Here is a 134,770-nt window from a genome sequence, read left to right on the forward strand (position 1 = left end):
CCCAGGCATTTCTGAAATAAGGGTGATCACAAGCACCGGAGGGGACATACTGTCAGGCATAACTCCTCGGGGGTCACTGGGAGGGCTGGAAACTTGGCCAGAGTAGTCCTACGCTCAGTCAGTTTGGGAAGAAAAACACCACTGGCCAGAGGAAGGAACAGAGGAAGGGCAGAGGAAGATGGATTTACCAGGTCCCAGTGCCTCCAAAGAGCAGAAAGGAGAGCCTTAGGCTCACCACCTGCCCTTGGTAAGGCTCAGTCCTAACTTTGCGGAGATAATGAACCTTGTCTAACCTTACAGTGTTGGTTTGCAGTTCAAGCGAGATTGTGGGGGGTTCATTCATTCATTTGTCCACTCACCCAACAAATGGGTATATTGTATTTCAACTGCACATTAGAAGTGCCAAAGGAATTAGACAAATTGCTCCCCTAGAGGGGGAAAGAGACAAAATAATGAGGTGATAAAAAAATAATCACAGTAATGATCAAGGTTTATAGTTGTCTTGTGGTGGTAGGGCAGCAGCTTTAGAAAAAGACTTGAGAATGCTCTATATGTGGGCGGCACACACTTGAGAATCATTCTTATTGTGCCCCCCCATTTTTTCTTCTCTAATAAGTAGAGGTCAAAATAAGACAAATTATAGTTAATTTATTCCCCCAACCCACCAATTAGTAAAAAAAAAATTAAGATAAAAACTGCTAATGTTTAATGAGCTTACCCTGTGTCTGGCACCGTTCTTTTTTAAAGAGAGGATGCACATTAAAAGATACTCACATAATCACATAAAATTCACCTTTTTGAAAAGTGTACAATTCAGTGGTTTATGCAACCATTGCATGTGGTTTATGCAACCACAATCTGATTCCAGAACATATTGATCACTCTAAAAAAACCCATCACTGTGAGTGAACCATCATGTGAGCTCCGGTGTTTGTGTGATAACGTTGGGTCAATGTAGGTTCACTGATTGTAGCAATGTACCACTCTAGTGTGGGGTTTTGAAAGAGGAGGAAGCTGTGTTGATGTAGGAGTGTGGGGTATATGGGAAATCTCTGTACCTTCTGCACAGTTTTACTGTGAGCCTGAAACCGCTCTAAAAATTAAAGCCTGTTTTTTAAAAGGGAAAAAAGAAACCCCATCCCCATTAGCATCACTCCCTCACTCCCTATTGCCCCTGTTCCCAGCCTCTGGCAACTACTTCTCTGCTCTCTGCTTCTGAGGACTATTCTGTTTCTGACTATTCTGGACAATTCCTAGAAACAGAATACAATATGTGCCTTTTCAGTCCGGCTTTTTTCACTTAGCATTTTCAAGGTTCATCTGTGTGATTTCATGGATTAGTACTTCGTTCTTTTTTGGTGGCTGAATAACATTCTGTTGGATGGATAGAACACATTTTGTTTATCCATTTATCAGTTGATAGACATTTGGATTTTTTTCCACTTTGGAGCTATTATGAATACTACCACTGTGGACATTCACGTCCAAGTTTGAGTGTGAATAGGTTTTCGGTTCCTTTGAATATACACATAGGACTGGAATTCATGGATTATATGGTAACTCTGCATTTAACTTTTTGAAGAACTGCCAAATGATTTTGTAAAGGGGTGACATCATTTTACATTCCCACTAGCGATGTACGAGAGTTTCAATTTCTTGATGTTTTTTTGCCATCAGTTGTTACTGTCCCCTTTTTTATTTGACTCATCCTAATGGGTGTGAAGGGCTATCTCATTGTGGTTTTGATTTGCATTGCCCTAATGAATAATGGAGGTTGAGCTCTTTTCATGTGCTTATTTGTATATGTTCTTTGGGAAAATGTCTACGCAAGTCCTTCACCTATTTTTAAAAAATTTTTAAAGATTTTTTTCATTTGACAGAAAAAGACACAGTGAGAGAGGGAACACAAACAGGGGGGAGTGGGAGAGGGAGAAGCAGACTCCCTGCTGAGCAAGGAACACAATGTGGCCTTGATCCTAGAACCCTGGATCATGACCTGAGCCAAAGGCAGATGCTTAACTGACTGAGCCACCCAGGTGCCCCTCTTTGCCCATTTTTAAATCGAGCTATTGGGGGATTTTTAAATTCACTTATAAAAGTCCTGTGTATGTTCTGGATACTAGAACCATACCAGATAAATGATTTGCAAATATTTTCTCCCATTTCTTGAGTGGTCTTTTCACTTTCTTGGTCATGTTCTTTGAATTACAAAAGTTTTAAATTTTTGCTTCCAATACTTATGCTTTAGATGTCACATCTAAGAAATCAACTGACTCCTAAATTTTTTTCTAAGACTTTTCTAGTGCAAGTTCTTAGATTTAAGCCTTTGATCTGTTTTTAGTTCATTTATATATATGGATCAAGATAGAGATCCACTTCCATTCTGCCTGGATATTCTGTTGTCCTCATACCATTTGTTGAAAAAACTATTCTTTCCCCCAATCGAATTATCTTGGCAACTTTGTCAAAAATCAGTTGCCCATAAATATATGGCTTTATTTCCGGGCTCTCAGTTTTATTCCAGTGATCCATATGCCCGTCCTCATACCAGTACCACACAGTTTTTATAACACTGTAGTAGATTTTGAAATAGGGAAGTGTGGACTTTCTAATATTGTCCTTATTTTCAAGATTATTTTCACTATTCTGGGTCCCTTGCATTTCCATATAATTTTGGAATCAGCTTACCAATATCTTCACAATCATCAGCTGGGATTTTGAGAGGGATTGCAATCAATCTGTAGCTCAATTGGGAGAGTATTGCCAATATTATATCTTCTTATATATGAACACATGATATCTTTCCATTTATTTTGATCTTTAATTTCTTTCAATGACATCTTCTCATTTTCACCCTACAAGTATTTCTCGAAGGTCGGGTTTGCTAACAACAAATTCCTTCAGGTTTTGTTTATCTGGGAATGTCTTAATTTCTCTTTCATTTTTTAAAAAAGATTTTATTTATTTGAGAGAGAGAGAGAGAGAGAGAGAGAGAGGAAGTGAGAGTGGGGAGGGGCAAAGGGAGAGGGAGAGAGAGAATCTCAAGCAGACTCCATGTTGATTATGGAACCAGAAGCAGGGAACCTGAGATCATGACCTGAGCCAAAATCAAGAGTTGGATGCTCAACTGACTGAATCACCCAGGCACCCCCTCTTTTATTTTTTAACAGATAGTTTTGCTGGATGTAGAATGCTTGATTGACAGTCTTTTTTTTTTTTTCAGTGCTTATTACATCTCATTGCCTTCTGAGCTTAGAGGTTTCTAAGGAGAAATCATCTGTGAACTTGTTGAGGATCTTTCCAGCTCATGAGTTACTTCTCTCTAGCTGTTTTCAAGATTCTTGCTCTGTCTCTGATGTACACTGGTTTGATTATGATGTGTCTAGGCGTGGATCTCTGAGTTCATCCTACTTGGAATTTGTTGAGCCCCTTGGATGTGTAGATTCATGTTTTTCATCAAATTATCTCTTCAAATATTCTGACTCTCTCTCTCCTTTCCTTCTTGGATGCTTGTCATGCACACAATGTTATGCTTGATGTTATACCATAAATCTCTGCAGCTCTCTTCCTTTTTCTCCATTCTTCAGGCTGGATCATTAGTTGACCTAATTCCAAGTTCAGTGATCCTTTTCCTACCAGCGGTCATTTGCTGAGCCCCTCTTGTGAATTTTTCATTTCCATTATTGTGCTTTTCAACGCCAAGCTTTCCATTTGGCTCTATTTGTATAATTTCTATCTCTCTGAGAATTCTCTATTTGGTGAGACATCATTCTTACTTTCCTTTACTTCTTTCCACATGGTTTCCTTTGGCTCTTTGAATGTATTTAAAATAGAGTATTCAAAGTCTTTGTCTGGGCTTCAAGCCTGATGTCTGGGCTTTGTTGGGGACAGTTTCCATGGATTGTTTTCCTCTTGGGTAGGGGTCATGGCTTCTTATTTATTTTCAGGTCTTGTTTTTTTTTTTTTTTTTTTTTTTTTGGTGAAAAGTGGGACATTTTACATACTATAACATGGTGACTCTGGAAGCCAGATTCTCTCCATCCCCACAGGTTTTTGTTGCTGCTGTTTGTTCTAGTGACTTCTAGAGTGAATTCTCTAAAGTCTGTATTCTTTCTCATGCAGGACTGAAATGTCTCTGTTCAGTTACTGTGGTGGTCAGCCAATGGTTGAGCAGAGATGTTCTTAAGCACTGGGAATGGGTGAGTCTCCCAGTCCTTGCTGAAGGGCCATCTGTGCATGTCTGGGCATGCTCCCAGGGCTCATGCCAAGGGCTGGATAACTCTGCCTCTGCCTTCTCTTCTAGCTTGAGCAGGGCCCTAAGCGTAGCCAGAGGGGAGAGCTTAGGATCTTCTCAGATCTTTCCTACACATCTGCACAGCCCGGGTGCATGGAGCCCTCCACATATATGCACACAGCCTTTCAGATTCCCAGGAATATGTCAGAACTTTTCACAGCCTCCTGTGGACACGCCATTCCTCAGCTTTTCCTATTAAGCTTTTTGGTTAGCCCAGGTAAGCCTGTTGTTTTCTGCCAACCATTAGCCACCGCCTCAGGCTGCCCCAAAGTTAAACAATTGCCTCTAAATGGTTTTTGTAAAATGCTCCCCCCCCCAGGATGGGGGAGCTTTTTGCTTTTTCAGGGTGAGCTCCTGGTCAGGTCAAATAAAGTCCACCTTGCAAGTGGGGTCTTCCAGGGAACCATCAGACAGGCCAAATAATGACAATACTCTGGGAACAAGGCTTTGAAGGAGATGCAACTGAATTTTGTCATGTCTGGTGGCCACCAGGCTGCTGGATTCTAGGTCTACCATGGCGGGGGTGGGGGGCGGGCTGCAGAAGGGTCATGTCTTAATAAGATTTAACCATTTGCCTTGAATAACTGTTTCCTTGATTGCTGTGAGCCTTTGATTAATTCAATAATTCTGAAAATGTTGATTCTGACCATTTTTTGCCCAGTTTTCAGTGCTTCTATAGAAGAGAGAATTTTCAGAAGCCCAACACTACCATTTTTACTTTTCTAGCCGTTTTGCAGATAACACCTAATTTCCTTTAGGCCACAACTATCAGGTTAATTATTGTTGTTAGCATCATTTTTATTTTATAGAAGAGGCATCTGAGGCACTGAGAGGTGAAGTGACAGGCTCAAGGGCACGCAGCCAACAACTGGTGAAGCCAGGATTCACACGCAGAGGTTAACTGTGGGGCTGGCATGCCCTCTAGGCTCTTCAGTCTTCCCCATTTGAAAAAAGGAGCACTGGAATCAGGAAGTCTGAATTCAAGTCCTAGCTTTGTGGTTATCCCCTTGTTTGACCCTGGGTATACCAGCTCCTCGCCCCCTGCCTCAATTTCCCCATATGTAAAACGAAGTAGTTGGTTAATATCTCCTGTTCTTTCCCAAGGTTTTGAGTGTCTTCAGAGCCTGGAATGCCCACCAGTTACTCCCCCATGAAGTTATGACCCCTGGATGGGGGCCAGGTCTGGACATTTCCACTACAGAGAGTGCTCTGTGCACCAGAGCCTATCCGTGGTGGGCCAGCCCCTATCACACACAGCTCTGGCCCAGCCCAGTTGCAGGAGGTGGGGGTGGCTTTAGGCAACTCCAGAGTAGGCTTTGTCTGCTGAGGTTTTCACTAATGATAGGACCGTTAATTAGCTGTGCTATGGAGCTAAGCCATGAATTCTCCTTCTAGCTCCTAGTCTGAGTCTCCCAAGGTCAAAGAGGGCTGAGCTTGGAAGGGGTGGTCCTTGCCTCATCCTCCTATCCCACCTGATTCCCCCACCTCAACCCTCATCCTCACCAAAGCCTGCAGGAACCAGACTCTGTTTTAGGCCACAAGATAAAGAGCTTTCTTTAAAAACATTTTCGTTTGTTCGTTCAAGTCTTTTCCCAATATTTGGTTTCAGGTGACCCTTTAGACCTCAACTCCCCCCTCCCCCCCTTCTAGGCTCTGGACATACATGCTGAGTACACTTGCACCTCAGGGCCTTTGCACTTGCCATTTGGCTGTCTGGGACTTCCACCTGGCTCACTTCCTCACCTCTTCCAGGTCTTTGCTCAAATGTCTCTTGTCTGGGAGATCTTCTGTGTCCTCCCAAGGCAGAATATGCCTGCCTCACTCCTACCCCCTTTTCTCCTCATTTCACTTGTTTCCTTAAGACAGACAATTTTGTTACATAAGCCAATAAATTGGAGGGTTTTTTGCCCAAACCTGTTTGCACTGGATTTTCCTTCCTTTGCACATGAAGCATCCTAAGCACTGCATCCCTGATGGAGAACTTGACAATGAAACCCTCCGAAGACAGGGGCCCCCCTCCCTTAACTCCACCAAAGGACTTGGCAGAGAGCTGGGTGTATGGGAGGCCCTGACCCAAAGGAGGACAACCTGCCTTGCAGCTGCCACAGAGATGCTCCCAGAGGACAGCTGTGTGTGGGATGACAGCTAGGCCACCGGTAGGCAGAGGGAAAACATTGATTCTGATGAGCTGGCCTGGGCCTCATCCTTCTCATTCTCACCAACCTGGAGTTTGACACAGCAATTGGGAAACATCTTTTTTTTTTTTTTTTATCTTGTTAGAGTCCAGCCAGGACCGGCCCTTTCTACCAGGCTGGTGAGCAAGGTGGAAACTATGGTGGTTCTGGCCTCTCTGAAGTTTGCATGCCGGAGGCTGGACTTCATCCCCGCCTGTCCCTGGCCATCAGTGTCTCTGACCGCCCTACTCACACCACCTGCTCACCAGGCCGTTCCCACAGTTGCTGTGGCCTGGTCAGCTTGGCAGCCCTGGAGCACTCCCATGGAGCACAGGGACTGGGAGGTGGCATTCAGAATTCACTGGATCGAACCCTCCTGGGGAGATGCGCAGACAGGCCCGAGAGGGGGAGTGACCTGCCTCAGGTCACACTGGTGTTCAACAGCATCCCAGGGTTGTGAGACCAGTTTCCATTCGCGGGACAAGCACGACCACCTTTGTGAGCCTTGGTCTGCTCGTCAGAGGCTATAGCGGACTGTCCTAGATCGAGCCGTGAGGAGGATGAACTGAGGGTGCAATCCACCCTGTGCGCAAGGTCCCATCTAGACACTCAATTCCATCAGCTTGTGTCACCTACAGGACAACCCTGGGAGGCCAGATGGTTAGTGACCCCATTTCACAGATAAGGACACTGATCCCAGAAGGGCTGAGAAGCCCTGCACTTGCCCGCATGAGACTCTGGGCCTGAAATTTCTGGGCCAAAATGGGCCAAAGAGAAAAGGGTAGAACCCCCTCCCGCGGTGTGATTCTCACCCTGTTCACTGTCTTTGAGCTATTTTGCTCCTCTTCGGTGACTAACTCGTTAGCATGCAAACTCTGTCTTGTCTGGTAGAATTCACTTCCCTCCCTTTTGTGGGAAAACTAGCTTTGCTTCCATTTCTTGTTCAGTTCTTTTTGTCCATATGAACTCATGCATTTTTTATTTTTTCTTTGAACTGGTTCTAACATCTGTCTGATTCCCTCACTGTTTAAAAAGTAAAATTAAGTCTTTAACACGTGCTCCCTTCCAGATACATACAAAAATCAGGATTTTACCTTTTTCTGAAAATGACCTCTAATAGAGATGTAGAAATCAGTGCCAGATCCTCTGGCAATAGTCCTATAGATCAACCTTCCTATGGCTCCTTGCTTCCCTCCAGTGCTCAGGACTCAGCCCTGTCTCGGGTATTTTCCAGATGTTGCTCCTATATGACACTACCCTTTACCCTTCACTTTACAATGAAGTAATGAGGAAATTAGGGCTCAGAGAGGCAGAGCAATGGAGCCCAGGTTACACAGCTAAAGCCAACACTTTCTTCCTCTGAAGCTACGTGTGTGTGTGTGTGAGAGAGAGAGAGAGAGAGAGATTGTGTGTGTGTCCTGCCTACTTGACTACATGGTGACTCCAGCTCTAGGTGGAATCCAAAGAAATGGCCCGGTATATAACGGGGGTCCGGGTGGGGCTGGAGCTAAAAAGGCCTCCAGAGGTCTTGGCTGGTGCCTCAATCTCAAGGGAACAAAGCTGCAATGTTACAGTTGGTGTCTTTGATTCCTCCAAATCTGAAAGAAGGACCCAGGCCTATGCAGCAGCCCCCTACTGCTCCTTCTGACATCTCCCTACTAAGAAACGTGCCCAAAGTCAAACCACTTGAAAGTGATAGAGCCAGGACTTGAGCCCAAGAAGTCTGACCTTGCACACTACAGTCTTCAACTTCTGGAGAGAAACCCAAGTTTGTTCTTCTCAGCTGTGTGACCTTGGGCACATTATTGAACCCCTCTGAGCTCTTCAACCTCTCACCAAGTAGTTACGAAAATGGAACTGGAGAACGTGAGAAGAGTGCTAGACACATGGTAAATTCTCAATAAATAGCAGCTGCTCTCCAAGGGCTCATTAGCTCAAATAATGAGGCACCACTTAGGAGCCCCTGCCATGGGCCAGGCACCATGGGAGGCACTTTAGTGACATCATCTCCAGGAATCCTCTCTGACAACCCCACTGGAGACACAATTATAATCCCTATTTGACAGTTTGATAAGTCATCTCCCCCAAGTTGCACAGAGAGTAAGCACTGAGACTGGGATGTAAACCCAGGCTGCCTGACTCCAAGATCTAGACACTTTTTCCAATCTATGCATTTGTTCTTTTATTTGTTAATTCAACAAATATTTATTGGGACCCACTATGTATGCCAAGCACTGTTCTAGGAGCTGGAGGGAGGGAAGTGAACCAAACAGATGCCATTCCTGCACTCATGAAGCTGATGCTCTAGTTAGGGGAGCAACTGGCCTCTCCATGAGGCTGATCACCCATGCCAGGGGCCACACCAGGTGGGGCAAGGGCCTGATGGGACTTCGGGGCTGGAGATGGAAGGGGCAGAGGTTGGGGGGGAGGGGAGAGGATCAGGGCCAAGTCTGTGAAAGGATGGATACAAAGATGTCTGCTGAAGGAAGTGGGGTATTTGAGAAGAATGGCCTCAGAAAGGAGCAGATCAGGGGCGCCTGGTTGGCTCAGTCGGTTAAGTGTCTGCCTTCAGCTCAGGTCATGATCCTAGGGATCCTGGGGTGGAGCCCCACATCCATCTCTTTCTCAGTGGGGAGCCTGCTTCTCCCTCTCCCTCTGCCATTCCCCTTGCTTGTGCTCTCTCTCTGTCATATAAATAAATGAAATAAAATGAAATTTAAAAAGGAGGAGAGCAGACCCTTTGACCGCTGGGACTGGTGTCCCCTGAGGACGGTTTCCCCTTGGGGTCAACAGTGCTCAGGGCTACTGAGCATTTCCATTTGTGAAAAATCTGACCGCACTGCCATCCCCAGTCTATGGCTCCCCTGAACCTCCCCTTAGAAAGAGGATAAGGGAAAGGAGATAGGCACCTAACAGCGCGTGGCTGCCCTCAGTGGGCATTTGGGTGGGGCCGGGCGCCCTCTTGTGGCTTCTCTTGTCTCTGCATGGACCCTCCTTGGTCGCTGTGGTTGGAGAGACTTCCCATGGTTAGACCATTTCTGGGGACAATTTCTCAGTCCCCAGCCTATACCGTTTTCCCTGTTCCCAGACTTACCAGCCACTAGCCAAAGTCTGAAAAACTCGGTCACAGCTCTCTCACCATCTCCTGTGCAGACCTCGGACAGAGCTTGCAGGCCTGCAAGCCCCTTGGACGCTGTCATGGGGCAAAGCCACAAGTGATGTATACCATCTGGTTCAAATCCTGTGTCACTGAGGAGCCATGGTACAACCTTCCTGTGCCTTACTCTTTTCACTTTAAAAATGAGGGTCACATTAGTTTCTACCTTAAAGAGTTACGGGAATTAAGTAAGAGAATATTGACCAATTTGTCTGTGAGAGCCTCAATACCATCCCCGTCCAGCCCACCCTTTTTCAGAAGGACTTGTTGGTGGGACTCCGGGTTAGATCCAGGCAATGGGAGACAGCAGAAGCACCTTATTGCTTCTCCAATAACAATGGGTCCAGAGTTTCCCTTCAGGTTTGGAGCCGCCTCTGCAGATCTTCCCCCTGAATGCTGCCTTAGGACAAGAGGCAGCTGTGATCATTGCTGGTGCTCTCCTACAACTTTCAGACCCCCTGAAAGCTCCCTACAACTTTCAGACCCCCTGAAAACTAGAGGCAGGTTTCCCCATTTCTACATTCCAACTCATCCATTGGGTTCCTGTAATGAACACTACTAATCATGGAGGGCTTCCTGGAGGAGGTGAGGTTGTTAGAATGATGCTAAGCCAAAAAACCAGAAGGCTTCCAGTGTGGAATAATTCCATCTCACTGCCCGTTTGGGCCCTGCCCCTCAGCTCACCTCTTCATGGTTTCCAGGGATACAGTTTCCAGGGAGCTTAGAATCCTCACATTGCTGTCACTTGGCAACCAGGAACTGGTGGCTGCAGCCACTGCTCATGTTCCTTTCATCATCTTGGGCCCTCGCCCTCATCTCTGGCATGGGCTCTGCCCTGCCCAGGTAGCGAGGGCCCAGCTGGGGAGGCACCTTCCACCTGCTTCCCTTCTCAGCCAATCACAGGCCTCACAGGGACAACTGAGACAATTTTCAATGGTGGTAAGTCCCCAGAGAGTGCTGGATGGACCAGGGGCAGGATATACACAAACCTCTTGTCCCAGAGGATCCTCTCGTGGGCTCTCATCCATGGAGGACCCAGAGGTTCAGGGGTGAATGGAACACAGTACTGGCCCAAAGGACACACAGCCCAGGGCAAGAGACAAAGCTTACCTCATTCCCGTGGCACACAGATGCTAGTATCTACTCCGTGCTGCCTGCTGGGCCACAGACTGGTGAAGGCATGGCTCACCCTTGGGAACGGGGTTGGGGGGCATGGCTGGGGAATAGCAGATGCCATGGTGTCCAATTCACTCCTTAGCAGGCACCTCTAAGCACCAAGGGCCACTTCCTCTAAATTGCGCAATTCCCTACCTGAGGGCTTTTCATGTTGGGCATGAAAGGCTTTCACGTTGGGCATCTCCTCCTCCAAGAAGCCCACCCTGACCTCTAGCCTGAATTAGATGCCTCTTCTGGGCTTGCACGGACCTCCAAGTATCCCTATGTCATGATGGTCTTCACACTGGGTTACCTTTGTCTGTAATTCTTTTATTTCTAGACAGTGGGCTCCAGAGTGGAAGGAACTATAGCTTGTTCACCTGGGTCTGGCTCACAGTAGGTACTTAGGAACAGGACCACCCCTGGGCAGCCGGCATGGCCATCCCTGGCAACACAGCCTAGGGAGGTTTAGCGGATGAATAAGTGAAGGAATGAGGGAACGATCGGTCAAATTTTCAATAACTGGACATTTAAAGTGTCTTAGGAGTCCACCAGCATTAACACAACCCAGAGTATGGTCAGCATGCCTGCACTCTACCGCAGGCGCTCAACTACAACTTCTGCAGATGGGATTCAGGAATCTGGGTGTCCTAGAAAAGTCCCAGGAATACAAAATGTGGAGTGATACAGGGCCAGGTAACAAAGTGAGTGGGGAACTGTGAAAGGGATGAGACTGACCCCACAAAGTTGGGCCCACACCAAAAATTCATTCACTCAGCATTCAACAAGTATATCCTGAGCCAGGAAGGACCTCAGGTGTATACCTGTGCACAAGACAGATGTGGCCTCTGTTCCCTTCTCACAGTCTAGTGAAAAGACAGTCGTTAAATAAACAAGCAAAGAGATACCTGCTAGAAGGTCAGGTTATGATTAATGCTTTGCAGGAAAGAAAGCAGGGTAAGGGAGGGATTAAAGGGTAGATGAGGTTATTTTGGCTGGGGGTCAGGGAAGGTGTCTGCTGAGGCCAATAGGAGGTGAGAGAAGGAGTCACTTAAAATTGAAGGAGCAAACCATGTGGGTGTATGGGGAAAGAGCATTCCAGGCAGAGACAGCAGTACATTCAGAGACCTGGAGAACCAAACATGTGGAAGAGGAAACCTGGTTAGGAAGCTACTGTATTAGTCCAAGTATGAGATGCCAGAGGCTCAGACCAGGGTGGAGGCAGTGAAGGCGGTAGGAAGTGGTCAGATTCAAAATACATTTTGAGGATAAAGTTGACTGGCTTTGCTTGTGGATCCGAGGTGGGCACAAGAGGATGGTGGTCCAGGTTATTGCAGCCAAGAGTGCAGGAGATGAGGAAAAAGTTAGAGGAGATGATGTCAGAGAGGTGAGTGGGGAGAGGGCACAGACCATTTGCAGGTTTCTGCAGACCATGGGGAGGACTTTACTTTCCCTGATGGGAGCCCCGGGAGGATTTTAAGCAGAGGAAGGATGTCATTTGGCTTGTGTCCTAACAGAATCTCTAGATGCAGAGTGTAGAACAGACTTTTGGGAGACAGAGATGAACTAGGGTGGTTCAGAAGCTGGTGCAGTCATCCAACTGAGAGATGATGGTGGCTTGCCACAGGGTGCTGACTGGGATGGGAAAACTAAATTAATTTGAGCAAAAACAAAAAGTGGATTTGAGAAATGTGTGGAAGGAATAACAGGTAGTAAAAATCACAGAGACAGGCAAATAAATGATTGAAATTTGGTAGTGGATTAGGAGCTCCAGCTCTGCCTGCAGCAGCTTTGTCTTCTTGGAGGAAGTGGCTTCAGCTCTCTGAGCTCGTTTTGTCATCTGCAAAATGGGGATGATAATGGAACATACCTCACGGAGTTGTGGATAGGGTGGTGTAAAGGTTTGGGCACCGGATCTAGCACATAAACGTTGTCCTGGGAGCCAGACTGCTAGGTTCTGGCACCATCTCGGCCACGCACTGGCTGGCTGTGTCATGGCGGTCAAATTCACCCTCTAGAAAATGGGGCTATCATTAATACCAACTTTATAGGGTCGGGTCGTGAGGATTAAATTAATGAGTTCAAGTAATGCATTGAGAATTACGTGCCAACTGCATAGTGCCAACTATTATGAATATATTTTAGCCGTATCTCATAAACTCTCTCGCCACAACATATGCCCACCCCGTTCTGAGGATGGGAAGTCTGTGGCTCAGAACAAGGTGGCCTCTCCTGGTGACCTTATTTAACGTCCCGCCTGTGGCAGTCGCTCCAGCTACCTGGAAAAGCAGGATTCCCGCTTGAAAGAGCCCCGCCCCCGCCCCGCCCCCGCCCCGCCCCCTGGTTGCCTGGCGGAACCCTTAAGTGCCCCGCTCTAGTTTCCAGCCGGCGCATTCGCCCTACTGAGCCGAATTGGAGCTACTTCCGGCGGCCGCGCTCCGCCCCCGGGCGTCTCCATTTTGGTTGCAGGTGGGCCTGGCGGAGTAGCCTAGGGAGTCATCAGCAGTCGCAGGGCTGAGTGCGCTCACCGCGCTGTGTCCCTTCCTTCCTCCGGCCGCAGGAGCCTGGGGTGCCCATGGCGGGCTTGGAGGTACTGTACGCGTCGGCGGCGCCGGCCATCACCTGCGCGCAGGACGCGCTCATCTGCTTTCTGCACTGGGAGGTGGTGACGCACGGCTACTACGCCTTGGGTGTCGGCGACCAGGTACTCCAAAGAGCGGGCCCGGGGCCAGGGTCGTGGGGGTGAGGTGTCTTCTGCCCGGATCCAAGGGCCGGAGCTCTGGGCCAGAGCACTTGACGCTCCCCCGCCCGAGTCCCGGCCCTGGGGCTCCTGGCACCTCCGACTTGGTGTGCGGGTCGGGGAGGTGCTCTGCTGGCCCGGCCGGCCCAGCACCCCTCACAACACAGCTGGGGCAACTTGATTTGGAAACTCAGAGAAGCTTGCTTCGGCACAGCCTGGCAGTCTCCCAGGCCAGGATCGTGTGGACCGACACTGAAACAGGGCTTAGCTCCCCTGGGCGCCCCTCACCTGCCTGAACTCCGCCAAGCTCCTTCCCACACAGCGGCGGGGGCGGGGGGGCGGATGGTACTCACTTGGGCTTCCACCGGATCATCTGAATCCAAGCGCGCTTATACCCGCAAGCTTCGGTCTGCTCCGCCCCACTCAGGGACCCTTCCTTCGCTCCTCAGCACGGGCCCAGAGAGCACACACACCTTTCACCTTTTACTGAAGGGCCCAGTGCAGCGCACTCAACCGCTGCCATCCCCAGCTCAGGTTCTGGGAAACCACCACCTTCCCGCACCGCCCCACAGGTACACCCTTGCACCCTGGATGTGAGAATCAGGTAAGGTTTCCTCCCCAACAGCTGACCCTACAGGGTCAGCCCGCCTCCCACTCTCCCATCCTCAGGCTCTGCCCCTCAGAGCTGGGGGGCGTGTCACACCCACAGATCCCCCAGGACTGCTGGGCCCTGCCTGCTGTGTAATTCTTTGGGGGGAAACTTTGTTCATCTTCCCTTTCCCTTGCCCATGACTTTCACCCTCCACAGCATCCTGCACATTAGCTTCCTGTGAGAACTGGGCCTGGCCCCCTTTCTGCCCCTTCAGTTCTCTTCTACTTCATCAGGGAAAATATCCTCCCAGCCACACACCCTACATACGCACGGGATTCCTAGCCTGCCCCTCACTGTCACGTTCTTCTCACCCTCAAAACCAGTACCAGCTCTGGGGAGTAGGGCATCTCATCTCACCCCTTGCATCTCTTATGGTGAGATTTTAACCTTACTCTCATTTCTCACTGCTTCAGTTCTCAAACTCCCTAATCCTTTCTTAGTTTCTCAGATGTACACCCAGTGTCTTAAGTTTTCCTCTCCTGACACGGAGCTTTAAGGATCCCTCCTCAAACAGTTTACACATCCTGAGCCCCGAGAGCCAGGCACTTCCTTCCACTCCCTGCAGCCCCATTCCTCTGTCCTTCAGAGCAGTGGGCAAAACAACCACCCCCTCTCATACTTAACGCCCACCGACAGGAGTCACATGAGAAGGATAAGAACTGTCATGGGTATTTGGCTTCCCTTCCCCCCGACCCAATCCCAGACCTCAAGTATCTCACAGGGACCCCAGATACACACTTAGCATCCCCCATCCCCACCCCTCTCCAGGCTCACACATCCTTGTTCCCTCTTGTAGAATCTAGGACTGGATATAAGGCTGAAAAGAAGGGGCCTCACACACACACCTGGAAGCAGGAACCGTGTTTTCCTCCCAGATAGCCCTGTTCTTGGCCTTTCTGCCCATCCCGCTCTGCATTCCACTTACCCTGCCTTTCAACATCTCAGGCCTTGGGACCCGGTAGAGATGGGGTCTCCACTCATGAGTGTTGGGCTCCTGCTCAGTGTATAGTGTCCCCAGCAGAAACTTTGTTTCCTCACTTGCCTCACTTCCCCTTTCCAATCCTGAATGACTCTCTCACTTGCCCCAGTCATTTCATTTCACCTTTGCCCGGTAAGTCCAGAAAGTGGACGTGTAGAATGGCACGGTGTGCAGTGGGATTTGAAAGGGGAGGAAGACTTACTTGTTCTTGCCCTTGGGGCTCGTTCATGGGCCCTCAGTTCCCCCCACCCCTTACCCTGTCCTTCCGATCTAACAGGTCTGCCCTGCTCTCTGCCTCTCATGGACCTCACCTTGTTTACTCCCAGCTAGCTACTGCTCTGATACCGTTGGAATCTCTCCCCTCCAACAGGAACTTGTTACCGAGGGCCTGTGCGACTCTTCTCTTCTCCCCGTTTCGCAGGGACATATCAGCACTGCAGGTCTGCTCCCACCACCTGTCCCTTCACACCCCTGTCTGAAGCTCTGAGTTGTTCGGACAGCTTAGGGACATCAGTTCATATAGGTCATTGCCTCCTTTGGCATCGTCCCCTTGCCAAATACTCTGGGTCCCAGTTTTTCAGGTGAAATGTGCAAAAAGAACACAATCTCATTTTAATACTGATTAAAAAGACATAAAAGATCCTTGACTGATTCCTAAAGGTCCATCTAATTCCACTCTGTTCATGGTGCCACTTATTGAGTTCATGCTGGCCAGAAAAAGATGCAGACCCCAGATGTCTGGCAGGAGGCCAGAGAGAGTGGGGAGGAGGGTTTTGAAAGGCACTGTCCACTGTCCATGTGTCCACCCCAGCGCTAAATCATGCACGCCTTCTGGGGCTGGGTGTTCGTATTGCTACTGGGTGTGTCTTTTTGCTTCTGTGCCCTTTCCCTGAAGAGCTGCTCAGGCTTGAGTTGCACTTGTCCTCCTCTGGCTTCTGCTGAGTCAGCTTCTGTGGGAGTAGAAGCCCTTTAGAGAGGCAACTATTAGTTTATTTAAGAGAGGGTTTAATTTTCTGGCCTGGGACCAGCAGACTGCTGAGACCAAGAGTATTTACCATGCTCTGAGAATATTTATGTTGCGTCTCCATCCTCCTCCTGCGCCCCATCCTTGTAGGGGTGATAAGGAGAGAGGAAGGTCCCAGAAGTATGTGCTTCATCATATAGTATATTGACTGTTAAATAGAAAGCTGAATTGGCTGTTTTTCTCTTTGATTTTATGTTGTCCTTTGCACACAGAGCAGTTGTGTATGTAAAACTTGGTTAGAAGAGCAGTGAGGCCACTGGCTTCAATAAAAATCCAGTATTTGAATTTGGATTACCTTTTTGGAGTCAGTACCACTCCTCCTAAGAGCTTTACAGAGGTGGCAAGGGGGTTAGGTGACAAGAGGTTATAGATGGTTATAGATGTAAGGTTGAGAATTTTGTTTTCTGTTGTAGGAATCTAAAGGTTATGACAAAAGAGAGGGAATGCCCAAAATGATCTGTTTGTGTTTCTTTGAGTGCATTTTAGCCCAGAAACCCAGGGATGAACCCATGGCCACTGAAGAATGCTGCCAGCCCCAGGACTGGGTGGACTAAGTGGACAACTATCTTTACTCTTTTGGGGCCAGTCTAGTGGATCTGGCTGGGAAAAATCCAGCCATATACCAAGCAACCAGGAGCTCTGAATGCCAAACCCAGCTCTGCATCTGGCTTACTGTGACCTTAAGCAGTTCTCAGCTCTTCTGAGCCCTTAAATTTTTCATCTGAGGGTATTAAACCACACAACCATATGCTTTGGCTACTTTCCAGTTGCAGCTTTCTGGGGGACCTGATATTTGATGTCAAGGCCCAGAGCACAGTTGAAATGCCAAATTTGGCCTGATATCACCAGGGCCAGTCCCTCTTGGTCCCACTGGTTTTCCCCGTATCAGGGCAGCCCTTGGGCTGGGACCATCAATTCGCCTGCAGCAAGAGGTATCGGCTTCACCTGACCCCAGAGTGCTCTCTTGCCCTAGAGGCCAGAGTCTGTGAAAGAGTGAGCCGACCAAATTATCTATATTCCAAGGAAGATTCTGGTGGGTCAAATGCTCTATGCAGAGGATATACACAGAAATTCAAAGGACTCTGACAGAACAAAGACAAGGCACATTATCAAAATCTAAACTTCCAAAGGAAACCTTGAATCCACTAAACCTGTTACAGGAAATGTACGAAGTTGGAGGTGAGGGATTGTTTCTCTTGGCAGACTGGTTTGAGTCCTTTCACTTTTGTTTTTCCTCACTCTCATTTCTTTGCTTCAGGCTTGTGAATTTCCTTGTCATCCTGCCAGCTTTTAAACCATGCCAGTTGCAACATCTTGAATTGTATTTGGGACCACTTCCCCCATTGGATTCCTGGGCACCAAGGGTGACCAAAGAGGAGAGGCCCCTCATTCTCCACTCTTGGCCTCCCATTGTCCTTGTTGTGTGTAAGGGCTGCGGTGCTGGACCTTTGTCTTTTGCTGTTGTTCTTCGTCTTTTTATTTTAAAGATATTTATTTATTTATTTGTCAGAGAGTGAGCGAGCGAGAGCGTGCACAATCAGGCAGAATGTCAGGTAGAGGCAGAGAGAAGCAGGCTCCCCACTGAGCAAGGAGCCCCATGAGAGACTCGATCCCAGGACCTTGGGATCATGACCTGAGCCCGAAGGCGGCAGCTTAACTGACTGAGCCTCCCGGGCGTCCTGGTTCTTCATCTTTAGTCCAATTCCTCCCAGCATATTCTCCTGAGTATGAAGATTCCCAATCCACTTTGCTTCGTGTTCAGCCATATAAGTAGATATCCATGAAAAAAACATACGGATTATTTTCATGTGTTTTAAAAATTTTTTACATAAATGGTACCAGGCTGTAAATAACATTTTTTCTTAACTTCTAAGAAAAATTTAAGTTCTATACATTTATGTGTGTGTGTGTATGAATATGTGTATATATATATACACATATAAATATAAATATATATACACATAAACACATACACACACACACACATATTTTTTTTTTTTAAGTAGGCTCCTAGCCCAGTTTGGATCCCAATGCGAGGCTTGTACTCATGACCCTGAGATCAAGAGATCAAGACCTGAGCTGAAATCAGGAGTCAGGCTCCCAATAGACTGTGCCATCCAGGTGCCCCTTAAGTTACAGTTTTTAAGTTGCATTTTAAGTTATATTTTTTACCCTGTGATGCTACACTTTGATCTAATTTGTTCCTTCTCACTTCTATATAGTATTCCAGCATGAGCATATTTTTTCATTTCACCTCCACTTTGGTATTCATGGCAAGGTTGTGATGTCTCCTGTGTCTTTGTGCATAGGGTCTCCTCCAGGAATGGAGGTTTGGGGTCCCTGGGTGTCTGCTTACCTGAGTGTACCATATGCTGCCAGACTCCTTTCCAGAGGGTTTGCAGCAGTGTAAGTGGCCACCTGCAGTGTCTGAGCGTCCCCATTGTCCCCACACCCACATGAACGAGGAATGGAGAAATGGATGACACCAGTGAGATGGGTGTGACGTGGAACCTCGTGGTTTCAGCCTGCACTTGTCTGAGTGCTGGTGAAATTGAACAGCCCTCTGTATACCATTATCTGCTCGTTCATATCTTTTGCCAATTTTTTCAAATGGGTTCCCAATTTTTATTGTTCGTTTTCCAGGCATTCCCTTAATGTGCTAGTTATCCATTCTTTTTCATCTGTGGCCATGGCAGACATCTCGTCCTGGCCTGCGGCTGCATGTTAATGTTGCAGTGTCTGTTGTTGAACAGAAGGTTTCAGTTTGGGGAACAGTCTCAAAGACAGTATTATTTTTCTTTCATGGATCTTGAGAGATCTTTCCCCACCTGGAAATTACTTTGTTACCTTTTCCTATAGAAGTAATTTAAAGATGATTTTACAAACTTTATAATGTGTAAAAGGGAAGTCCTAGGATGGTTTAAAAGGAAAAAGAAGACCTCACAACTCACAGGGATGCATTTTTACACCCACCAGGTGGGCACAAATTTTAAAGTTGGGCAGTGACAATGTCGCTGACCATACGGAACTATGAGGAGACCCCTACCGCATTGGTGGAAGTGTAAATCAGTACCTCTTCGGAAGACGGTTTGACTTTATCTTACAGATTGAAAGTTCTTTCTCCACACATACTCTGCAGAAGTTTATCCACCTGTGTACCAGCAGGTGTGTACACAAGTGTTCCTAGCAGCAGCATTTGTAACAGCGAACCTCTACACCTTTCACATAGGCGTCAACAAGTGAGCGTGTACCTGGCAGCTTGTACAGCACCACACCGCGTAGCTGTGAGCTGTGCTGCCACGGAGTGCTAGGTAGTGGACCGTGTGTGGTTAAATGTGTCAACACAGCGAAACCTCACAATCTCGAACCAAAAAGGAAGCGAAAAAGGTGATGCCGTTTCCATAAATTCAAACAGACCTGAAGCAATATATCTTTTAGGGTTGTGTATGTAGTAATACAGCTATAAGGAAAAGTAAAGACGTTTTTAGAAAATAACAGAGTGGCGATTATCTGTGAGAGGAGTAAGAGATTCATTAGGAGTACCTGCTTAAGGCGTTGGCAGTGGTGGTGGTCTGTTTCTGAAGCAGGAGGCACAGAGATGTGCACTGATGTTTTTTCTTGTACATGTGCTCCGTTGTGTGTGTGTGTGTGTGTGTGTGAAAACTGTCAGTCATTTGTGGGAATCCACTGCAGTAGTCTGGAGGGGAGCACACTAGGATCTTTTATTTTTTTGTCAACGCTTCGGTGCTTCTCTTGCCGATGGTCCTGAACTTAGTTCAGGTCCTGAATTTAGAAAAACAGTCTTGGAATTTCACAGCATCCCTTCAGGCGATTGGCTTTATTCTTGGCAGGGGGCTGGAGAGGAGATTCTTACCAAACCAAGGCTGCAGATTCTGGACAGGTTCCAGCGCTGGGTCGTGAAGGCAGTCAGCTACAACAGAGGGAGCACTGGAGCAGGAGTCCCAGACCTCTAACTTGGACATTTTATTTCTCTTGACCTCCATGTCCTCATCTGTGAAATGAGTAAATGGGATTAGGTTATCTCCAAGGTCCTTCATACCTCTGTGTTCTGAGGTTGTGATCTTCCTCTCAACCTCGGTGTCTTCTCAGCCAGGTCCCAACGATAAGAAGTCAGAACTGCTGCCTGCCGGATGGAATAGCAGTAAGGACCTGTATGTCCTCCGGTATGAGTCTAAGGATGGGTCCAGACAGCTCCTCGTGAAGGCGGTCACCATGGAGAACAGCATGATCATCAATGTGCTGGTGAGTCTCAGGGACATGTTGGCACCTGCTGGTGGGAGCGGACATTGGGATCACCTTTGTGCAGCCCATTTAACAGTACAGATTAAGAGCCTTAAATGTTTGTGAGGACTTTACCCAGTGACCCTACTTCCGGAACTAAGACAGGAATCCTCCATATAGAAAAGCTTTGTGCTCAAAGATGTTCACCTTCTGGTATTACCAAGGGGGGTACTTCATCACAGGGGAATGATTATGTAAATGATTATGCAAATCATCCTTTCGATGACACCAGGGAAGGAAAAAAGCTTACTGTAGGCCCAAGCAGGGGCTACTTTTAGTTCTTTAGATAAACCTAGCCCTCTCCTATCCTAGTGCCCTTACATGTCTTATTTCCAGGGATGGAAAACTCTCCCCACCACCGTGGGCTGCCTCACACACACCCTCCTCCCTTCAGCTCCTGCGGATCCCTTCTCATTTTTCACTTCCTCAAGAAGTGTAGTTCTGCCTACCTAGTCTTCACCTGCCAGAAAAATCTAAATTATGCCTCTCTACTTCATCATTTTATTTCCTTGCTGGTCCTGACCACAGTTTGTAATTATATACTTAGTTGTCCTTTGATTTGATGTTTATCTTCTGCTGCTGGACTCTAAGCCCCCCAAGGGCAGTGACTCTCCTGTTAAGTTAGTCTTTGTTGTCTCTGTGTGCTCATATGAAAGTAGCATGCAGTTTGTATTGCACTGTACCTGCCTTTTTCACTCAATATATTTTGGGGGTCTTTACATGGAAATGCATGTAGATACACCTTATTCATTTTAACTAGTATGTAGTATTTTATAGTACCATAATTTATCCCTTTCTGGTTTTTTTTCCCCTTATTTAAATTCAGTTTAGTTAACATATGCTGTATTTTTAACGTATGCTGTATTATTATTTCAGGGGTAGAATTCAGTGATTTATCAGTTGTGTATAACACCCAGTGTTCATTACATCACATGCCCTCCTTAATATCTGTCTCCCAGTTACCGTATCCCCCACTGACCTCCCCTCCAGCAACCCTCAGTTTGTTCCCTGGAGTTAAGAGTTCTTATGGTTTGCCTCTCTCTCTGTTTTTATCTTATTTTTCCTTCCCTTCCCCTATGTTCATCTTACCCTTTCTGTTTTGACAAAGACTTAGATCGTGTATCAGACAGAGTTCTTAGTTATAAATAACAAAATTCCCTTATGTTACTCAAACAGATGTGGTTTATTAAAAGAACTGGGATAGCCATTGAATTGTTGGGAGGGCTGGAGAAACAGGTTTCAAGGCTGGGCTTTCAAGACAGTGCTCACAAGCACACCATGAAAACCACTGCCGCTGCCACCGCCCCAGGCATGAGGTGCTGGCTTGGGCTGTGGGCCCTGGAGCCCCTTCTCAGGAGCTGCCCATGCCTCTGCTGCTGCCCTTGTGAGCAAGACATCTACCCTTTGTTGGGCCTGCTTTTCCATGTTGCCCACCTCCAAGTCAAATATGTGCATCCATTTGACACGTCAGTGATATGACTGTGCCCAGGCTGCAAAAGAGCCTGGCAAGTAGGTTTACTGGGCTCAGCCTCAGAAAGCTCTAAATCAGAGCAGACCCCAAGCACTGGAAGGGTATTCCACATATTACAGACATTCCTGGTATGTTCTTTGTGTATGTATATTTCTTTAACCTGAATATTTAACTCTTTTCCCATTAGCCCAGAAATATCCCCAGTCTCTCGTTTTCTGTTTTCATTTTTCTAGGAAAGTGGGTCACAGCAGGTATCAGATTTGACCCTGAATTTGGATGATTATATCGATTCAGAACACCTGGCTGACTTCCACAGGTACTTCTAAGTGATGGCTTTTCCTTGGGAAAAAGAAGAGAGAAAATGGAATGGGGTGGAGAAGTCCAGAGAGTCAAGAAAGGTTAATAAAATGATCTTTGTCTTCTGGGCACAGTCACTTCCAATACTAGGTCATGAAGGCAGTCAGCTACAAGGCAGGAAGCAGTAGAGCAGGAGTCTGGAGACTAGGTCTCAGACCTCTAACTTGGACATTTTATTTCTCTTGACCTCTGTGTCCTCATCTGTGAAATGAGGAAATGGGATTAGATTATCTGCAAGGTCTAAATTCTCTTTTCTATTTTTAACTTAAGAGAAGATTCACATGGGAAATGCTACGTGAAGTACAATGATAGAAGCGAGGGTCCACAAGTGCTGCAGTGGCTCCAGGGGAGAAGTGGAGTCAGGCCAGTGGGGTCAGTTACAGTGGGCTTCTGGAGAAAAGGTGTGCCTACCTCTACCTCCAACTTTTTCTTTTAAATGAGTTTTATTTTTTAGAGCAGCTTTAGGTTAACAGCAAAATCGAACAGCTAGTGCAGAGTTCCCATGAATACCTCCCCCTCCACTCCCACCTCCACTATCAGCATTCTGTCCATTTGTTATAATGGAAGTACCTGCATCAGTACACGTTCTCACCCGCATTCCATGGTTTACATTCAGGTTCATTGTTGGCAATGTGTGTGGGAGTGTTTACTTTTTTTTTTTTTTCTTTTTTAAGATTTTATTTATTTATTTGAGATAGAGCAAGTGAACAAAAAGGTGGGGCAAAGGGAGAGGAAGAAACAGGCTCCCCACCGAGCAGGAAGCCCGATATGATGTGGGGCTTAATCCTAGGACCCTGGGATCGTGACCTGAGCTGAAGGCAGACATGTAACCAACCGAGCCACCCAGGAGCCCTGAACATGTTTCTGTTTGTAAGAACCTGCCCTGCTGTTTTCCATGGTGGCAGTACCATTTCACATTCCCACCAACAATATCTGAGCGTTCCTGTTGCTCCACATCCTTGTCAGCATTTGGTGGTGTTAGTTTTTCAGATTTGGCTATTCTAATAAGCGTGTAGTAGTATCTTGTTTTAATTTACAGTTCCCAAATGACACACGACTTGGAGCGTCTTTTCGTATGCTTATTTTTCGTCTGCATATCTTCTTTGGTGAGGTGTTTATCTAGATCTCTGGCCCATTTTTAATTGGGTTGTTTATTCTCTTGCTGTTAAGTTTTAAGAGTTCTTTGTGTATTTTGGGTAATGATATTTTATCATACATGTTTTGCAAAGATTTTTTTCCCTGTCTGTCTTATTTTCTCATTCTCTTGACTTTATTTTGAAATTTGCTACTCCACAGAAAAGGTGGTTTGCAAAAATATGGTGAATGCCCATATGTCTGTCAACTAGATTTACCAGTGTTTAATGTTTTACCACATTTGCTTAATCTTTCTGTGTGCTCTTCTGTTCTTGAACCAGCTGAGAATTATCTCCAGACTTAGTGAACATTCACCCCTAAATACTCCAGCAGCATCTTTATCTCCTTGTTCAGATGAGGGCGTCCTCCTGTATGACATTAGCACATGGTCACACTCGGGAAGCGTAGCGCGGACGCAGGAGTATCACTGAATATGCAGTCCATGCTGATATTTCTGCTGTCATCCTGGAGTGTCCTTTATAGCTAGTCTTTGGGTTTTTTGGTTTTGAGGGTTCTTTCTTACCCAACCAAAGATCTTCATGGCCTTTTAATTCCCTTGAATCCAGAACAGTTTCCTAGATGTTTGTTTTCCATGGCCTTGGTATTTTCGAAGACTCCAGATCCGTTATCATGTAGAATGTTCAGATTGTTTCCTAGTGATCAAATTTATTAAGTTATTTGCTCATCATTTGATTCAGACTGATCATTTTTGACAAGAACATTGCATAGATGACACTGTGCTCTCCTCAGTGTCTCACTTCAGGTGCAGACGTCTGTCTCATTGACTCTGTTCAGTTTGATCACTTGGCGATCACTTGGTGTCTGCCAACTTTCTCCCTGGTAAGGGTGTCTGTTTTCCTTTATGTTTAATAAAAGTCATCTGCAGGATTATACCAGCAGACCGTGAGTACTCTGCTTCCTAGCAGTCTTGGCATCTATCCATGATTCTCGCCTGAGTCCGTTATTACAGAGATAAATATAAGACAGTAATTTTCTGTCTTAATCATTCTTTTTACATTTATCATCATTTAAAAAAAAAGTTTTTTCCTGTCTCCTTTATTTTTATTTTTTTTAAATAAATAGACTTAAATGTAGACTTAAAGTTTCTTTTTTATTCTAAGTTATGGTCCATTTCTGTCATTCTTTGGATGCCCAGTGGGAACCCGTTAGGCTGCCTTCTTTGTCCTTTTGACATGTACCCATCATTCATAGAGCGTTTCATACTTTCTGACACAGTAAGATGTCCCCGCCTCACCCTGTAATTTTCTTGCCCCTGCCTTGAAATCAGTTGATTTTCTAAGGAGCCATGATTTCTGTTAGTGGGGAATCATATTTAAAAACCAGAATCTGAGCCCTGAATATGCTCATTAATACTAAGGATGTCATTGCTTCCAGGCCCTTTCAGTGACTGAATAGAGCTTAGAATCTTTTTCCTTAAAATCTTTTCTGAAATTTTAAAGTGATGTTTTCATTTTTAATCTAACACTATGGGATTCTTACTCTTTTATTCTGTACTTTAGCTCTCTTCTGTCGTGAAAACTCCAGTTTTCAACAGCATCAACATATGTACTCATTTGTTTGATCCTAGAATATAGTCTCTGACCTGCTACATCAGTATCAATGAAGAAAAAATCAACCAAATAAAGTTTCAAGTACAGTTTCTTTCCAGTTCTTTTTATTCAGCTGTGTCCTGCTGAGGATGTACATAGTCAGAGTATTATGTTCAGAGGGTACTTAACTCCTTTTCTGTAAGTGTAATGAAATTGTTACGTGGTTAGGCCCAGTTATTTCCACTTTCTTGCATCATAGGGACTTTTTTGCCATCCTCCTTGACCTTTTTGATTTTAGAGGAAGCCTGGCATGAGTGTAAATTCACAGTCATCAGAACAGCCTAAAAACCCTGATTAGAATCCTAATCAGGAATAACCGTTTTGAACCCACCCCACTCCTCTCAAACTTGCAGACCATCTGCCTCCATGATTGAGGCCACCCCTTCATCTCTTCCCCTCTTCCAAGCAGCCTTTGTGTGAGGAGCTCCTTACTTCTGCTCGGCTCACCACTCTTCAGTTGATTCCCCACACAGAAGTCTGACCAGCTTTTTTTAAAAACATGGTCATGAAAAAAAATAAATAAAAATTAAAAAATAAATAAAATAAAATAAAAACATGGTCATGGTTAAAACCCTGGCTTGAAATCCTTCAGTGATACAACCTCCCATACATTAGGCTGGCTACTATCACAAAACAAAACAAAACAAAACAAAACAAAATAACAAGCATTGTCCAGGATGTGGACAGATTGGAATCCTTGTGCGTGGTTGGTGGAAATTTAAAATGGTGCAGCCACTGTGGAAAACAGTGTTGTGGTTCCTCACAAAATTACATTACCATAGAATCTAAGAATTCTGCTTCTGGGCGTATACCCAGTAGCATTGAAAGGGTCCAGAGTACATACTTGTACACTCACGTTTATAGAAGCATTATTCACAGTAGCCAGAAGGTGGAAGCCACGTAGGTATCCACGAATCCCTAGAGCAGACGAATGCATAAACAGAATGTAGTATAGATTCACAGTGGCATACATACAGTGTGGTCTGTACCTACAGTTACTCAGCTTTAAGAAGGGAGGAAGAGCTGGACATAGACCTCCACCTGGAATAACCTTGAGGACATTATGCTAAGCAAAATAAACCACTCACAAGCAAACATGTTATGATTCCGCTTAGGTGAGATACCTATAGTAGTCAGACTCACAGAGACAGAAAATAAAACAGTGGATGCCGGGGCTGGGAAAATGGGACAATAGGGAGTTACTATTTCCTGGGTCCAGAGTTTTAGTTTTGCAAGATGGGGAGCTCAGAAGATGGCTAGTGGTGGTGACTGTAATCTGCACCCTCACACCGCTGAGCTCTATGCTTACGGATGGTTACGCTGCTAAATTTTATATGTATTTTCCCACAATTAAAAAAATTTTTTTTTCACTCTGAAAAATACTCAGAACCCTCCAGTGAGTGTTGTTTGCTCTTAGGATAAAAACAAAATCCTCGATGAGGCCTCAAGCCTAACCCTGGCAACCGTATCCTGTACCACGTCCCCCCCAGTGGCTGTGCCTCGGCCACTGTGCCACACGCACCGCTGCCCCGCTTCTGAGCTCTCCCCTGTGCCTAGAGCACTCTCCCTGACCACCTCACGCAGCCAGCTCCCGGTCTTCCTTCAGTTCCCATTGAAACTTGAGTTCCTCGGAGGAGCCTTTCCTGCCTGCCCACCAGGTCTGAAATTTCATAACACCCTTTTAAGCATTTGATACGTCGGTATTTTATGGTTAGAGTTGGTCACCCCCACCCTGGCCTGTGATATCCTTGAGGGCAGGGCCTGAGTCTGTTCTGCATATAGTGGCCAGTGGAATGAGTGAGGCCAGCCCAGAGCAGCAGCCAGAGTGGGTGCTGCACATTGTGTGAGCCCCGCACCCCTCAGGTGGGTAAGGAAAGGACGTGGAGCCTTTCTTTTGACTTCTTCATTCTGGAATTGTATTGCAGGAGAAGATGATGCAATCTATGCAGGAACCCAGGTCCCATGCTAGGCTCTACATGCCCATTCCAGCGTTTAGTCCCCTTAGCAGTACTGCGAGAAACGATGACAGTGTCTCCATTTATTTATTTATTTGTTTGTTTGTTTTAATACATTTGCTGGGGTTATGTGCTGGGGGAGTGTTTTGTTTTGGTTTTTGATGACTGTGAAATGCAGAACCAACAATGCTACCACTTGTTGTGAGAACAAAACAAGATGTCAGCACAGTGTGCTCAGGGCTGGGTGTAGCAGCTTCTAGTAAACATACAAAGGGAAAAATATCTCATCACCAGGAATCATCTCCATGGAAACTGAGGCTCTGAGAGCTCGGGTATGGATCTGCCTCCTGATCGTTAGGCCCACCCTCCCTGCTCTGTCCTATTGTCAGTGACACTGAACTGCCTATCTCTAATCACCTTCCCCCATCCAGCCCTCCTTGGTAGGTGCTCATGGCTTGTCTTGTCCACACTACGGGGGAGTTTGTGCCCGTTGCCGAGCAAACCCTGATTTCCTAAGGAGTAGGAAACCAGTTCCTTTCTCCTGTGCCCCTTCTATTTCTGCCCTTGCAGGATGATAGCCTATAGGCTGTCTTTGCTGCTACCAAAATGGCAGTGCTACAAAGGCTTAGAAATTGTTCAAGAATTTCAGACTGGAATTCTGCAGGTAAACACACATCCTACATAGAGGGATCAGAGGCCTTCTAGCTGTATCACACACGGCTCATCTGATTGAAAGGAAAGAGGATTTAGATTTTCCCCTTCCACCCAGCTTGGTCAGGGAAGCAGCAAGGTCCCCAAAGTTCTGTGTTCTGAGCAAGAACCTGATTGTTGTAGGGATGTAGAAACCACAGGCCCTTAGATCTTCCAAGCCATTTCACGTGTTACACTTTTGAACCACCAACTCTTTCTTCACAGTATTCTTTAGGATTGACACATTAAAGTGGTAAAAGTAAAATTATTCTGGTGGAAAAGGTAAGGGCAGGAAGTAGAGGTCCCTGGGCTTTCTCTTTTATCCTCCTTGGGCCCCCTTCTGTGAGAGAGAAGATTTGAAATCACTGATCTACTCTAAATTTCTCAGTCATCTTATGGTTATATAATAAAAATGTATTTTTTAATTAAACGTTTTATTTTGAGGGGCACCTGGGTGGCTCAGTTGGTTAAGGGCCCAACTCTTGAGCTCAGTTCAGATCTTGATCTCAGGATCATGAGGTCAAGCCCCGTGTTGTGCTCTATGCTGGGCGTGGAGCTTACTTAAAAATTTAAAAAATCAAAAAATTTTATTTTGTGATAATTATAGTCTTAAATGCAGTTGTAAGAAATAATACAGAGATTCTTTGTATCCTTTATACATTTTACCTCAGTGATCACATTGTACAAAACTGTACAGCTAGGATATTGACATTGATATAAGCCTTTTTAACACTGTAAGGATCCCTCTTCTTCTTCTTTTTTTTTTTTTTTTTTCTTTTTTTGAAAGGCGTGGAAGGAACAAAGGAAGAGAGGGGGAGAGAGAGAGAGAATCTCAAGCAGCCTCCAGCATGGAGACTGACATGAAGCTCCATCTCAACCCTATGATCATGACCTGAGCCAAAATCTAGAGTCAGATGCTTAACCTGACTGAGATACCCAGCTGCCCCCATAAGGATCCCTCCGGATGCCCTTTTATAGCCACACCCACTGTCCCTCCCTATCCCTAACCCCAGCAACCACTTATTCTCCATCTCTAAAATTTTATTTCAAAAATGTTAAGGAACACCTACCTAGGCGACTCATTTGGTTAAGGGTCTGCCTTCAGCTCAGGTCATGATCCCAGGGCCCTAGGATTGAGTCCTGCATCGGGCTCCTTGCTCCGTGGGGATCCTGCTACTCCCTTTGCCTGCCACACCCCCTGTTTGTGCACTCTCTTCGCTCTCGCTGACAAATAAATAAAATCTTTTTTTTTTTTAAAGATTTTATTTATTTTATTTGAGACAGAAAGAGAGATCACAAGTAGGCAGAGAGGCAGGCAGAGAGAGGGGAAAGCAGGCTCCCTGCTGAGCAGAGAGCCTGATGTGGGGCTTGATCCCAGAACCCTGAGACCATGACCTGAGCTGAAGGCAGAGGCTTAACCCTCTGAGCCACCCAGGTACTCCGAAATAATCTAAAAAATACCTTTGCCTTAAAAAAAATGTTAAGTAAATGGAATCTTACAGTATGTAAGCTTAGGCTTATGGGATTGGCTTTTCTCACTCTGCATAATGCCATATGCACTATGAACACTATGGACATAAGCATACCTGAATGCTGTGGACATTCAGGTAGAGGCTTTAGTGTGGATGTAATTCTCTTTTCTGTGATAAATGCCCAAGAGCACAATGACAGTTGCATGTTTAGTTTTTTAAGAAACTGCCAAATAATTTTCTAGAGTGTCTGTGCTGTGTTACGTGTCTACCGCCAGTGAATGAGTGATACCATTTCTCTGCATCTTCACCAGCATTTAGTGGTGTTACTCTTTTTCATTTTAGTTATTCTGATAGGTATGTAGTATTATCTCGTGGTTTTAATTTGTATTTCCCTAATGGCTAATGATGTTGAGCATCTTTCCGTGTGTGTATTTGCCATCTGTGTATCTTCTTTGGCAAAGTGTCTGTTTGTATCTTTTGCCCATTTGCTTTCTTTTCTTTTTCTTTTTTTTTTTAGATTTTATTTATTTATTTGACAGGCAGAGATCACAAGTAGGCAGAGAGGCAGGCAGAGAGAGGGGGGGAAGCAGGCTCCCCGCTGAGAAAAGAGCCCGATGCGGGGCTCGATCCCAGGACCCTGGGATCATGACCTGAGCCGAAGGCAGAGGCTTTAACCCACTGAGCCACCCAGGTGCCCCGTGCCCATTTTCTAATTGGATTGAGTTTTTTTACTGCTGTATGTATGAGAGTTCTTTATATACTTTGGATGCAAGTCCTCTCTTAGATGATGGCTTATAAATGTTTTCTCCCAGCCTATAGTTTGTTTTTTAATTCTCTCAACAGGGTCTTTCACAAAGTTTTTAATTTTGATAATACTTAATCAACTTTACAGATCATGCTTTTGGTGTCAGGAATGCTTTGCCTAGCTTTAGAGCCCCAAGATTTTCTCTTATGTTTTATCCTAAGCTTTTTATAGTTTTGCATTTTACATTTAAGTCTGTGGTCTATTTTAAGTTAATTTTTATGTAAAATGTGAGGTTTGGATAGGGGTTCATTTTCTTGCCTGTGGATGTCCAATTGCTCCAAACCATTTGTTCTTCCTTCTTTCAACTACTTTTGCAGCTTTTTCAAAAAGCAGTTGTCTGTACTTAATGTGCACCTGCCTGCTTTTAGGTTTTCTATTTTTTCTCATTGAACTTTCTGTGTGTCCCTCTGCCAGTATCACACAGTTTTGATTAATGTAGCTGCATAGTAGACCTTAAAATTGAGTAGAATGATTCCTCCTACTTATCTTGTCAGAAGAGTCCGAGCTATTCCAGGGTCCTTGCCTTTCCGTACTAACTTTAGAATAAGCTTGTCTGTGTCAATAAAAACCTTGCTGGGAGTTGTATTAAGCCTATAGATCATTAAATCTATTATGGGGAAAATTGATATTTTCACTATGAACATGGTATATCTCTATTTATTAAGTCTTATTTGAATTATTTCATCATCATTTTGTAATTTTCAGCAAGTAGCTCCTGAACATGTTTTTGCTGTTTCTTTTCTGGAGGAGGGGGGTGATTATAAATTGTATTCTGCTCTTAGTTTTGATTTGCAGGTATTCACTGTTAGTATATAGACATGCGTGTTGATCTTCTATGCAGTCACCTTGCTGAACTCATTGTTCTTGGAGGTTTTTTTGGTAGATTTCTTGGGAATTTCAAGGATGACCGTCATGTCATCTGCAAAAAAGGGAAGTTTTATTCCCCTTCTAATCTATATTTTTTCTTTTTTCTTATTTACTTATTGCTTTATTGCAATGGCTAGAACTTCAGTGTTATGTTATTTAAGAGTGATAAAAGAGAACATCCTTGCCATATTCCCAGTCCGAGGCAAAGCATTGAATCTTTCATTATTTTATTATAATTTTCATTCAAATTCTGACTTTATTTACTGGATTTGTAACAACTAATAGTTGTTCTGTTAACTTACTTAGGTAATGTATGTAAAGAACTTAGAACAGTGTCTGTCACATAGTTAAGTGCTCAGTAAATATTAGTTGTTGTATCGTTATTGCTCCAAATATATGAGCAGCCTTTTTCCAAAACTCAGTATTTAAGGTCCCAAGAACATAATACCTAAATCATATGGGAATTCAATCCATATTTGCCACTTTTACCTGTTCAGTAGCTTCCCAGTTAAAGGGAAATAAACTTAATTTGTAAGACTTCTATCTCTCTTTCCATTCTAGTAAATCTTAAAAGGGGGAAAAAAGTCATAGCTCAGCTTTTGTTCCATCCTTCCCTACTCGCCAGTCTTTCCCTCCCACTTAGCTTCAGAAAAATCCTGCAGTCAGCTCAGGGCTTTCATTATTAAAATGATTGTTATTGTGGTTTTTTTTTTTTAAGGTTTTTATTTATCTGACAGAGAGAGCACAAGCAGGGAGTGCAGCAGGTAGAGGGAGAGGGAAAAACAGGCTCCCTGCTGTGCAGAGAGCCCGCTATGAAAGGCTTGATCCCAGGAACTGGAGATCATGACCTGAGCTGAAGGCAGACACTTAACCTACCGAGCCACCCAGGAGCCTCTATTAAGTATTTTGTTAACTGTGGATTTTTGTTGGTGTTCTTTATGAAGCTCAAGAGGTTCCCTTCTGTTCCTGGTTTGTTGAGTTTTTATAATGAATGGATTTCCATGTTGGATTTGGTCAAATGCATTGGATTTGGTCAAATGCATTTTCTGTATCAGTTGATAGGATCATATATCTTTTCTTTGCTTATTGATATGGCAGGGATTTGTGAATACTGAACCAGCCTTGCATGCCAACAGTGAATTCTGGGGGTGTATGATTCTTTTTAATATATTTTTTAATTCTACTTGTTAGTACTTTGTTGAACATTTGTGCATCCAAGTTCATGGGAAATGCGGGTCTGTAGTTTTGTTTTTTGTGCTCTTTTGTCTGGCTTTGATGTGAGGCAATCCTGGCCTCATAAAATGAGTTGGGAAATGTTTCTTCCTCTCCTATTATCTGGAAATAGCTGTAAATTAGTCTTAATTCTTCTTTAAGTGTTTGGTAGCATTCTCCACTGAAATCATCTGGCTCTAGAGATTTTTTGTTTTGGGTGCTTAAGTATGGATTTTTTTACTGTAATAGAACTCTTCAAATTATTTTATTTTGGCTGAGTTGTTAGTTTGTGGTTTTTGAAGAACTGGTGTGTTCTAAGTAGTTGAAGTTGTTAGTATTCTCTTATTATCCTTCCAGTGACAATACATGTGTTGTAATATCCCATGTCATTCTTGCTATTGGTGATTTGTGTCTACTCTCTTTTTGTGTTTGCCAATCTTGCTAAGAGTTTGTTGATTTTATTCATTTTTTGGAAGAACCTTTTTTTTTAATTAATTTTTCTCTCTCATTTTCCTATTTTCTCTTTTATTGATTTTTATTCTTTATTATTTCCTTACTTCAGCCTTGCTTAGGGCTTTTAAAAAATTTTTTATTTATTTATTTGACAGACAGAGGTCACAAGTAGGCAGAGAGGCAGGGAGAGGGTGGGGGGAAGTGGGCTCCCCCCAGAGCAGAGAACCCGATGTGGGGCTCCATTCCAGGACCCCAAGATCACAACCTGAGCTGAAGGCAGAGGCTTTAACCCACTGAACCACCCAAGTGCCCCCTTGTTTAGGGTTTTATTTGCTCTTTTTCTAGGTTCTTGAGGTCAGAATTTTGATTATCCATTTCCTTCCTCTTTTCCAATGTGAGCATTTAGTACAATGAAGTTTCTTCTCAACACTGTTTTAGCCATATCCCTGCCTATTTTTTTCTAAGATTTTAAAATTTATTTTAAGAGAGAGTATGCAAGTTGGGGGAGGGTCAGAGGGGAGGGAGAGAATCCCAAGCAGATGCCCTGCTGAGCGGAGAGCCCCATCACAGGACTCGATCTCTCAACCCTGATCGTGACCTGAGCCAAAATCAAGAGTCAGCCACTCAACTGACTGACACACCAGGCACACCTACCCCACATAATATGTTATATATTTATTTTTATTTAGTGCTTTGTATTTTTTTTTCATGTCTTCCTCTATGACCTGAGGGTTTTCTAGAATTGGGTTAATTTCCATTATTTAGAGACTTCTATTTTGATGTGTGGTATCATTCCATATGGTCAGAGAATATACTCTATATAGTTTCAGTTTTTTAAAATTTTTAAGATTTGCTTTTTGGCCCAGGATATGGCTCATTTTAAATTTCAGATTTTTAGGAATTCTGGAGCACTACCCACTCATTGCTACCTCAGCCTGCCTCAACACTCAGCTACAGCCCACCGTGCTTGGCTGTCACAGGCAGAGAAAAGAGGCCCAGCGTAGCCTTCCGAGGGCTCTGAGTTGGTGACAAAACTGGACCTTGAGCCCCCAGAGCCCCGCCTACCTGGACCAGGAACCTGGTTCATCCTCCCCAAGAGCCTTGGCCGTCCATGACCCTTCCCATGACCCTTGATGAACACACAATGAGGCTGAGGAGAGGGTTGGGCAGGTACAGAGGAGTAGCCAGTCCAGGCCCTGTGCCCCTGCATTGTCACCTCTTTCTAATGGGGTGGTAAGCGAGGAGAGGCAACTCAGATGCCTAAGAAGCTTAGGCCCAAATCTCGGAGACGACACCGGGCTGTTGCCCCCCTCACACAGGTCCGCCGGGCGGCCTGTCCCCACCCTTGCAAACAGTCCAAGCGCAAAGCGAAGAGCTATCAGGGCCGCCACTGCCATCGCCGCCGCCGCCGCCGCTGCCAGAATAGTGTATACAGGGTTGCCAGCCAGGTGCAAGCAGTTGACACCTCGTCTCCTTCCTACAGGACCTACAAGAACAGTGAGGAACTTCGGTCTCGCATTGTGTCTGGAATCATCACACCTATCCATGAGCACTGGGACAAGGCTAGTGTCAGCAGTCCCCACCGGGAGTTTCCGCCTGCCACTGCCAGAGAGGTGGACCCGCTCCGGATTCACCCACAGCACCCACACACGAGCCGGCAGCCTCCCTGGTGAGTACAGAGCCCCCAGCAGGCAGCCAACCCTTCTGCAGGGTTCTGGCCACAACCACCCTGCCACGTGGCCCCCTCTCTGGCTTCCATGTGTCTGCAACAGATTGTCTGAGTCTTGGTGGATGGAGGCAGAAGTGGAGCATTGAGTTCTGATACAATTCCTAGTCACCCTTACTACCCAGCTTCTTTGTGTTGCAGGGACCGGGGCTGGGCATTTCAGGGAAACGCGGAGATACAGAAGTACCTTCCCAGAGGGGTTGGAGGCCAACTGTCTTTCCCGTTCCATTTCATTCATGGTAGCCACCTAACCTCTTTGACAGCTTCAGAACTTTTGCAAAGCAACATGGGGTATGAGCATGTCTCATCCAAGATCTTAACCAGGTTAGGGTGGCAGCATCTACGACAGGAGACTCGTGCTCTGAGGAAGGAGACGAGAACCAGCAGGAGACCTTAGTCTCTGGCTGAGACAGCGCTTTTCCCAATTTGGAATCCCCAGTGTAGCAGTAATGGGGGCCTGGGGCATCACCATGGGGCCATAATAAGCACCCAGTAAGTGTTCACTGCCATTGTTATTTTATCCTGTTTTGCAATTAACGTATCTTTGTTTAGTTAAAAAATGGGAAATTAATTTATTACAATGAATAATAATTGGTAAGTCTCTTTGGTACTCTTCAGAAATCCTGTGGGGAGGGCGAATACTAAAAAGTAGTTGAAGGGTTGGGAACAGCTTGTCTAATCTAACCTCCTTATTTTATAGACAGGACCACAGGTAAGATGACCTGCCTGAGGTCACCAGCCACTAATAAAGAGACAGGGCCAGGGCTGCAGTTCAGTTGTCAAATCCCAGTGTAGTGCTGTGGCTATGATGTGGCCAAATCTGGTGGCAAGATTTAAGAACAAGCCCTGGATGGCAATCAAGAGGGTTGGGGTGGATTTTTACACCTTAAGTAGATAGTAGTTCTCAGCTGTCTCAGACTCACTGCCCATGTCTAAACAAATACTTTGTGAAATCTCCTTTACTTTTCTTGAAATGATATTCATAGATAATCTAACTGAATGCACACTTCAAAAGGAATCAGTATAAAGTCCTAACTGTAATATAAATGAGAAATAGAGAGTAATTAATAAGGTAATGTCTGTTTGATCATGTAGATGCTTAAGCAGAGTTACACTGGAAAATATAGTCAGACATTTGCACTTGTATATGGAATTATGTAGAATTTGACAGCAACAAAAGCTGGCATATACACATGTATTCAAGCCAAATTCAAATACTATAAACTGCATTGCTGTTATTAACATGACTCTTCTGAAATGATGAACAGTTCTTAGGAGAATGGCAAACAAAATATTAGATGGAGAGTATCTCATTAGACTTGGATAATTTATGAAGGCTTTACACCTCCCTGAACACCTAACAAGACTTTGGAAAGTTGTGTGGGATGCAGGTCATTTTTCTAATGTAGAACTCGTTATGTAGAATGTGCCTTGTCTCTAGCGTCCGCCTCAAGTGCTGTGAGGATCCTCCAACCACAGAGGCAAGCAGGAATCCCCCCAGGGCTTCCATAGCAGCCCCTCGAAGCTCTGCCACCCTAACTAGGAATCAGACCTGGAGTTTTTAATTGTGAAGATAAAACTTCCTAGCCTTGGAAGAATTGAAAGAATCAAAAATAACCATGTTGCAGCATCTCCTGAAAGAACGTACCTAGGCACAAATCATCAACGTTTGCTGAAACCCTTAGGTAGCAGGCTGATGGAGAACTTTATAAAGAATAGATCCAGGCTGATAGCACCTGAGCCCATAGATCAATCTTAACACTAAAAATGGTGTAGCCAGACATTTTTAAGTGTTTTCTGATACGATTCAGCAGTAAGTACACAGCAGCCTGGGTTTAGATCTAACTCCCAGATGAAAAGAAGCATGAGGGATAGAAGAATGAGTTAAATAGACACATGAGAATACATGTGTTGCAGCCAAAACTGGAACATTTTAAAAAACTGAACATTTTTTACAGGATAAATTAACCTTGTTTTCATTGTCAAATGAATGGCATGAGGAAAAAAGGGAGAGCGGGGCTGTTATTAAAAGAGTTATATCAACTAAATACAGTGTTTGTCCTTGTCTGGATCTGTGTGGCCCTGATACCAAAACCAGAGACTTCAGAAGAAAGCTACAAACCAGTATTCCTTTTGAATATAGATTTTTAAATCTTCAACAAAATACTGGCAAAATAAATCCAGCAACGTAGAAAAAGGATTATATACCATGACCAAAAGAAATTTATCCCAGAAATGGTTCGTTTAACATCTGAAAATAAGTTAGTATAATATACCACATTAATGGAACAAAGGACAAAACCACATGTTCATTTCAGTAGAGAAAAAGCGTTTGACAAAATCCAACACCCTTTCAGAATAAAAGCATTTAGCAATAGAAGGAGTTTCTTATTCAATAAATAGCATCTGCAGAAAACCCACAGCTAATATCCTAGTTAAGGAAGAAAGACCAAATGCCTTCCCCCTAAGATCAGGAGTAAGACAAGAATGTCTGCTTTTGTTACTTTTATGCAACATCATACTTGAGATTCTAGTCAAGACAATCACTCGAGAAAAAGGAGAAGTATCTAGATTAAAAAGGAAGATGTAAACAAATTCTTTTACATGAACTCTCATATATAGGACATCCGAAGGAATCTTCTAAAAAAACTTTTAAAATAAACAAGTTCAGCAATGTGACAGGATACATGATCAAAAAACAAAAATCAGTTGTATTTCTGTACATGAGTAAGGAATAATCTGAAAATTAAGGAAATGATCCCATTTATAATAACCCCAAAAGAGAAAATACTTAATAAATTTAACAAAAATTAACTTGTACACTGAGAATTACAAAACATTTTTGAAAGAAATTAAGATTAAATAATGGAAACACATCTGTGTTCATAGATAAGAATTAATATAGGCAATATTCTCCAAATTGATATACGCATTTAGTGCAATCCCAATCCCAGAGTTTCTTGTTTGTAGGTTTTTTGTTTTCTGGGGTTTTTGTTTTTGTTTTTGTTTTCAGAAATTGTCAAGCTGATCCTAAAATTCATATGGAAAATCCAAGAGAACCAGAATAACCAAAGCAATTTTGAAAAAGAAAAAAGACTCACACTTTCCAATTTCAAAAGTTATTACAAAGCTACAGTAGTCAAGACAATGTGGTACTGAAATAAGGATAGACATGTAAAGCCAAGGGAATAGAATTGAGATCTAGAAATAAACCCAGGGGTGTCTAGATGGCTCAATGGGTTGAGCCTCTGCCTTTGGCTCAGGTCGTGATCTCAGGGTCCTGGAATTGAGGCCTGCATGGGGCTCTCTGCTCAGCAGGGAGCCTGCTTCCCCCACCCCCACCCCCACTGCCTGCCTCTCTGCCTACTTGTGATCTCTCTCTCTGTCAAATAAATCAATAAAATTTTAAAAAAATTAAAAAATAGAGATAAACCCATACATCCATGGGCAATTAATTTCAGCAAGTGTGCCAAAACAGTTCAGTGGGGGAATAACAGTCTTTTCAAATGGTGCTGAAACAACTCTATGTCCACAGGCAAAAGAATGCAGTTGGACCCCTTCCTCACACAGAAATTGACTTAAAATGGATCATAGACCTAGGCATAAGAGAACTATAATACTCCTAGAAGAAAGCAGGAATAAATCTTTATGACCTTGACAGTAGTTTCTTAGATACAACACCAAAAGCACAAATTGGACTTTGTCAAAATTAGAACCTTTTGTGCATCAAAGAACAGTCAAGAAAGTGAACAGATAACCCACAGAATGGGAGATAGCATTTATGAATCATAGTTGACTGTAGGCTTGTATCAAGAATACATAAGTCTTACAACTCAGTAATAAAAAAGCCCAGTTTAAAAATGGTTCAGAATAATTAAAGTAACCCATGAGCATGTGAAAGATGCTCAAAATCATTAATCATCAGGGAAACAGAACTCCACAGCACAGTGAAATAGCACGTACTTCTGTATGTGGATGTCCATAGTATATTCATACTGGCCAAAAAGTGGAAATAGTCTAAATACCCATCAGCTGTTGATCAGATCTACAAAGTGACAGGTGTGTACAGTGAAAGTTATTCACCAGTAAAAAAAGGATGAACTACTGATGGATGTCACAACCAGTGTGAGCCTTGAAAACATTTTGCTGAGTGAAAGGATCTACATATTGTATGATTTTATGTGAATTGTCCAGAATAGGCAAATCCATACACACAGAAAGAAGATTAGTCATTGCCAGGAACTGAGGTGGAGGGATTGGTGGGAATGAATAGGGAATGATTGCTAATTGGTACAGAGTTTCCTTTTGGGTGCAGAAAATATTCTTTTTTTTTTTTTTTTAAAGATTATATTAATTTATTTGAGAGAGACTGAGCATGAGAGGGCAGAGGTCAGAGGGAGAAGCAGACTCCCTGCCAAGGAGGGAGCCCGATGTGGGACTCGATCCCGGGATTCCAGGATCGTGACCTGAGCCGAAGGCAGTTGCTTAAGCAACTGAGCCACCCAGGCGCCCAGGTAAAGAAAATATCCTAATAAGAATATTTGCACACTCTGTGAACGTCTAAAGACCACTTCCCTGTATAGTATAACTGGGTGAATTTTGTGATATGTGAAATATTATCTCAGTAAACTGTTAAAAAAAAAAGTTCTAGCCTTGCCTTGGCTTTATTGGAAATGTGAACATGTAACAACAGAAATGAGGTCTCTGGGTTCAGACTATAAGAAAATTGATAATTGCTCATGATTGAGACTTCTGTGTCTTACCTTCAACTAGAGAGTAGTTTGTTGGTACCTAAATGGCATTTTATGGGTTCATCATCGTACCAGCAGAAGTGATTTATTTAAAATAAACTGCCGAATGCTTCCCCCCTTAGAAACAAGGCATAGGTATCAACTCTTACCAGTCTTACTCACCATAGTACTGAAAGTTTTGCTACCACATTAAGATGAGAAATAAAATTAAATAAAAGGACACAGATAAGAGAGGAAGAAATAAAACGGTTCATGTTTACAGATGACCGTGGTCTACGTAGAAAATCTCAGGGAATCTACCAAATAATAGCAGTAGCAACAGTAATAATCATGAGTTCAGCAAGGGTTACCAGCCCAGGGCTCAGAATGAATGTGAGCAAGTAACTCAAATGGGATCACAGATCTAAATGTGAAACTTCATGCTACAACTCACAGGAGAAGATCTTCTGGATCCAGGGCTTGCTGAAGCATTTGTAAGACACTAAAAGCACAATCTGTAGTAGATGTGGTTAAATTGTACTTCATCAAAATTAAAAATGTTTTTGCTCTATGAAAGACCCTGTTAGGAGAATGAGAACATAAACTACAGGCTGGGAGAAATGTTTACAAACCATACATCTGACAGAGCAGTTGTGTCTAAGAAGATACAGAACATTCAAAACTCTACGGGTTTAAAAAAAAGTCCAATCAGAAAATGGGACAAGGATGTGAAGAGATGGCACACTGAAAGGATACACAGATGGCACATAGCACATGAAAAGGTATTCAGCACCATTAGCCATTAGGGAAATGGAAATTCAGCAGTGAAATCCTTCACACCTACTAGACTGGCTAAAAGTAAAAATAAAAATGGTACCAAATGCTGGAGACGGTGCAGAGAATCTCAGTCTCTTACCTGTTGGTGGTGGGAATGTAAAATGGTACAGCCACTCAAGAACATTGGCCGTTTCTTAAGCAAACACTTCCTATTAAGATCTAGGAATTGCACTCCTAGGCATTTATCGTCAAGAAACAAAAATTATGCCCACGCAGAATCCTATAGACAGATGTTCATAGCAGCTTTATTTGTAATAGTCAAAAACTGGAAGCAATTCAGATGTCCCTAAGTTGGTGAGAGGTTATGCACGCTGTGGTGCTGCCCGAGGAATACTCAGCAAGGTAAAGGAGTAAGAAAAAGCCAATTCCAAAAGGTTACAAACTGTATGATTCCACCTTCACAAAACTTTCAGAATGACAGTATTAGTAGATGTGCTAAACAGATCAGTGTTTGCCAGAGGCTAGGGATGGGGGCAGGCTGTAGGTGCGACTATGAAGGTGGGCGAGGTAGCATGAGGGAGCTTTGCGGTGGTATCACTTGGAGAAAACTAGGTGAAGTTGCGCAGGATTTTTCTGCACCCTTTTTCCAACTTCTCATGACTCTTTAATTATTTTAAAATGAAAGGTATTTGAAAATGTAGATGCTAAGGAACCACTTAGGTTCTTAAGTTCAAAGTATTTCTTGAGCTCACTAGGTTTGCGACACTAGATCCAGCCATGGGTGCTTCATGAAGACCAGTGGTGCCATCTGCTCCTGCTGTACTCTCATCAGGGAGGGACAGCGTACAAGGGAGCACGTAGAAGAGGAGCCTGAACCACACTTGGTGTTCAGGGAAGACTTCCCCAAGGAGGGGCTGACCTCTCAGCAGGCTCCTAAAGAATGAGGAGGATGCGTTAGCCAGTGCAGAATGGGATAGGGAGGGTGTCCCAGCATGAAGGCCTGGCCTGTGCAGAGCCCTGGAAAGATAAGGAGTAGAGCCAAGTGGAATGGTGGCGGCGGGGAGGGAGGCAGCAGTAAGACAGAAAGCTGAGACTCATTGTTTCCACATGCCACTCTTAGCACGTGGGACTTGGTCCCTTTTTTTCCGCCACCCCACCCACCTCCCCCATATCAATGAGAGAATATTATATGGCAGTCTGGAGCACAGGCTTTGGAAGTCGATCAGCTAGATTCAAACCCTGACCTTGTAGCTTGACCTGTCCCTCGGTGAGCACATGTTGCCTCTGGGAGCACCTTGGTCTCCTCATCTGCACCTTGAGAATTGTTATGCTGGTCTGCAAGGTCTCTTAGGATTGATATGTAATGGATGTCATGTGTTGAGTTCATTGCTCAGAATATAGTAAAGGTTAGCTACTCACTCAGTGGACCCCATTCAGATAGAAGTGGAGATCAAAACCAGACTGAAGGTGTAATGAGTGGACGGTCCTCCCAAAGACAGAACCTTGTTTTATGTTCTTAAATACCTAGCGTCTTCCCCCCACAAAAGGATTTGATGCCGTGGAGCCACTTAAGCTGTGAGAGTATGGACCTGGGGGTGTGTGGGGTGACTGCATTTAGGCTCAGCCCCTTACAGACATGGTCTCTTTATCATCAACATTGGCTGCATTTATCAAGGAGAGGAGTAATTGCCATTTCTTGGTTGTCGCCATGTTGACCGCCGAACCAGGTGCTTTCATTTATGGTGGCTCATCTTCCAGACAGGCCCGTGAGAAGGTTGGTAGCATCCCTGCTCTACACAGGAGGGGTCGGTAGATAAGGAAGTAGTGTGGCTTCCCAGCTTTACCCAACCAGAAGGGGGAAGGCTGGGCCCAGTCTGCCCTTCCGTGGGTCTAACTCTGCCCATGCTTTCCCCACTGTACCCTTCAGTTTTAGTTCATGCGATAATCAATTTGTGTACAAATCCAATATAGTGAGTGCACACAGTGTGGAGAAAAATCCATCCCCTTGCCGTCCCTCAATTAGGTCTTTCTCAAGCCAGTGTGTCTCCCAGGACTAGGACACTGCACTACGTGAGAGATGGTCAGAGAAGAGGCAGAATGTTTAGGAGGCTTTTTGTCAGCCGCTCACCCCCCTCCACCCACACTCCTCGCCAGCCCCCTTCCTCCTCTGTCGGCACAGATGTCTGTGATGACACCGATTCCTTTATTAGAGCCCCCACCACCACCAGGTTGCTGGGCAACCAGCACTCACACTTTCACCTTTTTGTTTTTTCCTCAAATGCAGGATTTGGGGGGTGGGGCTGTAGGGCAGGAAGGAGGGAAAGAGTGGCACAGGAGCCGGCCCGTCTGGCTGCTGCTGGGTGTTAATTAGCCCATCACGGGAACAGCCGAGGCTTGTACTCGGAGTGGGAAATAGTCAGCCTCTGCCTCCTTCACAGAGGACATGGTTCCATATCTCCCTGCTCGCTTTCCACACCCCATCTTGTGTAGCCCACCCCTGGAAAACTCCAAAAGCAAACACATAGGGTGTCCGTCTTGGGACGGAAAGAGATCTGCTTCCCTAAGTGTGTGGAGATGTGTACCCGGAGTTTGTCAGAGGATACTGGGCGTGACGCAGGCTGCTTCTCAGCCAGCAGGACAGGTGGAGAGGACATTCCATTGTGGTGGAGAATTGATAGTGAAAAGTAGGACGGTCCTACTCCTGAGATCTCTAGGGGGAAGAATTACTGAAAACAACCCATCTGTAAGGGAAGGTCTTTTTTTTTTTTTAATCTAAGCCTAACTTTTGTTGTTGTTGTCTTACAATTCTAACCCATTTCCCTTTGCTCCATCTGTCCTCAGGCAGACCGTATGCCCCAAATCCTATTCGCTCTTTTGAAAAACCAGCTTTTCCTACGCTTAACGGGCTTCACTAAAAATAAATCCTTAGATACAGAGCTCTTGTCATTCAAGATTCATTTTCAGTCCCAATCAGCCTGTCTTTACATATTTTTAATGTTTCCAATATTTTGTGTTCTGCATTTCCTTTTTAAAATTTCATAACCTGTTTACTAAAGTGCTGAGTCTGTCTTTTTTAGTATCTGATATTTTATTTTGCTGATATGCTATAGTTTGCCTAACTTCCACGGGTTATTTTAAGCATGTTCAATTTTTCATTTTAAATAGTAAAGCTATATGCATCTGTATATAGTTTTTTCTTTTGCTTCGTTTGAGTTTTGTTTTCCATGGTGGCAGATCTCAACATTTTTGATCTCAGAAAACCCTCTTGAACTCTGAATTATTGAGGAAGAGTTATTAAATTTTGAATCATTAAAGAGTTCTTGGGGGCACCTGAGTGGCTCAGTTGGTTTAACGTCTTCTGCCTTCAGCTCAGGTCATGACCCAGGGGTCCTGGGATGGAGTCTGGCATTGGGCTCCGTGCTCAGTGGGGAGTCTGCTTCTCCTTCTCCCTCTGCCCCTGCCCCCATTCATGCTCTCTCTCTCTTGCAGTCTCTCAAGTAAATAAAATCTTTAAAAAAAGAGAGTTCTTGTTTGGGTTCTCTCAGCATTTTACCATATTCGATATTATAGCTAAAATGTTAAAAATACACATTTATTCATTCACTTAAAAGTAACAATAATGAACCCGTTATTTACATGGTAACACAACTAAGAAGTTTTTACAAAAATACCTATTTTTTTCCTCAAACATAAAAATTTGGTGAGAATGACTTGTGTCATGTTGTTGCAGACCTATTTATCATCAGGCATGGAAGACAAGAGTCTCATTTCTGCTTCTGCATTTAGTCTGCAGACAGTGATGTTTTTGTTGAAGACTTATCAAGATAGTTATTAGATAAAAGAGTGGTTTAATAATGTTTTCAGGGGTGCCTGGGTGGCTCAGTCAGTTGGGCATCCAACTCTGGATTTTGGCTCAGGTTATGATCTCAGGATCATGGGATCGAGCCCCATGTCAGGCTCTGTGCTCAGTGCAGAGACTGCTTGAGATTCTCTCTCTGTTTCTCCCTCTGCCCCTCCCCCTGCTCGCTCACACTATAAGTAAATAAATAAATGAAATCTTGAAAAATAAAAAATTAAATCCACTGGTGTGTCATGTCCTTTGAGTGGATCTTTAACCCAGGTATGGTATTAGAAGATGGTTTATTGATCATTTGGGAAATATTGGTTCACTGAGTTATGTAGATCTGCTAAAGGCTGACTCATTATCCAATATCAAATCACATTTATTAATATTACCCATCTCTTCACCATCAGTACTGGGAGGCCATCAGATTTGAATACAAACTTCCAAATTGCTGATTTTCACTTGAAAGCTTCGTTTTATCATAAGCAATAATGTCAGTTGCTTTCCTTGCAGTAACAGGCTCATATTGTTTTGAGAAATGTCTTAAATTAAAAAACAAAAAAAAAAGTCTGAATAGCCATGGTTTTTCTGTTAGTCATTCTTTCAAGTAAGAGTGGTTTTCCGTGAAAAAAATGGCCAGTTCAGCTGGCAGCCTAAGTGCAAAAGTATTGATAAGTACAATTGTACTTCTCTATGCCGCAGAAGTGCTTTATGCATGTTTCCCATCTCATTACATAGAATAGGAAAAAGAGGTGTGTTCAAAGATGGCAGTTTTAGAATACTTGGTAATTTTTTACTACCTCATCGAGAACATTCTAAAGTGACACTGGATGCGCATAGTGCGTGGCTGATGGCTTACTGGGGGTGCACGCTCACAGCTAGTTCGGGGCCACTGCTGGGATTCATGCTAAGGCTTCAGTGGTTTTGCTCACCACCGCTTTTGTACCATCAATGCAGATTCAACACAGTGGAAAAAAGCACATAGCTTCTGAGATGAAATAGCTTTGATCTCGTGGACCCCCCCGAAGCGAAAGAGTTTCAGGGACCACTCCCCCAGGATTCTGTGGAGGACATTTTGCGTCCTTTCTTTTTCTTGTTAAAAAAATGTTTACAAGCCCTGTTAGCCATTCCCTTTTGCTGAGGAGTCTTTCACATCTCTTGCTCATTTTTCTCTTTTGTTGTCTGGTCTTTCTATGATTTGTAGGCATTGGTTATATATTCTGGATTTTAGGTCCTTTGTCAGATAAATGTATTACAAATATCCTCCCTGTGTAGCTTGCCTTTTCACTCTGTCAGTGGTTTTTTAAATTAAAATGTTCTTAATTTCTATGTAATCTAGCTTATCAATGCTTTCCTTTTATGTTTGGTGGTTTTTTTGTTTTTGATCTGTTGAGAAATCTTTGCCCTACCCTAAGGTCATGAAGTGTTTCTCATATTTTCTGGACACTTTGTTGTTTTATCTTTTGTGTTTAGATTTATAATCCATTTGAAATTAATTTTTATGTGTGGAACAGGATAGGTTGATATTTTACAGTATTGCTATCCAGTTGATCCAGCACCATATTTTGAAAAGAATTATCCTCTACCTATGCCACCTTAATAATTAAATTTTCATTTTTCACTACTCATGAAGCTATTTTTTCCTGTTCTTTTTTTTTTTTTAATTTGACAGACAGATCACAAGTAGGCAGAGAGAGAGAGAGAGGAGGAGGAGGAGGCAGGCTCCCTGCTGAGCAGAGAGCCCGAATTCGGGACTCGATCCCAGGACCCTGGGATCATGACCTGAGTGGAAGGCAGAGGCTTTAACCACGGAGCCACCCAGGCACCCCTTATTTCCTGTTCTTAAAATTTGCCTTCTTTGCTTTTCCTCTTAGAGCCAAATAAACTTGATCTCTTCAGTTTTTCCCATGGATGGTCAAGTTAGCTCAATAATAATTGTACAGCCTCTCCTTGTTGAGTGTTAGCTATTGCAAGCAATAAGCTGGGCCTTCATCCATATGAAACATCCATATGCTCTTATTTAATCCTCTTAACCCTGAGAGATTGGTAAGGGCTATCCCTATTTTACAAGTATGGAAACTGACGTTCATGTATAATAAGTAACTTGATCATAACCAGTATAAAGCAGAAGTTGTGATATAATAATAGAATATTGGATACCACTTAATTGAACTCTTCGTTATGTACCAGGTGTTACACTTTTGTAAACATTCTCATTTGATACTTAAAGCAACCTTGAGAAATTGATAGTGTTGTCAAATTTCGCAGGAAAGAAAGCTAGGACTTAGAAATTTCATTTCCTGCCCTAAATCAAACAGCTGTTAGGTGGTGAAGCCAGAATTTGAACTTGGGTCTAACTCTAAAACCTTTGCTTTGACGTTCTCACAGTTTCTCATTTCCAAGTAGGTCTGTCTAAATGTTGCTTGTGTGTCAAGCACTGTACCAGGCACTGGGATTACATGACGAGGTATGGACCCAGCGTTCAAGGAGTTCACAGTCAGTCCAGGCTGATGGCCCTGTTCATCCCAGATCATAAGTCTTTTAAAAACAATGACGTATTTCTGAGGTCTGCTAAAGCACAGAGAAAGGTGATTATTCTGAAGGACTGATTGGTACAGGATAGAAGTAAAGGTTTCACAGAGATAATGCTCGATGGGTTAAATTTTAAGGACTAATACAATTTTTGTGGTATTGGGAGTAATTGGCATGCATTGTTGTGGGGACAGTGGGTATAAATGAGGCTATGAAATCATCTCGTGTGTGTGTGTGTGTTGGGGGGCAGCAAGGGAGGGAATAGGGCCATTATATTTCACCTGTACTGGCATGTGGAAGGAATAGGGGAATGTAAGGAACACATCGTGAGGGCCCCTGTGGGCTAAGGAGCTAGATTTGATCCTGGGTAATGGGAACCGTCAGAACATTTGGGGTGGAAAGCATTCTGATTGGGACCCCTTGAACCACTGACTTTTCTTTTGAGGAACAAGTTAGGTTCTAACAACTATGAATATTTAATAAGCCCTTACTATGTGCCAAGTAGTTACATTAAGTTTAATTTGTAATCTGTCTTATTCTTCCTAATGAAACTCATAATTCCTCATAATGAAATTCCTCCATTTTACAGAGAAGAAAACTGAGGCACAGAGAGGTTAATTAACTTACCCAAACCAACACAGTACAGACATTGGAGCAGGATTCAGCCCTAGTATTTCCTCCTTGCAACATGCATGTCAGCAGTCACTTCAAAAGAAACAGTCTTGTCTTAGACTCTTCCGAGAACAAAGAGAAAGTAGTGTGGTTGGAGCTCAGTAAATTGGTGGAGTAGAGAGATAGGTGATGACCCTGTAGGGGTAAGCACGGACCAGGGCATGCAGAGCCTTGGGGGCAAGATCAGAAGCAGTAGGAACCCCTAGGTATGTTTAACAATGGAGGGGCTTCATACTGTTTACATTTTATTTTTTAATCTCTCTGGCTCCTTTGTAGAGAATGGATCACAAAGGGACAAGAGTAGAAACAGGAAGACCAGGTCAGGAGCTGACACAGGCACTCAGGCGAGAAACTGTGGTGGTAGGTAGTAAATGGCAGACAAGGCAGATGATCTTGGGTATATTTGGAGCTACACCTGACAGGATTTGCTGATGGGTTGGCTTAACAAAGGGGAGACAAATCAAGGATGATGCATCTGGGGTATTTTTGCCAAAGTCATTTCTGATTTGGGATTACCACAGCTAACACCTCAGTGAACGTACTTCCAGACTTGGAGCACATCTCTGAATTATTTCCATAGCATACATTGCTATAAGTAGAATTACTCCATTAAGGACTACGCCTGTTTTTCAAGATTTTGATGTTGCCCAGTTGCCCTCCTAAACAGTTGTAACTACTTGGCATTTCCACTATATTTTGATGTTTCCCTATCCTTGCCATCTTGCTGGAATTAGTCTCCATTTTCTTTCAAATTATTTAGAAATGCCATGATCCCAATAACATTTGTAAGCTGACTGAACTCAAATTCAGTTCCTTGTTTTTTGTATGACTTGAGGTCCCCATTCCTCATTGGCTGTTGGCTGAGAGCCTCTCTCTCTGCTCTTGAAGACTTCCGACATCTCTTCTCACATGGCCTCCTCCATCTTCAAAGCCAGCAGTAGTTTGTCAAGCCTTTCTCATGCTTTGACTCCCCCCCTCCACCTTCTCATTTGCTGCCAGCTAGAGAGAGTTTTCTACTTTATAAGGGCTCATATGAGTACATTAGCCCATTCAGATCATCCCTATTATGAAGTCAGCTGTGCCATATTACATAAAACAATCACAAGATTGATTTCTCATCTCATAACATAGGTTCTGGGGATTAGGCAGTGTGGAATACTGAAAGGGGCCCTTTCTAGAAATGTTACCTACCACAGCCTACCTTCTGGCCTCCCAAATGCAGTATACATCTTTTCCTTCCCTAGGATTCTTAAGAGTTACCCATTCCTGCATCAGCTCAATGTCAGATCTTACTTGAATCTCCTCAGCTTGCAGGACCCAAATCTCACCTTCTAAATTGTCTAAGTCAGATGCAGCTGAGGCTCCTATACACAACTCCTCTATCTTTTGAGCAGAGAAACAGATTTGCCCCCATCACACAGTGGTGGGACAGGCAGAGGATAACAGTTACTGATTTCTGACAGGAAAAAAACATGTACAGAAAAATTATTACTCACACCATTATTTATAGTTACACAGACCAGAAGCAATACCAGTACCTACAGTAGAAGCATAATTTTTAAAAAATTTGCTTCACTTGAATGATTATTACTTGGTCATTAAAAATGTCAATAGCAAAGATAGACAACTTGGGAAATACAGGACATAAGTGGAGGAAAACAGTGGGGTCTAAAATTATAATTTCATAAAAGCATATTTATGGAGGAAGACTAGAAAAACAGCAGTAAGAATCATTGCGTTAGATTATGGTAACATTTTTCTAACAGTTTGTTAGTATAATTTGTGCATTTTTTTTTTTAAATCTTTGTTCACCTAGTCTAAATGCAGTATCAGTTCCCAGTTCACCCTTAAACTCACAGGATATCCTCAGGGTGGGGAAAAGGAAAGGGTTAGTGTCCCATTTGCTTAGAGTGCTATAACTGTGCTCCACATGCGCATGTATATGCACTTTTGTCTACACTTCTCAGCATCCCCATGTCCCCAGTCCTAGGTTTCCACACTTAGCAGAACAGAATACATATAACACACCAAAGTTGCCCAGCTGAACTTGTACCCCGATGGGCCTAGCCATTTGTGTTCCCCAGAGTAACAAAATCGGGTCACTTGAGAATTTGTGAAAAATGCAGAATCTCAAGTCCCATTCTTGGTCTTCTGCATTAAAACCTGCACTTTAGCAAGATCCCACACTGATTCATCTGCACATGAAAGTTCGAGTAGAACTGCCAAGGTGGTTCAGACAGTGCAGCACATACGTGGTACAGAACTAAAGGGCACGGCAAAAGGCTCTGAAAACAACTGACATTAAAACGAGAATTTGGATCCTGAACCCAGCTATGTTGATTGCCTGCTAAAATAAAAATAGCAGGATGCCTCCAGAGCCTCATAACAAATGTTCAGACTTTGCAGGATACAATCCTGAATTATTGGGCATACAGAGAAACAAGAAAACTTCAACTCACAAAAAGACAACAGATGCCAGCTCTGAAATGACACAGATGTTGGGATTATTTGGCAAAGATACAAAGCAGCTATTATAAAAATGTTCCAAGTGAGGGCAAACAGTCTTGAAATAAGTGGAATAATTGGTCTCAGCGAAGAAATAAGATACGATGAAGAACCAAATGGAAATTTTAGAATTGAAAAATAAAATAATCAAAATAACCTCACTGGATGAACCATTAAATAATAGAAGAAAGAGTGAACTTGAACATAGAGCACTAGAAATTATCCCATCTGAACACAGAGGGGAAAAAAAAGATTTATAAATGAGGTTTCAGGGATTTGTGAATGAATTATGGAAGGTCTAACATTGGGATGATTTGAGTCTAAGAAAAAGAGAAAGAATACAGTAGAGAAAAATTACTTGAAGAAAATAATGCCTGAAAACTTCCCAGATTTGGCAAAAGATATAAACCCACAAATTCAAAAAACTCAGCAAACCCTAAATAGGATAAACCCAAGGAAGTCCATGTATGGACATGTAATCAAACTCCTGAAAATTAAAAATCAAGAAAAAATGAAAGTGTCTAAGGAAAAACAATGACTTGCTTATAGAAGAGCAAGAACTTGAATATCGATTTCTCATCAGAAATCATGGACACCAGGAAGAAGTAGATCAATGTTCTTAAAGTGTGGAGAAAAAAGAATTGTTAACCCAGAATTCTGTATCCAGCAAATATTTTGCTTTATTTCTGTAGGATATTAAAATATTCTTAGTGAAAGGAAACTAAGAGAATTCATAGTCAACAACTCTTCGCAAAAGGAATTGCCGAAGGAAGTTCTTCAGACAGAAGGGAAATGATACCAGATGGAGACTTGGAACATCAGGAATGAAGGAAAAGCAATTTACCAAAAATGGTAAATGTCTGGGTAAATGTAATTGACTGCTCTCCTCTTGAATTCTCCAAAATTTGTTAAAGTTGAAAGCAAAAATCGTGGCATCTCTGTGTATGTTGGTGTAATACGGATCAACTGTAGCATAAAGGGAGGAGGATAAATGGACCTATATATGCTGATATGGTCTCAGCCTTCTACTTGAAATGGTAAAATACTATTTCTAAGTAGACTGAAGAAGTTAAGTATATGTATTCAATCCTTGGAGCAACTATTTGGGAAAAAAATCTACGAAGAGATCTAGTCAGAAACACTCAAATTGAATAAAAAGAGGAAAACAGAAGATTGGAGAACAATAAATGGTAGATATAAGTCTAAACATCTCACATAAAATCACATTAAATGTAAATGGTCTCAACACATTAGTTTAAAAAGCATGGGTTTTGAAGTTAGGCAGACCTGGGATGAATATCGTGTTGGCCCTTACTACCTTTGTGGCCTTGTATAAGAAGCCTTACTTCTCTGAGCCTGTTTCCTCATCTGTAAAATAAGAATAAAAATATGTGTACTCAGAGGCCTGATGCAAAGACGAAATAAGATAATGTATGTAAGGAGCTCAGCACATCCATTTGTTTAAAAAGTAGGAGAGATACGTATTTGCTCACTCTGTATGCAGAGTGTCTTTGGAAGAACATACAAGAAACTGATACCTTAGTCATCTGTAGAAGACCTAGGAGCCTGGGGAACAGGGATGAGAAGGAGAATTTTTATTTCTGTGGGCCTACAATCTTTTATGTGCAATTCTGATATCAAAAGAGCTCTGAAAACCAAAGTTTTGTTTTGTTTTTTGTTTTTTGTTTTTTTTTCCATGAGACTGGTGCCAAACCTTGTTCCTTAGCAAAACCTGACCTGAAGTGAGGCATGAGTGTTGTTTTTATCTAAAAGGAGAGGGGAGCACAGAAAGAGGAAATCGTGTGTGGTCAGGATCACCCTCCAAAAAAAAAAAAAAAAGGATCACCCTCAAATTCCCTAGAGGGGTCCCTACTGGGGCTGAGACATACAGTCCCATGGGCCCAGCCAGGCACTCTTGCCTACAGCGTTAGTGTGTAACACTCTCCTTCAGTGGAATACCAGATGTAGTAGCAGGGGCTTGATTTCAGAGACCATATGCAAAAATTACTTTTCTTTTAATCCCCGTAGCCTGCCTCATTTGACACACTGTGGACTGAGACTATTTTTTTTTTTTAAAGATTTTATTTATTTATTTGACAGACAGAGATCACAAGTAGGCAGAGAGGCAGGCAGAGAGAGAGGAAGAAGCAGGCTCCCCGCTGAGCAGAGAGCCCGATGCGGGGCTCGATCCCAGGACCCTGGAATCATGACCTGAGCTGAAAGCAGAGGCTCTAACCCACTGAGCCACCCAGGCGCCCCTGGACTGAGACTATTTTAATGCGGGTTCTGAGCGTGCATTTAACAAGTTCGAGTTCACACAAGTGTGCCTGTGTTACAGTGAGGGTGTGTTAAGTGTCGAGTCAAAGGATATGCTGTGACAATTTCAAGCACCCAGTGGTCATGTTGGGCCCAGCAGCTGCCTTTCCAGCCTCCGTTGTTCTCCCTGCCCCATGCTCTGTGGCCCAGGAGACAGAAAGAGAGAAGGCTGAAGTACGAGAAGAATATGGCTGTGTTCTCCCAGGCATTTTTGTGGTCATTAGAGGCTCCTTCTGTTTGCTGTTCTCTAGCAGGGCAGGGCATGGGAATAGTAGGTAAGATGCTCACAGCTCTCCAGCACACCTGGTGTATCCAGGGTGGCAGGTAACAGAGGTCACCAGAAACTTCCACCATCAGCTCCATGAACCATGACTTGGGAACACTCATCTAGGTCAGGAAGAATTCCTTCCCTTGGAAACCTAGCCATGTCTACCTAAATCACAGTATCCTTTCCAGCGTATTAGTCAAAACTGACTGAAGAAACACCTCCTTTTGGATTTTTTTCCCCAGTTCTTTAATAATGGTCCCTTACCTGTAAGCATATATTAGCTGCTGTTTAGCTCCAAAGGTCTGGCAGAAACACCCCTACCCCCCACCAACCTCAGAACTGCCAGGCTCGTATCACTCTCTAGGACTCCATCAGACTCCAAAGCACAATTCCGCAAATTCTTAATCTTTTTTGTTTTATTATATCCATATCCTTTATAGAAAAAAACAGGAAAGAATAAAGAAAATCATTCCAGGAGCAAGTGTTGCTGTGTATATTTCCTGTGTGCTTCTTTCTAGTTTTATTTATACATACACACCCACACACACATTTCTCATGGTTGATTTCCTAGGCTACTCCTAGACTGTCCTTTTCCCCCACACAGTTAACATTAGAGCATAAACATTTTTTCATATCAGTTTAAAACTAAGAACATTGTCTCCATAATTGCATTCAATGATACACTATAACGTGCCTAAGCGGTCCCTGTTTAGGCCAATTCCAGTTCCCTTGATTAAAGTCTGTGGTGATACTTTAATTTGAATGATGTGTTCTTTGAGATGGAGATTTAGATATGAAACTGTTGAGTCAAAAAGTATGAAGATACCTAAGACTTTTGAAAGATGCCTATTATGATCTATATGTTAGCCAGTATAGAATTGCCTCCAGAAAGCACGCCCTCGCTTAATGATCCTAGCCTGAGCATTCCCAGTGAGAGCAAAAATGGGCTTTTGATGTGGGGGTGAAAAACTCTTCGGGGGGGGCGGCAGTGGTTTTTGGCCCTCTAGTGGACTGCAGTGCGTAAGCAGACACAAGGGGTCTGTGGGATTGAAGTGTCACACAGAGGCCATCTGGAAAAAGGCTGCGGAGCCCTGTTCTGGCTGTGTGGGCACCCATCTCACTCCATCCTGAAAGCTCTCAGATCTTAGTCTTGGAGCTCTGGTTTTAGTGTTCGGATATTTTCTGAGCTAAAAGTTCTTGGTTCTTTACATAAAGTTTAGGAACTTGAGAAAAGTATAAACAAAATTTATCTGGAGGATACCACGGTTAATGTTTTTATTTATTTAATATTTTTATAAGCGGATCCTCCTCACTTTGTGTTCATTTTCAGCATTAGTCTGTGTGGAAGACCACTTTGAAGTGTCCCTTGTTTAATGGTCTCCGGTAGGGGTGTCCCCTGTCCCCATACGTGGGAGTGTCGTTGTGACCCCACAGGCGTCGGCTTTAAGCCCCTGGGAACCCAGGCGCCTCACTGCTCTGGGACTTGTGGTAATTGCCCCTTGTTTGTTTCAGGTGTGATCCCCTGGGCCCGTTTGCTGTCGGGGGAGAGGACCTGGACCCCTTCGGGTGAGTGCTGCTGGGGAGGGGGCAGCAACACAACCTACTCCTGTTGTGACTTTTCAACCCCGGCTCATCTTCTAATCTTAGAGCTTTGTGTCAATCTTCCTTTGGGGTGAAGGAGGCCACTGTGGCTGTTTCGGCTCTGCCGTGCCTGGAGCTTTGTGGAGAGCTCTGCTGCCAGGGAGGGCCGAGCAAGCCGGGCAGGCAAGCTCTTCTGTCACCTGCTGGCCCCACTGGCCCTGGTGGTGGAGTCATAGATCACCCCGAGGCCCTCTAAGGAAACCACAGGAAAGTCAGCGTCATGAATCGTCTCACTGCTACTACTAGTCTGTAGACCTAAAGTAGTGCCCTGCAGAGCCTTGAGATGGTTCTGCATTGACCTTGGCAAGTTCTGGCACCTGGTCTTGTTCAAATTGTCCCCCTTAGATGTAGCATGTGGCAGCAATTCTGTTTTGTGGGTTCAGGGAGCCTGGAGAGCTCAAAGGACAGGCCGCGTGCTCCAGGAAAAGTGTGCTCTTGGTGTGTTCTTGTTCTTGCCCGCTTCCTGCTGGCACTCAGGTAACCAGCCACCTCTGTCTGCTTGCGCTGCCCAGAGAGCTATCGGGGCTTTCTTCGTCCCTTCGTCCACTCTCACCTCCTTTGCCTCTTCTCCAGCAGCTTCTTGCCACACCTGCTCACCCGTCTTTTCTTCTTGCCTCAGGTGTCGGAGAGGTGGCATGATTGTGGATCCCCTGAGAACTGGCTTCCCAAGAGCACTCATTGACCCATCCTCGGGCCTCCCAAACCGTCTTCCTCCGGGCGCTGTGCCCCCAGGAGCACGCTTTGACCCCTTTGGACCCATTGGGACCAGCCCATCTGGGTAGGTACTTACTCAGGCCTGCTGAGAAGCAGGGCCTGATGACAGCTCCGCTCAGCTTTGCAGGAACGAGGGGTCTGACTGCAGGCGCGGAGGTGCCCCTGGCTCCATCCCCCTTCCATCCAAGGGAGTGGGGCCTCCTCCAGGCCCCTGCTTGATGCCTCCCTGGAGCTCCCCATCCCTCAGCGCTTCCCTGCCTCCAGCCCCTTTCAGAGAGCACTCAGAGGAGGAAGAGCTCCTCACGCTTCCTGAAGTTTAGTCTGTGTCGGGAACTTGCTGGATCCTGATAGCAACACTCCATTCACATCCTGTAGAAATCAAGGCCCTGAAAAAGGAATTAACTTCTCCCAGGTGGGAGAGTCAGGATTCAAGCCATGACTGTAGAGCACATGCTCTTCCGGCCCACAGAGTACTTCGTTTCGGAGGACAGGCTCCCTCTGCTCTTAGGGCCCATCTGCCCGTGTGCCCCAGCCCCTCCATCACTCCCAACTCACCAGCCCCTCTTTCCATTCCAGACCCAACCCAGACCATCTCCCCCCGCCGGGCTTCGATGACATGTACCTGTGAAGGCCTCAAGAATGTAACATCCCAGCCTTCCCTCCACTGTCCTGGAGCTGCCACCACCGCCCCATCAGCAATTGTGTTCTTGAGGGCTGGGGGCGAGGGACTCTGCCCATGTGTTTTCGGGCCGGCTGGGATTGCCTCCCCACCCCCTGTCAGAACCAAGGCACCTGCTGCAGCTCTCCACCAAGCTGCATATAGGTCCCAAAGAGAAACCAATGTGTGCGTCTCTCTTCCCACCAGCTCCCTCACACTTCTCAGGAGAGACTTCGGCAACATCTGCCCTCAGCCCGACGCAGTCCCAGCTGCAGCGCTGTAAGGACAGAACACATTTTGGATGTTATTATAAGAACCAAATGTCAATACAAAAATCATGTTGCCAGTCTCCCACTGTTCTTTACTCCCCAGCTCTTTCCATTTCTGAAACTTTAGAGTTTAAGTCTTTGTGGGGCTAAATGACTCTTCTCCTACCCAGAGCCTGTTCTTGTTTCTTAGGCCCCTTCCCTTCATAAATTGCTTTCTGGTTCCTGACATCACTCAGGTGGGGCCCAGTGTGGCTGCAAGGCCAAAAATGAGGGATTGGAAACCCCATAGGGCCACAAGGATGACTTTCACAAGGGCAGGCATATTGCAAAAAGCCTGCGTCATTCCGAGAAGGGACCTAGTTCCGCCTCTGTGCGTCCTCAGTCCATCTGTACCTAGACAGTGGCAGCCTTGAAGCAGAATAAACAGACCTGAAGGCTGATCTCATTTCTGCCACTAACTTACTGAGTTGACCCTAAGGGCTTTCCCCTTGCGGGGCCTTCTTGTTGCCTATGAAATGTGAGGGGACCCTTCGTACTTTAAAACATTCTGGTGTCTGCTTCTGTGTGTGGCCACCTCTAGGAACGGGGGCAAAGGAAGGAATGAAATTTCGAGGCTCTGTGTGGGACTTAGTCCTACAGAGTAACTCTGTGCCCCTCGGGGCCCGGCCAAGAAGAGCCAAGGAGCATGGGCTCTGTCTGAGTATGGTATTGAACTCTGGCAAGAGCGGGGAGCCCAGCCTCTGGAAGCCAGTGTCCTTTGTCCAGGACCGCCTGACCTCTGGTGTTCTCCGGATCCTTTTCAGCCCAAGACCTGACAGACGTGGTCAGTGATGAACCCCTGTGCTGGAGTGGAAAGAACACCACGGAGCACCAGGCTCATAGGCAAGAGATCAAGGCATTAGTCACTTTCCCTCCACAACTAGCATTTCATCCATGGGTGGGTCCTTTTTCTTCTCAGCTCCTTGGGTTCTTTCACTGATATTAGGGCATACTGTTTATCTATGGGCAGAGGGTAGGCTACCAGAGACTTCCTGAGGTGTCTGCTAATATGCTGTAGCCTGGGAATGCCTGTCCGAGTGTGGGTTAGGGATAAACTGAGCTGGGGCCTGTGGGGAGGCTAGCGTGAGCAGGCTCCCCGGGCATTTCTGGCAGACCCCATCTCGAGCACCGAGTTATTAAAAGACCACCTCGGCACCTTTAGAATGTTTCTACTCCGGAGAGAGATGCAGAGATTGGGCAGAGCTACAAATGCAGCCATCAGTCATAGTCTTCCTCGGGCCTGCACACAGGTGGAAAGTTTTTGTTTTGGAATTGGACTTTTCCTGTTGTGGAAAGGATGTGGGGCACTTTGGTCACACAGGCATCCTTTATCATGAAAGGAAGCATCTAAAAAAACATCACACTAGAAACCATCAGATAAGCAGGGAAAGTAGATCACTTTAGAATCATGATTCGAGGAAAAGAAGATTGGAACAATGAATTTGCCACTTGGGTTTTCTAGTAGCAAAGGTCAAAAGGATGGTCTTATACATAATTCTCTTTTCTGAAAACAGAAACTTCAGTGACTGTCATCTACAGAATCAGCCATTTTTTGCATGGATCTCCTTGTATCAAGAACACTGAGGAACACATACAATGTCTTAGTTGTGCTGGGGGTAGTGAACGGGGCCTTCAGGAACTTTCAGGTCATGCTGTCTGTGCTTGTGGTCTGGGCCACTTCACTCCTCCCAGCTGCCAGCAATCGCCAGGCAGCCAACGGGAGTGGTTGCGGGTATGTGTGGAATTTGAAAGGTAGGAGCCTTAACAATAAAATCAGCACTTAATAACCTGTTCCTTTTTTTTATATATAACAGCTTTATTGAGATACACTTCACATACCCATAAAGTTTACCTTTTTAAAGTGTGCGATTCAGTGGTTTTTAGTGTATTCACAATGTTGTGCGTTCATCACATCAATTCCCGAACATTTCACCACCTCAAAAAGAAACCCCCTGGTACCTATTAAGGGTCATCCCCACGGCTCCCCTTTCCAGCCCCGGGCAGCCGAAAGTCTGTTCTCTAAGGATTTGCCTGTTCTGGACAGTTCTCAGTAGAATCACACAATGTGTGGCATTTTGTGTCTGGCTTCTTCCACTTCACATTTTCAAGATTCATACCCATGCTGTAGCAGGTTGTCCGTACTGCATTCCTTTGATGGCTAAAGAATATTCCATTGTGTGAATATATACCACATTCTCTTTAGCCACTTAGCAGTTGAGGGACAATTGTTGGGTTGTTTCCACTTTTCATCTTTGTAAACAATGCTGCTGTGGACATTTGTGTACAGATCTTTGTGTAGACCTACGTTTTCATTTCTCTTGGGTACATACCTAGGAGTGGAATTGCTTGATTGTGTGGCAATTCGGTTTAACTTTTTGAAGAACTATTAGACTTTTCCAAACTGGCTGTACCATTTTACATGCCCACCATCAGGGTAGGAAGGTTCTAGTTTCTCAACATCCTCTCCAGTACTTGTTCTTCTTCTTGCATAGAACCATCCTAGTAGGTGCGAAGTGGTATCTCATTGTGGTTTTGTCTTCTGTTTGTTTTCTAAAAAAAGAATTTGACCTAGGCTGAGCAAGATGGGGACCAGAACCAGTCACCCCTAGGGAGCAGGGCATGGCTTTGGTAGTAGCCACCTTGGGGTACTGTGGCTGGAATGCCACAGAGGGGTTGGGTTTGATTTGGGAAGGTTCTGGTCAAGATGAGCTATAGGGAAATTCTCATGACCTTCCCAGGTCTAGTGTAGTTCACGGCACTACTTTTGCATGGTTTGAACTTTCTGTGTTTACCCAGTGGCTTACAAGGAAAAGAAATATTTGATTCCAGATCTTTATGTTAACGGTGACATGCCATAGATCACTTGTCCTACCTCTGGCAGCCCCCACGTCCCCATCTTCTGTTCCTTTGCCTGTTTCCTTCCCACTTCTAGAACTGGACATGTTTCTCTTTGCTTCTGTCTACTCTGTGTCCTGGGTCCGGCCGCACCAGGGGCCAGGGTAGAGAGGAGTACCATGGCTGAACAGGAGCTTAACAGTCTCCTGTGGTGCTTGCTCCAAGTATACAGTACATCCTGGCCCCAACCAACACATGGATCCCGATCTCTTCAGTCAGGCTTTTAAATCTTTTTTTTTTTTTTATGATTTCCTCAGATGCATATGATCAGACAAGTTTGAGAATTCCCAAGAAGGAAAGAGAAGACCCTCTATATCCTTGCTGCTCAAACTGGCTGCACCCAGCAGCTTCACCTGGGAACTTGGTAGAAAAGCAGAATCCCAGGGTCCACCCCAGACATAGTAAATGAGAATCAAGTTCACCAGGTGATTCACGTGCACATGCAAAGTTTGAGATGCACTGGTGTAATACCTGCATCGCTTCCTTTCACCTGGCTGTCAGGTGCAAAGAATTCAGCCAGTCTTCTTGGTTCATGACACACTATGACTCATGCATGCAAGAACTCCCTCATTTTGTTTTTCAAGTTTTGCTCCCTGTACCCACTCCATTCCCTTGCCTCCATGGGTCAATCATATGTGTTTCATGTATGCATCTAAATATGCATGTACCCTTTTAAAATAGCATACGCTGTATCTTCAGATCATAACAACCATAATGAGGTAGTGTCCTCACTCTCTAGACGAGAAAAAGAGGGTTTGAAAAGGTCCAGTAGGCTCACCATGCTCAAAGCCAAGCAGGAGTCTGAGAAATCAGACAAGCATGGGTATGACTCACAGACTTCCTTCGCTGGTACGTGGCTTTATCTGCAAAGTCAGCCGTACTTCTATCTTCAGGATTGTTGCAGGGTCCTACCAAACTTTGTGTCTTATAAACAGATACCTGGAGCTCAGTGGGGACCAGTTGTTATTACTGAGGCCGTATGGATGGATCAGGCTGAGGGCTTAGGATAAGGCTGCCCTCCAATGCAAGAAACAAGCATTTATCTGGTGCCCACGGGGTACTTGGTTTTTCCTAGCCTCATGTAGTACTCTAGCCCTGCAGGGTGAAAACTGTTAACAGCAGTGGCTGATGTGCTAGGCTTCCCCTCTAGGGATGGCGGAACCATGATGGGAACCTGGGTCAGCCTGGTTCTAAAGCCAGTGCTCTTTTTGAAGAACTGCTATACTCCGAGCCCCCCACCCTCTCCAGGGGAGGAGCATGGATCCCTGTGCAAAACTCACTCCTGAAGCTGGAAATTCAAGTCAGGACTTGTGTGAAAAGGGAACAATGCAGCATAAGCCCTGGGATGGGCTAAGACTCCCAGGTCTGCGATGTGTATCTCACACTCCTGACCACTTCCACCTACAGTCACAGCATCCAGAGCACCCAGATTGGGAGCATCTGAAGTTACCCAGCACAACCCCCATTTCAGAGGAAGAAACCGTCCTATGAAGCCCCTCTGTGAGGGTGAGCTCCTGAGAGCCGTCACCAGGCCCCAGAGATAGGCTTGGGGTTTGTGCAGGGCTCTGTCACCTGTCCTCAAGAGATGATCACCTCTGCCTTCTATGTTGAGTAGGATAGGAGCTGCTCTCCCCATTGAACGGATGAAAAAGCATGTCCAGAGCAGTTGAGTGCCCTTCCCACAGCCTCAGACCTACAGAAATTGTAGCTCCACTAAACTGCCCAAAACAGTAATTTTTATCCTTGAGGGAAAAAAATAAGTCTCCTTACCTTCAACCTCCCTCTCCCCTCAGCTAGACTGAGTGTTTGAGGAAGGGGCCCATCCAGGTTCAGCACCCTGGTCAGCACCATCCTGCGCAGCTGCCTTTGGGCCAGGGTAAGCCAGACTGGCAGCGGCTCTCCAATCTGCGATGGCAGACTCCTGGGGCAGGCAGGCAGGCATCCCTAGGAGAAAGGGACCTGGAGCTAGGTGTTCTCCTTTCTAGACAGTCCTGCCCTCCCATCCTTCAGAATAGAATCACGAGATCGCAGTTTCATCCTATAGCCTTCTTGGTTCCCAGGACATAAATTCAAGTAAGAAGCCTATGAAGAAGAGAGGGACAGGTATAGGGCCTGAGCCATGGTGATCCTGGGCAAGTTCTGCCCCTCTATGTCTTTCCGCATAGGTAAAATGGAATTAAAGGTCAACCTGACTGTCTCTAAGGTCCTGCCCGTCTGTGAGAATCCGCGATTCCAAATGGGCCATGGGCCTGGCCCAATTCAGTACTCCCCCGCACTCCTGTACTTCAGTACTCCCTCATCCTTTCCCCCACAGAGCTCCCAACACATTGAAATGGCCGGCCTCAAGGTGGCAGCCCACAGCCCAGATCCACCTACCAACATGCTCTTGCCTGCATGTTATTAAATGTAGTAAGAGGCATGATGGCATATTATTAAATTTGAGTCTTGACTCTGCAGGGTACCACCCTGTGCGACCCTGGGCAAGTCACTTAACCTCAGCTTCATCTGCACAATGGAAGGAATGACAGCACCTACTCTGCAAGGTGGTTGTGAGGTTTAAATGAGCTGCTAGAGGCAAATGCTTAGAAGAGGGCCTGGCAGAGAGAGAACATGGTATTTCACTTAAGAATGGGATGACTGACGTTGTGTAATGCATAACCAGTTCAATGAAATGTGCAAACACAAAGTTTTCTTTCATCCAGCTGACCTCTGCCAATGCCCCCTTTCTCATCTCCACATCAACAGCCCAAGCAATAATGAACTGATCTCTTTGACTCACAGACTCAGTCTAGTCCTGTTAAAACTGGAGTTGCAAGAGGTCTCCCCTGACCTTTTAGACCTTAGCTTTTCCTCTGTGGTAGGGTGAGGAGAAGGAAAACAAAAGCAAAGTATCTCTTTCCTGGCATAATGTGGATGGGGTCGGGGGAGATGCTCTTGCTCTAGTTCATACAGGGTGATTTGGGTGGGTTTTTTGATGCTGGGTCCCTAGTAAACAGCAGGCATAATTTTGAGGGGGGGTGATGAGAGCTTTGATTTGGACCCTCAGAGAGGATGGGGGCTTCTGTCCAGTCCACCAGAGGCTCACAGCCCATCTGCTTCTTGGATTTATGTGCCAGCTGTACAGGCACTGTGCCCCCCACAGCTCCAGCCTCCCCTCCCCTCCTTGCACCAACACTTGGGGCCCTTCCAGTCACAGGGTCCTCCATGTGCCTACCTTTCTGGACCTCAGAACACCAGGAGGGAAGGCAGGCTTGCCCTTCCTCCCCAACACCACTGTCCCTTAAAGCCAGCACCGGCCATTTCCATGGCCTCCCACGTCTGAAGTTCTCCAGGGCAAAGACAGACCTCATCTCCTTGTTCACGAACACCTCCTGAGTTCCAGAAGATATATCTCCAGCCCTCTCCAGAGTACTCTCTACGTTTTTCATCTGTTCAGTATTTTATCTCCAAACCTAGCAAAGAATTGATGCTCAAATCTTTGTTAAAAGAATGAACGAAGAAGGATCCTCGGATGGCCAGCACTCGGGTGGTCTGCAGGCCTTGCACTTCCAGCCTCCAGACAAGAGACAGAGGTCAGTCCACTTGATGAGGGTGTACCTATCTCTCAGAGTGACTTAGTAAGCCCTGGACGGGGGGGCAGGGGGTGAATATTTGAGCCCAGCAGGCAGCATCTCATCAGACACTCCTGTGTCCTCAGTTTTGCCTTACAATTCTCAGGCCATGGGATGATCCCTATGAGCTTCCTTTTACCCACAATGTCCAGATGCCCAAGTTGCTCTTGACTGATCCAGAGCTCTGGGAAGCCCAAGCCCATCCACCACAGGGCACCAGCCAGCCAGAACTGAAGGGGGCACCCCTTTAATCCTGCCCCCACGGTCCACGGCCCCCTGCAACCTTCGTGAATGTCACCTGCTGAGCCCTGCAGGCATGGGCATGTGGGCTCTGCTTTCCTCTGTGATGGGAGAGGGTGGGGACTCTTAGGAGGGGAGTCAAGGGGATAAAAGGGAGTCAGCAGATAGTGACAACTCACCTATGAGCCCCTAGCCCCCAGCAATGGCTTCAGTGAAAGATGTGGACACAAAGAAAGGAGCCAAAGAGGAGGAGGTTAGGGAGACTGAAGGAGAGGTAGAGTTGGGAGAAGGAGGGATGTGGCCTTTGCTGAATGCCCTTGATGCTAAGTCAGTATTGGCCCAGGTGCCCCACCCCCTGGGAAGAGGTCTGCTGGCAGCACCTTCTTTCCCTGCCCTCCCTACTCCCCTGGGGCCAGCTTCCCTGCCAGAAGATCCTTCCACTCACTAACCTCCCCCTAGGCCCAGGTGAGCCAGCACCTCAACCTGGGCAGTCTGAAGGCACAGAAGGAATGGGTTCCCGAGACGGAGCCTGGAGGTTGAGGTCATGTCCTCTGGCTGCAGCTGGAGACCACGGTCCCATGGATTGGCCTCCCCAGTGCCAGTGTCACCCCACAGTACATCTGCCATCAGAAGTGTCTTCCTGCCACACACATCTGCAGGCAGTCATGATGGTCAGCAGTGAGCTCTCACCATGCACCAGGCCCCATGCCCTGCCCTACACCAGTGCAAACACAGTCCTCATAACAGCTCTGTGAGCTGAGGGCTATGGTCACCCCATGATGACATGCCTGCCCTTCAGCATGCCTCACTGCATTCCAGCACAGAACCTACAGACCTCCCTCCCCGGTAAACCCCAGGCTTTGTGTGCCACCGAGCCTCTGCTCATGCTGTTTCCCTGCCCAGTACACCCTTCCTGTTCCCCACTATCAGACACTCTCTTCATATCAGACACTGCCTCCCTATTTAAGATTCTTATTATTCATTATCCCTTCCAGGAAAGCCTTTTCTGACCCCAACTTAATCAGATACTTCCTCTGGGTGTGCACGTGTGCACACACAGCCTGGTGTGCACTGTCCTGTTTCCCCAGGCAGTCTGTGATTAACTTAGGGGCAGGGGCAGTGTGTCCCCACAGTGCCTTGCCCAGGGAAGAATGCTGGTTAGATGCGAATGAATGAATGTGAATAGCTAATTGTATTGACTTTACTCATTTACTGCTCCTCATGCCTTCTAGGAAAGGTGCTGTTATTAGCAGCCTATTATAGGGATGAGAAAACAAAGGCTTGGGGACATTAGACATCCACCAAGCATCCAGGCAATCAGATTCCAGAGCCAGTTCCCATATCCTCTTACCAGTTGGGCCATCTCAGTGGACCTGCTCCATGAGGGGCCATGCCCCCAAACCTCTGAAATTTGAGTAGGGACAAAGCTCAGAAGTGCAAGGCCTCCTGGGAGAAAGACGGCAATAATTCCGCCACCTGCAGCACAATTCAGATATCCTAGGTCTACTTCTCATTAGGTTAGGATGACCTAACCCAGGAAGAGGAATGATCTGGGGAAGAGGGTATTCGGGCCAAAGAGAAGATACAGAGGGCCATTGGGACATTGGCTCTTCTTAAAGAACAGGGGTTAGAAGCTGGGGAGCCTCTTGATTAAATCCTCTCCAACTCTACTATGTTCCATCCCTAAAGATACCCAATACCTGACCAGTAATCTAACATAACTGCACTAACAAGGAGCTCCCAGCCACTCCAACCAGGGCAAGGTCTCAGCAAGCTTCTTCCTCCCTCAGCCAATATCTGCCTCCTTGGGGACATCAAGGGGAGCCTACTCTCTCCCGGGGAAACCAACAGTCCCGACTTCGTCAGTGCTACCAACACCCTACTTCCCTCGCAGACAGAGCTCCAGCTCCTATGGCTTCATAATGCCTCCCTTCCCCCTCCCTCCTCCTGCCCCTACAAAGCTCTCCAGACATGGGGTCACATGCTCTTGACTTTGCAATGCCTTCTGCTTGTGTTTCCTGATCTCCTCAGTCCCCAGACAAGGCACAGTGGAAAGGTTTCCAATTTCATTCTGGAGGACCAAAGAGGAGGTGATTGGCCCAGAGGTCCCCAGGGAAGGGGTGACTTGCAGGATCTGGCTCCTCTGGCTCCCAGCCAGGACTATACAGTCCCCTCCCCAAATGCCTGGTGGAAACATTCTGTGGACATCTCTTCCCCTGTGCCCCACAGGGAAGCAGAAAGGATAGAGTAGGACAGGGGAAACTTGACTGTTGCTGTGAGGTTAGCAGCCTGGGAACAGCAAGGCCTGTGGCTTCTGGAGAAAGAGAATACATTCTCAGTAATCCAGAGGTTGCTTTGGCTTGGAGCTGCTTCAGAAGAGTATGTGTCCTGGCTTCTGAGCTAGGTGAAATAAAAGAAAGTCGGGGGTACGTGTGTGTGCACACACACACACACAGGTGCGTGCACAGTATGTGTTCTGCACGTGTGTGGGTATGTGCATGTACCAAGGGGGGCATTTTGAAGAGCATCCCAGATAGGGTCATGCTTATTCTCAAGGAAGGGAGCAGTAACGGTGGGATATCAAACAGCAGATGTTTTCAGCCTGAAGACTCAGGATGCCTGGTGTCAGTGAGCAGAGGTGAGGACAGATTACTGTTTCAAAGGCCCAGGCCTGGGCATTCAAGTTTCTTGAGTAAGAGATAATCAGGCTGGTGTATCTCACAGGCTCCTAGGTAGCCAGTAAATGTTCCCCAAGACTAGCTGGAACCCATCTCCAATAAGGCTGGGGAAGAACAGTCTTCCTCCATCAGAGGAGAAAGCCCTCTACCTCTCCCACATAAAGCAGTACCAAGGGCCTGAGAGAGGAAGGCAAATAGGTTCCGAAGCTCCAACTTCAGGTCCCAGGGACAAATTGTCCCTCCTTCCAGCCACAGGATCTTCTGCCCTAAAGGGAGTTCAGGGAGTGAGGTAGGGGCTGTGGGTCTCTGGGACCCTGCCCAGGGCCTGGCTGCCACACAGCAGGTGGAGGAAACGGGTTTCATTCATTCATTCATTCATTCATTCACTCATTCAACACTGAGCATCCACCAGGTGTCAGGTACTGTTCTAGCCCTGGGCCCTCATGCTGCTTGCAATCCAGTGGGGGAGGTGGTGGGTTAGAGAAACAAGAAGCATAAAACACAGCTGGCTGAGTGGCGATTAGTGCTCTGGAGAAAAATAAAGCAGGGAAGGGAAAGAGAGAATGAGGTTGAGTTGGGGGAAAGGGTGCTATTTTAATTAGGCAGTCAGCAGAGGACTCATTGAAAAAGGTAATATTTGAATAAGCCCCTAAGGAGGTAAGCAAGTGGGCCTTGCACCTATCAAGGGGAAATGCCTCCCTGGTAGCACTTGTAAAGGCCCTGAGGTGGGAGTGTGCCTGGCAGGGCTGAGGAACAGCAAGGAAACAAGTTTGGTTGGGGTGAGCAAGAAGGCAAGGGGTGAGAAATAAGGTCAGAGAGCCACAGGGACCGGATCGTGTAGGGTTTCATGGGCCGCCATGAGGGATGGACCCATGTCTAGGGGGACCTGAATGTATGCAATTTAAGGAACCATCCTTTTAAAAAATCAAAATTACAAATAAAACTTGGACTCAGGGTGCCTGGGGCAAGTGAGGGGCCTGGACAGTACATCCACCTCTGGTCAGAGGGAGAATTTTGGCCTTTGCCCAGAGTGAGAGGGAGCTATAGGAGGGTTTTGAGCAGAGGAGGGACCTGACCCAATTAAGTCTGTCTGGCTGCAGAGCAAAGATGAACTGGGCCCAGAGCATGGACAGGAGCGAAATTAGAATAGTGATGTGCAGCGTGGAGCCGGTAATTGTGGCTGATGGGTGGTCGGTCAGGGGCAGATTCCTAATGCAGAACCAAGCAGATATGCTCATGGGTAGGATGATGTAGGAGAGAAGGCAGATTTTAGGCCTAATACAGTTATCCCAAACTGAAGAGGGAAAGGAGTGACCTTAGTGACTGGACCTCATAACTCTCCCACTTCATAAAGTGGGATAAAGAACACAATACTCAGAGAGGTGGAGTAGTTTGCCCAAGGTCACACAGCCAGGAAATGGCAGAGACTGCATTAAAACCAGGTTTACCAACTCAAGCAGATATCTAACACACTAGGGAAGCAAGTCTGAGGGGGGGACCACAGTAGCATGTCCGGTAGGAGAGGCAATTCCTGCATGCAAAGCACGTTCCAGTGACCACAGGGTCCCCTGAGACGTCACACCTACCCCCCAGAAAACCTATAAAGTTCTCGGCCCCCTGTCCTGCACTCCTCCCTGATTCTTTCCTAAACCTATTTCTGCCCCCACTGACTGGGAGAGCTCAGCTGCCGTCTTGGGGAAATGTTTTTGGCATCTCTCAAGTTTTCTTAATTTACTGACAAGGTAATGACTGCCTCGATCCATTATACACATTTTCTAAAGGAGTTTCTGCATTAGGATGCAAAGCAGGCTTCTCTGGCTTGGAGAGAACCTGAGGTTCCCGGGATTCCATCTTCCAACACACTTAGCCTCTAAATACAATTCACTGCCTTTAAACTGATAGGCACTAATGGTCCCAGATGCATCCACTCAACAGGTTTGAGTGAAACAAGCCCTCCCCCCACACCCCCTGCTGCCGCCATGGTAATCCACATGGCTTGGACCATTATTTGTATTATCATCACTGTAGGGACTGGAAAGCCTCAGCCCATCATTTGGAATGTTCAGCTCAAACTAGTTTACCTAGAACAGCTCCCGCCGCTTTGTGCTTGCGCTCCTCCCCTATAGTGCAGGTAGGGGAAGCGATACATCAGGGAAGCCCTGACTTGGGCATCTTCTACCCACTTGAGGCTTTGTTCTTTTCAAACCACACCCCTTCAGCGCCAGGAAGGCAACCCAGCAGGCCACACTGAAGAGCCCTTGTCCCCTCCAGTCCTCCCCCGACCCTCTGCTCCTGGCAAAACCCGCCAGCAGGAGCAGATATCTGATCTGTCCTAGAAGCTGTGATGTTACATTGCCCAGATGTTCAGCTCGTCAGAGCGAAGGCTCAGGTTACAGCCAATCGGGGCTACTCTAGCCCACAGACCCCATTCCCACCCCACCCTCCCACTCCCAAGAGACAGTTAGGATCCAGGACCCACACGGCCAATGGAGACGGAACAGGACCTGTGTGGGGTCAGGGGACTCACAGAAATGACCCTTCAGAGTCTTCACACCAGGGGGGCCTAGAAGGCATGTACTCTCGAAGCCCCCTAGGGTTGTTCATACGGGGCGATGCCTCCCCCAGTCCTCAAGCACCTGGAGCTCCCTGTCCTGCCATGGCCCACTTCTTTCCTGGTCAGAGGAGTCTGGACAGAGCCTGCAAACATGCCACAGGAAAAACGGGACACAGAGTGGTCACTGGGAGCTTCTAAGCCACCAGAACATACCTGATTTCTCCTACATACATTGGGGCTCACTTTACTGCTAAAGGGGAGTAGGGAGGTTACAAATTTGGCATTAAAAAAATTTTTTTTTCTGCTACCAGAATAAGGTGAGGCATGGAAACATAATATTGAGAAGGGGGAGGTACTGGGAGCCCATATCATGTCCACGGAAATACAACAAAGCCCTCCTATCAGGGGGGTTGGTGAAAACTATGCACTTGACCTTGCTAGACGTGTGCTAAGATCTGGTCACTGTAGGTAATTCAATCCCAAGATCCAAATCAGGCTGTAGCCAATTTTGGACTTGAACCCTGCCTAACCAGGGGACTTGAGAGGCTCCCCTCTTAAGGATCATGCACAGGATCATGCGAGCTGCTGCATGTGTGACAGTGGTAGCCACTGAAGCCAGACCAGAAAATGTCACAAAGAATGGTGAGCAGCTGCCGAACACCCTCTTTCCTGTAGAGGTGGCCAGAGGCAGAGATCTACTGGGCTCCCATTCCTTGGGCAGAACTGGAGGGGCCCTGGGGATCACCAAGCCCAACCCTCTCACTTCACAGGTGGGGGACTGAGACCTGGAGAGAGGACAGTCACCTCGGTACTGATTTCTCCTCTCTTTGGTAAGCCACCTCCCAAGAGATGGTCAGGGCTAACAGGGGGTCCCTCCAAGGTCGCCCAACACCCACACTTGGCTGATGAGGACCACAGAGATTCCGAAATTCCCCAAGCCATGGGGAACAGGAGGGGCAGCCTTTCAGATGGCTCTCAATCCTTGGAAACACCAAGAAACCTCATCCTCCATGGGCAGTGGTTTCCAAACTTTTGTATTTTTAGCAACAGAAGCCATCCTCCAAATAATGCAAAACCTCAAGCTGCCGACAGATGGGGGGGGTGCTCTCCCACCTGCCACCTGGATCTGGCCCCAGGACTCCCCCTCCAGCACCCAAGGCCCCTCCTGCAGGGCCCTCTGTGGAGCTCAGTCTGCAACCCCAGGCTCTCAGGGGGCCTTGCAGCCCTGAAGCCAAAGCAGCCAGATAGGGTGGGCTCTTACTTAAGAGCCCTGGAGGGTGTGGCTGGTTTCTGAGACCTGGACAACCTCATTCTCCACCAGCACCTGGCCTCCTTCCCCATTGAGCTGTCTCATGCGCAGGTTAATGGAGCCATAGGTCTTCCGGGAGCCCCTGCCAGGGACGAAGGTGGGCCGGCGGTAGAGCTCCCCCTTGCACAGGGAGACCATCAGCAGCACTGACAAAAGCATGCCGCCCACAGTGAGCAGCCCCAGGCCCGCGATGATGCACTTGTCTAGGTGGGAGCCCAAGCGGGCATAGTACATCTCTAGTCGTTCCATCTCCCGCGCCGTCACTGTGTCAGGGTTGACGCGGGCCTCACGGGGGATGGCGTACGCTGTCACCACTAGGAGGATCCCACTCACCAGAAAAACCAGAGCAGAAACAAAGCCGTAATCCACTGGGCGGCTCACGGGCTCCAGGCCCGGCCCCTCTTCAGAACGCAGGGATAGATCGTCCCGCTGGGATCGCTGGGATCGGGGCCGTGAGGGGCCCCCTGCTGAGGGACTGGGGGATCTACCCAGTCTGGTGTCCCCTGGGTTCTGGAAATGGGTCTCGTGCTCCTCTGAGGAAAAGCAGACGTTCTCCACACCCTCCCTGGGCGCAGCCGCCGGGCCCAGAGGAGCTGGTCTCCTTGGGATCTGGGGGCCATTACGTAGTGTCTTCAGTTCCAGACCGGGGGGAGATGCCATTGGGAAGGTGGGCCCCCACTCATCCCTTGGCCCTTGGCAGCTAGAAGAGAAGAGAGAAAGGCAAATTTAACAAAACTCTACCAGGAGCCTGCTGGCGCCGGGCCTCAGGCTTGGTTGGGAGCGATGTTAGGATGGCCGGGCACAGTTCCCACCTGCAAGAGCCTGCCAGACAGACGTGGAGATGGGGACTCAGACAATGACAGAGTCATCCAATCCAGGCCAGGACCCTGCTTCATCACTGGCTGGCACATGGCTTTGGACAATCTACTTACCCTCTCTGGCCTCAGTTTCCCAGACTATTAAGTGATTGTAACACTACTCCTTCCTACTTAATGGGATCGGCGTAGCAACTGACATCATCCATTCAAAGGACTCAGAACAGTAGGTGCTCAGTAAGCTATCATTCACACAGTGAGTCTCAGGTTCAAATCCCAGCTTCACCACTCCAACTTGGACAAGTGATGTGACCCCTCCAGACTCAATGTTCTCATCTGTTAAATGGGAATAAGTGAAATGCCTCCCTGTGGCTTGATGTGGGGAGTTCATAAAATAATGTAAGGCCCCAGCCAGTTCAATTAATGAAACAAGTGTGACTATGGGTGAGGAGAGGGGCAGAGATGAGGACGATGGTGTGGGGACAAAGAGAAGAAAGGGAAGTTTCTAGAAGTTGATGGCATTTGAACTGGATCTCAGAGGATGAGTGGAAATCCCCCAGCTTGGGGGTATGGTGAAGGCATTCTAGAGAGCGGTGCCTCAGAGGGCAGCTGGCACCAGCCCTCAAAGGACTCTGGAGGCCAGACCAAGGAGCCAGGGAGCTGAGGTGTGGGCAGAGAGTGCTGACATCTGCCTAGGTTTCAGGAAGCTCTCTCAGGCTCCTTCCTACGTGGAAGACAGGACAGGAGAAGGGTGGAGATCAGGAGTCCTGGAAGGAATCTGCTGTGGTCGGGGGCGGCAGGGATGGTGGCTGAGAGGGTGAAGAGGAAGGAGCCCATTTGAGAGCCATAACTGAGGTCAAAGCCTAATGCCTTTATGGATGTAGAAGATGGCAGGGGCCTGGATGGGTATCACGGAAGGGAGCTGAGGGGGAGGGTAGGAAGGGGCAGTGTCCGCTCAAAGAGGAGACACCCCACCCAAGGATCCGAACACACACCCACACACACAGACTGCACATGTCCATTCCTGTCAGAGAATGCCAGCTTCAGCCAACGGACCATATTTGGCTGGCAGAAGTTTTGCTTTTTTGTTGTTTCTGGTCTGTTGTTTTTGAAGTAGTTGCCAATATATAAAAAGCAAAAGATTTTACATTTTAAACTTTGGATTCCTGGCTTCTCTCGTAAAATGGAAGACTGTGGCCCACGCAGGCTCTCATTCCCTCACAGCCGCCCTCCACTGGAGTGGACGGCGTCCTCCCTCAGGGACAGCCAGTGCTGCCCCAGCTCCCAGCTCTCACCTCAGGCCCCTTCCCCACCTTAGCCTTCCCTGCACACACAGACATCCTGGGGGCATACACGCCCAGGGCTCCAGGCACACAGACCCAAGTCCCGGTGCCCTACATACAGAGACCCCCAAGTACAGAGGGGCTCACATGCCGTGGTTAGTCTACACACACATACAAGTCAAGACGTTTCTCTGCATTCCCAAACCTGACTGTGCTCTCCTGTGCCCTGTGGTTCTATGTGTGTGCGTGCATGCGTGTGTGCATGCGTGTGTGTGTGAGTGAGAGAATATGAGCAAGTGAAGTGCAAATGAATGGAACGAATGAATGAATGAAACTCATGGAACCTCAGTGCAAGAAGGCACGTTTTTCAATCCTTCTGATCTTGCTTCCAACGTGGACTTTGCAGCAGACACCTCCTCTTAGCACAACCGGGCCTTTCATGTGAGTACAAAGCCTGTTTCCACTTACAACCCATTCCTAGCACCACGGCCTTCTTGCCTGAGTTCCAATTTAATAAACGTTTACCAAGCACCCGCCTGACAGTAGGCACTTCAGCTCAGGAGTCTCTCCTGTAACCTTTTACCAGCCCCACAAGCAGGAATTACTACCTCCACTTTACAAACCGGGGCAAGCTCCCCTGGCATGCCCCCGGGGGTCAGAAGTTCAACATGGTTTTCCTAAGAACTGTTACTTCTTACAAACCTGCAGACCTGCATTCTCTGCACCCATGGCATCATTCCACCCTCCCTCACTGGCTCTTCCAGCCCCCACCTGTAGACTCTACTTGGTCCCACCGTTTAAGGCCACAGTGAGCAGCTTGAGGGCAGGGATGTGTTGGAATCCTGTCCAGGTCCCAGCCCCCTGGCTTGGAACACAGCCAGCCCTCAGGAATGGCTTGGCAACTGGCCGCAGGGAAGACAATCCCTCCCCCACCCCAGGGAAGCAGGGTATCTACTCAGAGCCAGGCTCTGCCCAGGCTGTCCCCACTTTCCAGTAAAAGGAGAGGAGAGGTGTGGTGTGGTGTGGTGTGCCGGCTGGCTTTTTTCTTTTTTTCAGTCTTGGCAGCAAAATCATTTTCCTGAGTGCCACCACAAACAGGGAGGGGCGGTGACCATTCCACTAGGTGTCCAGATATGCCCCCCCTCCACCCAGATCTTCAGCACCCATCCTGATACCTCCGTATCCCAAGGAAACTAAGGGCACCCACATTCTGGGAGCAGGGCTTTCAGCTAGCAGGAACCTGAAACTTTTTCTCAGGATGCCAGAGTTAGGAAAAGGGCAGAGGAAAAAAGAGGCTCCCTGTCACCCGGAGTTGTGATGTCTCCCACACAGATTCAGAGATCCCCACCAGTCCCCACCAGTCATACATGGGAATGCCCAGTCAATTACCACCCCCCCCACACACAAGCAGAAACTGACAAAGATGCTGGTGTCCACTGCTCACCGCACACCCCTCCTCCCTCCAATGGTACCAGTAACACTCCAATCACTCCAATTTCATCTGCAGCCCAACAGAACCGAAAGACACACACCCCGGATATACATTCACACCCCCAAGGACCTTTTCTACAGGCAGCACCCAGAGACATGGGAAACCACGCAGTGCGACCCACAGATCCGCAGACCACACTGGGACTCACACCCGGGGAAGGGGTAGAGCTTGTTACGCACACACAGTTAACTACCTCCTCAAGACGGTACCCACCGAGCCCCTCCGGGAGCCCAGCACCCCACCCCCTCCCCGCACACGCACTAACACGCGGGGAGACAGACGCACAGCGGCCGTGGGTGAAGCTTCACAAAACCCAATCGATACACACACGCACGAGTTGTACACAAAGCCTCGGGGCGCGCACATACGCACACGCAGGTCCACGCTGTTATACCCAAAGTTCCACGCTGAAAACCCCCGCACCCCGGCTGCCAGACGCACGGCGCGCCAGTCTGCCGGCAGCTCACACCCCCTGCTCCTGCCCTTGACCACAAACGCAGCGGGGTTGGGCCAGGCCGGACCGGGCCGGGCGGCGCCAGTAGCAGAGCGGCCAGGCGGCCCGGGGAGGCCCGGCTCCTCGGGGACCCGCGTGCGCCCGGGTCCCCTCGCCGCGTGTCCTTCGGCCGGGCCGCGAGGTCAGGCTAGCTCTTCCCAGCCGGCCCTCCACGCCTGGGGCCCTCGGCCTCCTGCCGGCCCCAGCCGTTCCCGGTCCGCGTGCGTACCTGCGCCGGGCCTCCCTCCCCGTCTCCGCGCGCGGGAGACGCGGGCACCAGCGGCCCCGTGGGCCGGGGCAGGGGCGAGTCCTCCCCGGGCGCCCGCCCGCCTCCCCGCACCGGCGCCCGTCCGCCGGTGTCTCCGCTGCGTCGCAGCCCCGGCGCGCGCGGGCCCGGCCGCCACTGCCTCACCCTCCCCGGCTCCCGCCCCCTCCCCGGCCCGGCCCGACACGGCCCGGAGCCGCTACCAAGGCGCACGTACCTGCTCTCGCCGCGCGGGGCTCTACGGCGGCGGCCGCTGGGGGTTCCGGGGAAGGAGGGGCAGGGGCGGGGGCCCGGGAGCTCCGAGCGCCGCCGATCGAGCTCCGCCCGCGGCCGGCGAGGGCTCCGGGAGAGTTAGCGCGGGGAGGGACCGGGAGGCGGGTAGCAGGCTGGATGTCGGGCCCGCGGGGGATCGGGCTCCAGCCCCTCCCTGTCCCCCGAGGGCTTATCTGTTTCGCCTGCGCCCAGGCTCTGGGAATTGAAGCTTTGAGCCCGCGGGGCCGGGTGCAGGGGCGGGGCGCGGGGGTGGGTGCTGAGGGAGACCCCTCCCCCGCCGCCTGCCTCCCCCCCCGCCGCAACCCGGTTAAGCCGCCCCAGCGGTGCAAAGTCGCGACGCTCCCTCCTCCCGGACACTCTCCTACGCGCACAGCCCCCAGGTGAGACCTGGGTCCTCTCCCAGGTCCTGAGGTCGGGACAGTCTTCCCAGGCGCGTGCGGCTCCGTGGCTCAACGGCGCCACCTGAAGGCTGAAAGGAAGCTTCTGACGAACCCCCCTCCCTTTCCTTGCTCTTCTTTGTGGGACAGTGAGGTGCACAGTCCAAGGTGGGCGTTCTCTTGGGGAACTGCCCATGGCTACACACACCGTCGCCCTCCAAGGCCTAGCTGCAGTGCCTCCTCCCCTGGGAAGCCGCCTTCAGGCCCCTTCCGCTGCGCCGGTCCTTTGCCTGCACTATCGCTCTGATCTCTGAAAGTTATTTTCTCTGCGGGTCAGCCTCCCTCATCGGACTGGCCACTCCTGGAGCACAGGGCCCCTGTCTGATCCCCTAGAACCCGTATGCGTGGATGAAAGGTGGGTAGGCGCTAGCTATTTCTTTCCTCTACAGGGCCTAGATTAAGGTGGCATGAAGAGAGGGGCCCAGAGCACGAAAGTGAAGGTGACACTCCGCCTCTGAAGGCCCAGGACAAGCCCCGAGGGAAGTTCAGTCCGGAGAACATGGAGTTTCCACTAAGACTTGGAGGCCAGCTCACCTGCATGTCCTCAGAGAGGTCATCTCACCTCTGTGAGCCTCAGCGCTCACCTCTATCAGTGGGATCATGAAAATGCGGGCTCTGGGGGCTTTCAGAAGATCAGCCGCGTTCGGCCACTTGGAAGGAAAGGCAGAAGAGGATGTCCTGTCCTGACTCCTCAGCCACCTCATGGGAGAGCCTGACACGTCCTGCTCCAAAGGCCTGTGCAGTCCCTGCCAAGCAGGATGCCAGAGGCCTCCCTGGAGACTGGGGGCCTGAGCCTTTGAGGCCGGGGTGGTGGAGACCTGCGAGGGACCTCGGGAATGGGGAGGCTTCAGTCTCTCCCTGCCTTCGGAGGCCTGGCCTCCTGTTCCAGACTCTGCGGGGAAGCTAGGTGTGGGGCCAGACTCCCGCACGCCTCCCAGCACTGCCACAACCCTGGGTGGTCTCATCTGTGAAATGGACGGAGTAAGGGCTCTGCTGATTGGTTGAGACCTCAGCGTAAAGCGCCCCCAGGCCCCTCCCACAGTCATGCGCAGTCCTGCCTCAGAGCTTTTGCCTTTGCTGTTGCCTGTTCCCTGAACGTTCTACCTCCTGATAGCTCCAGAGCTCGCTCCCCCACTCCCTTCAAGTCCTTGGTCAGATGCCCCCGTCTCAGAGACACCCTCTCAGACCATCCTTTTAAAACCAGCACTGCCCCAGCATCCCTTACTCCTTAAGTCTGAATTTTTCTCCGTAGCATTGATCAACGCCTGCCAAGAGCTTATTTGTTTGTTTTTTTGTCACCCCCACTAAAAAGTAAGTACCAGGAGGCAGAAGCTTTGCCTGTTTCCCTCTCTCGTGTATCCCGGAGACTCGAAAAGAGGCCAACCCATAGAAAGCCCCTGATAAATACATATTAAATGAGGAATGAAGCAAGTGAGCCCATATTTCCTTAAAGTGCCTGTTATATACTGGTTAACTAGGGAAACTTCAGCCGTACCTTCAAGAAGCTAGTATTCTACTGGGAGGAAAGGGCGAGAAAATGTAACACCTCTTCCGTCATAAATGCCATAAAGCAAAAGCAGGCAGTGCTGTGCCGAGCCTGGGGCAGGGTGCCGACCTAGTCCCGGAGATGGGGATGGATCCCCTGCAGAAGCAAGGATTGGGCTGAGGTCCAAAGGATGAAGAGGGGCAGCCAGATAAAGAGGGCAGGAAAAAGAGGCCTGCCTAGCAGAGGGACTGGCATGTGCAAAGGTCCTGGGAGAGAAGTGGAACGGTGTGAGGCTTGGCAGAGGTGGTTGCGGAGGAGGAACATGGGAGGAGATAAGGATGGACTGTTGTCGGCAAGCCAGGTGGTTGCAGACCTCCTAGGCCACGGAGTTTGTTCTTACCCACAGAGCAGTGGGAACCACTGATGCTGGTAAGTAAAGGGTTAACAAAACCTCTTCTGCTTTTGCAGGAGAATTTGACCTTTGGTTAACTATCTAGCTCTGTTTCCTTGGAAACAGATAAACATGTGTCCACTATGTTACTAGGCAACATTGCTATGATAAAAATGACCCCTGAGGAAGAAGCTGGAATGAGACATGTGGTAATTGATTCAAACTGGAGACTCAGGGGCGCTTGGGTGGTTCAGATGGTTAAGTGGGTAAGCGTCTGACTTCAGCTCAGGTCTAGATCTCAGGGTCCAGTGATCTAGCCCTCCACTGGGCTCCCTGCTCAGCAAGGAGTCTGCTTGTCTCTCTCCCTCCCCTTCGGCTCCTCCCCCTGCTTGCGCTCTCTCTTTCTCTCTCAGAAATAAATAAATGAAATCTTAAAAAAAAAAAACCCAAAAAACCAACAACAACTGGAGCTATCAGTATGAACTCATCTTTAGCTTAATTTAGCTGCAGAAGATTACATACAGAAATATTCATGGCTTATGTGTGTGCACACAGGTTAGTTAGTATACACATGTACATTTCCTTCCTCTGTCAGCTCAGAGAGCCTAGACAATGATACTGCATCGCAGAGAGCACACGTGGTGCCCAAACTTGGTTTCTAATACCATCCACCAACACAAGGAACCAGGGAGAAACGGGCTGATTGTGGGACTGGAGCAGGACATATAGGAGATGAGCGTGGAACAAGTTAGAGTGCGGGAAGTGAGGCGGTCCTTCAGTACACACACAACACACACACATACTCACACATTGATGGGGGTGTTTTAGAGGGCATTGGGAGGGCATTGGGAGCATTCCAAAGCTAGACAATTTTGATCAAATAAATAATACTGGATTGTAGCCTAAAGTATGACAAATGAAAAAGAAGGGGGAGAAAAGATAAATCTTCCACACAGAATTCCAAATATGTAGATACTCCATTCCCAAGGAGGGGAAACATAACTTCCCAGTTCTTAAGGGTGGGCTGAGCATAGTGCCCTTCAGGGAGGACACTGTGAGGAGGGGGTAACTTTATAGGAGAGATACGTGACAAACCTGCCTACCTCAGCCACGTGATCAAGGTCAACATCAACAGTCAGTTTATGTTGATAGCATGTACCCTTGATATGCTATCCTGAGAATGGCACTTTACCTCTGAGGTCTTCCTCCCAAAACACACAACCCCCAGCCTAATTATGAGATAAACATCAGACAAATCCCAATTGAGGGACATTATGCAAAATGCCTGACCAGTTCTCAGGATGGTCAAGGTCATCAAAAACAGGGCAAGTCTGAAAAACTGTCACAGCCAAGAGGAGCCTGAAGGGACGTGACAACTAAATGTAGCGTGGTATCCCCAGTGGGATCCTGGACAGAAAAAGGACATTAGGTAAATACTAAGGAACTCTGAGTAAGTGTGGACTTTAGCTAATAATAATGTATCCAATTTGGTTCATTAATTGTAACAAATGTCCTGTACCAACCTAAGATGTTAATAATAGGGGAAACTGGGTCTAGGGGAACCCTGTACTATCTTCCCAATTTTTTCTATAAATCTAAAATTGTTCTATATAATTTTTTAAAAAACAAGGACCAAGAGATTGGTAACTACATCTGGACTAGAAGGAACAGTAAATACCTGGTGGAAAATCCTACTTTGGTCTTCCTGAACATGGTGACTCATGTAGCAAGGCAGGTCCACCTGCACCCACTGATGGGATCTCATTTCCTTGTACCCATGCTTTACTCTGCTGGCAGGCAGGAAGGACCCCAATGAGAGAAGCTCCTGTTGCTAGCACTCATTGAGTCCTCTGCTAGCAAGCTAAGGTTCCTGTCCTATAGCCTTCAGAGTAGGTCAACGCCAAGTGTGGCTTATGGTCATCTGTTGAGTGTATATGGTTGAACCCGAGGAGACCCCCTCATGCACACTGCAGTAGGTGATAAGCAGGGGGATGATATGATCAGATTTCCATTTTGCAAACATTCTCTCTTTGGCTGCTCCCAGGTGCAAAGGGGAAAAGAGCAAAAACAGAGACCATTGTGGAGGTTATTGTGGTTATGTTGGCGTGCCACAAGTCTTCAATCAGTTTCCTGCTTGTGTATCTATCTGGTGATGTCTGAGTCTGTGTGTGTGTGTGTGTGAGAGAGAGAGAGAGAGAGAGAGAGAGCACACTCTTCTAGAATATTAGAGCATCACTTAATCTAGAATTTTTCAAAGAGTAATGATGCATAATGTGATTTTAGGTGTTACATAGATACCGAGAAGCCTGGGTCACTGGTCCTGGTAACAGTCTCCCACCCTCTAGAGTATGTCTATATCTGTACCTATACACGCACCCCTATATGTATATATCTATTCATTTTAATGGCTAGGTATGTATTTTAATGTGTTTTAGAAAAATATATAACTAGCCCGTGAAACCAGAGATATTATGGATACTATTGCTAAGATTGAGAGAGAAAAAAATACGAGTGTCTATAAAATTGGGGCAACATAATCTGCTGGTTTCCTCTAATATTTACTCTCCCTTTCTCCCACTGGGGTGGAACCCTTGATCAGTACCTGGCACAGTGCCCTTTAAATAAGGATTCCATTTCCCAGCCTCCCTTGCAGTTAGGTGTGGCTAAGTGTAACCGCAAGCCATTAGACTGTTAGAGGAGGTGGTGTGTGGGCAAAATGTATTGAGTGTTCTTAAAGGAAGGGGACATGATTTCCTTCTCTTCTTTTGCTGTTCCAGCTGCCAGGATGCAGATCTGATGTCTGGAACTTGTGCAGTCATCTTGGCCCATGAGGTAGAAGCATGTATGGATGGAAGAGCAACAAAATTGAAGGAATCTGGATCCCAGATGACCAATGGGACTACCAGCTTAGGATAATTTTCCCATACTTTTATTTGTGAGAGAAATAAACTCCTATGTTCTATAAACTACTATTACTTGGGATTTTCTGTTACTCAGGGTCTGTTCCTATCTAACATGGTCAGTTTAAAGACAAATGTAAGTAAATCAAAGTAGAGGTGGGTAGGCAAAAACGGAGAAAGTGGTACAAGAGTGGCTGAAGTTTGAAAAATACAGATCCAGTCAGCCCCCCTGTGTTCCAAGTGAGAAAAGTCAGGAAACAGTGTGTCCAGGAGGGTGATATGAAAGAATAACCCAGGTAAGATTGAGGTCTTGCTGCATGAAGGAGAAGGAAGAAAAGACGAGTGTTCCTGGGAGAGGTAATAACACTTAAACAGAGATGAAGTGATAGTAGCGAATTACTTGTGTGTTTGACAAACCTTTATATAAACCTCCCCATATGCCAGACACTATTCTTTTTTAAAAAGATTTTATTTATGTATATTTATCTATTTATTTATGAGAGAGCAAGAGCAAGTGAGTGCACATGCAGGGGGAGCAGCAGGCAGAGGGAGCAGGCTCCCCGCCAAGCAGGGAGCCCAATGCAGGACCCGATCCCAAGACCCTGGGATCATAACCTGAGCCGAAGGAAGATGTTCAACTAACTAAACCACCCAGGCATCCCACCAGACACTATCCTAAGTGCTTTACAAATATTAGCCCACTTAATCACCTTAACAACCTTATCATACAGGTGCTATTCTCCTCATTTTAAGCTGAGGCAACTGGGCACAGAGAAGTTAATTACTTGCTCACAGTCAATATATCACAGACCTCAGACTCAAATCCAAACCTCAGGAGTGCCTGGGTGGCTCAGTTGGTTAAGTGTCCAACTCTTGGTTTTGGCTCAGGTCATGATCTCAGGGTCATGATCTTAAGGTCTTAAGATTAAGTTCTGTGTCAGGCTCAAGGCTCAGCACAGAATCTGCTTGAGATTCTCTTCTCTCTCCCTGTCTACCCTTCTTGCCCCTCCACTCCCACTCTGGAACGAGTGTGCACTCTCCTCCCATACATACGTACATACATACATACATAAATTCATTCATTCATTCTTTTAAAAAAAATCCAAACTTCAACTCGGTGCCCATAACCACTATGCTAGGTCCCATCATAATTTTCAAAGCACATGTAAAACTTCCAAGTTGTTGACATTATTCCCACTTTTTTGCATTTGGAAAATTTGAGTGCCAAAGAGTAAAGAGATTGATCTCTGGCCACACTGAAGATTAGTAGAAGTGCAAGCAGAACCAAGGGCTCTGACTTCCAGGTTGATTCAGGGACGTCAGACCTAAAGTTCCAGCGCTGATTGGCCACATGCCTAGTGTCCCCTACCCCATTCACTTTCATCTGTCTCTGGGCATCCTGCTGAGTGCTGGTGGTATTTATATATATATAGGGTCCCAACCTGCCCAGCTCATCTGGTTTTCCTGGCACTCTGATGCTCTTATGGAGTGCCTCTGATATCCCAATAACAGGGCATGGTTCGGGGATTAGAGAAAATGAATTGGTGGCCATGCATTCTTCAGGCCCTGGAGGGAGTGTCCACACCCCCACCCCCATGCACACACATCTTCAGCCAGCTCAGCCTCCATTTCCTTCCTCTCCACACAGTCTGTCAGAAGCTCCCAGCTTTGGAGAATGAAAAACCTGGATGCTATGATTTCTCCCTAACCTGGAGAGAGAAAGAAGGGGAATCAAGACTTACGTCCCCAGGCTTTGCAAAAGCAAGCACCTCTCCCTGGCAGCTCCAGGAGGACAGGGCCCTTGTCTCCTCTTATCCCCGTGCCTTCTTCCCAGGCCAGCCCAGGGTCAGTGCTCTGGAGACATGGGGTTCCCTGGATTTAAAGCACCCCCTGGGAGATGGTGGGTGCAGGAAGAAAGGAGGAGGCTTGCTGGAACATCTCCTGTGTGCCCCCTGTCCCCGTGTTGTACTTCACAGGGCTTGTCTCCCCTGTATCAATGACAGCTTTGTCACTTGGAGCTCATCCACTAGGGGAGGAACAGGAGCTCGGATCAGGCAGGCACCTCACCTCAGAGTCACACCCAAGGTCAGCTGGGTCCAGGATATTCTTCCCACTGCCCCTTTCTGCTTCACTGGAGTCTCCACCACCTCACTGGGGGCAGGGGCTATGCTCATCATGACCTAGGATGTAGGACTGTGTACTGGATACTGGCCGTGGGACAGGTGTGTGTAGGACACCTGCGTACCGTGGGGCTAGTGCACCGTGTAAAGGACACCTGCATACAGCACAGGTGGGCTCAGAAAGAGGTGCCTGGGACTCTTGTGTATGGGGCACATGAGGAGAAGGATGTGTTGTAGGTTTGGTTCCCCCCCAGAAGTAGACATGAGACAAGAATGTGAGGGCAAGTGGCTTTTCTGGAAGGTGGACCCGGAAAGCACAGTAGAGAAGTGGGAAAATGAGACTGAGAAGGGAAGGCCTCCCATACACTGCCGGTGCATCAATGGGCATGTGACTGCTATGGGCACCTGGGCCCCATCCTGAAGGATTCCTGAGAGCCGAGGGAAGGGAGGTATTCACCCACTGACCCCTGTTTGTCATTGGTGAGGGATGCTCCTGTGCCCCCAGCCTGTCCTCTGCATGGGTTGAGCATGTTTCCTAAGTAGAGAGTCAGATGTGTTTTGCAGGAGGAGGCCTGGACATATATGGCGAAGGTGGGTGTTGAGGGGCTATGGATGGGGGAGGGACATTGGCTCAGGACCTACAGGTACAGAGATACAGGGCAGGGAAGCAGACAAGTGATTGAATTACTGGCCTTGTAGGTCTGGGCTGAAGTGGGGGCTGCTAGAAGGAGATAAGCAGCCACAGAAGGAGAGGTGGTGTTGGGCCCTCCATGGTGGCTGGACTCCATCCTCAGCCCACACCCCCCAACCCCCGTTGGTGTGTTAGCATGTGCTTTCATGGTGGGATGGGAGACTGGGAGGGCTCAAGGCTCTCAGAACGCAGACACATCTCTCTGCTAACCTTCCATCTTGCTCATATTTTGAGAAGTGGGGGTGAGGGCAAAAGGTGCCCAGGGTACAAGGAGGGATAGCACCAAAGATGGAGTAGGACCCTAGACTAGGAGTCAGACATGGAGGTAAAATGAGATAACATCTCTGACCCCACTTGCTCCATCCATGTGCCTCAGGGCAGGTCACCTACCATTCTTGCCTCTTTGGTGAGCATCACAGACATCCTGTCTCTGCTATGGACTTTACAGAGCTGCTGTGAGGAACAGTTCAGGTCATGAACAAGAAAACATGTGAAAGAAAATAAAATATATGGGGAAGGGGGTGGATTATGGAAAGGGCCTGAGCGGGGGAAATCAAGGAGCCTGGCTTCTGCTGCTGGCTCTGCTGCTATATTTTTAGGAGCTGGAACCCTGTAGTAAAGACCCAAAACAATAGTGTTTTCAAAAAAACAGAACGTATTTCTCCTTCATGTTAATGTATACTTGGCGTGTGGCTTCACCAATCTCAGGAGACCCAGGTTCCTTCCATCTTGTTGCTCTGCCTTCTTACCACTTATGGTCCAAGATGGCTGCCCCACCTCCAGCCCTTCAGTCTACATTCCAATCAAGAGGAGGAGGACAAGGGGAGGGGGCGGGAACCCTCCTCCTTCCTTTTAAAGGCACAACCCAGAAATTGCACACCTCACTTCCATTCATATCCCATTGGCCAGGACTTAATTGCATGGCCACACCTACTTGCGAGGGAGCCTGCAAGTGTCGTCTTTTGCCATGTGTGAAAGGGAGAAGGGATATTGAAGGACACCTGCAATTTTTACCATAGTTGCTGACTTGTGGGGGCAATATACATGTCCAGTGGAGCCATAGTTTCCTTGTTTGCAAATTCATTCATAATATAATACAATATAATATTGTATTGTGTATTATATTATATGTATCATATAATATATTTTGGCATATATATTATATAATATGATCTATAAAGTATATTATATATTATATATAATGTGTATTATATATCAAATATCAAGTATATATTATATAATCAATTACATAATATATATCAATTATATATTTGCATATATGTGCCATGCTTGTAGTGTGAAGAATGATTTTTGAACCACTTGATTGCTAATGGATCCTCTCACTAGCTGGACCACTGGCCCCAGAGGTCTGGTGTGAGGTCTGTCTTGCTCACCACTAGGGACCTGCAGCATCCAGGACAGAGGCTAGGACACGGAAGCCATATTATTAGCGGCCCATGGATGATGAATGGGTGACCATTCTGGCTTTTGTATTTGGTGAGGACATTTTTCCTCACTCAAGGGTTTAAGGTTTTCCCTTTACAGGCCTCGTGGCTCCAGCACCCTTTGTCCCTGTGTGTCAACCCTTGCTGAGCCTGTGAAGTAAACTGTGCTGTGAGCCAGGATCTTGAGAGTGGGATTAAAAATCAATGAAAGTGCATCAAAACAAGTTAACCACAAGAAATGGCTTTCCAGGGCAATTGGACATCAGTGCTAGAGGCCAAGGACAGAGTGTCGGACTCTAACTGCCAAGAGGTCTTATCAACACCACTACTGTGTCAGGCAGAGAACCCACTGGGCCCAGCTCGAGACCTTCCATACCCTCCACTCCTGGGAGACATGGAGCAAGACCGTCCCAGTCAGGGACAAGTCAGGGAGAACAGGTTCGTGTTCCAGCCCTGCTGCTCACCTGCTGGGTGGATCCTAGGAAAATCCACGATGTTTTGAGCCTCAGTCCCCTCCTCTGTTAAAGAGGTTAATAGTAGGATCTACCTATTATCAACTATCAAACATGGAAAACAAGGGTACCTACCTCATGGGCAGAAGCTCACAGCACCCTTAGCATCTCCATAATTTTTTCACAGTGTGCCAAGCTCAAAGAAATACCAGAGGCTTGTTTATTAAGCAGCTAGGTTCAAACAACTTAATTAATAGTAGTTCGGCCAGTAACTGGCAGATGTCATTGTATCTCCCTCAGAACTGTAAAATATCTTGCAGCATCTCTGAGTTTTCTGCAGTGTCTCAGGGTGCTGGGGCACATGGTTTGGGAACTGCAGCCATACGGTTTTGAGGACGAAACAGAGTTATGCATGTCAGGGGCTTAGCCTGATGCCTGGTCTAGAATAGATCAAAAAATGCTGGTGGTCCTAAATCATCCTTCAGCTGTCATTCTGAAATGACCATCTCTCTTGTTCTTTCTCTGTCTCCCAGCAATGCTGTAGCAATTTTTTTTCTGCCTCGGGCTCCTGTCATCTCCTTGTTTCTGCTTGCCACCTTCCCCCTGGGCCCCTCCATGCCCATGGCCCCTCCTCACCTACCTTCCTTCCTGGTCTAGAATTGGGGCTTCCACTTCTCCACTCCTCCCTGACTCCACATGCTTGGCAGGATCTCTTTGCGGGTGGAGTGTGGGTCCCTGCCCCTTCACTTTGGGCTGCACCACATGATTCTCGTTGTCCGGTGGTACACACCAAAGCAACAGTGTGGCATCTTGAGTCTAGGCCTTAAGTGTTGCATGATTCCCTCTGCTCTCTTATCCTTTGTCACTGCCAAGAGAAAAGCATGCTCAGTGATTCCAGGGGGAGCAGAGGCCCATGGAGCAGGCTCAGAGCTGCTGATCTGCAGACCATCTCAGTCAAGAGCGAAAAGAAGTAATTGCTGTTTGAATGTATGGAGTTTTGGAGAGCTTTGTCACACCGTGTTCTGTGACAGTCTGACCTCCCCATCTGTTGGCAAATTCCCCTTCTCTGAGAGGAGATCTGATTGAGTCATTTGGTCACCACCCAGGACACAGGTTCTTTCACACTGTTTCATACCCACAAACTGTCCTGTCAGATGGTTGCCTCAGGCTGGGATACCCACCTCTGACCCAGACAATTGTCCTATAATTACAGGGTCATGTGACACACAGCCTGGCGACTTGACTGCAAGAAATGGTTTCTGGCCTCTCTGGTTAGGAGGCATATGAAGGTGGCAGATGAGAGTTTCTCGGACCCTCTCTGGTTCTAAAGAGTGACCTTGGAACCAGGAGAAATTGTACACAAAATTTTCTCTGCATGTGGCAGAATCCATCTCAGGCTGTAAACCCCCAGGGGCCCAAGAAATGTGACATTTCTTACAACTCAGTTTGGTAACTATTTTGAGTCTCATCCTACCTAAGATGGAAAGGATGAGGCCCAAGTTCACATAGAAAGGTTGGTAGAGTTGGGGTTAGATCCCAGGTGTCCTGGCTTCCTGTAGGGACCCCTTTTCCTGCTTGGTGGATCACAGGCTCGCCAAGAGCCCCAGCTCCTGCCTCCAAGCTGGTGGCTGTGCCTCCTCACTCCACTGAGTGCTTGCTGGGGAGAATTCTGTACAGCACTTTCCTCCCACCGAGTACCAGTCTGCCTCCCTAGGTCCTGTACCCACTGCCCTAGCTCTGGGACTACTCTAAAGGTACGCTCTTTTTTTCTTTAATTTATAAACATTTGCTTTCATTTTTACTTCTGTGAATTCTGTTTAGTTCTTTTTTGAATCTGCCTTTTTTTAGTAGTCTTTTCTTTTCTGTTTTTTAATTCCTTCTTTTATGAACTAAATTCTTCCCAAAACACTTTGTTGTTATCTTCATCTGAAGTTGTTGGGAAAAGAGGGACCTAACCCTGCTGTTGATGTTGTCTGCTGACTCTCACTTATGGTACATGATTCCCTTGTAATTCTGAATTCTGAATGCCTCTGTAGACAAGCTTTGTCTCTGGACCACTTGTGCAGCCTAGGTTGAGGGTAGGTCCCTCCAAAATGGGTTGAGTTGGTTTTGCTGGTCCCCTCAGCTCTCTGTCTCGGATTACCGTGTTAATTCTTAGTTTGGGGTTCCTAGCTCATGTAGATAGAATAAATTATTTTAAACCCTATGTGGGAATAGATCCTATTTATTTCCATCATAATATTAATTTGATTATTGTTTGTTTCCATCCACTCCAATGTCCTCCAGGAAAGCGGGACCTGTGTCTGTCCATTTGGGGCCATATCAGTGCCTGGAGCAGAACTTGGCACATAATACTCTATAAGGGTTTATTGAAAGAGACAACTAAAAAAATACCCATTTCATAGTATGTTGTGAAGAATAAATGGTGTGTCCATCGGCCTGTGTTTGCCCAATTAAAAATGAGGTTTTATGGTCTCATGAAGCAGGCAGATGCTCTTGATTCTGTGACTCAGTTGTTCTAATGTCTCTGCAGGTTTTTTTGGCCTTTGTCTTAGGGTTGCAAGATGATTACTGTAGCTCCAGGCATCATGTCCACATTCCAGGCTGAGGGAAGGAGAAGGAAGTTAGAGTTTAGGAAGAACTTCAATCACATTTTTCCTTTTCTCAGGAAGGTGGGTTTCCCTAGAAGTCTAACAGCAAATTTCTGCTTTGATCTCCTTGTCTAGAAATAGGTCGCAAGGACACCCCAGAAACTAGGGGACCTGGAAAGTGACTCTATGGTGAGGTGAGGAAGGAGTGAGGGGATTAGGGACACAGATGCAGTATCTGCCCCAAAAGGGGTCCTGTATATGTAAAGCACTGGGAGAAAACTAAGCCTTCAGAAAGGGACACCTATTCTTATAATTGTTAATTCACAATTAATATTTATATTATTACTATTAATTTTATTATTAATATACTAACTTTATTATTAATATTATCACTGAAAGCTTTACAATCACTATGATCCTGTTGGCATCAGACTTGGGACTCTGGAACCACTGGGCACTGAGGTGCCCATACCCCAATGGTCTCCCTCCCTCCCTCCTTATTCTGTTCAAAGCACTGAAGCCCTTTAAAAAAAAAAAAAAACACCAAAAAAAAAAAAACCCACATTTTTCCACCGTAAGCCACATCCTGCTCTCATTAACTCTATCCTCAGTGACTTAGCCAGACCCTGCTCCCTCCCGGAAGCAGGTAGGAGACCGTATAAATCAAAGGTCCCTTGGGCCCATCAGCAGGTCAACATCAACAGTTCCTCCAAGGACACTGAGATGAAAACAGAAGAGCCAACCGCAAGTCTTGGGCAGACCTTGGAGTGGCTGAGAAAGGAACTGGTGAGGCTTTGCATTTCTTTTTACCTGATCACTCCACCCCATATCTTCCCAGGTTCCTTGGGACCCTCCCTTTTCAGACCCCCCGGCTGGGACAGAGGCTGCAGCGAGGGTGTAGGTCCTGCGGCCCCCACCCTGCCACCCTGGGGATACCAACCATAAGGCACACAATGGCTGTCTCGGGGGCTGGGATAAGTAGGTTGTGGCCTACATAGGAGGCGGCTCTGGGTGCAGTGGCGGCCAGACTGGCCTTGGAATCACACTATGTCCTGGGAGTGCACCCAGCTCTGCTACTGTGTGGCCTCTGCCACTGGCCTTACCTCTGTGAGCCTCAGTTTCCTTACCATACAATGGGGATGACAACAGGACCAACACTGCAGGCATTATTTTACTAGTATGGGAAGGAGGCAGGTGTAATTCACTTCGTGTCAGCTTGGCTATCCCCACCATTGCCCAGGACGACATGGAGCACACCCACTGTCCTAGCCCAGACCCTCTAGAAAGCAGAAGCCCACACAAGGATTGGGGTACTAGTGATTTATTTGGAGGGGCAGCCCAGACAGTGAGAGGGGAGGAAACAGGGAGTGGCAGCAAAGGGTGGTGCCATGTGAGGCCACGTACCATGCCACTAAGCAGGCCACCACTTTGCAAGGGGCCTCAAGAGGCCCGGCGCTCTTTCAGCAGCTGGTTTTCCTGGCCAGAGGCTTCTCTGCAGGGATGGAAGGGGAGCTGCACCTGGGGAGAGGGAAGAAGAGGAACTCTGCCTGCCCAGATCACTCCTGTCTCCTGTTCCCTGTGGTAGAGACCCACCCCATAGGCCTCAACTTTCCTGAATTTCTGGGTTATTTTACTTGGTCCCTTGGGGACTGCTGAAGAAGCCCAGCTTTATGCTTCTCTTTGTGCCATTTTCTCCAAGTCCAAAAATAGAGGGATGCCCCCCAAAGTGCATGGGGATAGCAGCCAAAAGAGAGAAAGAAGTGGTTCAGTGAACCTCAAAAAACACCCAGGGTTTGGATCCCAATAGGCCAGCCTCTCAGGGGAGAGACCCATGGGATTATCCAAAGACAACCTTTCTCGGTTGCCAGGTGACCCAGCTGGGACCCAGTCCTATCCTCACCCTAGTGGGTAGGGCTGACCCAGTAGGGCTTCTCATGGCACCAGGGGACTCCCGCAGCAGGAGGGACAGCTTCTCACAGGAGTCTCCCTCATGCTCCCCTAAACAATGGGCTCCCACGCTGAGTCTGCTTGGTGCCTGAACCCAAAGGGCCAATATCCACCTGATAAGTTCTCCCTCTCTTTCACCATGTGAAGAGGGAAAAGAAGGCAGGGCTGGGGGAAGCCCACATAGGGCATAGACTCCCAGGCTCAAGCATCTCCCTCCACATGATGCCAAGAGATGGGAGTCTTGAGTTTCCACTTACAGATGCCAGCTTGTACACTGCCCAGGCGAGCCCGTTTTGTCCTTGATCACATGGGATTTACCTGACTCCATAAGGGCACCTAAGCCCAGCCAAGAGGCTCCATTTGACTGACAGGGAAGGATCAATATTGGGCAGTGACTTCATGCAGGAGAAGGGACAAATCGGTAACACTGAACTACCATGGACCAAAGTCTGATGCTCTCCCCTCCCTTATAAGATGGGGATCATGGAAGCCCCAAAGACCTGGTGGGATCTAAAAGAGGGGAGAGAACTGCCACCATCTTGTGACAAGACAAACCAGTCTGATGGACTCAGTGGCACTCATTCAGAGGCAGGAAAGAACTTTCAGTACAGAACTTGAGCAAACTGAGCCCAGAGCTCTCTCGCCCCATGAGATAGGACATTGCCCTCCTGGGGAAGCCAGTTTGCTCAGGATTCACGGCCCTCAACTCCAAGGGCATGGAGTCTCCCACCTCCATTACCACTGCTTCCCTGCTGGGTGCATTCTTGCGAGCCTGGGCCCAGAGCTGGCACTAAAGGTTGAAAGATAAAAATGTGTGGGAGGAAAACCCTAAAAGTGAGAAAACACAGACTTAATGTTTTCCCAAGAATTTGGGAAGGGGTGGCCCTGCTACCACACTCATTGCAGCCTGGGGAGCCCCCAGCATTCTCGGGAGGTGGTTCTCCCTCCTTCCATCTACTCTGTTGGACGGCCGACTTCTGCTGGCATGTAGGAAATGGCCTTTATCTTCACACCTGTGAAGTAATTAGTTTGCCATGAAAACAAAATGCTATTCTAGTGGGAAAATAATGTTAATAACTACCTCTGGAAAGACAGACAGACAGAAGGGACGCTGTTCCCAGAGGCGCCCCTGGGAAGCAGACTGAGTTGCTGGAGGGGGTGGGATGAGGTGGGGGAAACTTCCCCACAGGCCCTTTTGTAGCTTCTCAATTTTGGATCATGTGTGAGAATTACTTAGTTGGAAACGGAAAGTTTTAACGTCATATTATGTGACCAGTGTAGAACGAAGGACACATTTTTAGTGTTTACTTAATGCACTTAAAAAGAACAATGGTAAACTCTTTAGGATAGAAAACTGCTGGATTCTCTTATCTGCTTCTGCATGCCATCAGATACCACATTACACATCATGTGGCTTCTGGAAAATTCCACTGTAGGCTCGTAAAAGGATAAAAGGGCAGATAATATCTTAGTATTGTAATGAAAGTCACAGAGCACAGAGCAGGATACAGGGCTCAATCCCATGACCCTGAGATCATGACCTGAGCCCAAATCAAGAGTTCCGAGGCCCAAACTACTGAGCCACCCAGGCGCCTGGAGCATCTCATATTTTAAAACATAGACTGGCTCATTCAGTCCTCCTAAGAGCTTTGAAAGGTAAGTAGTTTGCTTTCCACTTTGCAGATAAAGAAACTGAAGCTTGGGTGGACGCCCCTTCTGTGAGGCTGTGGGTCTGTCTCCAATGAAACAGTGATGGGAATAAGCTTTCTGGGAAACACCCAGCCCCCTCACACTGATTCTCTCTCCTAGGCAGAGATGCAAGTTCAAGACCAGAGACTCCTGCTCACACTGAGGCATCTTCACAGTGTCCTGGAGGAGCTGCGCACTGAGAGTGCCCACTGGGAGGACTCCAGGTCCAGTGGAGGGACGTCCCCCGTCAGAGCTCGAGCAGGCTCTGAAACCAGGGGCCGTCCTCCCATCTCTACCAAGAGGCTCGCCCAGCTCCTCCAAGGGGCGGACAGCAGACGAAGCTCCCTCCCTTAACTGGCCGGGCCTGACCCCCCTGCTTGAACCTTCCCACCACTTGTCCAAACTTTGTGATGTTGCTGGGGGGAGAGCACTGCAGTGGGAGTCAGGGAGCCAGGGCTCTGGGTTCTTCTCTGCCGTCATCCACGGTGTATCCCTAAACCTGTCACTCAACTCTTCTGTAGCTCCTCCGGGTTTTTGGTGAGTCACAAATAAGGTATCAGATGTTGACTTGCTTCTCAAACACTGGCCTCTGGCCAGCACCAGGACAGCGATCCCCTCAAGGTGATCATTAGAACAAAGAAAGAACTCAGTGTGTGCCCAGGATGTTTCCTGTTACTATGGTGAAAACCAGACTCCGCCCCATCATAGTGACTCCGCAATTGTTTTCTGTCTTCCCAGGAGGCCTCCCCTTTCCTCTGTCTGAAAGCCACAGACCCCATTACCAATCTGACCCTACCGATGGGCATGTGACCAGGCCTGGCCAATAATAACTCGCGATCATTCTAACAACTTGATTGGCCCAACCGGGGACCATGTGACTCAACAGAGCCAATCACAGCCCTTCTCTGGGATCCTTTTCTGTGATCCCTCTCTGGATGTTCTTGCCACCGGAGTTGCAAGGGCCACATGCACCTGCCGGGTGAAGACCTGAGCTCAGTAGCAAGGAAAGAGAGGTGGAGGGAGGGTCATGGAGAGCTGGGCAGAGAGGAAGGTGCTGGTTTCGGGCCCTAGTTCTGTTACTTCTGCATTCTTTCCAGTGACAGAAACCTGTAAGTCCCACGACTGCCGTCCTCCGCCACACACACATTAGGTTTTGCTTAAGCCGATTTGAGGAGGGTTGCCCTCCTGTGCAACTGAAAGGATCGGGAGGAACACAATCCAGATGTTCAAAGATGCAAAGAGAAATGCTGAAGAAAAGGGCATTTTGCTCACTCAGGGTTGACAGCAACAGCTCTGCGACCACAGACCCAGTCTGTTCTCAGTTGTGTGGGTTGCTGGCCTCATCACTTTGACAGACTCTATCTGCCTAAAAGAGACTTTAAGTAGGACAGCTGAAAATTTTAAAAGCCTCATGTTAAGATGGTCCAGTTATTGGTAGGACTTTTGTTTTTGGAAAATCCACTTGCATGTTGTTAGAATATCATTTTTATGGCTTTGAAAAAGTAAACCCATTTATACAGAGGCAAAGAGGGGGGAAGAGTGTTATATGTACAGTGTTTATAGTCAGATTAACCTGGGATTTTAATACAATATTTGATAATGTAAAAAATATTTGTCCATCAATAGCTGAGTGGGTAGACAGAATGTAGTATATACATGAAATGGAATGTCGGTCCTTGAAAAGGAAGGAAATTCTGGCATGTGCTACAACATGGGTGACCCTTGAAGACATGATGCTAAGTGCCAGGAGCCAGTCACAGAAGGACATTGTATGATTCCATTTATATGAGGCACCTGGAGTAGTCAAATCCATAGAAACAGAGTAGAAGGGGGGTGGCCAGGAGCTCAGGGAGGGGACAATGGGGAGTTAGTGTCTAAAGGTAACATTGACCTTATGCTACGTTTTCTCACAGCTAAAAATAAATACTTAAAAAAAAATACCTGTTCTGTGATGCTGGGACTGAGACCCCAAAAACCACATTTCTGTGTTAACCAGCTGCTCTGGGTTAGACTTTGTGAGTCTTTGCCAACAAGCAGGGTGAGGCTGGAGGGACACCGCAGGGCTAGAGCAGAGAGAAAGAACTTGCTCCTTCATCTCAGTTCTTGGCAGCTGCCGTGGGTTCCAGGTCCTGGAAGCACCAGCCAGGAGGGCTTCTTCTCACAGCAGCTCTTTCCTTCTCAAGGTTCTAGGTCCCAGCCCCGAAGGGCCCTTATCCCAAAGCCAGAGACACCAGCTCCAGATGGCCTGAGCCTCCATCCTTAAAGCCTGGTTCCTGCCACATCTGGACCTTCTTGGGTGGGTGAGACACGAGCCCCAGCTGAGCAGAGTGCCTTTCTCGGATATCTGAAGTTTACTCCCCAGGGCTCCTCCACTGTTTCTAAATGTTAATAATTTCAGTCACTTTTCTTTTTATCCTCAGCCCTGGCGCTACCTTCATTCTATCTTTGAGTTCTTTTTATAACCCTTCAGTCACCTAGTTAACAACTTTATACCTAGTTAGCAATTTTTTTAAAAATTTTAATTTAATTTAATTTATAGAGAGCGAGCGCACATATGAGCAAGAGCGGAGCTGTGTGTGGTAGGGGTGGGGGGAATGCAGACAATCTCAAGCAGACCCCTCTGAGTGTGGAGCCCTACACAGGGCTCAGTCTCATCACCCTGAGATCGTGACCTGAGCCAAAACAAAGAGTTGGACGCTTAACCGACTGAGCCACCCAGGTGCCCCAACAATTCTTTATGTTAAATTTTCTCCCTTAAATAACTGAGGTGGCTTCTGTCCCCTGCCTGTTTCTGACTGACACAGCTCTGGCTAGTCCTACCAGTCTTGCTGGGATCACTGATGTCTATGTCCCTTGGTGCACAGGAACATGAGTTTCTCTAGGGCGTGTAACAGAGGGTTGAACTGGAGGTAGGTGAATGCTCAAGTTTACAAGAAACCTGTTGTCCAGGGGCGCCTGGTTGGCTCAGTGGGTTAAGCCTCTGCCTTCGGCTCAGATCATGATCCCAGGGTCCTGGGATCAAGCCCCGCATTGGGCTCTCTGCTCAGCGGGGAGCCTGCTTCCCCCTCTCTCTCTGCCTGTCTCTCTGCCTACTTGTGATTTCTGTCTGTCAAATAAATAAATAAAATCTTTAAAAAAAAAAAAAAAGAAACCTGTTGTCCAGAGTGGGACACTCCCACTCTCAAAAGCAGTGTCTCAGAGTCCCTGTTGCTCCACATTCTCACCAACACTTGGTGTTATCAGTCTTCATTGTTGCCAAGAGAGTGGGTGTAAAATGGTATCACAGTGTGATCTTAACGTGCATGCTTCTGATTATAAACGTGGTTGTTAACCTGAATTCTCATTCCAGCTCCACCATTTATTTACCGTATTTTTTAAAAGATTTTATTGAATTACTTTTGAGAGAGAGCAACAGAGAGTGAACACAAGCAGGGAGAGTGGCAGGCAGAGGAAGAGGCTCCCCATTGAGCAAAGAGTCCCATTAAGGACTTGATCCCAGAACCCCAAGATCATGATCTGAGCAAAAGGCAGACGCTTCCCTGATTGAGCCACGAAGGCATCCCGACTTATTTTTTTCAATTAGTCCCTTAACCTCTCTGAGCCTCAGTTATCTCATTTGGAAAAAAAAAAAAAAAAAGTTAATATCTGCCTCCTGAGATGATTGTACAGATTAAATGAAAAAATGCATAGAAATCACATGACCCAGCACTTGGCATTGGAAAGGCTAATAAATGGCAACTTGTCGTTACTGTCGTGTGATTATGTACTGATTTGTGAAACTGTGACTATTACAGATAGACAAGCTTGTTAGCAACCATCGTGGAGCGAGATATCTGCCCGGCCATGTAAAGCGAAGGACACTGGTCTGCCATGCCCAAGCCCAATGTCAACTACCAGCACCCACCACCCCTCCCAGCTTCCCACAGCTGGGCCCCCCAGACCAAAAACCCCTGCCAAGTGTCCCTCTACCAATCTAGGAAGATAGACCTGGTACCCCTGAGCCTGTCTCCTCTGCTAGGGTATTTGTTGTTTCCCAAGAACCCACATCTGGAACCAAGGTTCAGCTCCTGATGCCCAGTCAGAGCAAACTCAGCCCAAGCTTAGTGGGGCATGGAGGCTTGGAGTGGAAGTGGCACCTTCAGCATGGGCTCCTAGAGGGCTGGGCTGGAAATCACATATGTTCAGAACAGACGGTAAACACCAGAGGGAGCATGGGGCCATGGTTTCAGAAAGGGAAATCTGCTAAAGCAGCAGAACAAGACTATACACCCAGGCCTCCGAGAGTGAGGAGAGGATGGGACAGAGGTGTGAAAAAAAAAAAAAAAGACGAGGTTGGAAGCTAAAAAATGAGGAGCAAGACGAAGAACCATTCAGGATGCGATAGCCAGGGCGGGTCAGGACATGCGGCTCAGGACTTACACTGTTACTGATGAGAAATGACCAGAGGCTCACTTTTGTGTGGTGCCAGCTTCCAGTCCTGGGCTTGGTGTGACACCATGCAGGGCCCTGTGTTCTCGTGGGCCACAGGCTGTCCCCAAGCTTAAAACAATGACAATCATTTTACTATTGCAACAACCCGTCCTTATTATAGTAGATCATATTGCCCACATTTCTGGGGATTGGCGGGGCTCAGCTGGTGGCCCTTGCCACAGGTCCCCCAGGTGGGTACAGTCAGATGGTGGCTGTCCCTTATTCGTGTGCCTGGCAGCAGCTACTGGCTGTTGCTGGGGACCTCATGTGCGGCTGTCGGCTGGAACGTCTACATGGGCCGCCTCCATGTGGCCTCACAGAGTGGTGGCTGGTGCCAGGAACAAGCATCCAAGCAGTCAGAGGGTAGCTCTATGGCCTTTATGACATAGCTTCAGAAGTCACACCGTGTCACCACTCTGCATTCCTTGCAGAAGTCAGACACTAAGACCAGCTCATATTAAAGAGGAAGAGAATTCAACTCTGTCTCTTGAGTGGAGGGCATAAAGAGTTGGCAGGCATAATTTAAAACCAGCACACCAGAAGGGCCAGAGATCTTTCAAGGGGGGCACGGACTGCAAGGACCAGGCACTAACTCAGGCGGGGCTTGTGGTAAAGACAGGCAGCATGATAGGAGAGGGAGAACGTCCTCACCGTCCAGGAGCAGAAACTCTTGGCAGTGGAGGATATGCCTGGGTCTACAAAAGTTCACTCTGTTGTCCCCAGCTTTCCAGTGCCACAACGTGGTACTGACAGGTGGGCTCAGCTCTGCTGCTATGACAGACCCTGGCATTTCAGTGTCCACTTCTTGCTCACACCACATGTGCAGGTGGGTTGGGGAATGTGCTCTGGCTCAGGGACCCAGCCACCATCCAGGATGTCACAGGATGTCACAGCAGGTGAGATACACCTGGAGAGTCAGTCACTGGCTATTTGACGCATCAGCCAAGAAGGCATAGATGTCCCTTCTGCCCACAGCCCATTGGCTAGACTTGGTCATGTGGTCTGTCCCAGCAAAAGGCTGGGACTGGTAGGGAGTGGATGGGGATCGCCCCCTCGCCCCTCCACCCCAGATGCACGTCCATTCTCTTTCCACAGATTAGCTGTCCACCCTGTCAGAGCCAGTCCTCATTGGTCTCTCATCAGAAGCTCCTTGGGCACGGGTTTGAAATGCTGACACCTGGGTGCCATCCTGGCCTGCTGAGTCTGAGCTGCTGGGTGGGGGCCTGGGGATGGAGTCTGCATGCCCCTACCTGCTGCTCCACCACCCAGCTCAAGTCTGAGAACCAGGGCTATATCCTGGTTCTACCCTGTGCCTTCCGCTTCCTGTGACTATGCCTCCTGGGATTTACTTTCTGGTCTTCCCTCTGCATCTTTTCAGTCTCCACTGTGACGGTGAAAGATTTGCCCTCCTTCTACATCTCTACATCAAAGTCCTTACAGAGGGAATCTGATGGATCTGCTCAAATTTTGACACCTGGACACATTGTAGGTTGTTAGTGTAGGGTAGGTTTACTCTTCCCTACCCCTCCGACTCTTCCTTCCCACCTTTCTCATTCATCATCTGTACACAGTGATATGATGTAGGGATTAAGAGTGAGGGCTTTGACACCAGGCTGCCTGGTTTTGAATCCCAGGTCTGCTACTTACTAGGCCTGTGACTTTAGGCAAATCACTTTTCTTGCCTCAGTTTACTCCTCGGTCAAGTGGGGATACTAACAGTTACCTGATGGGCTACTGAGCAAATGAAATGCGTTAACATGACCTTGGCACATAAATTTCAGCTATTATAATTAATAACAGCTACCATTTGGAGCAGCCGTGTGGCTCCGTCAGTTAAGCGTCCAACTCTTCATTTCAGCTCAGGTCATGATCTCTGGGTGGTGAGATTAAGCCCCACCTCGAGCTCTGTGCTGGGCATGAAGCCTGCTTGAGATTTCTCTCTCTCCCTAGGCCCCTCTCCCTGCCCCATGTACACACACTCTCTCTTTCATAATTAAATAAACCTTAAAAAAAATAACAGCTACCATTTTTAAATCAGTCTGGAGCCTGGAGCCTCACTGCTTCTGTTCAAATCCCAGTCACTAATTATGTGTCCTTAGGCAAGTTGGTAGACTCTCTGTACCTCAGTTTCACCATCTGTAGAATGGGAATAATAGTATTTCCTACATCCTGAGGTTGTGGTGAGGAACAAATGAGTTGATAAAGTCCAACTTTTACCGTAGTGCCTGCCATCTAATAAGGGCTGTGTACATGCCATGTAAGCTACTCGTTTTCATTGGTAATCACTCCCCCTAACTACCAGCACCATATGAAATACTGTAAAGATCTTATTGCACTCAACCCTCTCAATGGCTCTGCAAGAGTGATATTACATCTCCATTTTATGGATGAAGGAACTGAGGTTTAGTGGAGCTAAGTTGACCAGAACAACACAATAAGTCAAGGTCAGCAGTGGCATTCAATGTCTAGGCGGACGTATCTCTTGCCCGAGCAGAGCTTTTATGCATGAGGTGACAGGCTCTTCTGAGCAACAGTTGCAGGAGGGCAGCCCTAGGAGAGAGGAGGCAGAAACGTCGGGCTCAGGTACTCCATCTTCCTGCCCTTGGACAAGAGGGACTGTGTGTGGGAGGGGAAGTCCTCCAGACACATCCTAAGACAACCCCTGTGGAATCACCATGGTTAGGAAGCTGACCCAGAATCTGGTGTCCTCAGTCAGGTACCTGTTTTGTGTCCCCAGCGTCTCTTGAGCCCCAGCTCTTAAGTGGAGTCCTGCCCTTCCCCTGCCTGTCCTACCTCTGACCCGCAGGCCCCAGTGCTGCTCCTGTGTCACTGAACCCATCAGTGTCAGTGGGCCAGAATCAAGGTGTCAACCAGACCTCTATTCCCTCCAGACACCCTAGAAGAGAGTGTGTTCCTGGCCTCTCCTAGCTTCTGGTGGCCACCAGCCCTCCTGGTGACCTGCTTGGGGCCACATCACTCCCATCTCTGCTCTGTCTTCCCGTGGTCCTCTCCTCTGTGTGAGAACTCTCCCTCTGCCTTCCTCTGACAAGAGGATATATGAGTACCTCTAGAGCCCACCAGAATAATCCAGGATAATCTTACCTCAAGATCCTTGACTCTATCACACCTCTGAAGACACCCCCCCCCGGCTTCTTTTATCCATGTAAAGTAACATTCACAAATGCCAGGGATGAAGGTGTGAGGGTCACTTTTCAGCTACCGCTATAGGTGATCAATGAAAGGGAATTTCCCTCCCATCCCTTCTGGAAATCATGTTCTGGCCAATATTTAGGGCAAAGAAAAACTCTGTATGGCTGGGGAGTGCCTTGGGCCCTGTCAGAAGGAGGACACATGCTTACTATCTACTATGCACAGACACCAAAACATATCACCTGGCTAGGGACCGCATATTAATATTCCCATTTGACAGAGGAGGAAATGAAGCTCTGTGAGATAATGGAAAATATTTATTGATCTGTGCCCCTGGTTCCTGGTAGAGAGCTTCTCAGTCCCTTGTAATCTCTTAAGGGATAAGAGCTCTAGGAGCATCTCTTGTTCCAATATTTGTCTTTGACCCCATCCCTGACACAGAGCATCTAATATCCCTTGTAAATTCCAATGTGATAAGAGCACTAGAGGCATCTTTTGCTCTAATGAGGCGACTCTGGTCGGCTCCTGGGTGGCTGGCTCCTGGATGGGGGCTGGTCACCAAAAAGACAAAGCCATGAATACAAAATTTGGAATTTTCAGTGCCCCACTCCCATCCTCCAGAGAGGACAGGGAGCTGGAAATGGAGCTCATAATTGATAATGCCTATGCAAGGAAGCCTCCATGAAATCCCAATATTAGGGGGTTGGGGGAACTTCGAGATTGGCGAACACAGCCATGCACAGAGGGTGACATACTCCAGTGCCACAGGAATAGAAGCTTCTGTGCTGGGGACCCTCCCAGACCTCCTCCTATGTGTCTCTCTTCCTCTGGCTCGTCATCTGCGCCCTTTAATTAGCTGGTAAAGGTAAGTAAGCATTTCCTGACCTCTGTGAGCCATTCTAGGAAATTAACTGAACCAGGGAAGGGGTCATGAGATTCTCCAATCTGTAGCCAAACCAGACAGAAGTTCTAAGGACATCTGAAATGGGGAAGAATAGTCTGTGGGTCTGAGCCCTTCACCTGTGGGATCTCCAGGTAGATAGTGTCAAAACTGAGTTAAATTCGAGGGCATCCAACTGGTATCATAGAGAATTGCTGGGAGTGGTGGGGAGAGGGGTGGGCGAAGGACCTCACCTTTCACGACCGGAAGTGCCAAAATTGTTCTATGTATAAATAAAGGAGAAACACATAGGAGGCGTGGAGAACTCGTGTTCTCCCCACTCAGGAGGAAAAGATCAGGTTTTCCTATCAAGGACCAAAGAGCAATAGCCAAGGAAGCAAATGCAGGACAGTCGAGAGCAAATTAAACCAGCGGTTCAAAGTTTGATTTTTGACAGGTTTTTGCATTCCTTCCCAGGCTGGCAGACTGGGGTAACTACTCTGTGCATGGGCGCCACCTGGTGTCCACACAGAGTAATTCCTCCAGAACCTGCCAGCTCTGGGGTGTAGGACTGGTTCCTTCACTACCTGCTTTCCTGGTGTGGGACATCTTACTGGGAGCACCACGGAAGATGAGGTTTTCTGGTCCTCGAGCTCTGGGTTTGAATTTCAGCTCTGCCACTGACTGAGTGACCTAGGGCAAGTCATTTCTCCTCTGATCCCCCATTTAACCTTAACTCTAAAATGAAAATGACACCTCTCCAAGCTGCGGAAAGGATTTTGAGAAAGTGCTTTGTAAACTGGGAATAATTGGAGGCAATGGAAATAAGCATTATCTGCAGTTGAATAGGACTGGAGTCACTTTTAAAAATTTGAATTGTACACTTGCTGTAAGCCAGGCAATATTCTGGATGTGGGAATGTAGTAATGAATCAAACAGACAAAATGTACGTTTTCACATACTTAACATTCTAGCATTCCAGTTTCTGAGTCATTCATTCATCTACAGATATTTTTCTGATATTACTATGTGTCAGGTACTTTTCTAAGCGGTGGGCGTAGAGGGAATCCAATATGGCTAAGGACAGGAAGCAAGGGGAAGCAGGTTGAACAGGGACAGGACCAGGTTTTGTGGAGGCCTGAAGCTTTTAAAATCTAGGGTACTCTTTTCTTAAAGAAACAGAATACAAGTCCTAAATACAGAACTAGGCTAGAAAGGGACTATTTAAAAGAATAAATAACAAATTACAGCTTATAAAACTGACCACTATCACAAACATCATACATTCTAGAGACATTGAATATTATTTTTAATAATCGGTTCCATCATATAGTTCTATAATAATTTTTCTCTGCATTTTTTGCTGTGTATTCTTTGATCATCCAGTCATAAAACAATGATTTTACTGTCTTTGTAGAAAAGGAAGATAATTCAGCCTTTGCAAGATTAACTTTTTTTGTGGCTAGTTTAAACAATTTTCTTTAAGTTGTAAAGCTTAATGCCATGTAAAATTTTCAGAATATTGTCAGATTTGGGAAAACTTCTAAATTTCTTTTATGTCTGAGCTGTGAGTCTTATGCACAGTAGGGACCAATGGTAAGTACTCTTGAGTTGACCCCACCTTGACCAGTTGGTCAGAATCAACCCCCAAAAGATTAACTTTTTAATCCTGTCAGTATTTCATGTCAAATAAGGGAGAAATCTTTTTTAAGATTTTATTTATTTATTTCACAGAGAGAGAAATCACAAGTAGACAGAGCAGCAGGCAGAAAGAAAGGGGGGAAACAGTCTCCCCGCAGAGCAAAGAGCCCGATGCGGGACTCGATCTCAGGACCCTGAGATCATGACCTGAGCCAAAGGCAGAGGCTTAACCCACTGAGTCACCCAGGTGTCCCACGAGGGAGAAATTTTAATCTTTTCCCAATGAATTTTCTAATTCACTCCTTTAAATTAGCTAGACTATTAAATAATCCAGGTCTATGTTTTACTTTGATTTGAAATGTACCCATTCCTCTTAATGAATCACTACTTTTGTTATGATCTGCAGGCCATTTTATCAGTAAGCACCAGACATTGCTAGGGCAGAAGCGCTAAGAAAGACATGACACAGTGCGATGAGGTCACAAAACACCCAACTTCCCGCACGGATATACTAGCTGTTTGTAATCCTGCCATGAGTTTGCTACATGGCCTATAAACCCAGGAGTCCGATATTTCTAGTTTGTGCAATTCCTACTAGAAAGGAAGAAAAAACATATAGTGCATTTTTAATTGCCTATACTGCCTGCCAGTATATTTCTGATGGGCAAGGATGTCTGCTTTAACTAGGCTTTGCTGAGAACCAAATCCTCTGCTTATAGTTTAATACGTCTGATGACTGTGAGCGTTACTCATAGACTAGCTTCTGGCTCTGTATGTTTCAAATCTTATTTTCCACCCACGATGTACTTACTCTTGATGCTGGGTCCCAAATATGATGTATGGCTTGCACCTTCGTGTCACAGTACGGGATGAGTCAACAGTGGCTAGTAGGAGTACTCCTGGAAGAATTCCCACACTGAGATGGATGGCAGTGACCTGACTATAGAGGAAAACAACTGTGAATGGTATAAATGGATCCCTCTTGTCTTAGTCTTTTTGGGCTGCTGCTATAAGACTACCACTGACACTTCTAGAGGGTGGGAAGTCCAAGATTCAGGTGCTAACACATTCCACGTCTGGTGAGACCCTGCTTCCCGGTTCACAGACACCTCTTCTCGTTGTGTCCCCACTTAGTGGAAGGGGTGAGAGGGCTTGGCAGGGTCTCTTTTATAAGGACACTAATCTCATTCATGAGGACTCCGCCCTCATGGCTTCATCACCTCCCAAAGCCCCACCACCTAATACCATCACATTGGGGGTTAGGAATTCAACATATGAACTTTGGGGGGGATGCAACCATTCAGTCCAAAACATCTCTGAGCCAAAACTAAATGTATGCCTAACTCAACTCTGCCTTAGCTGTGTGAAAATTAGTAACAGGGAACCTCACTAAAATGGAGTGGGGAGGTTTTGGCAGGGGGAGCTTTCACACCCTACTACTCAAGTCAGTTACAGTCCCAGCAGGAAGAGCCAGACTTGACCTTGGACATGGATACTACTCTACTCTTCCAGGTGGAGGAAGAGACAATTTCCTTATCCATCCAGCAACAGCTCAGCCAATAAAAAGCCACCATATTTCAAACTCCCAGTTTAGGTCATAACAGCCTTTCAAACTTACCCCTTCTCCTTAAAAAAGCATGCCCCTCACCTGTTCCCAGGACATGCCTACAGTTCTTCCGCTGCTTATTCATTCTTTGGCGGGTAAAATAACTGGCCGTTTATATTTTTAAGGTTAACAGCTACATCCATCAGGTACCCCACTGCCACCAAGGTGCTGGGATGGGTGGAGAGCTGGGGGTGGAAGGAGACATCAACCTTAAAAGGATTTCAGTTAAATATCTTACTTCTGCAATGTTTACAAAAACATACACCCAGATGAACACATTGCTATGTTTTATCCAGGTCCCTGGAGGGACCCATGCAAGCACAAGGGCCCTGAACCTGAAAATTGACTATTGTCAAGATAAAACCACCTGCATGAAATGGAGAGAATAATAAGGGGGAGACTATGCAGGACCCTGCAGTTTTTAGGAAGGAGTTTGGATTTTATTCTAAGAGCAACAGGAAAACATAGAGGGCTTTAAGGGAGGAAGACAGGGTGTAATGTGATTTGATTTATATTGTTCGAAGCCTGCTCTGGCTTCAGTGTGGACAGTGGGCTTAAGGGAGGCAAGTAGCATGAGGGACACTGCTGAGGAGGCTGGGGGACCTTCTCCAGGAGGGAGGTGGCTTAGATGAGGGTGGGCTAGGTAGAGGTGGTGAGAAGTGGTAGTGTGAAGGTGAGGGGTGGGCTTGCTGATGGACTGACATTAAGTAGAGGTGAGGTGAGCATCAAGGTTGTCTCCCAGATATTCTCTTGAATGGTTGCTGTGACACCATCCCGAGGTAGGAAAATGGGAGCTAGACTTGAGTTTGAATCCTGTCTCTACCATTCCCAGCTCCGTGATCCAGGACAGGTCACGTCTTCTCTTTGGGTCATCTCCTTATTGCAAAATGGGGAAAACTAACAGCTACCTTGTGAGGTTGAAGAGTACTAAAAACCACAGGGGCGCCTGGGTGGCTCAGTTGGGTGGGGGTCTGCCTTCGGCTCAGGTCATGATCCCAGGACACTGGGATCGAGCCCTGCAACAGGCTCCCTGCTCCTAATGGGAGTCTGCTTCTCCTTCTGACACTCTCCCTGTTTCTGCTCTCTCTTTCTCTCTGTCAAATAAATAAATCAAATTTAAAAAAAATAGGGGCACCTTGGTGGCTCAGGTTATGATCTTCAGGTCCTGGGATCAATCCTTGCATTGGGTTCCCTGCTCAGTAGGGACCCTGCTTCCTTGTCTCCCTCTGCTTTCTTTCTCCTTGTACTCTCTGTCTCTCTCTCAAATAAATAAATAAAATCTTTTTTAAAATAAAAGAAAAAGGAAAACCCAGGCCCAAAATTATACCACTTAGGCTGAGTGCCTAAATTGGGACTTAATGAGCTAAGTGCAGTTTCAATCTCTCCTAGAAATGTAGTCTTAACTGGTCAGTCAGGAATTTTCTGATGGGTACACTTGAGGCTGCCACAGGAACCCTCTCCACCACCCCCAAAGATGAGTTAATCTGCACAGTAAGATCCCTTGCCCTTGCCCCTAAGTGAAAGCAATCTTGCCTGAAACAAGCCTTGTCTTTTACTGATTCTCATGCCGCACTGCTCTTCCTTAAAAACCTACTTTGTACTTTTCCTACTTCCTAGATGGGGTGCTGCCTGATTCATGAATCGTTTAATAAAGCCAATTAGATTTTTTTAATGTACCTGGTTGCATAGGTGTTATTTAACATGAGTAAATGAGACAATCTATGAGGAGGAGCCTGGGACGTTATCAATAACCTATATATTGGATGCCCTTGTTCTTCCAGGGTTTATTAGTATTTACTATGAATCTCAAGGGAGGAAACCAGCCTTGGATCCTTATTCTGTGGAATGATTTTTATTAGGTTCCATCAATTGTCTTTGGCTATTGAAAGTTGTGATGTTCCCAGGCAGGAAAATAACTGCTGTCCCTAAAGGGTGGGTCAATGTGATTGATCTTTTTAATAATGACAGTAATAATGGCTGATGTTTCTTGAGCATTTATTATTGCCAGGTTCTTTACATGCTTCGTCTCATTTACCTCTGGCAATACCTACAGCACAGGTACTTTTATTAGCATCACTTCCACTTCACAGATGAGAAAACCTGAGGTTTAAGTGATTAAATAATTTCTCCAGGGACCTCTCAGGTAGTTAGTGGAAGAGAGGAGAGTCCATCCTAGGGCTCCAGAGCCCAGGCGTAGTCACACCACCTTTCACAATTGTTCTGTAGGTCCCGCCCCCTCGAGCTCGCGTCATCCCTTCTTTAGCGCCCCGCCCCGCCCCGCCCCCGCCGCCCTGCTTAAGGGGATCCCAGGTTAGAGCTCTGACAGCTCAAACACCAGGAAGGAGGCTCCCAGCCCCGCCCCTCTCTCCGCCCCATATCTGCCGCCCCCCCGCCCCCCCATCCCTGGTCAACTGCCCCGCCCCGTCCCTTGCAGCCCCGCCCCGTCCCTTGCAGCCCCGCCCATCGCTCAGCCGCGCAACCCTGACGCCTGGCAGCACTGGGAGCGAGGCGCTTCTGACTCGACGCCCGGACCCTGGTGACCGGTCTTCCAGCCCCTGCTCGAGCACGCCTCTCCTCACACCCGGCGCCGAAGTAGGGCGCAGCCTGAGGGACTGGGCGGGAGCCGGGGACTGAAGGCGAGCTAAGTGATGGGGGCGGCGGCCACCCACATCCCCACACGCGCCCCGCCAGCTCCTCAGAGGCGCGAGACCGGCGGACCGCGCCTGAGGGAGGATCGCAGCCGCCCTCAGCTGGAGGCTCAGAGCTCAGCCTCTCAGGCTGGAGGCGCGACCCGCCGCTCCTTGCCCTTGCAGGGAGGAACGGGCGCCTGTGGGCACCTCTCTGGCCTCAGTTTCCCTCTCTGAACAGGCGGCCTTGAAGTCTGAGGAGTCGTTTGTGGAGGAAGCCCCTGGCGTCCTTGCTCTTGGCGCTCGCCGTCTTTCCTTCATAGCCGCGGACCCCTCACCCCGCCTTCTGCGCCTGCCTCTTCGTCGCCCCTCACCCGGTTTTGCCCCCCTGAAGGAACCCTCCGGCTCTCCCCATGCCCCTGCCCCAGAGCGGCCCGCCCGCTCGGCTGTGCGCCCCTCTCTCCCCCTTGCCGGCGGCCTCTCTCCTCCTCCTCCTCCCTCCTCCAAACCCCCTCCTTGCCCGGGACCCTCTCCCAGCAGCGGCCCCTCCTTGGCTCCAGGTTCCCGATTCTCGTCAGCTCGGCTTTGCTCGAAGCCAGTCCAATCTAGAAACACCCCGAGGGCGGTGCGGGGTGACGGGTGTTGGGGGGGCGGGGAGGGTGGAATATGTGCTCGGGACATACTGTGTCTCCGGAAAATTCAATCACAGGGTTGTTTTTCCTTAAAATACATCAATAACCGTATACCTGGGAGTAATTTTGTGAGATAAATTGGAATTTATTCTAAGATACCAAACACAGAACGGAAAAGAAGAAAGTGGAACCAGGGCAGGCGCAGGCCATAATCATTAAAATCGCCTGCTCTCTCAGTGGGGACTGTGGTTTGGTAGATTGACAAAGTTTTAATTTCAGGCACAGTGATTTGATTTTTGAGGTGGAAATGGGTATTGATCTAAGTTCACCTAAATTTTGAATTCTCTGACTGATTGTGTTTTTGTGTTCATTGGGTTTTTCTCTTTTGATCAGAACTTTAAGTAGAAAAGAAGCAAAAAAGCTTTTATGGTGGCAGCTTAAAATTACTTATCTGTGAGCAATAACCTGATTCTTCTCTAGAAGTCAAAGTATTATAATATCCCTTTGCTTAAAGTGGAGCCTTATGATATACTTGAGGATAGTACAATGGGTAGAAATGCACATAAATTGTTTTTGTTCTGTTAAGGTTTTGTTTTTTTTTCACCATTCTTATTTGGAAACATTTAAATTTGATTCTTGTTTCCTTTCTTGCTTTGTGATTCTCTTCCTGTAGTTTCTTGTTTTCTTCATTTTTCCAGTTTATAATCCTCTAGAGTTCTATTATTTTAACTTCAAAGGTTAATACATTGTCGAATAAACCAGAGCATCTTGCAGAAAACAAAGAAATTCAAACCTGGTTATGAGTCAAGGAAGGATCCAACATTTCTCAAATTCCTAAGTTTTAGAAAAGAGGTGATATGGGTTCACTTCTCTTAGTTTTGTCCACCTTTTCCTGTTGCTTTTTTCCCTATTTCCATCGACTTTTCCCAAGCTTTCTCCTCTTTTTATTTGACTATATTAAAAAGAAAACTCAAATCCTTCGCAGGATAAATCACAGTAGGATGTAAAAAACAAAGTAGGATGTAAGAAGCCATAAAAGATCAGAATACATTTAAACCGGGTGTGGTTCACAATCCAACAGAGCTCTTGTTAGTTTCTAATTTCACATCTTAAATAACAGTTTCTTCTTAGAAAAAAATATGAATTTGAATTATGCCTTGAATTGCAAGATAATCTGTTACTTTATATAATTAATAAGTGTTTTTGCTATAAAATAGCACCGAAATGTTTTTGTAATCAACATTTAAATATCTTTTAATGTTCCTTCTAGTTTGTTAAATACAGCTAAGGAATAGAGGCAACATGTTCTACACACATGTGCTTATGAGTAAGCGAGGGCCATTGGCCAAAATCTGGCTTGCTGCTCACTGGGAGAAGAAACTCACAAAGGCTCATGTATTTGAATGTAATCTAGAGATAACCATTGAAAAAATTCTTTCACCTAAGGTATGTTATTGATTAAAATTATAGATTAAAATTATAAACAAAATTTATTTATTAATAAAATTAAAATTATAAAACTTCCAAGGAACTTTACTTCTGAAATGGTCTTCTTTCTTTTAATTCCTATAACATTTATTACCTGAGCTTGAACATATGTCAGTTTCTGTTGGTAAATACTATTTCATATGTTTATCATGAACAGATTGGACCCTGAAGGAGAGAGGTCATGTTTTATACATGTTTTGTAATCCTTTCTTATTCCCTTAACAAAATACCATGTAAGTCATAGGAACCAAATAATTACTACTTAGAAAAATAGTGAACAGTTGAATATGCAGAACAGAAAAAAAATTAAGTATAACTCAAAATATATATGAAAATACTTCATTATTAAGACACTATAATAAGATATTACAATTTGCATTAAAGTATTGTTTTTGTATGTTTTTAGGTTAAGTTTTTCTGCTTCAAAGATGGATGAATGATAATTGAAAAGCTTCCATGTGTCAGGCACTGGGCTAGGCTTTATGTTCATTAGATTATTTAATCTTCACAATAACTCTATGAAACCGGCTTCATTTAGCCTCAGTGAAGTGTGGTAGTTAAGGGGATGAACTTTTGAGTTAGTCAAATTTAAGTTTAATTCCTACTCCATTAGTAGTTGTGTTACTTTGGGCATGCTACTTAACATTTCTGAGTCTGTTTTTTTTCTTTGGTAAATAGAGGGTGTTGTTAAAATTAAATAATATATGAAGAGCTCTTAAGAAAATGCCTGGCACAAAGTAAATGTATAATAAGTTGTAGCCATTATTAATAAACTGAAGTTTAAGAAGGTTGAATGACAACCTTAGTCATTGAGCCAAGACTTGAATCTGAGTCTGCCTGACTGCAGAGTTTATATTATTCCCATGAAACCAATAATAACACATTTCACTTAAATGGTACATGAGATTATCTTCATTGAGTAAGAACAAAAGTTCATCATTTTACAAGATGAGGTAAAACTAATTCACTTTAAATAAGAATAAGCAAAATGTCTGCTTTTTAAAGAGAAGAAATTCTATGATTTTGTAATTTTCAAATAGGGTTTATGGGTCTAGTTCTTAACATTCTAATACTTTAAAAATTATTGGAAGGTGAAAATTGCACTTCGAACTTCAGGACACCTTCTTTTGGGAGTTGTGCGAATCTATAATAGGAAGGCAAAATATCTTTTGGCAGATTGCAGTGAAGCATTGCTTAAAATGAAGATGACATTTCGCCCAGGTATACTTGCAATACTTTCTTGGTTCCCTTTGGCATTTTTATTTGGGATGGGCTATTTTAATTGGTGGTGCTCTGTAATTCCAGGGTGTATAATGAACATAAACTTTCTTTTCACTGATTCTAAGTTTTCATGGTTAAGGACAAATTATATTCTTTCCCTTTCTCTTTTCCTGTATTTTCAGGTAAAGGTTATACTTTCAAAAACTTGTAATTTTCCTGCATATTTACAAAAAAATATATATGTAAAGCTACCACAATTATGTAGGAAATTCTGAGATCTGTTTTAACGGGTTGCTTAGTTTGCTGTATCTGTTTCTGCCTCTGTGAGATAAAGTGTAATTGACAAAAGCCAAATATTATAATTGTCATTATTTTCAGAATTCTTAGGACTCTAAGCAGCATGCTATTATGAAATATTATAGAAAATCTCTAGACATTCAAAAGTGCTAGAGGTTTACATGCATCATAAATATAATGCCTTTAAACTTAAAAACATTCATCATTTCTATCTCATATTATGGTTATTTAGGTACAGGCCTTGCCTCTTACACTAGTTTGCAAGCTCCTTGAAGGCAACATCTCTGTCATGTTTATTTTCTGAATCTCTTATAGTACTTGTTTCAGTGCCTTGAACATACTATTCCCTCAATTAATATTTATTGAATTGGGGCTGACAGGGTTTTTTTTTTCTTTATTTAAAATATTTGTAGAATCTCTACATAAGTTTATACTCAATCAAATATGGTTCATTTGTTTATTATTTCATTTATATAATCCACAGGTATTTATTGATCCCATATTTTGTGCCAAACACTATTTTAGGCTCTGGGATGCAAAGGCAAACAAGGCAAATAAGGTCCCTTTCAGTTTGGTGAGGAAATCAAATAATGAAAAAGTTTTTTAAAATTATTACAATAATTATAGATTGCGATTGCGCTATGCAGAAATGTAAGCAGAGTATTACAACAAAAAATAACAGAAAACTTTACTTGAGTTAGGCTGATTGGGGAAAGCCTTTCAGAGAAGATTGAATTTAAGGTCAGACTTCAAGAATGAGAAGTACCCAGCCATGTAAAAAGTCCCTGAGGAAATAGCATTCTGGGCAGAGGGAACTGTGAGAGCAAAGGTCTGGAGGAACAAAAAGGCCAGTATGGTTGGAGTCTAGTGAATGAGGAAAAGATGATGCTGATAGATTTGTAGGGCTCCAGAGGCCCTGATTAGAAATTTGGATTTTATTTAAATGCACTGGGGAAGTCACTAAATCATTTTAAGCACAGGAGTGAGCTGATCTGATTGCTTTTTAAATATTTTTAATATCACTCTAGCTGTTTGTAGAGAAGGACTAAAGAAGGTCAGGAGTTGGGATTTTCTACTTATATAACATTATTGCTCATTGAATGTGGTTTTTGATTCTTTTCAGGACTGGTGGACCTTCCAAAAGAGAATTTTGAAGCTGCTTACAATGCTATTACACTGCCAGAAGAATTTCATGATTTTGACACCCAGAATGTGAAGTAAATTTTTTAAATTTATTTTCCTTCTATTTGATTTTCTTGATATTTTGTTGTTTTCACCTTCGTATTTCATGAACACAAGTGAAATCTAGGTAACAATTGAAACACATGCAGTTGACAAAACTTAAATTCTGTGTGAAATTTTGAAATATAATGCCAAAAATATATCATTATATTTGCTGAATGTAGTTTGCACTATTGACTGTATGTTCATCCACTCATTTAGTAAACATTTATTGGGTGCCTTGCATATGCCAGGCACTGATCTAAGCACAAAGGAGATAGCAGTAAACAATAGTTCCTGTCTGCAAGAATCTTACATTTTAGACAAACAATAAACAAATAAGTACACAATATGCCAGGAAATGATCAGCAATATGAGAAGAAATAGAAAATAAAGTAAATAAATGAGGATGGTCAGGAAAGGCTTTTTTTTTTCTTTCTTTCTTTTTTTTTTTTTTTTTTTTTTTTTAAGGGTTAGAACTGAAACCTGATGGAGGTGTAAGAACAAATCATTCAGTAACTTGGGGAAGAAGGTTCCAGGTAGAGCAAGTGGGAAGGCCGTAAGGCAGAACACATTGGACATTTTCAGGGAACAGCAGGGAAACCAGTGAGATCGGAGTGCTATAAATGAGCATCTGAGTGGTAGGAGATGAGGTCAGAGAGGTAGCAGAGGGTGCAAATGATGTAGGGTATTGTAAGCCGCATTAAGGACTTTTATTTTACTCTGATAGGAAGCATAGGAGGGTTTTGAATAGGAGAGTGACTGGATCTGACTTGATTTCAACATGCTTCCTCAGGCTACTTACTCTAAGGGGGAAAGGGAGGAAGCAGAGAACCTATGAGAAGATTATTTCAGTAAGAAGTCCAGATGACCCCTCCAACCCAATACCTAGCCTGGGTCCCCTCCCCTCAGGGGCTGCAAGGGGAACTCCACCCCAGCTCTTACCAGGAACTGCTGGGGGAAAGCCCAGAGCTGAGAGGGTCTCCCTACCCACACCAGACCATATCCCCACCCTCCACTGATCTGAAAGTGAAGGCCCAGGGGACATGGGGGAAGGAGGGCATTGGTGGTTGAAAAGAGTTAGTGCCTTGGTTGGGGGACTCCCAGGAATCATGACTGGGATGGACAGGAAGGGGACATGACAGCCCTGCCCTGTTTGTGGAAGCCTGAGGGCCTACTTGGGAGCATGTGTCCTCCCCACCAGCAGCCCACAGATGTGGGATCAGGATGCCTGGCCTCTGTGTCCTTGAAGAAAACTTCCTGTGGCCTTTGTCTTGTTCTTCCTTAATAAATGGTACTACCCCAGCCAAAAAAAAAAAAAAAAAAAAAAAAGTCCAAGGGAGAAATGACAGTGTCTGTGATCACTTCACTCTCAGTCTTCATGTTATCAAGGTGGTGACAGTCAAATTATGAATATATTTTGAAGACAGAGCCAACAGGATTTCCTGAAAAATTGGATATGGCTTTAAGAGAAAGAGAGATCATATGATTTGGGCATGAGAACGGAGTTAACCACCTAATGAAATGAGGATAACTAGGGACTGGCAAGTTTAAGAGGGGCAGGGTAAAGGCTAAATTAGGTTTTGACATAAATTTTGAGAAGATTGTTGCACATCCAAGGGCAGTAGGCAGGTAGTTGAATATCTGGGTCTGAAATTCAGGAACGAGGTCTGGATTGGGATGTATAAATTTGAAAATTGTGAACATATTGTTGGAACTTCACTCATGAGTCATAAGAGACCCACAGGGGATGTGTGTAATTTTTTAAAAAGAGAGAGATCTGAGAACAGAGCGTTGGGTCAGTCCTAGTAGCTAATAGTCTGATGAGGAAGAACTCTTAAAGGAGATGGAAAAAGAGCAGTCAGTGAGGTAGAGAAAAAATCAGAAGTAAGTAGGTTGAGAGAAGGCTGTTCCATGAGGGAGTGAACATCTGTTTCAAATGCGGTTGGTTAGGGTAAGTAAGATAAGGACTGAGAATCGACCCCTGGATTTGGCAACCTGGAGATCATTTGTATATATGCATGTATAATAAACTAGTGTTTGTAAATAATACTATTGAGAAAATAAAAGTGATTTTATGATAAAACCTGTTTTTTGTTTTAGGGGTTTGGGGTTTTTTCAGGATACTGCAAAATCCTTGGGTTCTATTCCCATGTTTTTGTCAATCTTCTGTTTCTCCATAGTGCTATTGATGTTTCAGAACACTTTGCTCAGAACCAAAGCAGACCAGAGGAAATCACACTTAGAGAAGATTATGGTAATGACCTACTTTTCCAAGCTGGAAGCTTTGGTGAGAATATTTGAGAAATTAAAATTATAAGCTTTAATCAGTTGTACTTGCATTTTTGTACTGAAACAATGTCAATAGAAATAGCTATTCTTACACCATTAGAAATATCTTTAGAATGAATCTCTTGTTGCATAAATGCAACTCTCAGTAAGTTTGCCTTTACCTTTTTCTAAAGAGGTGTCAATGCCAAGACTCAGTCTTAGGCTGTAAACTTCCCTTCTGACTGTACAATCATTTTTGAATACTTAATATAGGTAGGTGCTATCATAGGCACAGGCATTGCCAAGTTTGCAGAGGCATTTCCTGAAGGAGCTCCCAGGTGGGAGAGAGACATGCAAATAAACATTTGCTGTGGTAACATATATATAAGTATATATAAGTATGTGTGCTGCATACAGCATGATTTCAAAATATAATTCCTCCAGTATATGATGATATCAATTGTTAAAAAAAAACAGATTTTAACATGGCTTGGGACTAAGGAGGAAACACCAGATGCCAAATACATACTCATGATTGTGAAACAGAAGATGTTGAGTGTATTCTAGAATTGAGGCCATATAGTATTTGTTCTTTTTATGGCATTTACCTCTGTCTTATACCATGATATTATGTATATCCTGTGTTAATCTGAAAACCCCAAGATGATAAGATCTGTGTCATATTCATCTTTGACTTACTTATAGTATCTGAAGCTGTGAGCATAGATAGCCTAAATCTGTGTTTGGTGGGGATGGGTGGTCAAGGCAGTAATGCTTGAGCTACATCTCTAACCTCCACTTCTTATCCTAACTCTCCTGCCATAACTCTTGCAATCCATAGCTGTGTTCTTAAATGATTTGTTCAGGACAAGTTTTATAATTTTTGTTAATTTTCGGTCTGTCATGGAATTATATTTTTATAAAATATTTAAAAATTGATTACTAGAAAAATTAAAAGTTTAAAAATAAAAATATATGCTTCAATTTTTGTTATTAAATTCAACATATATAAAACTACTCTGTAAAATTGCTCTAAGACGTTCTAAACTTTACCTCTAATTTGTGTATTTACTCTGTCATGGATGAGGACTAACCCACAGACCATACTTTGAGGTGCATGGATCTTTTACTGTCTGTAACCCCAAGACTTACAATGTAATACATTGGCGAAAAGTTAATCATATTTCCTACTGCCCAAGACACTCTTTACACATTTCCCTGTAAATGCTACTACTCTTCTTTAGGACTGAAACTTTAGGATCACCTTTTTTCTTTAAGATTTTATTTATTTAAGAGAGAGATAGAGAGCTGGGGGGTGGGGCGAGGAGCAGAGTGGGAGGGAGAGGGAGGAGGAAAGAATCTCAGACAGACATGTCTGAGAAGAATGTCAGACAGACATGTAGGGTTTGATCCCACAACCCTGAGATCATGACCCAAACCAAGAGTCAGATGTTTAACTGAAGGAGCCACCCAGATGCCCCTCTAGGATAACTTTTAATTACACTTTCTGTAAGCTTCATACCAGTGTTGATTTACAACAATAAAAAATTGGAAATGCCTCTTAGGTCTTCTTTCTATTTCCCTAGTCACCTTAGTTTACCAGTAGTGGGGTACCTGCATGGCTCAGTTGATGAAGTATCCGACTCTTGATCTCAGCTCAGATTGATCTCAGGTTGTGAGTTCAAGTCCCACATTGGGTTCCATGCTAGGTGTGGAGTCTGCTTTAAAAAAAAAAAAGTGTGTGTGTGTGTGTGTGTGTGTGTATATTTCATAAGTACTAAAGGCCTGGAGTACTATAATACCCTCCTACATGTCTCCCAGTCTCTTCCCACATCTTATATATCTCTGCAAAAACAATTGTCCTTAAATTCATTTTTTTAAAATATCACATTCCTCTACTTAAGTATCTTGGATTCCTATGGCTTACTTTAGACACCCCTGCCTATCCTCAAGGCCCTCCACAAGTATATCACCTTCTTTGTTTTATCAGCTTTGTTTTACTCTCACTACAGAGTTTTGGCTTTAAATGTCTTACCAGCCAACAAATACAATTTAACTGTTCTCAGTCTGTGTCTCCCACAATTCAAAAAAGAGGAAGACCATGTTCTTAAGTATACCAATAGATCTTAAGTTTGAATCAGCTTTCTCTCTTGCCCTGCTGTGTGATATTAGGCAAATCATCTAGCTTCTTTGAGCCTGACTACCCTTTTTGTAAACTGAGATACTACTAGCAACATCAGAGTTACTTCCCTTATTCTCTTCTTCAGTTCTTTTCACCAATAAATGATTTTTCTCTCTTCCAAAAACTAGCTCAAACCTAATGTTTTCTGAGAAATGTTTAATATTAATCCATACTATTCTGAACTACAATATAAGATTGAAAGCAATGATTATTTAAAAAAATGTTTTTGAGTAATCTTAGTATTGTGATGCTCAATGCTCAGAATATAATGTCTGTTGATAAATTTTGTTATCTTATTGATCAAAGCTGGCTTTTCTTTTGGGAACTTTCAAGCTGCTTCTGGAAGATGTGAACATATTTTTAGGTTTTTTGGGTGGGGGAGGGTTGTTTGTTTTTTTAAGTCAGTCTTCTATTGAACAAATCTTTAATCCAGTGCAATGAAGGCTCCCTTTTTCAAGTTTTCCTTTCCAGGATATGTGGGCCTATAGAGAAATCTTAATATAAATGATTCTTCATTATTTTCTTTACTAATACTAACTAACGTGGTTGTTAGAGAGAGGGAAGAGAAGACCAACTCTGTCTGACCACTGGTTTCAGATTCCTGGACCTAGAGATTCAAACCCAAGAAAGGGAAAGAATATACATGTGCTGACAGCCAATCTGGAAGCAAGTCAGTTTGAAGCAGGGAGTTCACTTTATCTGCTGCTGTCAGTGTCTTAGGAATTGCTCTCATAAGTTGCGATTTTGCAATATATTTTACCAGTGAAATTCTAACACTGTTACTGTCACTGTCTCTGCTAGGTTAGATCCTGGCTTTGTCATTTATTAGGGTATGACTGTGTGCAAATTATAAAACCTTTCTGTGGACGTGTTTCCTTGTCTGTACAATAAGGATTATAATAGTATTTTCTGTTACATAATATAATGCACATAATAAGCACTCAGTTAATGTTAGCTGACCGTGTTTTTTTCTTTTTAAGTGCTGTATGTCCAACACCTAGCAGATTGTTTAATACCCAGTCATTCAATAGTTATTTATTGAATGAATGTTATAAGCCCATTCTTTAATATTTTACCTACTTTTCCATTCCTGAGAAGACAGACATGCCTCTTATTTTCCAAACTTCCATTATGGATAAACAACACAAGAAACTGAAATAATATGATATAATGCTGGATCAAGCAGACATGACCTTTCTAATGCAGAAGAAATCATTCCACTGCCAATAATAACCCTCTGGGAAATTATTAAATTGAACTACACCTAAAAACCCTATCCTAATGTATTTTCCTATTGCTTTGGAAAAAGTGCTAGACTAAAAATCCAGTCTCCACTGAGTGACATTAGTTGAACAATTCAAATAAGTTTTTAAGCTCTTATTGTTCTTATTTGTAAAATGGGAGGGGCTATCCAAGAAGGTATCTGAATTTCCATCTAACCCTAAAACTTTATGTTTCTATGGCTAACTCAGTATTAATGATATATATTCACTTAGGGGAAGAACCTGAAATTCTCAGAAGACATAGCTTCTTTGATGACAACATATTGCTGAATTCCAGTGGTCCTCTAGTTGAACATAGTTCTGGAAGCCTTGCTGGAGAAAAGTCTCTGTTCTATGACAGTGGAGATGGATTTGGAGATGAAGGGGCTGCAGGAGAGATGATTGGTATGCTGTCTGGTTATATAGAAATCAGATATTTATTTCAATCATACTAGAATGTATTAATAGGTTTATTAGATCAAACTAAAATTTCAGGTATGCCCCTGTGTCATATAAATCAATATATTTTTTTACACAAGTTTTTCAAAATCTATGGTGTATTTAAACATTTAGGCTAGGTCTAAGTGAATAGCCATCTATTTAAACACATTTTTCATTTAGGTTATAAAATACTGCTTGTTTTTATTTTTATAAATTCTAAATTTTTAAAGGGGAAAGAGTGGAGTTAATATAGTCCTCACAAAATATATTAAGTCATATATTAGAAAACATTGTTTTCCTTAACAGAAATTGTGAAACAGCTAAAGGATCTGTCCGACATTTTATATTATAATTTTATATTTATATCATGATGTTTTTATAAAATAATCATAGAAATAGGGTAGACAAAAACTGGGAAATCTAAATACACATGTTCTAAAGATATTGATGGTTAGGTAACAAATCTTTTTTAAATTCTCTAGTTTGCTTTAAAAGGCTGGTTATAGCAAACTTTCTGAAATTTCAAAATTATGAAAAAACATGATTCTACCTTAAAACTCTACTAAAGAATTTTGAAAGCTTTTACTTCTTGATTTGAAATCTAAACATGGTTATGTAACAAGGTTACTATTTTGGTATTGGTTTAGTAATATCTCCTGAAATTAAACATCTATTTAATAAAGGAAAGGAAATGATAAATATACAATTTTACATTATCCTGTTTGAAATACAAGAGTCTGTGTAACCAATCAAATCTACTTAAGTAGGGTTGTACCTTATCATTCTTGTATACAATAGTGTCAATAAATGTTTAGTGAACAAATGACAGATTCAACTCTGTATGACTAAAGTATTTATTGTTTTTCAAGACAATCTACTGCAAGATGATCAGAATATCCTGTTAGAAGACATGCATTTGAGCAGAGAAATTTCTCTGCCTCCTGAGCCTCCTGATACTATAGTGGGTATGATGAAATTATCCTTTCTGTAGAAAGTGAACAGATAATAATATTCAGATTAAGCCTTATAACTGCACAGTTTAAGTAGCAATATAGTATACTGAAACATAGTAAAGAATGTTGTCCCTCAAAGTCTCCTGAGTCTGACCCTGGACAATATGAAATAGGAAACTAGGTTCTGAGAAAGTTACAGTGAAAGTATTTAGCCAGAATTGGGTTTATTTGGTATGAGAGCACATTTAAACACTCTGTCTCAGACCACGTAATCTCTGTGTCTCTTCAACTCCATTAAGTACATGATTCTAAAAATCAGATTTGGTTCCAGTTAACAATATAAGTATTCAATTATCATTATACTTTGCTTTTATTCTCATATAAGCATCTAAGTTATAACATAACCATTATTTTTTAATAATTCCTTTTATGGTGGTATTATTAGTGGAACCAGATAATCCAGAGTATATATGTCTACCTGAAAATGGAAAAATGGATGACACATTATCAAATGAAGAACAAGGATTTACCCTTGACCCAATTGATGCTTCAGGTCAGACCCAATTGTGTTTTTGTTTTTTATTTTTTGTTTTTAAAAATTTTTTAAAGATTTATTTATTTGAGGGGGAGGGGCAGAGGGAGAGGGAGAGAGAGAATCCATAAGTAGACTCCCCACTGAGTGTGGAGCCCAACACAGGGCTCGATTTCATGACCCTGAGATCATGACCTAGCAAAAATCAAGAGAGTTGACTGTTTAACCAACTAAACCACCCAGGCTTAGTTTTTATTTTTGATACACTATTATTTTATTTACTGTGAGATAATCTGTGAAATATTATTGGAGGGAGTGAACCCAGTAATAACATTTGCCATATGATAGGGAAAGGGTATGGAGGAAATTTGAGGTGATCCTTTCATTATAGTCATCTGTGGTCAAGCCATATAACCAGTGTGGGAAACAGGAAAATCTAAAACTGAGTTCAATGCCAGTAGTTACTGAACCATTACTCTCTGTTGGGCACAGAAATGAAGAAGACATAGTACCGCTTTTAAGAGGCTTACAATCTGATTGGGAAGATAGATAAACATGCAAATGAATGTAAAATAAGACAAAATAAAAGGATCAAAAGAGAAGCCTATGACCTCTAAAATTTACCCTCATGCATATTTTTAGGAATAAAAGACAAATATGAATCGAATATAACTTGACCTTATAAGGACATCATAGTTTTAAGTAGTATAATTGATATGTATTTCAGTTATAAATTCAGGCATTCAAGGGATAAAGCATTCAAGCTTTTTTTCTCTACTTTATGCAACTCTGAGTTTTTATCTCACTGGGTTGGCAAAAATTTCAATCTGTACATTTCCCCTATGTGGCCTAAGCTATGTAGTATCAAAATTTGGGGGATGGGTGTGACAGGTAGAAAGGAAACTTTGGTCATCAGTCAAAATAGTTAGTGGTACCCACTGTCCCAGCCTATGTCGCCTCTGGGGTCATCACACAGCACCCCTTCTGGGATCTCGCCACATTCCCAGGATTTTACTAAGGCACATTAGCAGACAAGTTACTGCTCCATTTGGCTCCATCTGATCTCAGATCTTCTCCCATTCTGGGAAATCTCATCTTCCCTTTTTGCATCTTTACTAAGGAAAAGCTTGACTTCTGCTTTCTACCTGGTAAAATTATCTAAAAGGAGTGAAATCCCATGGACCTAGCTACTGACTTGGAATTTATGTATGAATTTCAATGGAGGAGGGAAAAATATACTGGACAGATACAAATTAATGTTTCAAAATATCCTCTTATATAGATATTTTAGGGAACTTCAAGATTGAGCTACCTCCCTGATTATATCCTCTGCTCTGCATTTCCTCAGTTGTCTGCCTGCTAGGTCAACAGAGTCCCTCCTAAGCACTTTGAACGAACACTTTACAAAATGCATCCGCTGTTGGCTGCTCAGATACTCTAGCTATACAAAAACCTTGTGAAGCATAACTTATTAGAAGAGAGAAAGGGATTTTCTTCCCATGGCAACTCTGTAGGTTCCATTGTGGTAGACGTTTCTTAGATATGCAGCGCCTAGAATATCACTTTACAAAGCTGTACAATCACATTTGTGCCTTTTTCTTATATTTAGACTTTGCTGAGAAGAGAAAAGGCAAAAAGAGGAAATTGCTCATAGATCCAATCAAGGAGATCAGTAGCAAAATTATGCATAAACAGCTTACTTCCTTTACGGACACACTCATGGTTTTGGAACTTGCACCTCCTACCCAAAGATTGATGATGTGGAAGAAGAAGGGAGGAGTGGACACACTTCTGTCAACTGCTGCCCAGGATTTGACTCATGCTGAACTGAAAATGGTAAAAGTTTGCATCTTTTTATGTAGGTACAATGTTCGGTTATAAATAAGTAAATCTGTGTTTACATTCATGTATATAACAAAATATAAACTTATAAAAAATACCTCCTTTTGAGTTAATTTGCTTGATGTGTGTGTACATGAATTATAGTTTTCACTTTTTGGCACATGTGCTTGTATTTTATTGAATCGTTTTACTTGTTGAAAAACAAGAAATAAAAATGTATATTTTTACAGTTGTTTACAAAATGCTTTCTGTCCTCTGGCTTTAAACTTGGAAGAAAATTGATACGGAAGGAAACAGTAAGGGAAGAAGTGGAAAGCAAAAACATAATAGGTGAGACATTCTAACTGTTGGTGTTGGGGGAATGTTGTAGAAACAAAAATGTCATTTTACATTTCAAGTGAAAATGGGGTCCAGTTCCATATTCCCAAGTATAAATGCTGTCTCTAGAAGAATATTTCACCTTAAAGAAATTGTTACATCAGCATTGCCTACAGGTTAATTTTCATCCAACAAACTACATTAAAAACAGGAGGTATATATATTATGCAGATTCTTCATAATCTCTCCTCCCTACCTCCTTAATCTCACTCCTCCCTATTTCCCTATCCCTAATCTCACTCCTCCCTATCTCCCCCATCCCTAATCCTAAACCTTCAACAGATAAAACTATTTTATCTAGGAGGATAATGTTTCACTTTAAGACAAGGAACAGGATATGTCACTTAGTGATAAGAATAGCATTTAAAGAATACAATTAACCTGAGACATAGACACTTCCATCCAATTAGAGGATACATGGAGTATTAAAAATTACTGATTGTGACAATTGTAAAGGAATAATAAAACCAGCTTTGGTAGTGAGCAAATCTCTGCTTCCTGATCACTTGTCCTGAAGACATTAAAATCTACTGAACTGGGCACCTGGGTGGCTCAGGGGGTTAAAGCCTCTGCCTTCAGCTCAGGTCATGATCTCAGGGTCCAGGGATCGAGCCCTACATCGGGCTCTCTGCTCAGCAGGGAGCCTGCTTCCCCCTCTCTCTCTGCCTGCCTCTCTGCCTACTTGTGATCTCTGTCTATCAAATAAATACATAAAATCTTTTAAAAAAAATCTACTGAACCATACACCAAGATGGACTTGAACTCTCCATGTTGTCTTGTGAATGCATGTGTTGGAGTGAGTGTGGAGGAGACAGTTGGTGGAGGATGGGGAGTGGAGGTGATGAGAACCAGACGAGGGGGAAGAGAAGATAAATACGTGAGACTTGGGAAACTATAAGAAAGTTTGTACATCCTTTGCTTAAATCCTCAGATTCCAAGTTTTCTGTCAGAAAATTTCTTTTGTAACAACCATATCCCAATTTAAGTTTGAAAGATATTCTGGTGAAACCTTCTTTACTTCCTTAATAATTCAGAGACCTCTGTGATGGAAGAACTAAATTCTCAGCGAGACTTAAATCAATCCAAAATGTGGAAGGATGTGATTGATGGATCTAACTGTAGCTCTCATGAGGATATCAATAAAAATACTAGTTCCGAGGTAAGTTAATCAAAGAAAATCATAAAAATATTATTTTTCCGACACAGAGTGAAGGAACGTTGAAACTCTGATATGTCTTCTTACATTATAGTTTATATTCCGTCTTATCTTATTCTTCAATTTGTTTAGTAAGTGGCCATACTATGTAAAGCATGATTTTCATCTATAGAACAGTATTTTCTAGAAGTTTTGGATAGTAAATCACAAGATAAATAGTTTCATACTGAAACATTTTGCATGATACATCAAATAAATGAGTGTACTTGAATCCAGTTATATCCCAAGAATCCTCCTGGGCCCCGCATTCAATATATCATGGAATTTTTTAGGACTCTGGAAAGTACACCTGTGTTTTTTTCCTGATCATAAATTCACTCTTCTCATGTCTAAGATTATGTCTTAGACCTATAATTATCTTAGTCTTGAATCCAAAAGACTATCTAAAAATCCATGACCAAACAAAATTTTTAAAAAATTTTATTTGAAGAAGTAATTTTTATTCAAAAATCATAGTCTTTTAAAAGCATCATTGGATGGGGTGCCTGGGTGGCTCAGTGGGTTAAAGCCTCTGCCTTTGGCTCAGGTCATGATCCTGGGGTCCTGGGATGGAGCCCTGCATCAGGCTCTCTGCTCAGGAGGGAACCTGCTTCCCCTCTCTCTCTGCCTGTCTCTCTGCCTACTTGTGATCTCGGTCTGTCAAATAAATAAATAAATAAATCCTTAAAAAAAAAAAAAAGCATCATTGGAAACAGTGTGCTTTAAAATATATTCCCCATTGTCACTTTAGTAGTTGTACAAATGTAAATATTATAACTAAACCAGATAAAAATAAACTAGTGCTCTTTTGGTTTGTTCTTCATCACTGTATTTTAATAGCCACTCAGGGAATTCAAAGTCAATCCACACTGGAACTGAATGCCCTTGGAAGGAAAAACAATTTCATAATGCATTAAAACAATGTATTTTACTGAATATTTGATAGTATACTAGATATTGAGATACTGGGTTGCCAGTACTACTGTCTTCCTTATTTTGGGTTCAAGCATTTCTTAGAGTGCATCTACTGAAACTTATGATCAGGTAAGCTTGTTTAGTTCACAATTTTTTAATACGTTAACAAAACAGATTTTCCCAAGTGCTTGGAGTGAAGAGATTGATATATGAGTTCTCTTGACCCTCTTAACTCCTTTACTCTATACTTATGCTTTAATTTTCAATTCCATTCTTATGGTGCTTCCAAAAATGGTGAACAGGTGTGAAACATAATCAGGAATGGGAAATATTGACAAGACAGAAAAATATTGATTCTGATTCATTGCTTTCAATTTTTCCTAAACCATTTTTTATGTAAAATAACTACAAAATGGAGAGTACCTAAAATATAGAATATTCATAGAAATTAAAAGAGAAAAAAATAAGTCTCCACAAACATGTAGATTAAAGAATAAAATGCAACTCCTTACATTCACTAAAAATTTTAAAAGATAAAGTGAAAAATCAAATACCCTTTGTTGTAGTAGGCTCCTAACTTGAAGACTGTTAAAGATGAAAAAGGGGCCCATGACTTCTATAACAATGAAAAAAGGGGATGATAAGGAATGGAGAATTTCTGGCTTTCTTCTTTTCCTTCTTCCCTTATGCCTTTGCTCCCCTTCCAGAAGACACAGTTTTTCTTCCCTTTTGCCAGTGACAGCTCCAGCCATGGTGGCAAGAATTTTGCCATGGCCCTAGGTAGGGATATTAATACCCCCTTCCTCCATTTTCAGCCCTCTGTTTATAGTTCTTCCTCTACCACCTGGTACTGGCATGAGGATAGAGGTAGGGGTTGGGGCTAGACAAAATGCTTCAAAGGAAAGTGGCCTCAGCCACACAGCTATGAAGTTTGATATGAGGTCGGCAGTGGTGAAGGAAGTAGGAGTGGAAAGGATGGGCAGCAAAGAGGGCAGGGATGTGCCAGTTCTTCATTTGTGGAGGCATACGGAAAACAGGGCAGCCTATCTGGGATATTTCAGAAATAATATTTTGTGAGTGCAGGTAGTATTTTAAATCAGTTTTAGAAATGAACCTTCATGTGATTAAAGCATTTAACAAAATAAAATTTTTCCTGCGATTACTACTACTGTGATGACTTACCTATTTTTCCCTAATTTGCTTTAGCAGGATATTGTTGAAATGGTATCTTTAGCTGCTGAGGAATCCTCTTTAATGAATGCCATCTTAGCACAAGAAAATGAGACTCGTACAGTGGAGTTGGTAAATATATGCACAGTCTTGAGAATGTTCTTACAAACTTTGTTCCTGGGGTGCTTGGGTGGCTCAGACAGTTAAGTGTCCGCTTTTGGCTAAGGTCATGATCCCAGGGTCCTGGATAGAGCCATGCAGCGGGCTCCCTGCTTAGCAGGAAACCTGCTTCTCCCTCTCCTTCTGCCTGCTGCTCCCTTTGCTTGTGCACAATCTCCCTGTCTAATGAATAAATAAAATCTTAAAAAACAAAAACAAAAAACTTTGTTCCTAAATAGTTACCACCTTATTTACCTAAAAATTGGTTTTAGAGCTGGCATGTTACTTTCTAGAATTATTAAATTAGTGATCTCAACAAAAGGGAATGTAAGTAGTTTGATAAAACATACTCAGAATTGCTTTGACCTTTTTTCTTTCTTTAACTTATTTTGAAACTTCAAATTATTTTAAAGAAAATTGAGAAATTTTTATGTTATCAAAGGTAGTCATAGGTTAAAAATATTGCGAATCACTGTTTTAACGTATAACATCTTTAAAGAAGCAGAGCTATAAGAGAGGTACATCCTAGAGTGTTAGAAATTTTACTTTATTTATAAATTAAAAAAAAAAACAAGAAACAAAAACAAAACATGGCATTTTCCCCCCAAAACATTATGTGGCTCAAGGCCTATATCAGACCACTAAAAAGAAAGTGGTCCTGCTGAAGGGCCACAATTCAATAGCAAAGCCAGAAGTAATATCTGACTCACCTGCGTCCATACATATCATGTTCTTATTTCTCCAGTCTTTGTACCACAGTGCTGAAGACATTTTTAAGATTGTAATGAATTTTAGCTAAAGTTTCTTATCGAATAATATCAAAATAGCTATTAATGCCAGATGATAGTTTATTCTTAAATAAATAATCTTTATACTGAGTTCCAAGACTACTAGATTGCTTTTTCAAATGTGAAAAATAGACTGGATTCTGTAGATAATCTAGGACAGAACAGATACCTGAACACCTTAGAGCCAGAAGTGGGGTGATTCATTTTCGCCTTTCTCTTTGCTCCAGTAGACACAGGTTGTTTTCCTACACGGTCAAGCAAACCACAACACAGCACAAGTTCAGCTGCTTTAATAATCCACTGGGCTTTCCACACAATGGATTCAGCAGTAGGGTGTCCGGATAGATCAAGTAGACAGGCTTCAACAAAGCGCATAGACTATTTTTTCTGAGCATTTTCCTGGTTAGTTTAGTTGTGCAGTTATAGGTGAAGCTGTGGTCTCATGGATCTTTAACAAAGACTTGGGCCATTGCTTTTTTATATTTGAAAAACAGCATTTGTGTACTTAACAATATAATAAGTACCAGTAATTGGGTGAACTCATTTATCCTAGGGCAGACCAGAAAGAAATAAGAGTAAATTGTAGCTGAGGGGATTTGGAAAACTCTTCAGAATAAAGTGACCATATTTTCTGGTCATTCCCTTTGGAATGTTAGAAAGAATGCTATACAGGCAGGACCAGGAAGCCAGTATAACTGGTAGGAATGAGGACTCTGCAGTCAGTCTCCTTAGCTTCGAGAATATGCTGGAACTTTCTGAAATCATTTTGGAGTCTGTGAAATTTAAAACAGACAGGAAGTGTCTGGGCTCCAAAGGTACACGTGAAGTGACACTTGACAGTGTACCTGTGGTAAGGATGATGGCATGGTCAGAGCTAGCCTAGGGAAAATTATAAAGTAGGTCAGTTCTGTGCCACCTTCCTCCCCCCAAAAACCTCCCACACCCTGCAGTTTGTAGACTTGCTCTTTTGTCAGATTCATCAGCACCTTTCCTATGCCCAGTTCTGTTCTTAGCTCATAAAGTGTTAGTTCATAAGAACTTAGAATGAGTTCCTGTGAAGGGATTTCAACTTGATGATTTTTAAATATTGAGGTGTCTCCGAAGATGGCTAAATTTTAAAGACTGAAAAGAATGAATCTATTCAGAGAATCTGACAGGAAGTGTGTTGATCTTTTTTGGACAAGTTACCCTTTAAATCAAAAAAGGTTCTAATCCAATTGTACACAGATGGCTAAACATCACGTATTAATTAGAGCTTCTGTATCAGCAGCTAAGTTCAGATAAAGGCCTTTACAAGGCAGTTTTTCTATAGATTTATGTTTATTCCTATCAACTCAATTCAAATTGACTAGAGCTGGGATAGTCCTAACCAAAAGTCACTGCTTATTTTACTTTTGAGAGTAAAGACATAATGCTTTTGGATGCATTACTAATAAAGACTGCAGAATCTCCTCTTCTGGAGACCCTCATTGCCTAGGTAACATTGATATAATCCTGCAAAGGATCAATATATATTTTTATGTTTCCTAGTCTCTCTATTATCAGACTATAAGTTCTTTTTTTAGCAGGACCCAGTGTTATAGTTGGGTTTCTTGTAGCAGCTAACACTATGCTTGGCAAATAGTAAGCATTTGGTAAGATTTGTTTAAATGAAATATTTTATCAATCATTCAAACAGGAGTCATCGGAGAATGAACATAATACTGAGACAGAGAGATGGAATCGAAGAATTCTTCGGATCTTACATAGTTTGAGGGTAAGATGATAGGGTTTGTCAATTCTACTTTTGTTTTTAAAAATAAAATGCTGACATCAATCTTCTAGGTGTTAATAAAAATGAAATAGTCTTCATTATTTTTTTGTTGAGACCAAATTCCACTAGAATGAAATTAGTTTGAGCAGTATACCTAGGGCTCACTGTGGGAGTTTGCTTTTGGTGCCTATGTGTTCTAATCAACTTCTTACCTATACTCATGCTCCTATTCTTGTGTTTAGCAGGCTATCAACTAATTCTCTATATGGAACTAAGTTTATAACAGTTTAAGAGTAAAACAGATTATTTTGAAATTTAACTTATATTTTGGGGCACCTGGGTGGCTCAGTCAGGTAAGTATCTGACTTGATTTTGGCTCAAGCATGATCTTAGGGGCATGAGATGGACCCCTGAGTCAGGTTCTATGCTGGACATGGAGCCTGCTTAAAATTCTCTCTCTCCATCTGCCCCTCCTACCTCCTTCCCTGCTCTCACTCTCTCTCTCAAAAAAAAATTTACATATTTTTATCAATATAATACATGTATATAATTATTGAAGTTCAGTAGTTCTATGCTATAAGGCTAAGAAGGAAACACCGGAATTTTTTGTCTTATCTTCCTTATTCCTAAGTCCTGCTCACCAAAGGCAACTATATTAAGCTGTTTCTTTTAGTATTTATATCTATACTTCTAATTTCATATTCTTACTATTTTATCTGTTGACTTCTTTCAATGTAGAATGAAAATTTAGTTTAGTTATAGCTTTCTCACCACAGTCTGTTTTTCATACAGTATTCAGTGTTTACAGTGTTACAATTGTAATAGTTATGATGTAGGTTTGACTTTGACAAAGAGCCAAAGTATCAATGGTTTCAAAAGGTAAAGTATAACCTGGTATAGTCCCTACCCTCAAAAAGTTGTCAGAGACCCAAGTTACCTTTATCTCATTTTCTTTATTCTCAGGATAAAAAATGGCTGAGTACCCACCACATCTGCATTCTGGTCAGCAGCAAAATTTCCTTTAAGGGTACAACCAGAAATTGTGTGTATCACTTTTCACATTTCATTGCCCAGAACTTAGTCACCTTGCCACATCTAGCTGGGAAATGTAGTCCTTATCTGGCAATCTTGGGCCCAGCTAATTATTCTATTGCTATGAAAGAAGACAAGAATGAATATCAAGGGACAATCAGTAGTCACTGCTACAAAGACTGTGTAAAAATTAGTGTAATTACATTTCTTTTCTTGTGAACTTCAAAGTGGGTTTTTTTGGAGTTAATCATTGCATCATTTTTCCCATTTGCTTGGGAAATGCATCCTTAATTCTTTTCTCAAACTCTCTGACAATATAATGAAACCTCTTTTAGTATGCTCAAATATGTCCATTGATTGACCAGTTCCAGTATATTTTCTTGAAGATATTCCTTCCAGAACTCATCATCTTCTTATTCTCATTGGACTAGCTGCTCTCTAGGTCTTTTCCATTGTTTTTGTCTTGGGACATTCCTTTATCATAACATGGGAATTCCTTTGTCTTTTTCCCATATTAGTTTCTCTATTTCTCAATGCTTTGATCTTCCTTTACTGAATTTTTTGGTGGTTAACATCCTTTCATAATTTTCTGAGATAAAGACTGCATAGGAGATAGACACCTTATGTACAAGTCTGAAAATTTATTTATTTTACCTTTAACTTGATTAGGTGTCTCTGAACATAGTTTGAAAATAATAGTTTTCAGATGTTGAAGGCTTTGTGACATATCTAGGTTTCTTGTGTTGTTCCTGAAAAGTTAGATGCTGCTTGGTTGGCAATCCTTTTGTAGGTTACCTTTATTTTCTGTCTGGAAACTTCTAGGTCTTTTCTTTGTTCCTACTAGTCTGAAATTTCGTGATGATGTGTTTTGATATGGGTCTTTTTTCATTTATTGTGCTGAGCAGGTAATGGGTTCTTTATTCTGGAAGCTCATGTCCTTGAATTTTAGGAAATTTTGTAGTATTTCTTAGATTTCCTTCTTGCTGTTCATCTATTCTATCTTTCTGGATTGCCTACAGGTCAGATGTTGGATCCCCTGAATTCCCCTTTAATTTAAAAAAAATCTTTTATTTCTTATATTAATTCCCTTTGTCTTTTTTTTTCTACTCTCTAGAAAATGTCTTCAACTTTATCTTCCAGTTTTTATTGAATTGTATTTCTACTTTCACCTCTTTTGTTTTCCAAAATTTTTTCTTAGTTATTAATTATTCTTTTAGTTTTTAGCATCCTAATCTTCTCATTTATTTATTTATTAACAGCTTTGTTGAAGTATTCTTAACATACAATAAACCACACCTATTTAAACTATACAGTAGATAAGTTTCAACGTCATGTATATACCTGTGAAACCATCACCACAATCAAAAGAGTGAACATATGTATCTACAACCCCCCAAAATTTCCTTGTGCCTCTTGATAATCCTTTGTCCCATCTCTCCCACTGGTCCCCCTCCCTCCTCATCATCATGTTTTATGGATACAGAGTCTTCTTTTTCATAGGTTATAGTTTTCTTCTGGTCCCTACATTGCCTCTGTTTGCTTTGTGATTCTCTTAAATGTTAGTAATGCTCTTGAATGTTAGAAATTAAACTCAAATGTCTGGTAGACCTTTGGTTATCTGTTCTTATTTGAAAGTGAAACAGCAAAGGGGTGTCTAGGTGGCAAAGCTGGTTGAGCACCCAACTTTCAGTTTGGGCTCAGGTCATGACCTCAGTGTTGTGAGATCAATCCCTACCTCTGCTTTGTGCTCAGTGAGAAGTTTGCTTGAGATTCTCTCTCCCTCTCTCTCTGCCTTCCCTGCTTGTGCTCTCTCTCTAAAATAAATAAATAAATCTTTCTTAAAAAAGAGTGGACAGCAAAAATCAGATTGGAAGTTATATAAGCAAGGGTGACACTTGTAGACTTGTGGTCTTAACAGTGAGATAATCGGGCTGTGCCTCCCCCTGCCACACACACACTTGCATACACATAGGTGCCATTATCTGTCGTTCCCCTAATCCCCTGGCACCCATGGTCAGTTTTCCCAGCTAAATCTTCAAATCTACTGCCTAGGAGATGAAAAGCATGATGCCAGTGATTCAGGACCCAAGAAGAGGAAGGGGAAACCTTGACTGTCTCATTGTTTAGCTTGTAGAATTTCACTTAACTCCCAGCTTGTGGTATGACACTTCTTCACCATCCACAGTGCTTGGTGTCCCAACTCTGGAGCCTCAGTGGTTAAAATCTCTGGAAAGGCAACTTCCTGCCTCCTGGCAGGGTACTGGAGTTGTGATCTCCTGGTTCAGTGAACTGGTAGAGTGTACCTGAAGGTCTAACTGCTCCCAAGTAGACTTCTGAGGAATTCTTATCTCTATCTTCCAACATACTATTGCCTGCAATTCCTGAGCTTTTCCAAGGTTCTATAGCTCACACTAACTAGTTTTCTGCTGGTTTCCCTTCCTGCTGGTACTTAGATTTTAACTTTCTCTATTCTGCTAAGTCAGTCAGTCTTTCACTTTGTCTTTATCCCCTTCCTTTGTCACCTTGTATTCTTTAACCTTCATTTTAGAGGGCTTTCTGGAGGGAACAGAAAAATAAGCATGAGTGTTCAGTCTTGCATATTGGGGTGTTTTTCAAAAAGATTCTTGAAATTGAAAAGGGTGTCCCTCTTCTCTTCCAGGGGAAAAAGCCAGTCAATCCACATCTTGTCTCCTCAAGAGGGAATAAGTGAAGGTTTGGCATATGCCACCTCTGAAAGGTTGCTGATACTGTCCTTTTCTTATCCTTTTGTTTAGATAAAGTATGATAAAGTATTTAATTTATTAGTTTGCTAAATGTTGTGGACTAGCAAAAAAACCCTGTATATTATATTTATAAAAATACTTCACAGCTATCAAAGGAATACGAAGCTCAAGCTATACTGGCTAGTATTCATCACAGTATTTCTAACCAAAAAAACTATACTATACTATAGACAGTCCTGTACTATACTGTTCCATTCTAGAACTCTGATTCCAGGTACTAGTCTTCATAAAAGGAGTTGTCTTTATCCATAATTACTTTACTGTATCTCAGTTTTTTCTAGTAGGTTCATAGGTGTCCTGTGGTGAATTCAACATCTTTTTAATCTGTGCCAGGAAACTGGGAGATATTTATATAGTCATATTCCTCTGCCACTAAGATATAAATATAATTTTACATTTATCACCATAGTTGTTTATAGTCCCCCCCCCCCACCTCCCAGTACCTTTAAAGAGAAGAAGCCTGATAGGGCTGATAATTTTCATTGTATTTGAAGCCTCCCAAAGTCCTGTGGCTTGTTTTCTGCCTGCGAGTCTAAACTAACTTCACTTTCCACAAAGCCACTTATGTTAACATCAAATTTTTAAAAGACCTAACATTTGTATAACACATCAGAAATTTGTATAACACTTTAAGAGTTCTTTTGCATGCATTTTCTCAATGAACCAAGCTTATACTCAATGACCAATAATGTTTTTTTAAGTTTACTAATGAGTCTTCTGCATTTCTCCATTTTAGGACTTCATACTTACTTATCAAAAATATTAATATTTTATTCATTATGCATCCACAGCCTGCTGTACTTTTAATGATGTTGCTTCTCTTTCCTTTCTTCTTTTCTAATTATTTTCCCAGGAATCCAACAAGATGGGAATGCAGTACTTTAGTCTGATGAAACTCTGCAGAAATAGTGACCGAAAACAGGCTGCTGCCAAATTTTATAGCTTTCTTGTCCTAAAAAAACAGCAGGCGATTGAGCTGAGCCAGAGTACTCCCTATGCAGATATTATAGCTACAGTGGGACCAATGTTCCATAAAATGTGAAGGAAATCCAGAACAGGCAGATTTATGTAATCATTGGATTTTCTGTGTAGACCATTCAGTTTAATGCAGAAGCTGTGTGGAAGTAGCTTAAAGTCTGATCCATTTCATATACAGGCTAACTCTTATTTCCCCTTTGTAAATTCAGAATGATCATAGCCAGAATTGGAAACCTCTGTGCTGACAGAAATACTTAATTGTAGCTGAGTAATATTTTTAACTTAGCTAACTTGAATGTGTAGTATTTACCATTTCCCTGACTTGAATGTTGCATTTAGAATACATTTTTAAAATACTATGTGCCTTCAAGAAACTTAAGGATATTTTTTAAAATCCATTTTACATTGGATCATTTACATAAATTGTATAAGAGTAATTAATAATTAATACTCCCTTACTTCCCTGCAGACAATAATTTATTTGATTCTAATGCAGACCATCCTTGATTTGACCTAACACTGTGGTTTTTAATCTAATGTCTTAATTTAAAGGTTCTAAAATTCATCTTTGTTTTAAATTATCTGAGTGGATTTTAGTCTATTTATAGGTCATTTAACATTTTTATTTATTATTTAATGATTATTATAACTACCATTCATGTATCAACAAAACTAAGTCTTCTTATGTTAAAAAATTAGCAGACACTTATTCAGCATGTTGTCTAAAACTACAATTCAAGTAAAGGTCATTAAAATGTTCTTTTACTTGGTGTTTACTGAGCATTTTTTACTTTAAAACCATTGTTTTTCTTTTTTCTTATTTGAAGTTTTAGTTAGGAAATTTTCATATAATGCTCTGTGAACCCCATAGTATACTACAAAGTGAAACCTATAGTACTCTATTCAATCCCCTTGTAAATCTGGAATTATGCTGCAAATGGAATTCTAAATGGCCTCTTTGAACATATTAATAATATAAGATTGAAATGTCAACATTGTCTTTTTAAAAAATGTCTTTTATTTTTTGAAAGATACACGATTTACAGTCACCCCAAAAAAGTCTTTTATTTTTTAAATTAGCATACAGGAAAACTGATTTTTCATTTTGGCACACAGTTCTATGAATTTTTTTTTTTTTAATTTGACAGAGAGGAAGAGATCACTAGTAGGCAGAGAGGCAGGCGGGGGGGGTGGGGGGAAGCAGGCTCCCCGCTGAGCAGAGAGCCCGATGTGGGGCTCCATCCTAGGACCCTGAGATCATGACCTGAGCCGAGGGCAGAGGCTTAACCCACTGAGCCACCCAGGTGCCCCCAGTTCTGTGAATTTTAACACATGTCTAGATTCCTGTGACCACCACTACATTTGGGATACCAACAGTAATATCACCCCAAAAACTCCCTTGTGTTATCACTTTGTAATCATTCCCTTCCCCATCCTAAGTCCTGGCAACTACTCTTCTACATGACTATAGTTTTGTCTTTTTAAGAATGTCATATATATAGAATCAAATAATATGTAACCTTTTTGAGACTGGCTTCTTTCACTCAGTATGCCTTTGAGATTTGTCCACATAGCTGCACTTACCAGTGGTTTGATACTATTAATTGCTGAATAGTATTCTGTTGTCTGGATATACCACAGTTTATTTATTCATTTACCCTCTGGACACTGAAGTTGTACCCAGTTTTAGACAATTATAAATGGAACTGCTAAATACACTCGTGTACAGTTTCTCTAGGGCAAATATCTAGGAGTGGGATTACTGGCTCAAATGGTAAGTGCATGTTTAACTCTATAAGAAATTATCAGATCATTTTCCAGAGTAGATGTACCTTTTTGCACTCACATTAGCAGTATGAGAGTTACAACTGACCTTTTGTTACTTTTTACTTTGAGATAATTATAGGATTCCATGGCATTGTAAAAAATAACACAGAAAGATTCTGTATACCCTTCACCCGGTTCCCCCAATGGTGACATTTTGCATAATTATAGTACAATATCATGGGAAATTGACATTGATACGGTCTACTCACCTTATTCATATTTCACCAGTTTTATATGCACTCATTTGTATGTGTTTAGTTCTATGCAATTTTACTACGTATGTAGCTTCATGTGACCATCACCACAGTCAAAAAACAGAAGAGCTCCATCATGAGGATCCTTTGTCATACCTTTTGAAGCCAGAACTGCTCCCCTCTGTACCCTTCTCCCTAGTTCCTGACAACCACTAATCTGTTTTCCATCTCTACAATTTTGTCATTCATGCAATTGACTTTTGCAGATTAATTTGTATTCTGTGACCTTGCTAAACTTAAAAATTAGTTCCAAGAGGGTTTTTTGGTTTCTGTGTTTTTTTTGTCTTTGTTTTTGTTTTTGTTTGGTAGATTCCTTGGGATTTTCTACATAGACAATCATGTTGTCTATAAAGGACAGTTTTATTTCTTCCTTGTCAGTCTGTTCCCACTGTGTGAAGGAAAGCGTTCACCTTCACCATTCTGTATGATATTAGCTATAATGGTTTGGAGGGAGGGATAATTTTTGTCAGGTTGAGGATATTCCTTTTATTCTTAGTTTGCTGAGAGTTGGGTGTGTGTGTGTATGTGAATGGATGTTAATTTTGCCAAACACTTTCTGAATTGATTGTTTCATGAGTTTTTTCTTTACACTGAATATGGTGGATTTCACCAATTGATTTTTGAATTTTTGAATCAGTTTAGCATATCCAGGATAAACTCTACTTGGCTATGATGCATATCCAGGATAAACTCTACTTGATCTCCAGATTCAGTTTGCTAATTTATTTTAACAGCTTTATTGAGACATAATTTACATACCTTAAAATTCACCCGTTTTAAAGTAATCACTTCATGTTTTTAGTATATTCACATTGTTATGCAACTATTCCCATTATCTAATTTTAGACTGTTTTCATAGCTCAAAAAGAAACCCCATACTTAGTACAATCACTCCTCACTCCCTCTTTCCCCACAGCTACAGGCAACCGCTAATGCACCTTTTGACTCTCACACAGTATATGTCTTGTGTCTGACTTTTTTCGCTTAGCATAATATTTTCAAGGTTTATCCACGTTGTAGAATGTATCTGTACTTCATTGTTTAGTGGCTAAATTAATACTCCATTATATGGATATACATTTTGTTTATCCATTCACCAGTTGATAGACATGTGATTGTTCCCACTTTTTGACTATTATGAACAATGTGGCTGTGAACATGAGTATTTAAGTTTTTGTATATTCATGTTTTCATCTTGCTTGGATTTATACCTAGGAGTGGAATTGCAGGGTCATATAACTCCATGTTTAACTTTTTGAGGAACTGTCAAGCTGTCTTTCAAAGTAGAAAGCCATTTTACCTTTCTGTCAGCAATGTATCAGAGTTCCAATTTGTCAGTGCTTATTATTGTTCCTTTTAAAAATTATAGCTATCTTAATGAACGTGAAATATCTCATAGTTTTGATTTGCATTTTCCCAATAACTAAAGATGTTGAACATATTTTCATATGGATTTGGTGTTTTGTTTTTGTTTAGGATTTTTGCCTATGTATTCATGAGGGATATTAGTTCATAAGGGTATTTGTCTTTTCTTATTTATTTTCTTCTGGTTTTGGTGTCAGGATAATACTGGCTTCATAAAATAACTTGGGAAGGGTTTCCTCCTCTTATTTTTCTGGAAGAGACTACGGAGAATTTGTGTTATTTCTTATTTAAATGTTTGGTAGAATTCACACATGAAACAATCTGGATCTGAGGATTTATATTTGGGAAGGTCTTAAACTATGAATTCCATTTTTTTAAATAGTTGTAGGCCTATTCAGTTATCTTTTTCATTTTGAGTGACTTTTAGTAGTTTTCGAGGAATTGTTCCATTTCATCTAAATTGGTGATTATGTGTGTAGAGTTGTTTGGAGTATTCCCTTATTATCCTTTTAATGTCTGCAAGGTCAATGGTAATAACCCCTCTTTCATTCCAGATACTGTTAATCTGTGTCTTCTTTTTCTTTTCAGTCATACTAGAGACTTATTAAATTTATTGGTCTTTTCAAAGAACCAGCTTTTGGTTTCATTGATTTTCTCACTTGTTTTTCTTTTTTCAGTTTCATTAATTTTTGCTCTGATATTAAATATTTCTTTCCCTTGGCCTGTTTTTAGTTTATTTTGCTAAAATGGAAGCTTACTTGATTTGAGACCTTTCTTCTTTTCTAATTGAAACTCTTAATGTTATGTATTTCCCTTCAAGTGCTGCTTCAGCTGCATTGCCCATATGTTGCTATGTTGTATTTTCATTTTTGTTCAGTTCAAATATTTTCTAATTTCTTTTTTTTAAAGATTTTACTTATTTATTAAAAAAAAGATTTTACTTATTTATTAGAGAATGACGAAAAGAACATGACTGGGGGGAGAGGCCGAGAGAGGGAGAAGCAGACTCCCCACTGAGGAGGGAGCCTGATGCAGGGTTTGATGCCAGGACCCCCAGAATCACAACCTGAGCCAAAGGCAGGTACTTAACCAACAGAGCTACTCACGCATGCCTATCTTCTGATTTCTTTTGAGACTTCCTTTTTGACCTGTAGATTATTTAGAAGGATATTATTTAATTTTCAAGGGAGATTTTCCTGTTATCTTTCTGTAATTCATTTCTAGTTTAAATCATGGTCAAAGAACATACTTTAAATGAGTTTGATTCTTTTAAATTTGTTAAGGTTGGTTTTATGACCCAGTATTGGCAGATGTTCCATGGCACTTGAAAAGCATATATTCTGCAGTTGTTAGGTGAAGAGTTCTGTCAGTGTTGATTGGACCTAGTTGATTGACAGTGCTCTTCATTTCGCCTTATTCTTGCTTGTTTTCTGTCTACTCATTCTACTGATTACTGAGAAAAGAGAATTCATCTCTAAAGCTGTAATTGTGAATCTGTATATTTCTTCTTTTAGTTCTGATGGCATTTGCCTCATGTATTTCGAAGCTCTTTTATTAGGTGCATACACATTTACAATTATGTCTTCCTGGTAAGTGACCCTTTTATTTTTGTATAATGATTCTCTTTAACCATGGTAATTTTCTTTGCTCTGAAGTCTACTTTTTCTCATCTTAACCACTCCAGCTTTCATGATTGCATGGTATGTGTTTTTCTATGTCTTACTTTTAAACTACCTATATCATTATATTTAAAGTGAGTTTTTATAGACAGCATCTATTTAAGTCATTTTTTATCCATTCTGATTATCTCTTTTTAATTGATGTATCTAAACCATTTAGTTTGGGGGCGCCTGGGTGGCTCAGTCATTAAGTATTTGCCTTTGGCAGGGTCCTGGGATCCAGCCCCGCATTGGGCTCCCTGCTCAGCAGAAAGCTTGCTTCTCCCTTTCCCACTCCCCCTGCTTGTGTTCCCTCTCTTGCTGTGTCTCTCTCTGTCAAATAAATAAAATCTTTTTAAAAAAATAAACCATTTATTTTTAATGTAAATATTGGTATGTTTGAACATCAATCTGCCATTTAATGTGTTTACTATTTGTTCCCCCCATTTTTCGTTTCTCTGTTCCCCCTTTCTTGCCTTATTTTAGAATATTTGAACATATTTTTAGAATTCCACTTAATTTACCTGTTTTTTTTTAACCATATCTTT

At 44.4% G+C, this 134,770-nt stretch overlaps 4 protein-coding genes across 10 annotated transcripts; 3 read left to right on the plus strand and 1 right to left on the minus strand.

The window, feature by feature from the left end:
- Nucleotides 1–10,392: 10,392 nt before the first annotated feature.
- On the plus strand, nucleotides 10,393–57,058 carry PSMF1 (proteasome inhibitor subunit 1). Of its 4 annotated transcripts, none has more exons than XR_004382859.1 (9): nucleotides 10,393–10,564; nucleotides 13,341–13,484; nucleotides 20,286–20,438; nucleotides 22,182–22,264; nucleotides 33,987–34,172; nucleotides 53,386–53,439; nucleotides 54,134–54,292; nucleotides 55,959–56,092; nucleotides 56,709–57,058. XR_004382859.1 is itself a non-coding variant. In XM_032859000.1 (8 exons), exons 1-8 carry the CDS (start codon nucleotides 10,559–10,561, stop codon nucleotides 55,984–55,986), a joined length of 813 nt encoding a protein of 270 aa, XP_032714891.1. In that variant the 5' UTR covers nucleotides 10,393–10,558; the 3' UTR covers nucleotides 55,987–57,058. The 4 variants fall into 4 exon arrangements, 2 of the variants coding, with proteins under 2 accessions (XP_032714891.1, XP_032714890.1); XR_004382860.1 differs by having other exon boundaries at nucleotides 55,959–56,037; XM_032859000.1 differs by having other exon boundaries at nucleotides 55,959–57,058.
- Nucleotides 57,059–68,189: 11,131 nt separating this feature from the next.
- Nucleotides 68,190–74,585, minus strand: TMEM74B (transmembrane protein 74B). Of its 4 annotated transcripts, none has more exons than XM_032859005.1 (2): nucleotides 74,074–74,585; nucleotides 68,190–69,181 (listed from the first exon to the last, which is right to left on the minus strand). In XM_032859005.1, the coding sequence occupies exons 1-2, from the start codon at nucleotides 74,583–74,585 to the stop codon at nucleotides 68,434–68,436; spliced, it is 1,260 nt and encodes a 419-aa protein (XP_032714896.1). In that variant the 3' UTR covers nucleotides 68,190–68,433. The 4 variants fall into 4 exon arrangements, with proteins under 4 accessions (XP_032714896.1, XP_032714894.1, XP_032714893.1 ...); XM_032859003.1 differs by lacking the exon at nucleotides 74,074–74,585 and adding an exon at nucleotides 73,490–73,545; XM_032859002.1 differs by lacking the exon at nucleotides 74,074–74,585 and adding an exon at nucleotides 73,047–73,343.
- An 11,216-nt stretch (nucleotides 74,586–85,801) lies between these two features.
- CUNH20orf202 (chromosome unknown C20orf202 homolog) lies at nucleotides 85,802–89,605 on the plus strand. Its single transcript, XM_032859422.1, has 3 exons — nucleotides 85,802–85,809; nucleotides 86,227–86,401; nucleotides 89,372–89,605. Exons 1-3 carry the CDS (start codon nucleotides 85,802–85,804, stop codon nucleotides 89,603–89,605), a joined length of 417 nt encoding a protein of 138 aa, XP_032715313.1.
- A 15,930-nt stretch (nucleotides 89,606–105,535) lies between these two features.
- RAD21L1 (RAD21 cohesin complex component like 1) lies at nucleotides 105,536–129,313 on the plus strand. Its single transcript, XM_032859378.1, has 13 exons — nucleotides 105,536–105,703; nucleotides 106,837–106,966; nucleotides 108,387–108,480; nucleotides 110,668–110,774; nucleotides 114,434–114,604; nucleotides 115,510–115,605; nucleotides 116,039–116,146; nucleotides 117,735–117,961; nucleotides 118,198–118,297; nucleotides 119,380–119,504; nucleotides 121,662–121,757; nucleotides 124,251–124,328; nucleotides 128,994–129,313. Exons 1-13 carry the CDS (start codon nucleotides 105,560–105,562, stop codon nucleotides 129,180–129,182), a joined length of 1,665 nt encoding a protein of 554 aa, XP_032715269.1. The 5' UTR covers nucleotides 105,536–105,559; the 3' UTR covers nucleotides 129,183–129,313.
- Nucleotides 129,314–134,770: the final 5,457 nt, after the last annotated feature.

This window comes from Lontra canadensis, unplaced genomic scaffold (genome assembly GCF_010015895.1).
Source record: "Lontra canadensis isolate GAN:19392208 unplaced genomic scaffold, GSC_riverotter_1.0 scaffold16, whole genome shotgun sequence".
NCBI classification, from domain to species: Eukaryota; Metazoa; Chordata; class Mammalia; order Carnivora; family Mustelidae; genus Lontra; species Lontra canadensis.

What these genes read in the sequence shown, in the direction of transcription:
- RAD21L1 (XM_032859378.1), top strand. Translation starts at nt 105,560, where the DNA reads ATGTTCTACACACATGTGCTTATGAGTAAGCGAGGGCCATTGGCCAAA. An exon ending in GCCTCCTGATACTATAGTGG is followed by an intron (nt 115,606 to 116,038) that starts GTATGATGAAAT and finishes TGGTATTATTAG; the next exon opens with TGGAACCAGATAATCCAGAG. An exon ending in TGACCCAATTGATGCTTCAG is followed by an intron (nt 116,147 to 117,734) that starts GTCAGACCCAAT and finishes TCTTATATTTAG; the next exon opens with ACTTTGCTGAGAAGAGAAAA.
- PSMF1 (XM_032858999.1), top strand. Translation starts at nt 13,356, where the DNA reads ATGGCGGGCTTGGAGGTACTGTACGCGTCGGCGGCGCCGGCCATCACC. An exon ending in CACCTGGCTGACTTCCACAG is followed by an intron (nt 22,265 to 33,986) that starts GTACTTCTAAGT and finishes TCCTTCCTACAG; the next exon opens with GACCTACAAGAACAGTGAGG. An exon ending in GAGGACCTGGACCCCTTCGG is followed by an intron (nt 53,440 to 54,133) that starts GTGAGTGCTGCT and finishes TTCTTGCCTCAG; the next exon opens with GTGTCGGAGAGGTGGCATGA.
- CUNH20orf202 (XM_032859422.1), top strand. An exon ending in AGTGGCTGAGAAAGGAACTG is followed by an intron (nt 86,402 to 89,371) that starts GTGAGGCTTTGC and finishes TCTCTCTCCTAG; the next exon opens with GCAGAGATGCAAGTTCAAGA.
- TMEM74B (XM_032859005.1), bottom strand. Translation starts at nt 74,585, where the DNA reads ATGACTGTGGGAGGGGCCTGGGGGCGCTTTACGCTGAGGTCTCAACCA. An exon ending in ACCTCTCTGAGGACATGCAG is followed by an intron (nt 69,182 to 74,073) that starts GTGAGCTGGCCT and finishes CTTCTCTTCTAG; the next exon opens with CTGCCAAGGGCCAAGGGATG.